The sequence below is a fragment of the Myotis nattereri genome (assembly GCF_964212035.1).
Source record: "Myotis nattereri genome assembly, chromosome: 15".
NCBI lineage: Eukaryota > Metazoa > Chordata > Mammalia > Chiroptera > Vespertilionidae > Myotis > Myotis nattereri.
The window spans coordinates 45,542,520-45,664,415 of NC_138090.1; the positions used below are offsets into that span (position 1 = coordinate 45,542,520).

General features: G+C 56.7%; 8 protein-coding genes and 1 long non-coding RNA gene across 11 annotated transcripts in view; all 9 read left to right on the forward strand.

Annotated features, from left to right (window-relative positions):
* BCL3 (BCL3 transcription coactivator) overlaps window positions 1-3,729 on the forward strand; it is a gene marked incomplete at its 5' end in the record, with an annotated part of 10,299 nt that extends 6,570 nt beyond the window's left edge. Inside the window, 6 exons of the mRNA XM_081108234.1 lie at window positions 221-425; window positions 533-621; window positions 822-899; window positions 1,656-1,823; window positions 2,081-2,198; window positions 2,347-3,729. Of these exons, the coding sequence (XP_080964360.1) occupies window positions 221-425; window positions 533-621; window positions 822-899; window positions 1,656-1,823; window positions 2,081-2,198; window positions 2,347-2,534 (846 nt within the window). The 3' untranslated portion in view covers window positions 2,535-3,729. The remainder of the gene's footprint in view (window positions 1-220; window positions 426-532; window positions 622-821; window positions 900-1,655; window positions 1,824-2,080; window positions 2,199-2,346) is intronic.
* Window positions 3,730-16,965: 13,236 nt separating this feature from the next.
* CBLC (Cbl proto-oncogene C) lies at window positions 16,966-33,962 on the forward strand (the record flags this gene model as incomplete). Its single annotated transcript, XM_081107334.1, has 11 exons — window positions 16,966-17,330; window positions 20,387-20,533; window positions 21,044-21,200; window positions 21,434-21,555; window positions 23,361-23,498; window positions 26,474-26,561; window positions 27,489-27,620; window positions 30,421-30,582; window positions 30,852-30,932; window positions 33,470-33,591; window positions 33,708-33,962. The coding sequence occupies 11 exons, from the start codon at window positions 16,966-16,968 to the stop codon at window positions 33,715-33,717; spliced, it is 1,524 nt and encodes a 507-aa protein (XP_080963460.1). The 3' UTR covers window positions 33,718-33,962.
* An 8,113-nt stretch (window positions 33,963-42,075) lies between these two features.
* On the forward strand, window positions 42,076-56,928 carry BCAM (basal cell adhesion molecule (Lutheran blood group)). Its single transcript, XM_081108668.1, has 18 exons — window positions 42,076-42,351; window positions 44,652-44,773; window positions 45,357-45,582; window positions 45,672-45,742; window positions 45,989-46,085; window positions 46,190-46,372; window positions 46,652-46,785; window positions 47,073-47,229; window positions 49,200-49,315; window positions 49,419-49,560; window positions 49,744-49,880; window positions 50,033-50,177; window positions 50,258-50,402; window positions 51,378-51,495; window positions 51,590-52,460; window positions 52,882-53,032; window positions 56,251-56,407; window positions 56,703-56,928. Exons 1-15 carry the CDS (start codon window positions 42,270-42,272, stop codon window positions 51,593-51,595), a joined length of 1,881 nt encoding a protein of 626 aa, XP_080964794.1. The 5' UTR covers window positions 42,076-42,269; the 3' UTR covers window positions 51,596-52,460; window positions 52,882-53,032; window positions 56,251-56,407; window positions 56,703-56,928.
* Window positions 56,929-59,648: 2,720 nt separating this feature from the next.
* NECTIN2 (nectin cell adhesion molecule 2) lies at window positions 59,649-88,238 on the forward strand. Of its 2 annotated transcripts, XM_081106827.1 has the most exons (9): window positions 59,649-59,950; window positions 70,115-70,504; window positions 73,454-73,750; window positions 74,811-74,928; window positions 75,927-76,075; window positions 82,999-83,152; window positions 86,228-86,291; window positions 86,420-86,506; window positions 87,107-88,238. In XM_081106827.1, exons 1-9 carry the CDS (start codon window positions 59,863-59,865, stop codon window positions 87,371-87,373), a joined length of 1,614 nt encoding a protein of 537 aa, XP_080962953.1. In that variant the 5' UTR covers window positions 59,649-59,862; the 3' UTR covers window positions 87,374-88,238. The 2 variants fall into 2 exon arrangements, with proteins under 2 accessions (XP_080962953.1, XP_080962954.1); XM_081106828.1 differs by lacking the exons at window positions 82,999-83,152; window positions 86,228-86,291; window positions 86,420-86,506; window positions 87,107-88,238 and adding an exon at window positions 79,945-80,642.
* Window positions 88,239-89,661: 1,423 nt separating this feature from the next.
* TOMM40 (translocase of outer mitochondrial membrane 40) lies at window positions 89,662-102,609 on the forward strand. The gene is made up of 10 exons (XM_081108143.1): window positions 89,662-89,750; window positions 89,847-90,108; window positions 90,789-90,856; window positions 91,289-91,381; window positions 92,160-92,261; window positions 92,342-92,447; window positions 99,185-99,307; window positions 99,430-99,506; window positions 99,622-99,724; window positions 101,834-102,609. Exons 2-10 carry the CDS (start codon window positions 89,853-89,855, stop codon window positions 101,971-101,973), a joined length of 1,068 nt encoding a protein of 355 aa, XP_080964269.1. The 5' UTR covers window positions 89,662-89,750; window positions 89,847-89,852; the 3' UTR covers window positions 101,974-102,609.
* A 456-nt stretch (window positions 102,610-103,065) lies between these two features.
* APOE (apolipoprotein E) lies at window positions 103,066-107,319 on the forward strand. Its single transcript, XM_081108144.1, has 4 exons — window positions 103,066-104,457; window positions 105,435-105,494; window positions 105,967-106,144; window positions 106,473-107,319. The coding sequence occupies exons 2-4, from the start codon at window positions 105,452-105,454 to the stop codon at window positions 107,182-107,184; spliced, it is 933 nt and encodes a 310-aa protein (XP_080964270.1). The 5' UTR covers window positions 103,066-104,457; window positions 105,435-105,451; the 3' UTR covers window positions 107,185-107,319.
* A 3,969-nt stretch (window positions 107,320-111,288) lies between these two features.
* On the forward strand, window positions 111,289-112,978 carry LOC308530999. Its single transcript, XR_013996883.1, has 3 exons — window positions 111,289-111,368; window positions 111,740-111,854; window positions 112,853-112,978. It is a non-coding gene; the product is annotated as an uncharacterized lncRNA (long non-coding RNA).
* Window positions 112,979-116,546: 3,568 nt separating this feature from the next.
* APOC4 (apolipoprotein C4) lies at window positions 116,547-118,652 on the forward strand (the record flags this gene model as incomplete). Its single annotated transcript, XM_081107335.1, has 3 exons — window positions 116,547-116,622; window positions 117,641-117,791; window positions 118,487-118,652. 3 exons carry the CDS (start codon window positions 116,547-116,549, stop codon window positions 118,650-118,652), a joined length of 393 nt encoding a protein of 130 aa, XP_080963461.1.
* Window positions 118,653-118,913: 261 nt separating this feature from the next.
* On the forward strand, window positions 118,914-121,243 carry APOC2 (apolipoprotein C2). Of its 2 annotated transcripts, none has more exons than XM_081108236.1 (4): window positions 118,914-118,952; window positions 120,230-120,305; window positions 120,467-120,626; window positions 121,039-121,243. In XM_081108236.1, the coding sequence occupies exons 2-4, from the start codon at window positions 120,251-120,253 to the stop codon at window positions 121,127-121,129; spliced, it is 306 nt and encodes a 101-aa protein (XP_080964362.1). In that variant the 5' UTR covers window positions 118,914-118,952; window positions 120,230-120,250; the 3' UTR covers window positions 121,130-121,243. The 2 variants fall into 2 exon arrangements, with proteins under 2 accessions (XP_080964362.1, XP_080964361.1); XM_081108235.1 differs by lacking the exon at window positions 118,914-118,952 and adding an exon at window positions 119,208-119,292.
* The last annotated feature ends 653 nt before the right edge of the window (window positions 121,244-121,896 follow it).

Here is a 121,896-nt window from a genome sequence, read left to right on the forward strand (position 1 = left end):
AGGCTGGGGCCTGGGGCCTGGGGCCTGGAACCTGGACTCCTGGGTCTGAGGGAGGAGGGGCTGGGGGCCTGGATTCATGGGTCTGAGGGAGGAGGGGCACCAGATTTCTGGCTCCTGAGGAAGACTGCAGCGGGGGGGTCAGGCCTGGGAAATTCTGAGGGAGGCAGGGCTAGGACCAGGGCAGGGCACACACGGGTCCCTCACAGACTCTGTTCCCCAGACGCCGCTACATCTGGCTGTGATCACCACTTTGCCGTCTGTGGTCCGGCTACTGGTGATGGCCGGTGCCAGCCCCATGGCCCTGGACCGCCATGGCCAGACAGCAGCCCACTTGGCATGTGAGCACCGCAGCCCGACCTGCCTGCGGGCCCTGCTGGACAGCGCGGCCCCGGGCACAGTGGACCTGGAGGCCCGCAATTATGACGGTGAGTACGGGCTCGGGCGCAGGGTGGGGCTGTCGGGCAGGTCCTGGGGTCCTTCTGGAGCTGCAAAGCCCCAGGCCCGTGCTTGACCGAACCTCCCTCTCCTTTAGGGCTCACTGCCCTGCACGTGGCCGTGAACACCGAGTGCCACGAAGCGGTGCTGCTCTTGCTGGAGCGTGGCGCGGACATCGACGCGGTGGTGAGCGAGGGAGCGAGGGCCAGGGATGCGGACAGGAGGAGCGGGGCCCACAGAGGGCGGGGCTGCGTGGGGGAGCGCCTGCGTGGGCGGGTGGGGCTTGAGGGCTCCGTCCCGCTTGAGCGCTTGAGCTGTGGGGATGCGGACCGCCAGCTGTTGGGTCAGAGCTCGGAGCGACTCAAGGGCCTTCCCCCCCGCCGCAGGACATTAAGAGCGGCCGCTCCCCACTCATCCACGCCGTGGAAAACAACAGCCTGAGCATGGTGCAGCTGCTGCTGCAGGTGGGTGCGCCCTGCCCGCGGCCTCCCCCCCCTTCCCCCCCCCCCCCCCCGCACCAACCCGCCATCGCACCCTTTGCGTCCAGATCCGACCCTTCCTTCTAGGCCTAGTTTTGGCCGCCCTAAGACTTTACCCCCAGGCTGCGGACTCTTCCGGGGCCCTCTGCTATTCCCCCGCCGCCCCAGAACGGCCCAAGCTCTGCCCAGGCCCAAGCTCTGCCCAGCGAGAGCCTAGCAGGCCCGGCCCAGCGCTGTCCCGCGCACACCCAGCCCCTTCCCCTCTCTGACTCCGCCCCGACTTCGGCCAGACCCGGAGTCTAGCGCGGTTTGATTCAGCGCCGCCCGCCTAGTCCCGCGCTGACCCGTCGGGGATTCTAGCTCCCATCCTCTTCTCCATCACCAGCCCGCGAGTGGTCCAGCCCCGGGCTCTGGCCCCGCCCCTCCCTCTGGCCGCTCCCCCATCACCCTGGGTCCGGGCGCGGGTGGTCCTGCCCCGGGCTCTGGCCCCGCCCCTCCCTCTGGCCCCGCCCACCCCTGGCTCCTCCACCATCACCCTGGGTCCCGGCGCGGGGTGGTCCTGCCCCGGGCTCTGGCCCCGCCCCTCCCTCTGGCCCCGCCCACCCCTGGCTCCTCCACCATCACCCTGGGTCCCGGCGCGGGTGGTCCTGCCCCGGGCTCTGGCCCCGCCCACCCCTGGCTCCGCCCCCATCGCCCTGGGTCCGGGCGCGGGCTGGTCCTGACCCGCCCCTCCACCCGCAGCACGGCGCCAACGTGAACGCGCAGATGTACTCGGGCAGCTCCGCGCTGCACTCGGCGTCTGGCCGCGGGCTCCTGCCGCTGGTGCGCACGCTGGTCCGCAGCGGCGCCGACAGCAGCCTCAAGAACTGTCACAACGACACGCCGCTCATGGTGGCGCGCAGCCGCCGGGTGAGTGTGCGCGGTGGCGGGGTGCGGGGCTGGGGGAGTCTGTTCCCCTAGAACAGACCCAGGGGTGTGCGTGTGCGTCTGTGCCCAGGCGTGGAGCGCAGAGGGTGGGTGTGAGGTCTAGACAGGAGGAGAGCCTGAGGCACCAAGAAAGGAGGCAGCGTGCCCACCTTCACCTGCTGCTGTGCTCGCTGACAGACCCTTGAGCAAGCGGAGGTGGAGGGAGGGGGGGCCTGGTGGTGACCCCCATCTTCCTGCAGGTCATCGACATCCTGAGGGGGAAGGCCACGCGGCCCGCGCCTGCGTCACAGCCAGAGCCCTCCCCTGACCGGAGTGCCACCACCTCCCCCGAGAGCAGCAGCCGCCTCAGCTCCAATGGTGAGAAACCAGCTCCAGCCCCAGCTCCCTCCTTTCTCCCGACCTTCCAGACCCGGCGCCCCTCCGAATCCAGGAGTTGGGACCCCGACCCCCTCCTCTCTGGATCTAGTCGCACTGCCCTCACCCACCCTCTCTCTTCTTCCCACAGGTCTTCTCTCTGCGTCACCATCCTCCTCGCCTTCCCAGTCTCCTCCCAAGGATCCCCTTGGATTTCCCATGGCTCCCCCCAATTTCTTCCTCTCCCCCTCATCTCCACCTGCCTTCCTGCCCTTTGTCGGGGTCCTCCAAGCCCCTGGCCGGCCGGTGCCTCCCCCGCCAGCTCCAGGAGGCAGCTGAGAAGGATGGGGGGGCAGACCTTGGACTCATGAGGAGGGACCTCCCTGCCCTTGTGGAGCCAGCCCTCCTGGAAACTGTGAAGATCTCACTCTGCCCCCCCCCCCATCTTCGAACCAGGATTTGCACATGCATTTGCCCCCTCTTTTGAGCACAGATATCCCCCCACCTCGTCTTCCGTCTTCCGCCCAGGACTCTTTCCCCTGTTCTTCTCAGGCAACCAATCTCCTGTCTGGAATCCCACTCAATCATATATTTCCTTCTCCTCTCTCAGAGCTGGTGGAACCAGGGAACAGCTGCTCCCTCTGCCCTCCGCCCATGAGGAGGGAGAGACGGGCTGCAGCGGGGCACTTATAACGATGTAAATTATTAGGCATTTTTGGTTGGATTTCTTTTGTAATAAACTATTTTTGTAACATATCCCTGGCTTGGCTGGACCGCTTTCATGAGGAGGTCTGGAGAAGTGTGTTTGTGTGTGCACCCAGCTGAAAGCCGTACCCCGCTGACTCCACGAGTGACCTGTGAGTCTCAGAAGGGTGACGGCCTGTGTGAGTGACGCTAGGATTTCCGGCGTGTTTGGATGTTCTGTCATTGTGTCACTGAGCCATTGTTTTTGGGGATGACCGAATGTGTGACATTTTTCCAGGAGACCTTGTCACATTCCTCAGTGACCCTGGGTGTGTGTGTTTCCGAGGAGTGCCACAGATGACTGGTGTGTGACACTGCGGTTGTCTCTGTGGCATTTGTGAGACCTGCGGTCGTCGTATGATTGTTTCTGTGTGCCTGCCTCTCTTGGTGTGTCACATTTTACTCAGTGGCTCTAGGGCCCCTGAATACAATGTCTGTGCCTTGGCTCTGTGGACACATCTCTTGTGAATCAAGCATTCCTTTCCTGTTACCATGCTAACAAAGCACCACAAATTAAGTGGCTTAAAGCAACAGAAGTGTATTGTCTTATACTCCTGGAGGTCAAAAGTGTAAAATCCGCCCAGCAGGTGTGGCTCAGTGGTTCCATGTCGACCCAGGAACCAGGAGGTCGCTGGTTCAATTCCTGGTCAGGGCACATGCCCAGGTTGCGGGCTAGATCCCCAGTAGGGGACGTGCAGGAGGCAGCCGATGGATGATGTTTCTCTCCTATTGATGTTTCTATCTATCTCTCGCCCTTCCTCTCTCTCTAAAAATCAATAAAGACATATTTTAAAAAAAGAAGTGTAAAATCAGTTTCTCTGGGCCAAGGTGTCCACAGGGCTGGTTCCTTCAGGCAGCTGTAGGGGAGAATCTGTTCCCTTGCATTCTCCAGCTTCTAGAGGTTGGCCTGCATTCCTTGGCTCCTGGTCCCTTCCTTGTGTCTACAACCTTTTGCTTCCATCTGTACATCTACTCTGATCTCCTGCCTTCCTCTTAGGAGGATCCTGTGATTACATTGGACCCAGAATAATCTCCATCTCAAGGTCCTTAACCTCATCCAGTCTGTAAAGTCCCTTTGCCACATAAAGTGACATCACAGATTCCAGGGATTAGGACGAGGAGGATATCGTTAGGAGCCTTGATTCAGCTGACCCCAGGTTCAATCAGAGAATCAGCGTTGCTAGGAGATTGCTATATGGGTAAGAAATTTGCTACAGGAATTGACTGATCTTCAGGAAGGGAAGATGGGTGTGCAGTGGGGACAGCAGGGACAAGCTGGAACCCCTGAGGAAGGACTGGAGCTCTAACAGCCCCCACTACCCCTGGCCTTGAAGAAAGGGCTGTCCTTCTAGAGAAGCTGATGACCTTGGTCCCATTGTATAGGTCTTCATGAGTGATCATGTGTTTCTGAGTAATGGTAAATGCTGTTTTTCTTTTCTTTTTTTTAAAAATATATTTTATTGACTTTTTACCGAGAGGAAGGGAGAGGGACAGAGAGTCAGAAACCTCGATGAGACAGAAACATCGATCAGCTGCCTCCTGCACACCCCAAACTGGGGATGTGCCCGCAACCAAGGTACATGCCCCTGACCGGAATCGAACCCGGGACCCTTCAGTCCGCAGGCCGACGCTCCATCCACTGAGCCAAACCAGCTAGGGCTGTTTTTCTTTTTTTTTAATATTGTTTCTTACTGATTTCAGAGAGGGAGAGAGAAAGGAACATCAATGATGAGAGGAACATCAATGATGAGAGAGGATCATTGATCAGCTGCCTCCTGCACGCCCCCTACTGGCGACTGAGGAGCCCACAACTGGGGCATGTGCCCTTGACCAGAATCGAAACCCAGAACCCTTCTTTCTGTCTGGAGGCGGACGATCTATATCCACTGAGCCAAACCAGCTAGGACTGTGCTGTTTTTCTTTAGTCCGGGGACCTGGCTGGGCCCTGGGGTCTTCATAAGACCTGGCACTTGTGAACATTCCTGCTGCCATGACTCCTACCACATGATGTATCTGTGGGGCCAACTGCCTGAAATCTTCCTGGAAGGCACTGCTGGGTTCCGTGAATGGCTAGCTGTACATATGTGTGTGTGAACGCATGTACACACACCCATGCACGCCCACTTCCAGGTCAGCTCTGACTGGGTGACCTGTACGCTCCTGGCTCTCCTGACTTCCTATGTGGCTGTGTTTCTGACCCTGTCTCTGGGCTATGGTGTCCCTAGAGCCGCTGACTTGGAAGGTATATTGGCTTAATGACCATTAACTTGGTGACTTAAAACAGAAATGTATTCTCTCGCTGTTCTGGAAGCCAGAAGTCTAAAATCAAGGTGTGGGCAAGGCCACACTCTCTCCAATGGTACTAGGGGAGAATTTTATTTATTTATTTATCTATCTATCTATTTACTAGAGGCCTGGTGCACGGATTCGTGCACCGGCGGGGTCCCTCGGCCTGGCCTGTGGGTATTGGGCTGAAACCGGCTCTCCGACATCCCCCAAGGGGTCCCGGATTGCGAGAGGGTGCAGGCTAGGCCGAGGAACCCCACCAGAGCATGATCAGGGCTGGGGAGGGCTCCATGGCGTGTCCGATCCACTGAACCCCAGCAGCAAGCTAACCTACCGGTCGGAGTGTCTGCCCCCTGGTGGTCAGTGCACATCATAGCGAGTGGTCAAACGGTCGGACACTTAGCATATTAGGCTTTTATTACATAGGATTTTTTTTTAAATATACATTTTATTGATTTTTTACAGAGAGGAAGGGAGGGGGATAGAGAGTTGGAAACATCGATGAGCGAGAAACATCGATCAGCTGCCTCCTGCACACCCCCTCCTGGGGATGTGCCCGCAGCCAAGGTACATGCCCTTGACCGGAATCGAACCTGGGACCCTTCAGTCTGCAAGCCGATGCTCTATCCACTGAGCCAAACCTGTTAGGGCTACATAGGATATTTTTAATCCTCACCGGAGGATATGGTTTTATTGATTTTCAGAGAGAGAGAGAGAAACGTCAACATGAGAGAGAAACATCAATCCATTGCCTCCTGCACATACCCTGACTGGGGATCGAACTTGCAACCTAGGTTTGTGCCTTGCCCAGGAATTGAACCCAAAATCTTTTGGTGTACTCCACCCAACAGAGCCACCCAGCCAAGGGTAGGAAGAATTCTTCCTCGCCTCTTCCCGCTTCTGGTGGCGCCAGGCATTTCTCAGCCTGTGGCTGCATCTCTCCAAGCTGTCTCCATCTTCACACAGACAGCCTTCTCCTCTGTGTCTGTGTCTCCTCTGTGTCTGTGTCTCCTGTGTGTCTGTGTCTCCTGTGTGTGTCTGTGTCTCCTCTGTGTCTGTGTCTCCTGTGTGTGTCTGTGTCTCCTGTGTGTGTCTGTGTCTCCTCTGTGTCTGTGTCTCCTGTGTGTGTCTGTGTCTCCTGTGTGTGTCTGTGTCTCCTCTGTGTCTGTGTCTCCTCTGTGTCTGTGTCTCCTGTGTGTGTCTGTGTCTCCTGTGTGTCTGTGTCTCCTGTGTGTCTGTGTCTCCTGTGTGTTTCTGTGTCTCCTGTGTGTGTCTGTGTCTCCTGTGTGTCTGTGTCTCCTGTGTGTGTCTGTGTCTCCTCTGTGTCTGTGTCTCCTGTGTGTGTCTGTGTCTCCTGTGTGTGTCTGTGTCTCCTGTGTGTGTCTGTGTCTCCTCTGTGTCTGTGTCTCCTGTGTGTGTCTGTGTCTCCTGTGTGTGTCTGTGTCTCCTCTGTGTCTGTGTCTCCTGTGTGTGTCTGTGTCTCCTGTGTGTCTGTGTCTCCTGTGTGTCTGTGTCTCCTGTGTGTTTCTGTGTCTCCTGTGTGTGTCTGTGTCTCCTGTGTGTCTGTGTCTCCTCTGTGTCTGTGTCTCCTGTGTGTCTGTGTCTCCTGTGTGTGTCTGTGTCTCCTGTGTGTCTGTGTCTCCTCTGTGTTTGTGTCTCCTGTGTGTGTCTGTGTCTCCTGTGTGTCTGTGTCTCCTCTGTGTCTGTGTCTCCTGTGTGTCTGTGTCTCCTCTGTGTGTGTCTGTGTCTCCTCTGTGTCTGTGTCGCCTGTGTGTCTGTGTCTCCTGTGTGTGTCTGTGTCTCCTCTGTGTCTGTGTCTCCTGTGTGTGTCTGTGTCTCCTGTGTGTGTCTGTGTCTCCTCTGTGTCTGTGTCTCCTGTGTGTGTCTGTGTCTTCTCTTCCGTCTCTGATGACGACACTTGTCTTTGGGTTTAGGGCCTGCAAGAGTAATTCAGGGTGCTTATCTTTTTTCTTTTTTAGTTTTAGAAAAAGGAATGGAGAGGGAAGGAGGGAAGGAGGGAGGGAGGGAGGGAGGGAGAGAGACACACACACACACCAAAGTGAGAGTGAAATATCAATTGGTTGCCTTTTGCAGGAGCCCCAGGGATTGAACCAGAAACCTGGGTATTGCCTTGACGGGGAATCGAACCCACAGCCTTTTGGTGTACAGGATAATGCTTTAACCAAACTGAGCCACACTGGCCAGGGCAAGATGCTTTTTTTTTCATATATATATATATACTTTTTAATTGATTTCAAAGAGGAGGGGAGAGGGAGAGACAGAAACATCAATGATGAGAGAGAATCATTGATCGGCTGCCTCCTGCATGCCCCACACTGGGACCAAGCCCACAACTCAGGCATGTGCCCTGACCTGGAATCGAGCCGTGACCTCCTGGTTCATAGGTCGACACTCAACCACTGAGCCACACCGGCTGGGCAAGATCCTTCTCTTAATTACATCTGCAAAGACCCTTTTCCAAATGAGGTTACGTTCACAGGTTCCAGGGACATATCTTTGTGGGGGCCACCATTCCGCACACTGCAGACGGTGAGTGTTGGGCCCTGGAAGCAGCCGTGCGGGAACTCCCCACGCCATCGTCCCCGCACACGGGGACGGCCATGCGCAGTGACTGCCTCTCCAGCGGACCCTGAGCTCCAGGAGGCCAGGCCAGGGCCTCCTTTGACGCTGCTGCCCTTCCCGCCGCAGCTGGCACACTGCGGGGCACGGAGCCAACCCTTGGGAAGGGACGGTGGAATGAACAGTGATCGCTCCCCGCTGCGTGACGGGGTCCGCGATTCTTTGTGGTGTGTCCGGTGCCCTGTCACAGCGTGTGACCAGTTTGAGGCTGTGAACAGAGGTGACCATGATGTCGTCCGTATTTCAAGGAGAAAACGGAAGCTCAGAGAGAGCAAGCCTCCCGTCCACGTCTGCTGCCGTCAGCTCCCATGTTCATACTCACGGGCCCGCTTGCCGCTCAGGAAGGTTGTGTGTGGCTGTATCTACTCTTTTCAGTGAGTGCGTGTGAGAGTGCAAGCACGCGCATGCGGGTGCTGCTGGAAGTGGGTGCCAGTGACAGAAAGGACACCCAGGTCACTGAGAGCACGGGCCCTGGCGTCAGAGCTGACTTCCTCGCTGTGGGAACTGGATCAGGTGACTCCCCAGCCCTGATCCTCAGTTTCCTCATCTGTCAAAATAAGGGCACAATAATAGCCTTTAGCCCTAGCCAGTTTGGCTCAGTGGATAGAGCGTCGGCCTGCGGACTGAAAGGCCCAGGTTCGATTCCAGTCAAGGGCACATGCCCGGGTTGTGGGCTCGATCCCCAGTGGGGGACGTGCCGGAGGCAGCTGACTTATGATTCTCATCATGCATGTTTCTATCTCTCTCTCCCTCTTCCTTCCTCTCTGAAATCAATAAAAATATAGTTTAAAAAGTAATAATAGCCTTTACCTTGCAGTGTTGTTGTGAGGATTAAACGCCAATGGATTGTGTACAGTGCTTACAACAGGGCATGGCTCTGAAAAAGAACTTGACACATCGGAATGGCTGTTCTTATCATCTTGGACTTGTTTTTGGAGGACATAGAGGAAAAGCAGTAGAGATAATGGGACCTATTCTTTGCTCTGATTGGAAATTTGGATAAAGAAGGCCTAGGCAGACGTGTGTTAGCTAGACTTTTTATCCTGCTGTCACAACAAAAACTAAAATACGTTGCGTCTTGAATGAGATGGAAGTTTATTTTTCTCTCATGTAAAGGCCTCATTCCCAGCCAGGCCTAAAACAGTAGCCTGAGAATGTCAAATACCCACGCTTCCTCCACCTCGCTGTCTGCCTTCACCACATACTTCCACCAGGTGGCCCAACATGGCTGCTCCAGCTCCCGCCATCACCTCCACATTCCACCCGCTGGGAAGAAGAAAAAAAGAAAGTCAATTCTATGTTCCTTGAAGCCAGTGGTTCTCAACCTCCCTAATGCCGCGACCCTTTAATACAGTTCCTCATGGGGTGACCCCCAATTTCATTGTTACAAACTGAACATAATGAAAGCACAGTGATTCATCACAAAAACAATATGTGATTATATATATACGTGTTTTCCGATGGTCTTAGGCAACCCCTGTGAAAGAGTCGTTTGACCCCCAAAGGGGTCGCGACCCACAGGTTGAGAACCGCTGCTTTAGGGCCACAACCCAGAAGTCACACACATCGCATTCTAGTAACTAGAATATAGTCGCGTGGTGATGAGATCGTGAGGGAGGCTGGGAAATGTAGTTTTATCTGGGCCACATGCACCCAGCTAAAATCCTGAAGTTCTGTTACAAAGGGAAGAGGGGAGATAGTTACAGAGGGACCACGGGGTATCCGACATACCAGGGCTCTGCTACCGAAGGGCTAGGTGACCCTTAGGCAACAAGACTCTACTGCCCTGAGCCTTAGCTTCCCCATCTGTAAAATGGAAATAATATTCCACGCTGTGTTGGTGGGAGGGTGAGAATCCAATGAGGCTGCAGGTGCCAAGTGTGTCGCACAGGACCTGGCCATCAGCGGCCGGGAATGTGTGTCAGGAGGCTCCTTGTACCGGTGGGTCCAGGCCACGGGCGATGTGCTTCCTTGTGAGGAACTAACCCTGGGTTCAAGAGCTGAACCCAGCACTGCCCTTGGTTAAGTTACTTCTCTAAAACAAAGACTCTGGCTTCTCCACACGTGGAAATCCCCTCCGCCTCCTGACCTCGGGACTGGGGCTGTGTCCTTCCACACCCATCTCCCTTCCTTCCCCCGGAGAGAGGCGGACACCACGGAGGGGGTTCATATACAGGGTCTCCAGCCCCCCAGCCCTAGCACAATCCAGCACCCGTCCCTGAGCCAGTGCCACCAAGGCAGGTCTCAGCAGCGATGCTCCTCGCTCTCTAGAGGCAGAAGTCATACTTTCAATCCTTGCCCAGGAGGCCCCAAGCCTTGCTGCAAAGTTTCACTTGTGATCAGCATCCTGGGTAAACCCAGACATTCAGAGACTGTCTCTTCCAGGTGCATGCGTGAAAGCTACCAAATGTGAGCGTGGGCATGTTCACTGAAAAACATAAAAATACATAAATAAATTTCAAGAGCATGAGAGCTGCACACAGCACATCTGCCGGTTAGGTATGTTTGCAGACCCTCCTGTAAGCCTCCATTTTATTTTTAATGTATTTTTCTTGATTTCAGAGAGGAAGGGAGAGGGAGAGAGAGAGAGATAGAAACATCAATGATGAGAGAGAATCATTGATTGGCTGCCCCCTGCACGCCCCCTCCTGGGGATCGAGCCCACAACCCGGGCATGTGCCCTGACCGGATATTGAACCCGTGACCTCTTGGTTCCTCTGAGCCACACCAGCTGGACCTATTTTATTTTTTAAAAATATGTTTTTATTACCCTCGTCTAGCTGGTTTGCTCAGTGGATAGAGCATCAGCCCTATCCAGTGAACGGTCCTGGGTTCGATTCCACTCAAGGGCATGTACCTTGGTTGCAGGATCAGAGCGTATGCGGGAGGTCACTTATATCTGTGTCTCTCTCACATTGATGATTCTCTCTCTCTCTCTCTCTCTCTCTCTCTCTCTCCCCCCTCTGAGCCCACAACCTGGGCACGTGCCCCGACCAGGAATTGAGCCCATGACCTCCTGGTTCATCGGTCGATGCTCAACCACGGAGCCATACTGGCCAGGCCACACCTCCATTTAAAAAAAACGGGAAACTGAGGCTCAGAAAGGAAAGAAACTGACCTGGTGAGTCTATGAGTCAGAGATTCCATGTTTCACCTTAACCAAGTGATGGAATTCATCACCAATAATGTGACGGACCAACATCATGTCACCTTCTGACCCGATACCCTGAGAAGGACACCACATCCTGCTGCCAGAACCTAATCCCAAGGAAACATCAGACAAACCCAAATCTAGGGGGACCTCTTACAAGGAACTGGCCTGTCATGTTTAAAAACGTCAACTCCGTGAAACACAAAGGAGGGCTGAGCAATGGCACCAGACATGACCTCAGATTGGATCCTGGACTGGAAAGTAACGTGTTTGTTAAAAAGGACAGTTTGGTGCTCACTTAGGCAGCACATATCCTTAAAAAATTGGAACGATAAAGAGAAGATTAGCATGGCCCCTGTGCAAGGATGACACACAAATTCGGGAAGCGTTTCATATTTTAAGAAAAAAAAAAAAAAAAAGGACAGTTTGGGGCCCTAGCTGGTTTGGCTCAGTGGGTAGAGCATCAGCCTGTGGACTGAAGGATGCCGCTGGGTTCGATTCCGGTCAAGGACACATGCCCGGGTTCCAGGCTCGATCCCCAGTAGGGGGCGAGCAGGAGGCAGCCAATCGGTGATTCTCTCTCATCATGGATGTTTCTATCTCCCTCTCCCTTCCTCTCTGAAATCAATAGACATATATTTTGAAAAAAGGACAGTTTGGGGACAACTGGTGATTTGACTATAGACTGAGTTGGATGCTAGTACCACTGTTGTATCACTGTTAAATGCCCTGCTTTTGATAGCTGTGCTGTGTGAGAGAATGCCCATAAACGTGGAAATACACTAAGGGGCAAAATGTCTGAAACTTACTCTCGGATGGTTGGGGAGGCGGGGAAGAGAGAAAGAGCCAACGATAAAGCAAACCGGTGAAGTGTTAACAATTGGTGAACCTGGATGAAGTTACACAGTAAGCTTTGTCTTATTCTTGCAACTTTTCTGTAAGGTTAAAATGATTCCAAAAAGGAAAAAAAAATGATTGCAAATTAAAAGTCATGGTTGTAAGGCTTGTGTTTCTGAGAGGATCTAGTCTGTGCTTGCATCTGTGGTCAGTTTGGGGAGTTGGGAGGGTGAATTTGCTGCATCAGACACTGCCTTGAGGTCTGACTAGGAACTTAGGTGGGTAGTTAGATTTTGGAGGTGTGGCCAGAGTCCCAGAGGCGTGGTTGGGATGAGAGGCAGGCCGCATCCAAGGTTCAGACCTCGGGGCGTGGCCAAATTCTCGGAGGTGTGGCCAGAGTCTGGGACAAAGCCTGAGAAATTCTGTTCCCAAGGGAGGAGTTGTCTGTACTTAGAGCGCCCTCTTGCGGCTACCCTGAGATCTGACCTGACTTTTTTTATATATATTTTTTTTTATTGATATCAGAGAGGAAGGGAGAGAGAGATAGAAACATCAATGATGAAGAGAGAATCCAACCATGAACTCCTGGTTCATAGGTCGATGCTCAACCACTGAGCCACACCAGCCAGAAAGAGCCCTGCCCTTTTAAAAAACAATTTTATAGAGATAATGCATATACCCAGCAATTTAACTATTTAAAGTGTACAATTTGCCGTAACCAGTTTGGCTCAGTGGATAGAGTGTCGGCCTGCGGACTGAAAGGTCCCAGGTTCGATTCCAGCCAAGGGCATGTACCTTGGTTGCGGGCACATCCCCAGTGGGGAGTGTGCAGGAGGTGGCTGATTGATGTTTCTCTCTCATTGATGTTTCTGACTCTCTATCCTTCTCCCTTCCTCTCTGTAAAAAATCAATAAAATATATTTTTTTAGAAAAGAAGAGTGATTTTAAAAAATAAATAAATAAAAATAAAGTGTACAATTCCATGGTTTTAGTAAGATCAGGAGTTGTGCGATCATCACCACAATCAATTTTAAAACATTTCTTTACCCAGCCCCCTTCAGCCTTAGGCAACCCCGAATATACTTTCGTCTCTATAGATTTGCCTATGCTGGACATTTTACATAATCAAATCATACGACCTGTGACTGGCTTCTTTCACTTAGCATCATGTTTTTGAGGTTCATTCGAATTTTAGTATGTTATCAGTAATTCATTGCTTTCAATGGCCAAATAATAGTCCATTGTATGGGTATACTGCATTTACTTTATCCCTTTATCAGTTGAACATTTAGGTGTTTTCACAAATCTTTGCATGGGTATATGTTTTCTATCCTCTAGGATATCTATACAGAGGAGGCTGGGTCATATGAAAATTCCATGTTTAACCTTCTGAGGAGCTGCCAGACTGTTCTCCAAAGCAGTGGCACCGTTTTACAGTCCCACCAGCAGTGTACTGCCCACAGCCCCTCCACGGCTTATTACCATAGCATCCTGGTGGGTGCGAGGTGGAGTCTCACTGTGGTTTGCACTTGCCTTTCCCTAACAGATAATGATGCTGAGTATCTTTTCCTCTCATCCACTTCTTTTGTATCCACTATGCGACCACATGAACTTTTAACCATGTTGCCATATCTGAGCCAGCTTTTTAAAACGAAAACATTAATGATGTTGTTGAAGTCCCAGTGTATCCTTCTCAGAGTCCATCCTTTTCCTGCTCCATATCCTGCATTTATTGCTCAGCACCACCACACATTTTCATACTATTATCATATACAAATGTATCCCCAATAATTTGTAACACTGGTTTTGCAGGTTTTCAAACTTGTTATAAATGACTAGAGGCCCAGTGCATGAAATGCGTGCACTGGTAGAGTCCCTAGTGGCTGCCAGCTGCTGGCGAGGCCTCCCTCCCTTCCCCCAGCCAGTCCCACCCCCTGATCGAACACCTGTATTAACTCCTTGTTGAGGGGACAATTTGCATACTATGCTTTTATTATATAGGATATCGTACTGTGTTAATTCTTCTGCACTTTGTTTTTTGTTTTGTATTAGTTCCCTAGGACTGCTGTAACAAAGGACCACAAACTGAGTGAGTTAAACAACAGGAATTTGTACTCTCACAATTCTGGAGACTCAGAATCCAAAAATCAAGGTGTGGGCAGGGCTATGCTCCCTCTGACCGCTCCAGGGGTGGATCCTTCCTGGCCTCTTCCTGGTTCCTGGTGTTTGTCAGCAACCCTGGCATTCCTGGGCTTATATACGCATCGCTCCAGTCTCTGCCTTCGTCATCACGTGGCTTTCCCTGTGAGTGTACCTGTGCCTGTGCCCAAATTTCCAGTCATATTGGGTTTGGGGTCCACCCTAATTCAATATGACCTCATCCAAACTTGGTGACACCTGCAAAAACTCTATTTCTAAATAAGGTCACATTCACAGGCTCCAGAGGACATGAATGGGTGGGGGTGGGGCACTATTCAACCCAGCACACCCACTCATCATGATGTTTTCACAATTCATGATATTGATATGTGTGTCCATTCATTCATCTGAACGGCTGTGTGGGAGCCCTTTGTGAGAGCACAGCACGATTTATTCATCCTTTCTCCTGGCGAGGGCACCTACCTTGTTTCCAGTTTTCTCCCTTTCCCAGAAGGCTGCAGTTAGCGTCCTGGAACATGTCTCTTAGGGTTTCTTAGTTCAATATTTTTCAACCTGCCCAACAAGATCCATTAGCGGCTTGTGAAATCAATTTAGTGGGCTGCAAACAATTTTCCCTTTAATGAAATGGAATTAAATAGAATGAAAGATATCAGAACGCATGCGCACAGTCGGGGTAAGGCTCACTTACCCTGGGTAACTCTTTCAGGTGCACAGTGTCCTGATGTGAGCAAAAGTGTTTGCAAGCCACATCTCTGAAGGATGTGCAAGGCCGTGAACTTGCCCTGTCAAAGGTCTGATGGGCCCCACCAAAGTCCTCTCTAATGTCATTTGTCCATTGACACTTCCATCAGCTCCTTGTCAACACTTGGCATAGCCGAAAATTTGAATTTTTGCCGGGCCACTGGGGTTTCACCCTATTTTGGGGGGAGGAGGAACCTGAGGCTGACTCAGAGGTCAGCGACGCAAGAAGCTGGGCGGCCCACCTGGCCACCCTGAGAGCAAACACCCAGTGTCCGCTTAGTCTGAGGTGCAAGGTCGAAGAGTCCCCAAGTTCATGATTCTCCGTTTCTAAGAGATGGGGGAGGAGGGCTGAGCTCTCATCCTAAACTCTCTCCCCCTCCGTCCCCCTCCAAGGGTTTTTTAAAATCCAGTGAGAAAAATGTAGTTTGACACACAGGTCCCGACAGAGAGTGTTCAATAACTGTTAGGCATTAATATTCTCCTCTGATTCAAAATTCTCTAAATAGGTGTACATCTGCGACCCGAACCTGGCCTGGACGCCCGGGGGCGTGGCCTGCGGCGGTGGGCGGGGGCACCGCCCGGCCCACAGCGCCCCTGGTGGCCGCCCGGCGCGCAGCGGGGCTGAGCACCTGGCACAGGCGGCGCAGGTTGGCGAGAAAGCCACGCCCCCCCAGCTCAGCGCCCAGCAGCGATTTCCCGGGGGCTCCTAGGAACCCAGGCATTAGGTCACCAGATTCTTTCTTTTTTTCTTTTTTTTTTAAACATATTTTATTGATTTTTTACAGAAGAAGGGAGACGGATAGAGAGTTAGAAACATCGATGAGAGAGAAACATCGATCAGCTGCCTCCTGCACACTCCCTACTGGGGATGTGCCCGCAACCAAGGTACATGCCCTTGACCGGAATCGAACCTGGGACCCTTCAGTCCGCAGGCCGACGCTCTATCCACTGAGCCAAACCGGTTAGGGCATCTTTTTTAAAACATATTTTTAATGATTTCAGAGAGGAAGGGAGAGGGAGAGAGAGATAGAAATATCAATGATGAGAATTGATTGGCTGCCTCCTGCACGCCCCACACTGAGGCTCGAGCCCGCAACCCGAGCACGTGACTTGACCGGGAATGGAACCCTGACCTCCTGGTTCATAGGTCCACGCTCAAGCAACCACTGAGCCACGCCAGCCGGGCTGTCGTCAAAATATATTTTTAATATATTTTTATTGATTTCAGAGCGGAAGGGGAGGGGAGAGAGATAGAAACATCAATAATGAGAGAGAATCGATTGACTGCCTCCTGCAGGCCTCACACTGGGGATGGAGCCTGCAACCCAGGCATGTGCCCTTGACCGGAATCGAACCTGGGACCCTTCGGTCCTCAGCCTGACGCTCTATCCACTGAGCCACACGGCCGGGCTGTCACCTAATTCTTGCTCCCCCAGACACCCTCCCCCCCAAGCCCTGCTCCTAAGGGACTCGGGGGGGTCTGGTCACGCTGTGTTTCCTGCTCAGAGACAAAGGGCTCGCACTATCTCCCTGACCTTTCCTCCTAGAAAGCTCAGCTCTGACCTTTACTCCGTGTCAGGACCAGAGATCCAAATCTTCAACGTCACCCTGGAGTGCCACGTCCCAGTGGTGCCGACAGGACCCAACCCCGCCCCCGCCCCAAGAAAAAGTCCAGGTTTCTCTCCCCCCCCCCCCCCCCCCCGCCCCCAGGCCCGCAGTCCCTCCCTAACCGGGCCCAGGCATCCTACCTGCGACCCCCTCCCACCCGGGAACCACCGCCCATCGCCAGCCACCGGAGCACCCCACCTGGTGGTCCTTTGGGATCAGACTTCTTTTTTTTTAAGTATATTTTATTGATTTTTTACAGAGAGGGAGAGGGATAGAGAGTTAGAAACATCGATCAGCTACCTCTTGCACACCCCCCACTGGGGATGTGCCTGCAACCAGGACATGCCCTTGAGCGGAATCGAACCCGGGACCATTCAGTCCGCAGGCCGACGCTCTATCCACTGAGCCAAACCAGTCAAGGAATGGGATCAGACTTTCCAACCCTCTCTCTAGGGAACCCGGTGCCAGCGCCCCAGACCCCGCCCTCTTTGGGGACAAGGTACCTGCCGGCCCCGCCCAGGTTCTCCAGGGCCCGCCCCCACCTGCCTGGGTGGGGCTGCGCCTCTCAGCGCCGCGCCCGGCCCTCCCCGCACCCAGGAGCCCATGGCTGCGGCGGCGGCGGCGGCGGCGGCCCCACGGCGGGGCCCGTGGGGAGAGACGCGCTCGCTCGACCGCGCGGTGCGGCTGCTGCAGCGCCTGCAGAAGCAATGCGGGGACCCCCGGCTGTCCTCCAGCCCCCCGTCGCTGCCGGACCTGCTGCCCCGCACCGCGCAGCTGCTGCGAGAGGTGGCGCACGCCCGGCGGGCGGCGGGCGGAGGCGGCCCCGAGAGTCCCGGGGGTGCGGCGGACTTCCTCGTCCTCTACCTCGCCAACCTGGAGGCCAAGAGCAGGCAGGTGGCAGCGCTCCTGCCGCCCCGGGGCCAGAAGAGTGCCAGCGACGAGCTCTTCCGAGAGGGGTCCATGCTCAGGTGAGCGGGGGTCCCATTACGGTGGGATCACCCGGGAGGCCCAGGTCGTGCTCCCCCTCTTCCTCCCTCTGACCCAGGAGTCCAGCCCCAGCCCCTCCTCCCTCAGACCCAGGAGTCCAGCCCCAGCCCCTCCTCCCTCAGACCCAGGAGTCCAGCCCCCAGCCCCTCCTCCCTCAGACCCAGGAGTCCAGCCCCCAGCCTCTCCTCCCTCAGACCCAGGAGTCCAGGCCCCCAGCCCCTCCTTCCTCAGACCCAGGGGTCCTGGCCCCAGCCCCTCCTCCCTCAGACCCAGGAGTCCAGGCCCCCAGCCCCTCCTCCCTCAGACCCAGGGGTCCAGCCCCCAGCCCCTCCTCCCTCAGACCCAGGAGTCCAGGCCCCCAGCCCCTCCTCCCTCAGACCCAGGAGTCCAGCCCCCAGCCTCTCCTCCCTCAGACCCAGGAGTCCAGGCCCCCAGCCCCTCCTCCCTCAGACCCAGGAGTCCAGGCCCCAGTCCCTCCTCCCTCAGACCCAGGGGTCCAGGCCCCAGCCCCTCCTCCCTCAGACCCAGGAGTCCAGGCCCCCAGCCCCTCCTCCCTCAGACCCAGGGGTCCTGGCCCCAGCCCCTCCTCCCTCAGACCCAGGAGTCCAGGCCCCCAGCCCCTCCTCCCTCAGACCCAGGGGTCCTGGCCCCAGCCCCTCCTCCCTCAGACCCAGGAGTCCAGGTCCCCAGCCCCTCCTCCCTCAGACCCAGGGGTCCTGGCCCCAGCCCCTCCTCCCTCAGACCCAGGGGTCCTGGCCCCAGCCCCTCCTCCCTCAGACCCAGGGGTCCTGGCCCCAGCCCCTCCTCCCTCAGACCCAGGAGTCCAGCCCCAGCCCCTCCTCCCTCAGACCCAGGAGTCCAGCCCCCAGCCCCTCCTCCCTCAGACCCAGGGGTACAGCCCCCAGCCCCTCCTCCCTCAGACCCAGGAGTCCAGCCCCCAGCCCCTCCTCCCTCAGACCCAGGGGTACAGCCCCCAGCCCCTCCTCCCTCAGACCCAGGAGTCCAGCCCCCAGCCCCTCCTCCCTCAGACCCAGGGGTACAGCCCCCAGCCCTCCTCCTCCCTCAGACCCAGGGGTCCAGCTCCAGCCCCTCCTCCCTCAGACCCAGGAGTCCAGGCCCCAGTCCCTCCTCCCTCAGACCCAGGAGTCCAGGCCCCCAGCCCCTCCTCCCTCAGACCCAGGGGTCCTGGCCCCAGCCCCTCCTCCCTCAGACCCAGGAGTCCAGCCCCAGCCCCTCCTCCCTCAGACCCAGGAGTCCAGCCCCCAGCCCCTCCTCCCTCAGACCCAGGGGTACAGCCCCCAGCCCCTCCTCCCTCAGACCCAGGGGTCCAGCCCCCAGCCCTCCTCCTCCCTCAGACCCAGGGGTCCAGCTCCAGCCCCTCCTCCCTCAGACCCAGGAGTCCAGGCCCCAGTCCCTCCTCCCTCAGACCCAGGAGTCCAGCCCCCAGCCCCTCCTCCCTCAGACCCAGGAGTCCAGCCCCCCAGCCCCTCCTCCCTCAGACCCAGGGGTCCAGGCCCCCTGCACTTCCTCCTTCAAACCAGGAGTGTAGGCCCTCAAATTGTATTATAAGGAAGTGATAAAAAGAATGTTCTTTATAATAAAATTACCGACATTTCTAATGGAAATGCCACGGCACAATTACAATTATTCTACAAGGCAGGATTGATGAGCCAGACACTTGCACGCGAGGAGAATCACTGTTGCTGGGTCAGTCTTCCCTTGATATGTGGGAGAGTTCAATTTCTGTAAAATTCAGTATAAAGCCCTGGTGTTGCTCAGTCGTTAGAGCTTTGGTCTGAGCACTGAAGGGTCACGAGTTCGATTCCCAGTCCAGGTTTGCAGGTCCAATACCCAGCCCCAGTCAGTCAGGGTGATGGTGGAAGGCAACCCATCAATGTGTCTCTCGCACACCAATGTTTCTCTCTCCCCCCTCCTCCCCTTCCAAGCTCTCTAAAATTCAATGGGGAAAAAATACCTTCACGTGAGAATTAACAATAAATTAATGTGCTCTGACTGCCGAATGTGTGCTGGGTGTGCTAGGCACTCTATGTGCTTGTAAGAATCCTCATCACTCCCCCTGTGAGGGAGGGGCTGTACTTATGCCCATTTCAAAGTTGGGGAAACTGAGGCTTAGGGGGGAAATAAAGGAACTTGCAAGCCCAGCCCGTGTGGCTCAGTGGTTGAGCATTGATCTATGAACCAGGAGGTCTATGAACCAGGAGGTCACGGTTTGATTCCTGGTCAGGGCACATGCCCGGGTTGTGGGTTCAATCCCCAGTGAGGGATGTGCAGGAGGCGGCTGATCAATGAGTCTCTCTCATCACTGATGTTTCTTTACAGTTTTTTCTTTATATTTTTTATTTTTATCTTTATTGATTTCAGAGAGGAAGGGAGAGGGAGAGAGAGATAGAAACATCAGTGATGAGAGAGAATCATTGATCGGCTGCCTCCTGCATTCCCCCCTATTGGGGATGGAGCCCACAACCCGGGCATGTGCCCTTGACCAGAATCGAACCCGGGACCCTTCAGTCCGCAGGCCCACACTCTATCCACTGAGCCAAACCAGCGAGGGCCATGGATGATGTATATATATCGGTATATGTTTTAAAAAGGAATTTGTCAAAAGTCACGGAGCTAGGTGTCAGACTCCCTCTGCTGCTGCCCACATGCTGCGGCTGCAGGAGGAAGCAGGGCTGCCCCCGGCGCTGCTCAAACCTGGAGGAAGGCCCCTAGCAAGACCTGCTGGCAGACCCCACGATGCCCTCAGCCCTAGTGTCCCCGGGAGCAACGAGGGAGGCTCCTCCCCTGGCCCCGGCTCTGGGTGTGGAGGCTGAGGACACCGGCCTCATGCCTTTCCTTCCAGAAGAGGCAGCAGAGGCTCTGGGAGGGGGCCTCAGGGCCGCAGCAGACAGTGTTGGAACCAACTTCACCCTCCCCGCTGCCTCCGAGGGTGGGGCCTGTGGGTGTTCTCTGCAGAGGGTGGAGGTGTCCGTGGGAGCCCCAGGGTTCAGCCGGTGCTCAGAGCCCATCCCCACAGGCGACAGCTCGCCAAGCTGGCCCTTATCTTCAGCCACATGTACTCAGAGCTGAGCGCGCTCTTCCCCCGGGGAAAGTACTGTGGACACACATACCAGCTCACCAAGTCCGAAGCCCACGCCTTCTGGAGAGAGCATTGCGGCGCCCGGTGAGTGAGCACGGTCCCAGGGGCCCTTAGGGCCCCATCCTGCCCCTGCCCAGGGACCCAGGGGTCCAGGCCCCCAGCCCCTCCTCCCTCAGACCCAGGGGTCCAGGCCCCAGCCCCTCCTCCCTCAGACCCAGGGGTCCAGGCCCCAGCCCCTCCTCCCTCAGACCCAGGAGTCCAGCCCCAGCCCCTCCTCCCTCAGACCCAGGGGTCCAGGCCCCCAGCCCCTCCTCCCTCAGACCTAGGAGTCCAGGCCCCCAGCCCCTCCTCCCTCAGACCAGGGGTCCAGGCCCCCAGCCCCTCCTCCCTCAGACCTAGGAGTCCAGGCCCCCAGCCCCTCCTCCCTCAGACCCAGGGGTCCAACCCCAGCTGCCTCTTCCCTCAGACCCAGGAGTCCAGGCCCCCAGCCCTCCTCCCTCAGACCCAGGGGTCCAACCCCAGCTGCCTCTTCCCTAGATGTCTATCCTAGGCTCCCAGAGGCCTCACTTGCACCCCCGGTGCCCCTCTGCACAGGTGTGTGCTGCCCTGGGCTGAGTTTGAGTCTCTCCTGTGCACCTGCCACCCCGTGGAGTCCGGCTGCACAGCCCTCGCCTTGCGCTCCACCATGGACCTCACCTGCAGTGGCCACGTGTCCGTCTTCGAATTTGACATCTTCACCAGGCTCTTCCAGGTGGGGGAAGGCCACGCCTGGGGGCCCAGACTCCGGTCCTATGGGAGGAAGGGGTGGGGGCCTTGACTCCTGGGTCCCCGGGGAAGAAGGGTCTGGAGTCTTTTGTGGAAAAGACAGATTCCTGAGGCCCACTGTGGTGTGAGCAAGGTGGCTGGGTGCTTGGACCCTAGGAAGCACCAGGAGAGGGGGCTGCTCCCTCAGCCCCTCCCTGACCCAAGCGCCACCCTCTCCAGCCATGGCCAACCCTCCTCAAGAACTGGCAGCTTCTGGTGGTCGACCACCCAGGCTACATGGCCTTCCTCACGTATGATGAGGTCCGCGCACGCCTGCAGGCCTGCAGGGACAAGCCAGGCAGGTAAAGGGCAGGCCTCGGGGGAGGGGGCTGCCGGGGTGGGGGTGGGGGGTGTCCAGGCTCTTGGTTCTGGGCCGGGAGGTGGTAGAAACCCAGACATCCTTCAGAGAAAACAAGAAAGAAAGGAGGCTCCTGGGATCCTAGAGAGTGGAGAGCCCTGAGGTAGGGTACTGAGTGTCCCCTCCCACCGCACCTCTTCTCCTGAGGCCTCCTGGACCGCCCCATAATCCGGGATCTAAAGGGACAATACCTGCCTGGACTCTGAAGACCCTGCCCCAGGATAAGTTCTGTTTCTGATAGGTCAGAACCCACACTGTGCCATTTATTTAAATTTTTTGTTAGGAATCCTCACCCAAGGATATTTTTCCATTGATTTTGTAAAATATGTTTTTATTGATTTCAGAGAGGAAGGGAGAGGGAGAGAGAGATAGAAACATTGTTGATGAGAGAGAGTCATGGATCAGCTGCCTCCTGCACACCCCCACTGAGGATCGAGCCCGCAACCCGGGCATGTGCCCTTGACCAGAATCGAACTTGGGAGCCTTCAGTCCGCAGGTCGACGCTCTATCCACTGAGCCAAACCGGCTAGGGTTCCACTGATTTTAAAGAGAGTGGAGAGAGGGAGAGAGAGAGGGAGAGACATTGATGTGAGAGAAAAACGTTAATTGGTTGCCTCCAGCATGCACCCCTGGACCGGGAATCAAACCTTTGACCCTTCTGTGCGAAGGATGATGCTTCAGCCACTGAGCCATGCTGGCCAGGGCTATTAAATATTTTTAATAGGAATTCCCATATCTGGGGTAGGAGACTGTGAGCCAGACACCTGAGTCCTGAAATTATTTTGAGTCAGAAGCTTTGCACTGTTGGGTCTCTGCAGAGAGTTAAGAATTGAGGGGCTCAGCTCCCTAGAATACCAAGAGGTCAAGGGAATAGGACAGTGATGGCAAACCTATGACACGCATGTCAGAGGTGACACGCGAACTCATTTTTTTGGTTGATTTTTCTTTGTTAAATGGCATTTAAATATATAAAATAAATATCAAAAATATAAGCCTTTGTTTTACTATGGTTGCAAATATCAAAAAATTACTATATGTGACACGGCATCAGAGTTAAGTTAGGGTTTTTCAAAATGCTGACACGCCGAGCTCAGAAGGTTCGCCATCACTGGAATAGGAGGTCAGATTGGTGAGTATTTGCAGGGCTGAGGTGCAGGGGCCCCCAGGACAGCACGTGTATTAGCACTTTCCCAGTTGCACTGCAAACTGGTTTAAAGGGAAAGAAAAAGGGATGAATTGATTCACATAATTGAAAAGACCACGTGTCTTTCCAGGCTTCAGGCAGAGCTGGGTCCAGGAGCTCAGGTGCCATTGTCAAGAATCGGATCCTGTTTATCTATCCCCATTCCCTGCTTTCGTCTGTGTTAGCTTGGTTCACAGACATAGTCTCTCCTCGCGGAGTCTAGAATCCCCAGCTGTATACCCTACCAGCTTAGCTACCCTGCAGAATGGGGCACCTCACTAGAACTCCCAGCAGAAGTCCCAGGGCTGACTCCCATCACTATGGTCAGGGGTCCTGAAGTGCACCGATTGGCCAAGCCAGAATCAACCTTGTCTAAACCTTGGTGATCGAGGAAGTAGGGCAGATAATAATATAAGGCCCTTGCCTAAAAAGCAGGAAGCCGGGCTATAAGGGGCTGAGAACATAGACACCTTGATTCCCAACAGTGTGAGGGGCTGGGAAGTCCCAGAAGGGACAGTGCCTACCATCCCCCCCCCCCCCCCCTTGCTACCTGCCTCTTCCTGCAGCTACATCTTCCGACCCAGCTGCACTCGCCTGGGGCAGTGGGCCATCGGCCACGTGAGCTCAGATGGCAGCATCCTGCAGACCATCCCTCACAACAAACCCCTGTTCAAGGCGCTCCTGGAAGGACAAAAGGAAGGCCTGTGAGTCCCCATCCTGGCAGGGGAGGGTGTCTGCTCGCTGCACTCCGCCCAGCGGACATCATAAACTTGCAATTCTGCAGTGTTCCAGCAGGTGGCAGGCGAGGCCTTGAGGAAGGGGCGCCTTTTCTAGTTCCCACAACGTTGCCATACGGGCCAGCAGCAGTTCCGGGAGCAGTGTGGGGTGGGGAGGTTGAGCACAACCATTCCTTATCTCACTCAGAGCTTTTGCTGCTAGATCTCCAGATCGTGTTACAGAAGCCAGACTGTTAGAGCAGAAAGAGAACCGGGCGAACAGCTGAGCTGGTGGTTTTCCTCCCGTCGCCTTGGCTGACCCAGGGCCTCTCTCAGGAGCTGCCTTGGGGGCGAGGGGGAAGGCAGGTGAGGTCCCACCCTGGGCCTTTCCCCTGAGCCTTCTTAGCAGTCATATCAATGCAATACGATCTGAGATGCATAGAGAGATATGCAGCCGGTTCTCCTAATTCAGGTGCTCCCGTTCTGCAAAGTTTCAGCGGACACGGAGTTATCCAATACTGAGCCCGCGCTCCTAGGGGAATACAGGGTTAGTTAGAGTCCTGCCAGACTGCTCACATTTTTGTCAACCAGTCACTACATAAAAACCTTTATGTGTGTTTCTGTTTAAAGAAACACACCTTATGTAATATAGTTCCGGGGTTCTTGTTCCAGCATTAAGAAGGGTTCAGCAATCTGGAGGAGGTTGTGCGTAGATTAAATAGGAGTCCAGAGACGAAGCATCATTTTGAAAGGCATTTGGGGGTCAGAGGAGCCTAGTTTAAAGGGAACTAAGATCTAAGTTCTCAGGTCTCCTCGTCCCAAGACCCCATGCTTTTTATTAACACAATTTGTCCTGAGGCGAGGCAGAGATACACACTTCAAAGGGTATACACAAGCCTTGTCAGAATGGGGGAATTAGGCTACGGCTGTTCAGGTGTTTGGCCAGTAGGAGGCAATAACATGTAGATTAAGATGCCCTTTAACTGTCTGGCAGCCAAGAAATCAATTTAATGGATCCTATTCAGGTTTGGGGAAATGCCTTTAGCCATTCCTAGATTCAGCCCTGCTGTCATGCTGGAATCGGTCTCCGGCTATATAGTAATATATTGGGTTTTAGTTTGTTTTGTTTATTAAATATATTTTTATTTACTTCAGAGAGGAAAGGAGAGAGAGATAGAAACATCCATGATGAGAGAGAGTCATTGATCAGCTGCCTCCTGCGCGCTCCACACTGGGGATGAGCCCACCACCCCAGCATGTGCCCTGACTGGGAATCGAACCGTGACCTCCTGGTTCATAGGTTGATGCTCAACCACTGAGCCACGCTGTACTATACTGTATATTGCTGATTCATTAACAATGAACACACAGCGAAACTATGCCTTGGGAGCATTTTAAACTCGAGTTCACACACAAAAAAAGCACAAAAATGTGAGAGACACTGAATAGACAGTGAAAAGCACACTGGTTTACGGGATGGGAGTCGAACAAGGTGGGCAAGTGTTGCCACGTTCAGCCTCACTGGGACCCTGCCTGTTGGGTGCCTGGAGTTTTCTGCCACTGTGCGCGCGTCCGCGAACGGCCACACAAGCACCACGGGTATTGATCGGGGGTCACAAATTTTAGTGCATAGGCAGATTTTCAAATACAGAACCCATGAGTCATAAACATCGGTTGTGTGTCTGTATACATGCATGCACAGACACACACATGTTATTGCATTTGACAACCGGGGCGCAGAAAGACAGACCCACTTGCCCAGGACACACAGTGACGGAACTGACCGGCTGGGATTTGAAGCCAGACAGCCAGGCTCAAAGCACTGGCCCTTTGCCACTCCCATGTCCTCAGTTCCAGGTGGCACCTCCTGGAGAAGGGCGTTCCAGAGTTAAAATAAGAGTGAACACTGTCGATGTCATTAACCTCCCTGCTACACACACACACACACACACATACACACACCATCACCACCACCGTTACACAGGTGGGAAAATCGAAGCCCTGAGAGAGGGGAAGGGACGCCAGCTCTTTCCACCCCACGGCCAGTCGGCTCTCTGGGTCTGACGTGGATCATGGCAGTTCCCTCTCATTGGTCGTTTATGTGAGGAGAAGGCGCGCTGCGCTGTCTTATTTCATCCGTACCGCCCATCTTTGCCCGAAGCACGAGTATGTCCATTTTACAGAAGGGAAAGCTGAGGCCAGAGCGGGAGAGCTGCCCAGCCCAGGTCACACAGTGTGTTTGTGGGAGAGCTGCCCCTGTTTGTGGGCCCAGGTCAGGCAGAGCCATCAGCTTTAGGAGACATGTGACCCCGCTGTTGGTCTGAAGGTACGGTTCTGACCTCAATGGGAGACCCAAAGGGTGCTGAGCCTTCTCGGCTGCCCTGGGTCCTGGAGCTTGGACCTGCCCACAGCCCTGGCCTGCGTCCCTCCGGGCCTCACTGGTGACCTTGGGTAGTCGCCTCTCCCTCACTGGGCCTCAGTCCCCAGCTATGAAGCAAGAGGAGGCAGCGTGGCTGTCCAGGAGGGTCCTGGTAGCCCTGCTGGTCCAAGACTCTAGGACCTGGTTCCTCCAGGAATCTGTGACTCAGATGCTGTTATGCTCAAGCCTGAAGACTAGGACGGTGACGTTCTGGGAGAAGGAGGCCTGGGCTTTGATCCGTTTCCTGGTTCTCGGTCATCTGATCCATGTTCCCAGGGCTCCAGTCACTTAGGTGATGAGTGCTCAGTCTGTGGGGGTCTGAGGGCCCGTGGCCCTGCCCCAGGGGCCTGCGGGAACATAGCTGGTCCTAGAGAGTGTCGGTTTGAGGAGAGAGGGAGAAAAATTTCCCCAGGCCAGCAAGAGATGTGGGGCAACTGCTCATTCAGGAGCTCTGGGCCCCAGGGTGGGGCTGGGGCAGTCCTTGTTAGTCTGGGGGGGGCGGGGCGGGCTGGGCCCCCTCTGTAGCCCTCTGTTCCCTCCCCAGCTACCTCTACCCAGATGGGAAGAACCACAACCCAGACCTGACTGAGCTCTGCCACATGGAACCCCATCAGCTCATCTACGTGTCAGAGGTGAAGCTCAGGCCCGTGCCCCGCTCCCCGATCCGCCCCCCGCCCCCCCGCGTGCGCACACACACACACACACACACACACACACACACACGGCTCAGGAATTCCCTCTCACCGAGTCAGGCCTGGGATCCCAGAGGCCTTGGGGTTTCGTGCTGGTGTGATGGCCATGGGGCCCGAGGTAAATAAATCACTTGGCCTCTCTGAGGTTCTGTTCCTTCTCGGGAAAACACAGCTCCTCCTGCCACTGCCCAGGGGTTTCCCTGGGGTTAGACCAGGAAATGGTACTTCTGAGGTCAGCAGCACAGCTGATGCGCCTGAGCACGCACAGCCCCTGTCCCTTGGTCTGCGCAGTCACCCCGTGTGTGGAAGAGAAACAACAAGTACATTTTTTTAAGTGTAAGTATATCCCACACAGTGTTTGGGACATACTTACACCTAAAATACCAGACTTTTTCCTTTACTCTTTGTGTTTCTGAAAATCAGCTGTAACAGGGCATCCTGTATTTTTTAACATCACCCAAGGGATGGTTTTTTAGAGATAAAGGAAGAGAGAGAGAGAGAGAAACATCCATCGGCTGCCTCCCATAGGCCCCCCCAACCAGGTATCGAACCCGCAACCTGGGCATGTGTGCTGACCAGTCATCAAACCTGCAACCTTTTGGTGCACGGGACGACACTCCAAGCGCATCCTGTAATTTTAGAGGCTAAATCTGGCAACCCTGAGAGCCGGCTACCCCAGGGAACACATCTCACAGCACTGGGTACATGTAGGAGGCAGCAGACACGCCCTGGAACCTGGGAGAGGGTCGGGGGCTGGCCCGGAGGCTCGGGCCCTTCCCCTGGGGCCCGGAGGCTCGGGCCCTTCCCCTGGGGCCCGGCTCTGTGACCCTGGCTGACGTCACCACCGTCCATCTCCTCGCCTGCCAGGAGCAGCTGCAGCTGTACTGGGCCATGAACTCCACCTTCGAGCTCTGTAAGATCTGTGCTGAGGCCAACAAGGACGTGAGGATCGAGCCCTGTGGGCACCTGCTGTGTAGCCGCTGCCTGGCCACCTGGCAGGTGGGTCTCCCCTCTCCTGAAGGGTCTCCCCTATGTCTCAGGGATCAGATGGGAAAGCGGAGGCCCAAGAAAGCAGGGACTCGCTCAGGGTCACTCAGGAGCGAGGGCCTGGAGCCTGGCTGGCTGTGTCTGTGTGTCTGTCCCTGTCTCACTCTGCCGCTGTCACCTCTGCTTCTCCTTCTCCAGCTACATTATTCATGGACAGAGCTCCTCCCTTCCCTCGCTGGGCAACCTGGGGCCAGTGGCTTCACCTCTCTGAGCCTCCGCCTCGTCTCTGGAGAACGGAGCTGACCCTGGTCACCTCCCAGGCCCATAGTGAGGGTCCAAGCCCTCAGGGAAGGCCCCTTGGGGAGTGGAGCTGAAGCCGGTGCATGACATCACCTACTTTTTACTGTAATGTAAATGCCTGACATTAAGCTGAGTCATCCATTTCAAAGATACCCATTTCCAATAAACAAATTGCCAGATGTATGACACAGCAAAACTAAGAGATAAGGAACCAGGCTGCCCCCACCCATGAAGTTCCCCTTTATTTTATTTATTTATTTAATACTAGAGGCCCGGTGCAGGAATTTGTGCACGGGTGGGGGGCGGGCCCCGCATGGGGGTCAAACGGTGTTGAGGGGCCCTGGGAGGGCTCCAGGGCATGTCCAGTCTTTCTTGCTCAGTCCCAATCAGCCGGACCCCAGCAGCAAGCTAACCTACCAGTTGGAGCGTCTGCCCTCTGCAGTGCACATATAGCAACTGGTCAACCTTTGACTCTCTGCCTCCTGGTGGTCAGTGCACGTCATAGTGAGTGGCTGAACAGTTTTAGCATATTAAGCTTTGATTGGTTGAACGGAGGACCGGACACTTAGCATATTAGGCTTTTATTATATAGAATTTGTTATGGATTTCAGAGAGAGAGGAAGGGAAAGGGAGAGCAAGATAGAAACATCGATGAGAGAGAATCATGGATCAGCTGCCTCCTGCATGCCCCCCACTGGGGATCGAGCCCGCAACCCGGGCATGTGCCCTGACTAGGAATCGAACCGTGGTCTCCTGGTTCATAGATCCAAGCTCAACCACTGAGCCACGCCGGCTGGGCTGCAGTTCCCCTGTAGAAAGCCCTGGGTAACCTACTTAAGTGACCCAGGCTTTTCCTTTCTACGCCCTAATTCCTGCTCCTGTGATTTTTTTTGTTTTTAATTTTTTTTAAAATATATTTTATTGATTTTTTTACAGAGAAGAGGAGAGAGGGATAGAGTTAGAAACATCGACCAGCTGCCTCATGCACGCCCCCCAGTGGGGATGTGCCCGCAACCAAAGTACATGCTCTTGACTGGAATCGAACCTGGGACCCTTTAGTCCGCAGGCCGACGCTCTATCCACTGAGCCAACCGGTTCGGCAATTTTTTTAATCCTCACTTGAGGATATGGTTTTTAAAAAATTGATTTGAGAAAGAAACATTGATGAGTTGCCTACTCTGTGCCCCCGAGGGTTGGAGCTGGGATCGAGCCCACAACCCAGGCATGTACCCTAACCCGGTGGGACCTAAAACCCTTTTGTTGTACCGGAGGATGCTCCAGCCAACTGTGCCACCCGCCCAGGGCCGCTCCTATGCTTGAAATTCACCAATAAAAAGTGAACCCTTGCCCAACCGGTGTGGCTCAGTGACTGAGCATCGACCTTTGAACCCGGAGGGCTTGATCCCCAGTGGGGGGTACACAGGAGGCAGCCAATCCATGATTCTCTCTCATCATTGATGTTTCTCCCTCTTCCTTCCTCTCTGAAATCAATTTAAAAAATTGTTTTAAGCCGAAACCGGTTTAGCTCAGTGGATAGAGCATCAGCCTGCGGACTGAAGGGTCCCAGGTTCGATTCCGGTCAAGGGCATGTACCGGGGTTGTGGGCACATCCCCAGTAGGAGATGGGCAAGAGGCAGCTGATCAATGTTTCTCTCTCATCGATGTTTCTAACTCTCTGTCTCCCTTCCTCTCTGTAAAAAATCAATAAAATATATTTTAAAAAATAATAAAAAAATAAAAAATTGTTTTAAGTGAACCCTTGCCCTAGCCAGTGTGGGCCAGTGGTTAGAGTGTTGGTCCACAGCCTGAAAGCTTGTGGGTCTGATTCTGGTCAAGGGCACGTACACGTTGGTTGCACATGCAGGAGGCAACCAGTAGATGTGTCTCTCTCACATCAATGTTTGTCTCTCTGTCTCTCTCCCTTCCACTCTCTAAAACCCAATGGAAAAAATACCCTCTGGTGAGGATTAACAACAACAAAAGAAAAGTGAACCCACCAAACCCTAACCACCCCACTTGGCCCCTAAGAAAGGCAGACCCAGGTCCATGCACCCTCCCGCGACCTCCTCGTGTAGCCTTGGGCATGCCGTGTGCCCTCCAGGATCTGAGTAATGATTCTCGTCCTCCCGAGTTCCCTGATGGCTTTTGCTGAGGTGCATCCTGCGGCCATAATAAGAACCACCAGGGCTGGTCCAGCCACAACACTGGCCCCGGTTGCGGGGGGGGGGGTATCTCCGGGGGCCTAGGTGAGTGTCTCAGGCCTCCCTCGCCCATAGCATCACCATCCATAGCTGGGGCCCACACTCTGGCTCCCCATTTGTGCGCCCCCCTGGCCTCGGGCTCTGGTCCAGTCCCTCCTTCCTGTCCTGCGTCTCTCTCCATGGCTGCCCCTCCCTCCTCCCTCTGTCTGTCCTCCCCACCTCACTCTGCTGGAGATGAAGGCCCTGTGGTCCCAGAGGACTTGGAGAAGAACCGGGAGACGCTGACTCCCTCCCCCCACCCCCGCCCCCAGCAACCAGACAGCCAGACCTGCCCCTTCTGCCGAAGCCAGATCAAGGGCCAAGAGGTCGTGAGTATCCGTCGGTCCCAAGGGAGGCGAGCGGAAGCCAGGGCCACCGCTGAGGACTCAGGGAGCAGCGATGGCCAGGAAAACAGCGAGGACGAGCTGGGGCAGGTAAGCAGGGCCAGGAGGGAGCCGGAACTAAAATTCTGGGGCCCGAGGGAGAAGGGGGCTGGGGGGCCAGACTCCTGGGTCTGAGGGAGGAGGGGCTGGTGACAGGATTCTGGAGTCCTAGGGGCCTGTTCCCCTGGGACTATGGCTCCTCCAGTCTGAACCCTCCTGTGGGTTAGACTCTGCCTTATTCTCCATTATTTCTGCAATGTCTGGCACAGGCCTGGTGCTGGGACACCAGGCAGGAAGACATAACCCCCTGTCTCCCCTAGGTGGTCCCCTCAGCGCCCCCACTGCCCCCTCGCCTGGACCTGCCTCCTGAGCATCCCAGAAGTAAAGGCCAGCTGAAGGTGGTGAGTGAGGCACTGGTCTGAGGTGGGTAGCTGGGGTCTCCTTCAACCACAGGGTCCCTAGTCCAGCCAGGCCCTCGGGGGTGCCAGGCACTCACTCTCGGCCCCCGTTGACAAGGTGCTGTGTAATTTGGCATCCATCCCTCTAAGGCCTCTTCTCTTGTGCTCATCCTCCCTCGTCCCCCATCACCGGCTTCCTGGCTCTCCTTCCAGCATCCCGGGCAGGTCCTGCCTGCCCCAGGGCCTTTGCACAAGTGGTTCCTTCTGCCTGGATCTCCTTTATCCAGGATCACTTTCTCATCCTCTCCTTCTGTGCCCACCCTATTGACCACAGAGCCCCAGTCCTGCCAAGCCCCTGCCCGCTGCGTTCTCATACTGCTCCTCATCGCCTGGCAGAGGGGACAGTTCCTGTTGTCTGAAACCATCAGCGGGTTATCACTCTCCTGAAGATGAGGACTTTGCCTTATTCTCCTGACACTGCCCGAGACTAGAACAGTGCCTGACACCTAGTGGGTGCTCAATAAATAGATGTCGAGCCCGGCCGGTGTGGCGCAGTGGTTGAGCGTCAACCTATGAAACAGGCATTCCCAGTCAGAGCACAAGCCCAGGTTGCAGGCTTGATCCCTCGTAGGGGGCGTGCAGGAGGCAGCCGGTCAGTGATTCTCTATCATTGATGTTCCCCCTTCTCGTTCCCTCTCCCTTCCTCTCTGAAATCAGTAGAAATATATTTAATAAATAAATCAGTAGATGTTGAATGAGCAAGTGGAACTGAGTCTTCCCAACAGCCCTATGCCATCGAGAATGTTCCTCTCCTCCTTCTTCAGGGGAACAAAGCCCAGAGAGGCGACTGCGGCTGCCCAAACCCACACAGCCCAGAAGAGGAAAAGGCAGTGTCGGGGCCTTAAAATCACCCCCTTATCTTCCAAGGGAGCCAGCCTCGCTTCCTTCTCCCCCTGACCCTGCACCTCCCACCCCAGGGTTTTCCGAGACCCTGGCCCACAGGAGAGGGGCAGGTCTCTGAGAGCATCTCAGGCTGAGTACACAGAGATTCAATCGATACCGGCTGACTTCAAACAAATAACTCAGGAAGTCCGGGAACATTATTCTACCACAGCAAACAAGAGAGCCGGCAGGAAGGGGGGGCGGGGGGGAGCAAGGGAGTGTGACCAGCCAGGGAAGCTAAAAACAGATCCCAACCTGCAGCCAAAAGCAAATGGAAACATTAGGAGCCACTCAGCCGGCTCCCCGAGGACAATGAGGGGGACAGAGCCAGAACGGCAGGCTGAGGGGCACTGCTGGCCACGTGGCCACCCCTTTGCCTAGGCTGTGCGCTCCGCCCGGCATGCCCTTTCCTCTTCTCCCCAAGCCCTGCCTGATCCCGAGGGCAGGCAGCTCCTGCTCCTTCATTCTTCAAAGCACGGCAGGCCAGGCGGCCCCGGTTTCCCAGCAAGGTGACTGTCATAGTGAGAACAGCTCATGTGTGACTCCCTTTTCCCGAACAATGACTGGCACTGCTTTGTGAAACAATATTTCTAATTAGAGTTGGCATTACAACGTAGTGGTTCAAGTCTAGTAACCATCTGTCACTGTGCAAAGTTATTATTACACTATTATTATTTTTTAAATACATTTTTATTGATTTCAGAGCGGAAGGGATAGGGAGAGAGAGATAGAAACATCAATGATGAGAGAGAATCATTGATCAGCCGCCTCCTGCACGCCCCACTCTGGGGATCGAGCCGGCAACCCAGGCAGGTGCCCCGACCGGGTTAATTGAACCGTGACCTCTTGGTTCACAGGTCGACGCTCAGCCGCTGAGCCACACCAGCCCGGCACGGTATTATTGACTCTCTTCCCTGAGGGGCACCTGGCACTGCTGTTTAATGTCTTCACGTAATTGGCCTGGAAACTCAATGAGATGGGTACTGTTATAATCCCTGTTGTGCAGGGGTAACACTGCCGCTCAGAGGGCTCAAGGTCACCCCCCTCGAAGGTGACGGTCAGGACTGAAACCAAGGCCCCTGACTCTAGATTCCAGAGCCCATCCTCTTCTGTGAGCCTCAGTTCCCTTGTCTGTAAAATGGGTGTGATGCCAGTTCCCGCCTGTGGGGCTGCTGCGGGCCCTGGGTGTGTGGGGAGCTGTGTTAACCCTTTGTACGCCATAAGCGTCTATAGATGCTTTAAAATCTTTTTTTGTGTGTGAGAATTTTCAACTGAAAATATTCAAGAGCACCCAAAATTGTGAGTAATATTTATTTATTTTTATTGATTTCAGAGAGGACGGGACAGGGAGAGAGAGACAGAAACATCAATGATGAGAGAGTCTCATTGATCAGCTGCCTCCTGCACGCCCCCCACTGGGGATTGAGCCCGCAACCTGCTCATGTGCCCTTGACTGAAATCGAACCCGGGACCCTTGAGTCGGCAGGTTGATGCTCTATCCACTGAGCCAAACCGGCTAGGGCATAATATGTTTATTTTTATAATATTCAGTACAGCGGCAGCTCAGCTGTAAAATTTCTTCATCTCCTTCCCTCCAGGGGCCTCCGGCCTTCCCCAAACTTCGGGCCCCTCTTATTTTGCCAAAAATTAGGACTTCGGCCTCAGCCTCAGCCCCACGGGACATCACCTCCAGGCCCCGGGCCAGGGAGGGAGCCGCAAAGTAAGTGAAGAGGGTAGCCGGAGTCCCCAACTCCTGGGTCTGAGGGAAGAGGGTGTGGGAGCGGAAGGGAAACGGTTCTAAAAAATCAACAGCCCCCCTCAAACTCCCCACTACAGAAACTCTTAAAGGGAAGGTCACCCCTCCAGCTGCTCCTGTGGGGCCCATGATCGCTGCCCAGGCCTGGAGGCCAGGTGAGCCCCCCACCCTGCCCCGGTGCCCTCCCATGGCCCCCCCTCCCCACCGCGATATGATATTATTTATCTAAGTCACCTCTCTCTCCGCCTCACAGGGCACAAGATCTGCTGCTAAAGGGGCCCCAGTGGCTTCCCGGCTGGAGGGGTTTATGAAGCGGAAATAAACTGCCACTGCCCAGCCTGGTCTGTCCTCCCGTGTGTGGAGAGCGTGCAGCGGCCACTAGGGGGCAGCTTGGCATCGGGAACCCATGGGCCCTGAGCCCTGAGCCCGGAGCCCCGCCTGGTTACCCCAGGGCTCTGAGATCAGAAAGCCCCAAATGGGGGACCCAGCTCCTCCTCCCCGCTGGCCAGGAGTCCAGGCTTCCAGCCCCTCCTCCCTCAGACCCAGGAATCTGCACCTCCCTAGCCTCCTCCCTCAGACCCAGGAGTCCAGGCTCCCAGCCCTCCTCCCTCAGACCCAGGAATTCAAACTCCCAAGTTCTCAGAGAGAGAGAGAGCCTACCCCCTTTCCCCATCATGGCAAAAAAATCCCCGAAGTCAGACCCAGACACCCAAGTTCTAAGTCCCTTCGTCAAAAAGAGCACACATTCCCCTTAGAGCTATGTCCCCAGTCTTGCCACATCTGTTCTCATCTCTCTCTCTCTGTTTTGTTTTGTTAATCCTCACCTGAGGATGTTTTTCCCGTTGCTTTTTAGATAGAGCGGAAGGGAGGGAGGGAGACAGAGAGAGAAACGTCCATGTGTCATCGAATAATTGCCTCCCACATGTCCCCAAGATCAAGCCTGCAACCAAGGCATGTGCCCTTGACTGGGATCGAACCCGGGACCCTTCAGTCCGAGGGCCAACGGTCTGTCCAATGAACCAAACAGGCTAGGGCTCATCCCTCTCTCTTTATTCCTCTCTGGGAGCCTTCTCCCAGAGTAACAGTGACTTCTGGTCTAAATCAAGCTGAGCAAGTTTAAGGCAGGCCCCTACCCTGAGCCCCTACCCTGTGCCCAGCCCTGGCTGGACAACGCTGAGCATGAAGCAGTAATCACTGCCCCCTGGGCTTACAATCCAATGGGAGAGACAGACCCATCCCTGACAGTGGTAATCCAGAGTGGGCAGGGCTAGGATGGGGGAGCCCAGAGTGGGCAGCTGACCCAGCCTTAGAGGTCAAGGAGGGCTTCCAGGAGGAAGGGATGTCCAAGCTGAAACTGAAGGGATGAGCAGAAGGTATTCCAGCGTAAATGGAGCTGGAACTGTGCACCACAGATTTTGTTTCAAAGCAACAGAAGCCGCCTCTGGGGCAGAAAGGAAATTGATTGCGAGGAGTTGAGATCGATCGCTCACAGAATCCTGGAAGTGATTAGAGAACCCGAATTGGAAAGTGAGCAGCAACACCGGCCGCTGGCCTCAAACCATAGCCACAGTCACGCCACAGAACCAGTCTGATGAGGATATACTGGTGACCACTGGACACTTGTCACCTCACCTCTGCTGCCCCAGAAGCAGGCTGTGTCTGCTAGCTGTTGCTCAGAACAAATGACACCGAAATTTATTGGCAAACAATAACCATTATTACCTCTCACTAGAGACACGGTGCACAAAAATCTGTGCACTTGCGGGGGTCCCTCAGCCCGGCCTGTGCCCTCTCGCAGTCTGGGAACTCTCGGGGGGTGTCCACCTGCTGGCTTAGGCCCGCTCCCCGGGGATCGGGCCTAAGCTGGCAGTCAGACATCCCTCTGGCAGCCCAGGAGCCCTTGGGGGATGTCCACTTGCCAGAGGGGAGCAGGCCTAAGCTGCAGTCGGACATCCTTAGCGCTGCTGAGGAGGCGGGAAAGGCTCCCACCACCACTGCTGTACTGGCAGCCATCAGCCTGGCTTGTGGCTGAGCAGAGCTCCCCCTGTGGGAGCGCACTGACCACCAGGGGGCAGCTCTTGCATTGAGCATCTGCCCCCTGGTGGTCAGTGTGTGTCATAGTGACCAGTCATTCCCAGTCATTCTGCTGTTAGGGTCAGTTTGCATATTACCCTTTTATTATATAGGATAGAGGCCTGGTGCATGGGTGGGGGCCGACTGGTTTGCCCTGAAGGGTGTCCTGGATTAGGGTGGGGGTCTCGCTGGGTGCCTGGCAAGCCTGGGTGAGGGGCTGAGGGCTGTTTTCAGGCTGTCCACGCTCCCCCTCTCTCCCCCCCGCCCCCGGCAACCCCTTTTTTCTTTTTTCTGGGATTTATTTGTCTTCTATAATTGAAGCTTTGTAGCCTTGAGCAGAGCCCAGGTCCGGCCAGGGCAGGTGGGAAGCTTGGCTTCCTCTATCACCGGGGGCAACCCAAGCCTCCTTCCGCTCCAGCTCCGTGGCCAAGGCCATCTTAGTTGGGTTAATTTGCATACTTGCTCCTAGTTGGCTTGTGGGCGTGGCTTGAGCATAGCAGAGGGATGGTTAATTTGCATGTTTCTCTTTTATTATATAGGACTAAAGGCCTGGTGCACAAAAATTTGTGCACTCGGGGGGGAGGGGGGGTCCCTCAGCCCGGCCTGTGCCCTCTCACAGTCTGGGACCCCTTGGGAGATAACGCCCTGCTGACTTAGGCCTGCTCCCGGGTGGCAGAGGGCAGGCCCAATCCCTAGGTGCAGCCCCTGGTCGGGCTCAGAGCAGGGCCGATTGGGGAGTTGGGGCACCGCCCCCTGTCATGCACAGAGCAGGGCAGATTGGGAGGTTGTGATGCCACCCTCAGTCACGCTCAGGGTAGGGCCAATTGGGGGGTTGGGGCACCGCCCGCTGTCACACTCAAGGCAGGGTCGATGGGGAGGTTGCGGTGCCACCCCCTGTCACGCACAGAGCAGGGCCAATCAGGGGGTTGGGGCGCTGCCCCCTGTCACGCACAGAGCAGGGCCTATCAGGGGGGTTGGGGCTCCTTATCCTGTCACGCACAGAGCAGGGTCGATCAGGGGGTTGGGGAGCTCCCCCCTGTCACGCACAGAGCAGGGCCCATCAAGGGGTTGGGGAGCTCCCCCCTGTCACGCACAGAGCAGGGCCCATCAGGGGGTTGAGGAGCTCCCCCCTGTCACTCACAGAGTAGGGCCGATAGGGGAGTTGGGGCACCGCCCCCTGTCACACAGAGCAGGGAGGATCAGGGGGCTGGGGCGCCACCCTCTATCACCCACAGAGCAGGGCCAATCAGGGGGTTGGGGCACCGCCACTGTCACACTCAGGGCAGGGCCGATGGGGAGGTTATGGCTCTACCCCGTCACACACAGAGCAGGGCCTGTGGGGGGGGAGGTTGGGGCACCGCCCTCTATCACCCACAGAGCAGGGCCGATCAGGGGGTTGGGGTGCCACCACTCTCACACTCAGGGCAGGGCCGATGAGGAGGTTATGGCTCTACCCTGTCACACACAGAGCAGCAGGGCAATCAGGGGGTTGGGGAGCTCCCCCATATCAAGCACAGAGCAGGGCTGATCAGGTTGGGGCGCCTTCCCCTGTCACGAACAGAGCAGGGCAGATAGGAAGGTTGTGGCCCCGCCCACACAGAGCTGCAGGGCGATCAGGGGGTTTGGGCGCTGCCCCTGTCACGCTGATCCCGGTGCCGGGAGGCCTCGCAGCTCCGCTGATGCCGGTGCTCGGAGGCATATTACCCTTTTACTATATAGGATAGAGGCCTGGTTCATGGGTGGGGCTGGCTGGTTTGCCCTGAAGGGTGTCCTGGATCAGGGTGGGTGTCCCCACAGGGGTGCCTGGCCAGCCTGGGTGAGGGGATGATGGCTGTTTGCAGCTGGTCACACACCCTTCAGGGTGGGGGTCCCCACTGGGGTGCCTGGCCAGCCTGGGTGAGGGGATGATGGCTGTTTGCAGCTGGTCACACACCCTTCAGGATGGGGGTCCCCACTGGGGTGCCTGGCCAGTCTGGGTGAGGGGCTGAGGGCTGAAGCTCCAAACTGCTCCTTTTTTTCTTTTTCTTTTTATTCTGGACCAGCTTTAGCTCTGGCTCCAGCTCTGAGGCCTCTGCTGCTGAAAGTAGGTATCTGGTTTGTTTGGGTTCTATAATCGAAACAATGTATAACTCCAGCTCTGAGATCCAGGCTCACTGAAAGCAGGTTTCTGGGGTTTTGTTTAGCTTCTATATTTGTTACAATGTTTCAAACTGCAGGCTCAGAGGCCGGCAAGGCAGGCAGGGAACGTTGGTTTCCTCCATCACTGAAGCAAGCAAGCCTCATGTTAGTTTCAAGCTGCCTGGCTGCCGGCCTCCATCTTGGCTGGCAGTTAATTTGCATATCACCCTGATTAGCCAATGGGAAGGGTAGCGGTCGTATGCTAATTACCATGTTTCTCTTTTATTAGATAGGATGCGTGCTGTGGGCCAGGGTTTGAGTGGTTCTGGCTCAGGATGCAATCAAGTGGTGCTTGGGGCAGGGCAGTGGGGGGCTGCACAGGCATCCCTCTGCGGTCTCAGACCTTTCCATGTGCTCTCACACTTGCTAGCTTGGGCTTCCCCACAACATGGCTGCCTCTAGGTAGTCAGACTGCTTATACGGTGGCTGAAGGCGTCTTGGACAGTATTTCAGTGATGTTGACTACATGGCTTTTCTACCTAATCTTGGGAGTCCTGTAGTGTGGTTTCTGCCATATTCTATTGATTACATGTGCATCACACAACTGCACAAATGTAAGGGGAGGGGGACATAGACCCCACTTCTTGGTGGGAAGAGCATCAAGGTCAGATGTTGGAAGAGCAGGTAGGATGAGCGATGTTGTCGCAGCCATCTTTGGAAAATGGAATGTGTCCCAGCTGCCCTGGTGAGGGTAGAGTTCCCCAGGCCCTACTTCTTTGATGTGATTAGCTCCCGATTCCCAAGCAGAGTCGGGTTTGTCAAGGTCACCTGCACGCCAACAGACACAGAAAGGCAAACGTGTCCTTGCCAGCTTCAACAGAGGGCAACTGGCTCTCCGGCAGCAGACAATTTTTGTAACTGTGGAAAGAGGGTGCAGAGGCTAGCTAGGTAACCCCCAAGCCCTCCACAGTCCACCCCTTGGAACACTCACTCTCGACATGTACCCTTTGCTCTGTGCTTCCATTCTATTATCTAAACTCCCCGCACAGCTAACTCTTGTCCAACCAAAAATGCATTCTCAGTAGTTACCCGTTTCCAGGTGCCAGTCTGGAATCATTGGGGAACAGCGCTTGTCCTTGAAATGTGTCTTCACCCCGTATTCCACGAGCTGGGAGCTCATTTTAAAGTTCACTGTCGTGTCCGGCTGACGTGGCTCAGTGGCTGAGTGTCAACCTATGAACCAGGAAGTCACGGTTGAATATCCTCAGTCAGGGCACATGATCCCCAGTGGGGGGCATGCAGGAGAAGCCGATCAATGATTCTCATCATTGATATTTCTATCTCTGCCTCTCCCTTCCTCTCGAAAATCAATAAAAATACTTATTTTTTAAAAAGTTAACCATCGCCCTAGCTGGTTTGACTCAGTGGATAGAGTGTCCGCCTGCGGACTGAAGGGTCCCAGGTTTGATTCCTGTCAAGGGCATATGCCTGTGTTGCAGGCTCAATCCCCAGTAGGGAGCGTGCAGGAGGCAGCGGATCAATGAGACTCATCATAGATGTTTCTATCTCTCCCTCTCCCTTTCTCTCTAAAATCAATTTAAAAATATTTTTTTAAAAAGAAAGTTAAGTCCTGGCTGCTTTGGCTGAGTGGATAGAGTGTTGGCCTAAGGACTAAAGGGTCCCAGGTTCAATTCTGGTCAAGGGCACATGCCTGGGTTGCAGGGTGCTCAGGCAGCCGATCAGTGTTTCTCATCATTGATGTTTCAATCTCTCCCTCTTCCTTCTTCTCTGAAATCAATAAAAATATATTTTAAAAAAAAAAGTTTAACCGTCATCACACATTGCATGTAAAATAATGGATAAAGGTGGAGAAAAGATAAGGCTTGCTCATTAAAATATATAAGTGTGTGCACATGAACGCACGGATGGAATGGGAAAATTAATTCACTGAATTTTTACTCAGCTTCTCACGCCAAGCACGTCCTAGGTGCTGTAAAAACCGAATAAAACCACTTACATAGATATGTGTCATTGATAAGTGCTGTGGAAGAAAATGGTAGTGAGATAAGAGAAATGAGGCATGGCTGGGAAGGCAGGAATCGCTATTTTAGGGAGGAGGGTCAGGGAAGGTCTGTGACTAGAGATCTGAAGCAAGTATGTGGGGAAAGAATGTCCCAGCGGAGGGGAAAGCAAGTGCAAAGGCCCTGGGGCTGGAACGTTCCTGGTGGTGTGATCTGCGTACAAGCCAACAGAACAATACAGACAGTCCTCGGGTTACGTCGGACTCGACGTATGTCGTTTCGAGGTTACATCACCATCTCCCATTTATTTATAAAAAGAAGAAAAAAAGTTCCGTCATTTCGACGTACGTGCCTATGTGCTTTATGTTTTTTATTATTTATTTACCGCAAGTAAAGGTCAGGAATTGTTATCTTTCTTTAAAATTTTTTTTTACTGTTTCACTTCATTACTGCTGTGTATGTGCGCCATGTGAGCGACACAGGTGCTTATGTAGGTGGGTTCCGACGTACGGAGAAAATCGCGTTATGTAGCGCCGTGGGAACGGATTTCCAATGTAACCCGAGGGCCAACTGTAAGGCGAAAGCAGCGCTACGAGGAGCGATGGATAAGAGAGAGGAGGAGTGAGTCAGGGAGGTAACAAGCACCTGTGAGCCAAGGAGTCAACTTCTGCTTTTACTCAGTGAAAGGAGCCAGGGGAGGGTTCTGAGCGCGACTTACGTAAGTTGACTCACGTTTTAATGGCTGTTTTGTGGGAATAAATTGTAGGGGGCAAGGACAGATGAGGTGATAGTACTCGTTTCTGCAAGTCTGTGGCTGGGATCATAAGTAACTTTGCTCCTTCCAACACAATCCATAGGAGCCCTTCCTCACCTAGGAACTCAGCTGGCTGGGCTCTTGAGGAAAATGGAAGCGGGTGGCTGATGAGAGGTGCCTACCAGGGCCCAGCCCAAGCAGCAGGTGCCCGAGCCAGGGGGGAGGAGCCGGGGAGGGGGTGCCTGGGGTCACACCGTGTGAGCTTGTCTGGGAGTGCGCCTGCGTTTGTCCATGAGCGCGTTTGTAATGTCCGGTCTGGGTGGGGTCTGCACGTGAGCCTGTGTGCTCTGGAGTGTAAGCCTTGCAAACCTTCCCTGAGCGTCTGTTGTGCTTCTGGCCTTGTACTGGAGACACAAAAGTGCCCACGACAGCTCCGGGCCTTACTCTCATGGACTCATAGTCCAGTGGGGGAGACAGGCCTGTCCCCAGACAGAGGCGACCCAGAGTGTGCAGGACTGCAGTTGGGGAGGCCTGGGGGGGGGAGCCCAGAGGGGGCCCCTGACCCAGCGGGGTGGGGGGAGGAGGCAGGGAGGGCCTCCTGGAGGAGGGAATGGTGCGGCTGATACTGAAAGGTCACCTCTCCTGCTTTAACAATTGCTCTCCTGTATCGCGGATGGATAAAGGAGCTTTGCCCAGTCTGACTCCCAGGTGGACCTGTAACCTGAGCCTTCCCTCTGTGCCAGATGGGCAAAGCCCAGTCTTCCTAGTGACCCCCCATTCTGACCAGTATCCAGGGCTCCATTTCTCCCTGGTAACCAGTGACCTCTCCTGACCCCTGACCCCTCAGCCAGCAGTCTGACCGGGCTCGGGAGGAGCCTGGGCCCTCTGATCTGTGATCCTCAGTGTGACCTGTGACCCTTCCCTGGACCCATGGACATACTCCTCCCCCACCCTGCAGGTGCCCTGTCCTCCTCCCCTCTCCCACTCACCTGCTGCTGCCAGCCGCCTTCTCCCCTCCCCCCTAGGTAGGGAGTGAAGGGAAGCAGGAGGCAGGAGGCAGGAAGGGGGGTGGCATTCCTGGGATTCCCTGGATGGGGGAAGAGAGAGACGGCCCTACCGGGTCAGCTTAAGAGAGAGCACCTCACACACACACCCTGGGCAGACCTGCGGCTGGGAGACCATTAGTATGAGATTAAACGGAAAGGTTCCAGACCAGTGGGCAGACAGGAAAGCAGCCCAGAGCACCGGCCCCAGGAGGGGCCTCCCAGGGCAAACTGGGAGAAGCAGTTCTAGGCCACTGGTCAGGCTGGGCGCCGCTGGTTGTGCTGGGTGCCGCTGGGTGACACGCACAGGCCCCTGGTCGGAGGGGGACAGGGTCCGCGCTTGTGTGCGGAGGTCCCCGCACCGGCTGGACTGGTCTGGCAAGCCGCCCGCCGCGGGTCTGGGCTGCTGGTCCGCGAGCCGCAGCCTGGGGCTAGGGACAGAGGGAGCACCGCTCTGCGCAGAGCGCTGGGAGGTCCTCCCGGGGCAGTGGGAGGTCCTGGCCTGGCGCCCAGGTTTGGGGGGAACAGGGGGGGCCGGGAGGGCGTGGCGTGGCTTGGGGCGGGGCCTCCTCCTCCCAGCCCGGCGGCGCCCGCCGCAGCTGGGGCTTAATCGCTGCTGCCTCCGCTGCGGACATGGAGCCCCCGGACGCCTGGGCCGAGATGCGCGGGGCCCCGCGGCTGCTGGTGCTCGCGCTCCTGCTGGGGGCGCACCCAGGTAGGCTGGGGCTGGGGCTGGGAGCAGGGTGCGATGGGGGCCCCCGGGGACTGAAGGGGAAAGGGACTTGTACCCACCCCAGGAAGCCAAACCTGGGGACCCCAGGAAGGAGGGGTATGGAGCATGGGGGGCGTCCGAGCAATGAGAGATCAGGGGGCAGCCGGGCAGAGGAGCTGGGGACCCCACAGCCCTGGTCAGAGACCACCCGGGAAGTCAGAGCCCCTCCCACTCCACCGCAGGAGCTGGGACCCCCCCCCCCCCCCCCCCCCGCCGCTGCCCCTGGATCTGGGTCCCGGGCCCCCTGCTCCCTCAGACCCAGGGGTCCAGGCCCTGGTGGCTGGCATGGCTTCCTCCCAGGGCCCAGGAGACCACAGCCCGGGGCGCCCCTCCTGGGCGTCTTAAGTTTTGAGAGGAGCGGAGTCCCCTAGCTAGAGCCCAGGGATCAGGGCATCCGAGGGGTTCAGAGCCCAGACTCTGAAGAGCCCGCCTCCCTCGGGGAAGGGCTGGAGGCCAGCCCTGGACAGTGACAGCGGGCACAGTGTTTCCTAGTGACACTGCCCCTTCCTGGGCCCCAGTTTAGTCCGCACACCTGTGGGGAAGTGGGAGGGGAGCAGGCCCCCGGCTGGCAGCAGCGGGAGAGGAACTGGGGAAGAGACGCGGCCCTGCCTTCCGCCCTCGCTCTCCGCTGCTCAGCCCCAGCCCAGGCAGCAGCCTGGCCCCGTGCCCCCTCCCCTGGGACAGGCCTGGGCCAGAGGTGGGTGCCTGGGAATCCAGGCCCCTGGCACAAGCATAGCAAAATAGTGGGTCTCCAGGGGCAGGGATGGGCCAGGCTGGGGGGGGGGGGGGGAGTTCTAAGAAATGAGAGCTGATGCCAGGATGCCAGCCCAGAGGGTGAGAGAGCGTGGTTTCCTGATGAGAGCAGCTCTATCTGCCAGGATCTTGGGACAAGAGTCCAGGCCCAGCCACCTCCTCCCCTAGGACCCAGGAGTCCAGGCCCCCAGCCCCTCCTCCCTCAGACCCAGGAGTCCAGGCCCCCAGCCCTCCTCCCTCAGACCCAGGAGTCCAGGCCCCCAGCCCCTCCTCCCTCAGACCCAGGAGTCCAGGCCCCCAGCCCCTCCTCCCTCAGACCCAGGAGTCCAGGCCCCAGCCCTCCTCCCTCAGACCCAGGAGTCCAGGCCCCCAGCCCTCCTCCCTCAGACCCAGGGGTCCAGCCCCCCAGTCCCTCCCTCCTCCTGTAGGACCAGGGACATGGGGCCTCAATCCTATTCTGTTGTGAGGTGATGCACCTTACCCCTTCCCTGCTCTACCAAAGAGGCAGGGGGGCCACGGGCGAGTAGGGGGCTCTGGCGCCAGGCCGGGCATGTCTGAGCCAGCCTGTCCCTCCCACATTCCTGAAACCTGCCCAGCCCTGTCCCCCCCTCACCACCCCCACACACCCATCCGCCTCAGCTCCAGGCCCTGCCGCAGCCCACACCCCACCTCAGCCCCCCACTCGGGAGGGAGAGGCCCCGAGGCTGAGAGAGACAGAGGCAGGGACGGCGGAACCAAGAGATGGAGCCCCAGGAGGAGAGACACAACACAGGCAGAGATGGAGACACTCCGCTCCCGTCACTGCAGGCCAGGCCCTCACAGGCTGTGGAGGCAACGGGATGAGCTGGCCCTGCCCTGGCCCTGCCCTGGCCCTGGCCCTGCCCTGGAAGGGTGTTTGGTGTAGAGCAGTGGCTCTCAACCTTCCTAAGGCCGCGACCCTTTCATACAGCTCCTCATGTTGTGGTGACCCCCAACCATAACATTATTTTCGTTGCTACTTCATAACTGTCATTTTGCTACTGTGATGAATCGTCCTGTAAATATCTGATAGGCAGGATGTATTTTCATTGTTACAAAGTGAACATAATGAAAGCATAGTGATTCATCACAAAAACAATATGCAATTATATACGTGTTTTCCGATGGTCTTAGGCGACCCCTGTGAAAGGGTCGTTTGACCCCCAAAGGGGCCGCGGCCCACAGGTTGAGAACCGCTGGCATGGTGGTAAAAGCAGGGACAGGTGCAGCGACACCCCAGGAGGACTGAATGGAGGCCACGGAGGCCCTGTGTGGCCAGGCGAGGAGCCCTTAGCTCTGCAAGTGAAGGGAGAGCTGGAAGGAAATGCTGGTGGGGTCTGAGCTCAGAGACACAGAGATGAGAGATGGAGGGAGGCTGGAGCGGCTGATCCTGGGGGGGAAGGGGGGGAGGGCTCTGTCCAGAGGGCTGTCCCGTCGGTGGCGGTGGCTAAAGCCCAGTCGCTGTCCCACAGGCGTCCAGGCGGGAATGCAGGTGTCCGTGGCCCCGCTGGTGGAGGTGATGCGGGGGGAGACAGTCACCCTGGACTGCACCCCTTTGGGGGACCATAACCCGTTCCTGCTGAAATGGTTCCTGGTGAGTGCCTGGGGCTGGGGGCCGGGGGCCGGGGGGCCGTGGACGGGGACCTGAAAGTCAGCCCAGGGGGCTGCACACATTCCTTCCTTCATCGGAATCTGAAGGGCCCTAAGAACACCACCTCGCTGCCTTTCCATGCGGCCGCTGGGGAAACTGAGACCCAGCAAGGAAAGGCATTCTTCAGGTTCAGCTGGTGCCGGGGCCCAGCTGGTCCCCCCTTCAAAGTGCTGGTGAGAGAGAGAGAGAGAGAGAGAGAGAGAGAGAGAGGGAGAGAGAGGACATCCAGAGACTGACACCAAGCACGCAGGACTGGGGGTGGGACTAACGAGAGAGAAAATAAAAAGCAGACAGAAGGTGGTAGAGGGAGAGAAATGGGAAGAGAGTGAGATAGAGAAAGAGAGAGAGGAAAAGGTGACAACAGAGAGAGAACAGGGGCAGGAGGGCTGGAGAGCGAGACAGAGGGACCGAGAGAGGTAACAACAGGAGGAGAGCCACCGAGCAGCAGAGAGGAAGGGACCTGGAGAGAGACAGACGCTGAAACGGGCAGCGGGCAGCCCTGAGCGGAGGCCCTCCCTGCCCACAGGTCGAACGCTCCGGGGCCCGCCACCTCCTCGCCGAGGCCGGGGTGCAGGGCCCCGAGGTGAAGCCCAGGGTGCACACCTCCCGGGGCCGCAGTCCCCCGTACCAGCTGCAAGGCCAGGGGCACCTGGTGCTGGTGGAGGCCCAGGTGACAGACGAGCATGACTATGTGTGCGTGGTGACGGCGGCAGCGGGCACTGCCGAGGCCACCTCGAAGCTCCAGGTATTTGGTGAGTGTCTGTGGGCACCCGGACAGGGCAGGGTGTGGGGCAGGGGAGAGCCCGGGAAGGGGTTTCTGACAGTAACATCTCCCCCATAGTAAAGCCAGAGACCACCAAAGTCTTCCCCAACAAAGGGATACTGTCTGTGATGGACGACTCTGCCCAGGAGGTACCGCGGGGCGACTTTGATTCCAGGGTCCTAGGGGAAGGCAGGCTGGGGGCGCCTAGAATCCTGGGTCGTAAGGTTGGAGGGGCGGGGCTGCCAGACCCCCTGCATCCTGGGTAGGGGTGGGTGGGTGCGGGGAATGGGGGCCCTAGAGCCCTGGATCCGAGTGGGGAGAACTTCTAAGGGAACAGGGGACCCAGCGATCTGAGTCCTGGCTCAGACCCCGGGCCATGCCTGTGTCCGCCTCAGATCGCCACCTGCCACAGCCAAAACGGGAACCCGGCCCCCCAGATCAAGTGGTACCGGAACGGGCAGCCCCTGCAGGTGCCCATGGAGAGGAACTCAAGTGAGCGGGGCAGGAGCCTGGCTGGCGGTGGGTGGGGTGGGTGGGTGGGTGGGGTGGGACCGGGGCTGGCTGACGCCCCTCCCCCCTCCCTCCCTCCCTCCCAGATAGCTACATGACCACCCGCACCGTGCGCGAGGCCTCCAACCTGCAGTCCCTCACCAGCACCCTCTACCTGCGGGTCCACAAGGAGGACCGGGAGGCCAGCTTCCACTGCTCCGCGTACTACAGCCTGCCCCGGGCCCAGCACGGCCACCTGGACAGCCCGCCCTTCAGCCTCACCCTGCACTGTGAGTCCGCCCTGGCCCCACCTCCCCGACCTTGGACTCCACACCTCACGGAGGCCGGACCCTCCCAGCCAGCCTTGGCCGACACTCTGGCCCCCCCATTCCCCACCTTAGGCTGAAATACGACCTCAAGGAGTCACACGAGCTCCACCTGACCTCTGACCCCCCCCATAGCACTCTGAACCCCAGGGAGTTTAACGACTAAACTCTGTACTGCATCCCCCTATACCGAACTGGGCCCCCAAGTCTCATACTGACCTGTCCGCCCTGCCTTCCCCTCAGACCCCACGGAGCACGTGCAGTTCTGGGTGAGCCCGTCCACCACGGAGGGCTGGGTCCGCGAGGGCGACTCCATCCAGCTGATCTGCCAGGGGGACGGCAACCCCACGCCCGAGTACATGTTCTATCGCCTGCAGGTGACTGACCCCGTTGCTCCTTTGGCCCCTGACCTCTGTGACATACTGACCCGCACCGATTTCTAACCTTTCACCGGGTGGCCCTGGCGTAGCCAGGAGCCTGGCCAGTGACCCAAGAGCTAACCCGACCTCTGCCCCCTGACTTGAGGGGCTCTGACCTAACATGACCCTCACCTGGAGACCCGACCTACCGGGATCCCTGGCTCTGGCCTGGGGGGCCCCTGACGTCGCAGGACCCCGCGGCACCGGGTGGCTCCTGAGCCGATTCCTCATCCCTCGTCACCCAGGACACGGAGGAGAAAGTGCTGAACACGAATCTTCACGGGAACTTTACCCTGGAGAGCGTGCAGCGGAACCAGAACGGGATCTACGGCTGCCGGGTGTTAGACTATGACGCTGCTGATGAGGCTGAGCTCTCCAAGACGCTGGAGCTGCGCGTGGCCTGTGAGAGCCCTGGGAGAACCTGGGGGGGTGGGGGTGGGGGGCCTGGCACTGGCAGCCTCCTCCCCTTCACCCCCGAGTCCTGCCTCCAAATGCGCAGTCCCTGCTTTGATCCCAAACGCCTCCCTCCTCCTGGGGACCCTGCCCCAGTCCCCTCCAAACTCCCACACCGGCAGCCAGAGAGCCCTTTCCAAAGCACACACCTGGCCTGCCCCTGCTCCAGAACCTGCCATGGCTCCCTAGTGCCCTCTGGGAAAGCCCAGGTGTCTCACCAGGTCTTCAAGGCCCACCTGCTTGGTTTCACCTGTGGCCGACCCTTCTCCCCACCAAGGCATTTTCCTCCTCATACCCAAGCATCTCTCATGCCCATGATCACTCCTCATGTTTCTACCACCCATTTCTGACCCGTCTCTTGGGTCCGTCTTCTAAGAAGCCTCCTCAGGCCCCTTGCCCCCCAGCCCTGTGCAAAGGCGCTGTTCCTCCTGGGCACTCCTTATGTCGCCCTTTCTGGAGCTAGACCCTGGGCCAGATGTTGGTGACACATCTGTGAACAAGTCTGCCCAGTCCCCACCTTCACAGAGCTCCTGGCCCAATAGGGGAGACGGAGGGCAAATGCTAAATAAGACGTTTTGGGGTAGCAGTCCTACATCTGCAGGGACTCATGCAGAATGATGGGGTAAGGAATTGGCTGGGCGAGCAAGACATAGTTTGGGGGTGGGTGTTGGCAGGCTGCATCCCCAGGAAGCAGATTTTGCCGTGGAGATCTGAAGGCAGGAAGTTTATGAGGAGCGCCTTGGCACCCACGTCTACGAGGGGCGGGGAGGGGAAGGAAGCAGGACTGGGCAGAGGGAAAAGTTGGGCTGAAGTCTAAGAAGGCCTTGGTTGGCCCCACAGGGCACTTGGAAGCGGGGATGTTCCAAGTTGGGGCGAAGGGGCCTGGCTTTTGTACCCCCACATCAACTAGCCATTGACTATCGGGCTGCCTGAGGAAGGGGCATGACCTTGAGCAAGGGGCTCCTTGCAGCTGAGGCAGTTCCCGGAAAGGGCTGACAGCTGAGGGCTGACAGCTGACGTCCCTCTCAACAGCTGAAGGAGAGAGTTGAGTGGCCACACCAGGGGCTTCGAGCAGCCTCTCTGAGAAGGGGACGTTTGAGTAAGAAACCAGAGAGTGGAATCAGAAATGCCTGGAGGCCGAGGACGAGCACTCCAGGGAGAGGGAGCAGCAAGTGCAAAGATCCTGAGGCCGGACCCAGCTTGGTGTGCTGGAGCAAAACAGGAAGAGAGCAGGGTAGCTGGCGCTCCGGGGTGGGGGCGGGGGGGGGGGCAAGAAAGGAGGGTGGGAAATGAGGTCAAAGAAGAGGGCAGGGGCCACACCAGGCGGACCTTCTGGCTTTGTCAGGGAACTTGGCCTCTAGGCCAAGGGTCCGGGGGAACCACTGCGGGATTTTAAGCAGAGGGAAGGGCTGGCCAGTGTGTTTTGAAAAGATCCTTCTAGCTGCTCAGGGGCCCAGAGTCCAGCCCAGCAGGGAGGCCAGTGAGGAGGTGACTGCAGTGGTCAAGGCAGTTGGACCTGGAGTTCAGAGATGCACAGAAGTAGGAAGATCCGTTTCGGGGGGCACGGCAGAGAAAGACTTGATGAATGAATGGGCAGTGGGGAGGAGAAGGCAAGGGTTTGGGCTTGAGCACAGGGTTTGGGTGGAAAGTCAGAGAAGAAACACCTTGCAAGGTTGTCCGTTCTCCTTGGGCCCAAACATCCGCTCTAGGGAAAGGGGCCCCGGTTAGACTCCTAAATTTGGGCTTGGGGTTTGGCCTGATGGCGGAGTGGAGAGTTCACGGAGATGGGGGATCAACGAGGAGCGCTTGGCATTCTCAGCTGACTATTGTGCATTCCCGTCTGTACCCACAAAAGCCCTTGAGCGCCCCTAACCAACTTGGTGAGGGTCCTGGAAGGTGACCGTCTATACCCCCTCCAGACCTGGACCCCATTGAGCTCAGCCAGGAGGAGGAGCTTTCCTTACCCCTGGACAGCAACGTAGACATTACCTGCTCCGTGCAAGGCCTGCCCACCCCTGCTCTACGCTGGACCAAGGTGAGAGGGAAAGGAGACCCCAACTGTGGGACCCCCTCCCTCCCAACACCGCCTCCCCTTCTCTCATGGTCCACTGGCCTCGTCTCCCTCCCCCACCCTACAGGACGCAGTCCGCCTGGTGGATGGCCCCACGCTCTCACTCAGCTCCATCACCTTCAATTCTGCTGGCACCTACATATGCGAGGCCTATACGCCCACGGTCCCCCTCCTTAGTCGCACCCGGGTCCTCAAGCTGCTGGTTGAAGGTTTGGGGGTAGGGGCAGGCTGGGATGGGGACGACGGGGGTGGGCGGCCAGGACCACTGGGAAGGGACCATGGCTGGTCCTCTCTCTTCTACTCTATTCCTCTCCCCTCTCCCATTCTCTTACTCGCGCTCCTCTTTCTCCACGGTGCCTCCTGCTCACGCCCTTCCTCCCCACCACCCACAGGGCAACCCGAGCTAAAGCCGGAGGAGATTTCCCCCCAGGCAGAGGGCAGCAGGAGAGAAGGAGAAGAAGTCAGGCTGACCTGCTCTGCCCGCGGCTACCCAGAGCCCAAACTCACGTGGAGCGAAAAGGGCGACAGTGTAAGGGATCCTCGTCTCCACCCTCCGGGCCACAGGCACCCTCCCCAAGTTCCCAGGGGACACTGATGCAAGCATTATGTCCCCTCTCCTACTTCCTGAGGGACTGGACGTCACCTCTGCCCTCACCCCAGCCCTGACCCAAGTCTCCACAGTCCACAGAGCCGGTCCCCGGCAGGCAGGGCTGGGTGAGCAGCTCCCTGACCCTGAAGTTGACCAACACCATGAGCCAACAAGGCGTCTCCTGTGAGGCCTCCAACCCGCTCGGGAGCACCCGGCATGTCTTCCACTTCGGCCCTCGTGAGTGACCGCGGGGGTGGGACAGGACATGGGGCAGGCGGAGAGCTGCTGGCCCAACGCCCCTCTGTCTTGCCCCCCAGTGGCCCCCCAGACCTCGCAGGCCGGAGTCGCTGTCATGGCGGTGGCCGTCAGCGTAGGCCTCCTGCTCCTCGTCGTCGCTGCCTTCTATTGCATGAGACGCAAGGGGCGCCCCGGCTGCTGCCGAAAGGGGGAAAAGGCGGCTCCGTGAGTGACCTCGCAACCTCAGAATTGACCTCTGTAACCCAACCCCATCCCCAGGTGTAACTCTGACCTCAGCCCCAGACCCCGCCCATACCCAACCTTAATAGCATCCTATCCTCAACTCCAAACCCAAATACAATGCCATCCCATCTCTAACCTCAAACCTCGTCCGTAGCCATCCCCTCCCCCATCTTCATCCCCAGCTACAACAGCCTCACCCAACCCACCATCATCCTCAAGGCCGCCCTCAAGCCCCACTTAACACCGTCCCTAATCTCTCCAACCCCAAGGTCATCCCCACCTCCAATTCCAACCCGAATATAACCATCACCAAACCCAACGTAACCCCATGTGAATCCCAGTCTCCTCTCCAATCCTGATCTCATCCTCATCCCCACATCCAGCCCCACCTCCCGTCCCAATCCCCCCCTCATCCCCAAACCCATCCCATCTAACCTCCTCTCCAACCCCGACCATATCCCCATCTTCAACCTCAACATAACCATCCCATCTCCAACCTCCATCCCAACCACACCCCTAACTCCCTGAACTCTGAGCTCCAACTTCTTCCCCAACCCCAATCACATCCCAGCTCCAACCCACCGCCAGCCCCAAACCCAGCTTCAGCCACATCCCCATCCCCAAGGCCCCTCCAACCCACCGCATTCCCATTCCGAACACCAAACCCATCCCTATTTCACCTCATCTCCAACCCCAATCACATGGCCACCCTCAACTCCAATCCATAGCCATCCCCGAGCCTGCCCCAGGGCTGGCCCCAACTACAACACCATCTCCAACCCCAGCAGCATCTTTGACCCTCGCCCCAACTCATCCCTCACCCCCATGCATTATCATCCCTCCCCCATCCCCAACCCATTCCCACCCACCCTCCGAGTCCTTCTCCATCCAATACAACCCCATCCCCACTGCCTCCCCAGCTGGGACGACCTTCAGCATGTTGCCTCTTCTCCCCAGGCCGCCTGGGGAGCCAGAGCTGAGCCGTTCAGGGTCCCAGCGGCCTGAGCAGACAGGCCTTCTCATGGGAGGTGCCTCTGGAGGAGCCAGGCGTGTCAGTGGGGGCTTTGGAGATGAGGTGGGCAAGGGCCTGGGCACCCTGGCACGGAGGGACCGGCGGGGGGTGGAGCAGCCTCCCTGGGCACAGGCTGACCTTTCCACTTTCTCCCCAGTGCTAAGCCTGAGGGCCTCCGAGAGGCAGTCATCGGACACAACCTGGAGTTGCAGGCATCAGAGAACCAGCCCTGCTCACGCTCTGCCCTCCCCCGCCTTCCCGGCCTGCCCTCTTCCCTCTCCGGCCCTCCCTTCCTTCCTCTGCAGGCTGGGCAGGGACCTACAGACACTGCTGGGAGGGAGGGAGGGTGCGCTCACTCGCTCTCTCTCTCGTGGGTGGGAGGGGACCTTCCTCCAGGGAGTGTGACTCTCCCAGGCCCCAGAATAGCTTCTGGACCCAAGCCCGGGGCCCGGCCTGGGACGAGGCTCCGAGGGTCGGCTAGCTGAGGCTATTTTTACCTCCTGCCTCCATTGCTCGTCCCCCACCTGACGTCCTGCTGTATAGTCTGACACTGGATCCCCACCCCTGCTCCGCCCCCTCATCATGGACACTGGAGTCTGGAATAAATGCTGTCTGTCACCTCGACACCATCCTGTGGCCAGAAGCCTGCTCTGGGGGATGAGAGGGGAAGGGGCGCAGGTGATGCTCCCCTCCCCATGGCCCCGCAGCCCCCTCACAAGACCTGGGAGAGATCTGACGTCATGGAGAAAGAAATGAGAGAGAGAGAGAGAGAGAGAGAGAGAGAGAGAGAGAGAGAGCGCAGAGGGTGACTCAGCTGGCCGAGGATGGAAGAAAGAGATGCCGGGGGTCTAGAGGGCACTGAGCTTGGCCCCTGAGGACCCGTGCCTGCTTGGCGGGTGGGGCGCTGTCCCCTTAATAAAAGTTCCCAGACTCTCTTGCCAGCGCCCCGGAGGGAATTAAAGCTGGGAGAGGAAAACCTCTCTGAGCTGTAGACTGGATGGAATTCGAGATGGAACTGCCTCCTCTGGGTATGGCATCATTCCTGCAGCTGCAGGAGGAGGGGAGGCTTGGAGGGACCCAGACGGAGGGGCCTGGGGCAGAGAGAAGACACGGCTGGAGCAGAGAGGTTGAGGCTGGCTAGAGAGACTTCCTGAGGAAGAGGGATTTGAAAGAGGGGTGGAAAGACCTGGGGGTGTGGGGGGGGGGCGCAAAGGAGGGACAGGCTGGGGCAGCTCAGAGATGAGAGCCCTAGAGTCAGACAGATAGATTTCGGGGGAGGGAGGCAGAGACAGTCAAGTAGAGACAAAGAGAAACACAGAATGGGCTCTGGGGCCCAGCGAGGGCTGCCATGAGGAGGGAGCGTGGCCGCCCCTGTGCGGCACGTGCACGGGGGTCTCTGCGCTCAGAAGCCTCTCATCTCAGCAAGGGACTCCCCCTCACTGTCCTCAGTTTGCTCAGCCACAAAATGGACAAAATGGGATCTCGTGGCCGTGGCCGTGGCCGTGGGACCGTCACGGGAGGCTATGGAAACCTGGCGGGTGATGGAGCAGCATCCGAGCGGAGGAGCTCACCCGTCTGACTCAGGCGCTCCAGTTCCATGGTTGGTTGAATCCCTTTAAAACAAACGCAAGAAGCAAAAAGAGATGGGCCAGGTTAACACACTTAGTTCGGGGCACGAGCGATCAGAGGTCCCCGACACCTGCGTTCTGGGGTGCGCCTGGCTCCGTGCCCATGCGAGCCAGGTGTGATGTCAGCCCTCAGTGGCAGGTAAGCCAGAGGGCTCTGCGCCTGGGAGGTGCCAGGGTCACGCATGACTTGGGCGCAGGACTCATGGAACAGAGCCGGAGTCTCCAGAGTCGCCAACGGGGAGGCGCCTCAGGACGCGTGGAACCTGGAGCTACTGGGTCCTTACGCCCTCCCCACCCGTGTTCAGCTCACATTCTTAACACGTCTCACAGGCCTCACGAGTTGCTTCTTAACATCCGACCTTCGTTTCGTCCGTCTCCTTATCCGTGTGGCTTTATTGTTTTCTCTAGAACAGAATTGAATATTTAAAAAAAAATACAGCACACACACACACACACACACACACACACACACACACAGGGTCACCGTGTGATTGGGAGACGCTGATGAGACAACAGTGGGAAGCGTTTAGTGCAAAGCCTGGCACAGAGGATGTGCTCAGGACATGGTGACTAAGTAGTATTCTTATCCAAGGGAAATGGAGGAACGGAGAGAAAAGCGAAATGCAGTCCATTGTCCCAGGGAAGGAAGGAACCAGGTGGAGAGAGATCCCATTCTAAGAGCAGACATTGGTGAGAGGAGATTTGAGGAGCTGGGGCGGGGGGGGGGGGGGGGGTAGTGAGCAGATGTCTGGAGGAAGGGGAGAAAGCAGACTCCAGGGAGGAAGGGGTTCTCCCACCAACACCTGGTCCCCAAGTTAATGAGGGGAACGTCCTGGCCCACCTCCCAGGAGGGCATACATTTGCATAGGATCCCTCATCTGCATAGCATCCCAGCAACTTTGCATGCAGATGGCAGCCTGAGCCCTCCTCAGTCTGACCCCTCCTCCCACTTTGGCTGAGGGTCTGGGGGGGAGGGGGGAGGGGGAGAGGTAAACTATAGGATCTGGGGCTCCAGGAAGTGAAGGCAAGTTTAGAGTAGACTCCCCTTGCTCATCCACCTTCTGTGGCTCCCTATTGCTCTCAGGAGCATGCGCCACCCTTCACCTGACATCCAGGACCCTCACACCAACCCATTACTCGCTCTCACAGGTGTCCCCACCTCCTGCCTTTGTGACTTTACTATTCCCCTCACCTGGAAGGTCCCCCACTGTGACAAAGCTTGCCCGTCCTGCAAAGCTTGCACATCTTGAAGGATTCTGAAAAGTGCTCACTCCCTTCCCCTGCCCTTGGGACGTTACAAGAATCTGTGCCTCTTCTGAACCTGTATAGACTTTATTAGTAAGGGTCTATTTGGTTGCAAATGACCCCAAACAATGTGTAAGTGAAAAGGAAAAGTTATTCCCTCATAAGATCAAAGGCTGACTACCTTCAGGCATAGCTGGACCCAGGGGCTCACACAGTCTTCATCAGAAAGCTGCCCTTTCCCATTTCTCAGTTCTGCTGTCCTCCGTGCCCAGGCAGCGTCTCTTGTCTCCAGTGCCCCCCCCCCCCCCGCATTACCGGATTTCTGCCCGACCAGCTTAGCAACCCCCCCCCCCATTCCTACTAGTTCTAGCAAAAGCCTCAGGGCTAATTCTCATTGATCAGGAATGGGTCCCCACACCCTCATGCCTGAACCAGTCAAATGATCTAATTGGCCAGACTGGATCAGGCTCACTCTGAACCATTAAGGATTCAGTAGGGATTTCCCATAAGAAAACGGGTGGGCCCTAGCTGGTTTGGCTCAATGGATAGAGTATCGGCCTGTGGACTGAAGGGTCCCAGGTTTGATTCCGGTCAAGGGCACATGCCTGCGTTGTGGGCTCGATCCCCAGTGGGGGGCCTGGGGAAGGCAGCTGCAGCCGATCATTGATTCTCTCTCATCATTGATGTTTCTATCTCTCCCTCTCCGTTCCTCTCTGAAACCAATAAGAAATGTATTTTTAAAAGAAAGAAAACCGGGGTGGGGTAGGGTGGGGTGGGGTGTGGTGGGGGAGAAGGGAGCTGAAGGAGGGAAAGAGGCTGCTGGGCAGGTAAAAGACAACCTGAGGTTATGGGCGCTGACTCCTGCGCAGCAGGAAATCTGCAATATTTACAACTTGGCACCAACTCCACGGCTCCTTCAGGATGCCTTTGGCCCCGGGCCCTACCTCCTCCTGGTTATAACTCTTCAGCGAAGTGCCATCTCTGGGACTTGTTGACACTGGAAGTTGGCTCCCCAGGCATGGGACCCACCTAGTCCTTTGTCAATAAAACCGCAGTGCTCAGCCTTACACGTGCTACTGGGGGTGGGGGGAGGTGAAACTCCAGCCTACACCCCTGGGGTTTGCCTCCTGGGCTCACCTGTGCCCATAAAGAACAGCATGGAGAACTGAGCCTGGAGGAGAGCGGGTTCGCAGGGGCCTCCCAGGAAGAAATCTCTTGGAGACTAGTTATTTTGCTCAAGGGAGAAATGGGGGCCCGGAGTTTTACAAAGCAAGTTAGTAGCAAAGCAGCCGATAAAACTCAGAGATCCTGTGGTAGGCAGTTAGACAGACTTGAGCAGGAGCAGGGCAAGGCCAGATATGGAAGGTCACCAGGGCGGAGGGCCCCAGACGCCGCCCGGCAGGGGAAACAAGGACCTCTCCTTGTCCCCAGGGTAACCTTGCCTCCCCTTCCATATCACTGGTCATTCGGTTTGGACCCCCTGACTTTCCTCCCTGTTGTAGTAAAATATAGAAATGTTTTTAAAAGTTTAAAAATGTCTAAAAAATGTTAAAAAGATTTTAAAATGTTTGAGTTAACTTTCCTGAAACTTAAAGTGTGATATTAAGGACACATTCCCCATAGATGTGTCCTGAAGCTTGTGTACCCCATAGATGAGGATTTGAACTTCAATTACTGACTCAGAGTGACTTGCTAAGATAATCATACGTGTGAGTGATGTTTTCTCCCTAGATAACCACAGGTAGCCCCTCACCCTGTCTATGGTTAACCTGCGTGCATTGATGTAATTCATTGATAGCCACCTGAACTGCTGCGGGTACCAAACAGGCTTTAAAAATGGGTCCTGACCAGCCAACAGTGCTCGCCTGTCAAGACTGCCACAAAGGCACGTCCTTTTGCTAGTCCGGCAAGCGACACCGCTCCACGCTCCTCTCTCTGACGACAGAAAAACGGCTAGTACCTCTCGATCGAGATGCGACGGAGCTCTGGGGTGAGGAACACCGGCCCCATGCATCCGGACCGGACCAGCCCAGCTGCCGGACCCCAGAGGACAGCACCACTGGGATCCCGTTAAGCCTGTACCCACAGCATTAGGAACTTCTGTGAGTGATAAAGTGCTGTGTGATCTGCAATTGCATATGTTTCATGTGGTGTAATTCCTCCGGCAGTTAATTGAATTATTTTGTGTATGCTTAAAACTGAAATTAAAGTTTCTGGTCTTTTTGGCCCTTGGTCCTGCTTGCGTAGAGCAGCCTCTTTGCTAGCAACTACTTGAATGTCCCAACACCTGCACGGTTAAAGTTTTTTTCAAGGGGGACACCTTAGATACCCCCACCCCCCAGATCCTTTCCCAGGATCTACTTGGGACTCTCCCTAAAGACAACATCTCGGCCTCAGTTGTATTTCAGCTCCAGGCTCAGAAAAGAAGCAACACCAGACAAGCGAAGGCTGCCTCAGGACGGGCTGCATTGACTGATGACCCCCTACCCTGGCACCCACCCATCGGGGGAGACCAGGACCCGGAAGAGACCACCTGGAAAACTGATGCATATTCTGCTGACACCCTCTCTGAGACCTATCCCAGGATTCCCACCTGCAAGAGAGAAATAAAAACTCTCAAGACAAAAGCCCCAGCCGTTTCTCTCCCTCTGGGGAGCATACCCCCCGGCCATTCCCTTCCCCTCTTCTTCCTCAGCAGGTACCTGTCTTCTAAACTCTAAGAGACCCCGTGAGTCTTGCAACCAGGGGAGCAATGGGCAGCGGCAGCTGGTCCTGGGCTTACCCCAGGGACCTGTCTCCAGGACCCCCTTCCCTCTGGCTTCCCAGTGAGCCCAAGCAGCCCCGCCCGCCGAGGGCCTCCTGCTGCCGCTTCTAGGCTAAGCCCTTCCTGGTGTCACTGTCCTGCGTGTGCTTTTGCTGCGGCCAATACATTCCTGCTTGCTTTGCTGCACTTGGTCTCTGACTGGATTTTCTCCTGCATGCAGACAAGAACCGAGGCCTCACAGCCTTGCCGGTAACAGCGCCGGCCCTCTGGTCTGGCCCCAGACTGGGGAGGGAAGGACACACAGATCTAGAGCACATTTATTATGCACTTACTTGCCCAGCCAACCTCATTGCAGGCGGTGCCAAGCCTGAGGTACACATCATCTAGAGGCCGCCGCCGCCGCCGCCTGCACTTCCTTGCTGGGGAGCCTGGAGAAATCAACTCTGAGCTCAGCGTCCTTTTCAGCGAAACGGGGATCGCGAGAGTGTCCCCTCCGTGGGGTTCTGATGAGAAATTAACTAAGAGAAGGCAGTCAGTCCTGGATCTGCCAGCTGGTAACTCTGTGACTTTGGATCAAGTCCCTTGGTTTCTCTGTGCGGCGATTTTCTTATCGCTTAGGGTGCTGTGTCTGTGGCTGGCACATAGTAAGTGCCAAATACATTTATTGACAGTATTAGTACCGAGACATGAATGCCGCTCAGTACCAGTCTCCACTACCTGAGCTTCCGGGAGGAAAGTTCAGGTGCATGGCGGAGGGGGCGGGAGGGAAGTCTAAGGGGTCCTCTTTGCTGGGAAGCCCCCAAGCATCTGCCCCCAGCTGATCAGCTCAGCGCCCCCTCGCCTTAGAGGCCCTGGAACGGAGGGATTACAGGCTCATGGCATCCCCTCCCTCGGCCTCCTGGCTTCCCGCCCTCACCCAGACGAGCTGAGCTAGGCGGCCTCGCCAGCTCCCCCGGGGCAGCCCAAGGAATGTGAAGAGGTAGGTGGGGTTGGGGAGGAGCGGGAGCCCCGAGGGAGAGACAAGGGGGCAGAGTCAGAGCGAGAGACGCGCAGAGACGCGAGGAGGCTGGGAAGATAGGGAAGTGGGACAAGGACACGGGGAGTGGCGGGCGGCGCCGGAGGCCCGACCCTAGCTCAGCCCCGCGCTCAGAAAGCGGAGCGCGGGGGTCGGTCTGTGCTGCCCCCTGGCGGCGGGCGCGGGAAGGAGGCGGCGCGGACCAGACGGAGGAGGACGTGGGGATGCACCAGGAACAGAAGACAAGAGACCAGGGCAGAGACATCGAGAGAGACACAGAGAGAAGATACTGAAAGAGAGACACACAGAGAGACAGGGGCAGGGGCAGACACAGAAAGAGACAGACATAGAGACAGAGGTAGAGGCACAGAGACAGAGTCGAAGGGATAGAGACACACAGGACCAAGTGAAGCATCAACAGTGACAGGAAGACACAGAGAGTCCAGAAACACATTAGAAATGAAAGACTCAAGCCGAACCGGTTTGGCTCAGTGGATAGAGCGTCGGCCTGCAGACTGAAGGGTCCCAGGTTCGATTCCGGTCAAGGGCATGTACTTTGGTTGCGGGCACATCCCCAGTAGGGGGCGTGCAGGAGGCAGCTGATTGATCTCTCTCATCGATGTTTCTAACTCTATCCCTCTCCCTTTTTCTCTGTAAAAAAATCAATAAAATATATTTTTAAAAAAGATGGTTATGATCACAAAGTAGGATTTTAAAAAAAAAGAAATGAAAGCCTCAAGAGATGGAGAAATACAGAGACGCAAAGATAGTGAGAGACACAAAGACGGAGGCACTAAGAAAAACAGAGACATCTAGAAGGAAACGATGCAGCGACTCCCGGAGTCCAGGGAGAGGGAGAGATTAGGGAGAGAAGAGGCTACTCTGAGAAGCTTCCCCAAACGCGAGACAGACGCACAGCGAGGGGCGAGAGCAGAAGTCGAAAGGCGGGGATGGGGATGGGGGTCCTGGCGCCAGGGCGGGGCTCCAGGGGGGGCGAGCCTATGAGAGCCCGCGAGCCTCCCGCAGGTGTGGCAGGAGGGCCACTTCGCTGGGTGCCCGGGGTTAGAGCTGTAGGCGGGGCTAAGACCGGGCATCGGGCTCTGGGGAAGGAGAAGCTACCACCCAGAGAGAGGAGGGGCGGGGCCTCACGCGGCGGAGGCGGGGCCTCACGGAGGGGGCGGGGCGGAGACGGCCGGGAGCTCCGATTGGCTGGACCCCCTCCCCAGTGGACGGAGAGTGAAGCTCCTGGGGAGGAGGGGCGTGGTTGGAACACTAGGGGCGAGGTTCGAGCACCCGAAAGGGTTAGAGAATTCGGGGGGTGGGCCGATCATCGACTCCGGGAGGGGCGACCGTGGAATCCCGAGGGGCGGCAGGTGTGGAATCGTGGGAGGGGCCGGTGCAGCATGCGGGGCGGGAAGTGTAGGATTATGGGAAGCGGAGGGTCAGTGAACTAGGGGGCGGGGCGCCCATCCCAAGGAGGGACTATTTGGAATCCCAGTAGGGGGCGGAGCCGGAGCCGAAGCTCGGCCCGGCTGGCCTGGGCAGGGAAGGGGGTGGGTCCTGTGACGTCAGCGAGCTCTAAGCCAGAAAGAAGCTAGCGGCCGGGGGGCACGGAGCCGGGAGAGCCGGGACCGCGATCGAAGCCGGGAGACGGGAACGCAGCGGGACCCGGCCGGGAGCCGGAGCCCCTCAGGCACCTGCCGGTCCGCCCAGGCGATTGGTGCGCGCACAGTGGTCCGCAGGCCCCCGCCCGTCCCCAGCCCCTCCCCGGGCCCCCCATGGCCCGGGCCGCAGCCCTCCCGCCGTCGAGACCGTCTCCTGCTCTGCCGCTGCTGCCGCTGCTGCTGCTGCTGCTCCGAGAAGCCGGTGAGCGACCGTAGACGCGCCCCTCCCGCGCGGACCCAGCCCCTCCCCACCTTCCGAGGGGGGAGCCTGAGCACCTCCCCACCCCTCCCCCAATTCACCGAGCCCCCGTCTGCGCGCCCCTTTCCGGACCGGCCCCACCGACTCAGACCGCACCCCCCACCCCACCCCCCCGCGTCTGAGTGAACCTCCGACCCGACCCTCTCTGCCTCCCTCTCATCTGAATCCCAGCTCCCCAACCTCCGCCGGACTCCGCGTCTCCCCGACCCCTTCCTGGGGCTCCGAGGCCGAAAGGGTTAAACCCGAGGCCTCTCGCCCCCTCCCCACCCCGCGCCGTTCCGTTCCCCTGGATCTGGGCATCCGTCTCCGCTTCCTCCCTCAGGAATGTCTCCCACTCCCCCCGAGACGAGGCGCGATCAGCCCCCCTGTTTTCTGTTTTCCCGGGGTTGGGCCTCCGAGGCCCTGGGATGGTTGAGGGCACGGGCCTCGGGAGGGGCGGGGAGCTGGACTTTCGGCCCCTTGGAGAGACGGGGATGGGAGTTGGGGCGACCTGGGGGGGGGGGCATCAGGGAGCTGAAGCCTGGCTCATGGGCTCCGGGGCAGTTAGGGGCTGGGAGCTGCCCTCTGGGCCCCAGGCAGAATGAAGGCTGGGGGCTCTGCCTCCTGGGGTTCCGGCAGAATCGTGGGCAGGGGCCTCTGCCCCTGGGTCCTCGGTCGAATGGGGGGGTGTGCCAGAGGCCCCCGTCTTGGGCTTCAGGTTTCCTTGTGGGCTTTAGAGAGTCTCCTGGGGTCCAAAGGCGAGTGTGGCCGGTCCCTGCCATTTGGGTTCTGCATGTAATCGGGGGCCCAGGGGCTCGGTCGGGAAGCGGGACGGGGACTGGGCGGTGGAGGAGGAGGCGAGCCCCGTCTGGAAACTTCCCTGGCCCTCGCCGGCGGCAGGGACATCCCTGGGGAAGTTTTTCCCGTTTCACTTTCACCTAAGCCCGAGCCGATACCGGCGGGCGCTGTCCGGGCTCCCGGTTCCGGACTCCCGAGTTTCGGGACTTTATCGGCCTCCAGCCGCGCCTTTGTCCTCCGAGCCGCCGCGGGAGGTGGAAGCCGGGAGACGCCGCCCTGATCCCCCGCCCCTCCCTCTGCGGAGCCTGGAAGCCCCTCCGGTTCCCACCCCCAGCCCGGGGGGAGGGGCGCGGGCCCCGGGGAGGGAGGGGCTGCGAGGAAACAGGTGAGACTGGCTGGGGCCCCGCCCCTTGCAGGTGACCTGGCTTTTCGTTCCCGGCCGGAAGCTCAGGACCCTGGGCTTCCCGAGGGTTTTCGCCCGAGGGGATCTGGAGGGAACCGGGGGCCACCTCCCTGGTTTCCCCAGCTTTTCCCCGGCCTGTCTCTGAGAGCCCCCCAGCCTCCACCCAGAGCGGAGCCCTGCCTTGTCCGCCCCGGCCTCTCCTTCCCGGGGGAATGCTCGGACTTCACCCCGCTTTGAGCCAGGCCTGGACTTCTGCTGGAGCTCACGGGATGCTCTAGGGGGGCCTAGGAGGCAGGTCTTGTTCCTGTTCCCATTTTGCGGGTGAGGAGACGGGCTGGGAAAGGGCCAGCGCTCGCCCAGGATCAGCCTGGGAAGCCCGACTTCAGGCATAACCGCAGAGCCTGTCTCGGCCCTGCTCTCGGGGGTGGGCTCCAGGAAGCCCCTCCACGCCTCCATTTCCTCCTTCCTCGAAGGGTTCCCAGCCCCTTCCTGGCAGGGCCCCGGGGGGGGGGGGGGGGGGGGACTCGGAAGCCCAGCTGATCCCATGTGAAAGCTCTTAGCGCCCGGGAGGGAGCCTTCCCCCTCTTGACCCTTTATCCTTGTGCCTTTGCTCTCTGCTGTCTCTCTCTCTTTGCCTTTCCCTCCCTCCCCTTCTCTCTCTCTGTCTCTCTCCTTCCTTCCTTCCTTCCTTCCTTCCTTCCTTCCTTCCTTCCTTCTCCCTCGTTCCCTCACTTTCTCTCCCCCTCTTCCTGTCTTCATTTCTCTCTCCTTCTCTGTCCCTCATGTCTCCATCTCTGAGCTCTTTCTCTCTTCCCATCTCTCTCTCTCTCTCTCTCTCTCTCTCTCTCTCTCTCTCTCTCTCCTTTCCTTCCATGTCTGTTTGCCTGTCTCTCCACTTCCTTCTCCTTGGCCTGACTAATGAGGGTGCACCACCAGGGCCTCCCCAGCTTTCACTGCCTACCCATGTCAGTCAGGCCTCCCCATGGTAGCGGAGGGGGATGGGAGCAGAGGGGAGTACAGGCCTGCTGTCTCTTCTCATTAGGGAAGGGTTCCTGGCCAAGGGGTGCGTCTGCTCACATACTGGGGAGAGGCGAGGGGGAGGGGATACATGGAAAGGAGAGAGATAGAGGGATGGGGACAGAAGCCAATAGAGGGAAGGCAACAGACGCAGATTTAAGGATGGGGTTAGAGACACAGGAGTGGAGCCAAGAGATAAGGGAAAAGATGGCACAGAAAACCACTGGATGGGACCGAGACCCCAGGATAAAGGAAATAGCCCACGGAGAGAGACTTCGGAGTTCGGTGACAGGCAGGGAGCCCAACAGAACCCCTTGGTGACGGGTGGAGATGTTAGGACACTGGGAGGTCAGGGCACAGGCTCCTCAAGGCCAGCATTGTGTGTGAGCCACAGGGAGTGGGCGACATGGGAGGGACAGGGAGTTGGGCACGCCGGCCAGCTCCCCTGCCCCCGCCCGAGACGCTGTTACATTTTTAATGTCCCCGAGATACAGAGAAATGAAGCAGGGGGAGGAGGAGAAAAAGGGACCCAGTGAGGTGGCCCAGGCAGAGAGAAAGTATGTCAGAGATGAGGAGAGACACAGGGGGACGCAGGAGGCAGAGAAACAGACCCTGAGAGATGTGGACCAGGAAACCCTGTGAGATTACAGACCCAGGGAATCCATTCAGAGGGCCGGATTCCAGGGACTGGAAGACAGGACCCAGAAACACCAAGACCACAGACGGCAGAGATGCAGAGGAGAGAGTAGGGGACAGCTAAGGCATGTGGGTATCTTCCTGGGCTAGTGAAACTGTCCTGAAGTTGGTGGTGCCGATGGATGCACAAATCGATGAACATACTAAAACTGGACACTTTCAATGGGCAAATTGTACCGCCTGGGAATATATCTCACTAAAGCTGTTAGAGAATATGAGAGACACAGGAGGCAAAGTCAGACCCTAAAAACCAGATGCAGAGCGAGAAACAAGATCAGAGAAACAGAAACATGTACAGCAGCGTCTGAGGGGTTCTCTCTGAGGGGCTCAGCCCGGAAGAGCAGCCTAGAGGTTCACCCCCAGCAATGGGAGGCCCCAGAGGGGAGGCCTTCGGGGTACCAGGCCCCTGCGGAAAGGGAAGGCAGGTGCAGAAACCAGGCCAAGGCAGGCAGTCTCATATCCTCCCAGACTGCCTCCCGGATGTCCGCTGTGAGGGTGGGCACTGTGATTAATGCAATTAATTAATTAACGAGGTGGCTGAGGCAGCAGCTGAGGCCAGCGCCCGGAGCACACTGGCCTTCAAGGGCCTGTGGAGTCTGGCCGCACCCTGTGGGAGAGGGCGGGTCACGCTGGGGCTTTATAGGTTTTGAGTGGGTGAGCCAAGCCTGAGGAGCCAGCCAGGTGGAGCCCAGTCTCAGACCCTGAAGGCCAGACCCTAGCCCCTCCCTCCTCCAGGGTTTCCATAAGGCACTGTGTCCCCTCATCTCTGCCTGGATCCCCCCTCCCCTGGGCTTACACGATGTGCACCACTCTGCCACCACAGGAAGCCTGCAGGCCCGGGCCACAGGGAGAGGAAGCGTGTCTGGGGACCCAGCTGACACCTCATGAAGCTGTCACCAGTCTGACCTCCTGAGGGAAGCCGGCGTTCCCAAGGCCACTCTCCCCCATTGTGGGCCTGGCCATGTCCCGGCCAAGGTCAGAGCGTGGGCACCCACCCAGCAGCATGCTGGGTCCTAGGGCCCTAACTCCAGGCTAGCCATCTTCCTGGCTTTATTCCCCCCCACACTCTACCCGAAACTCAAACCATCAGGGCATCGGCCCACACCCCACCCCCCTCACCCCCACAGCCTGTCAGCGCCCCTGTCTTCCTAACCATTCTAACACCCGAATGTGTTCCAGTCCAGTTTGTCCTCCATCTCCATCACTCCTACCCAGGTCCCAGGTGCCTTTTCTTCCCCTGGGTCCCAGCCCCACTCCATTCTGAGGGCTTTTTTTCTAAAGCACAAACCTAACCCTGTCCCCTGTCCCCCGTCCCCCCCTCTATAACTCTCTATGGCTCCCCAGTGCCCTCAGGAAAAAGTTCAAGCTTGTACTCAACCTCAGCCTGTGTGATCCAGTATACTGTTGATTTCCCATCCTCATCTCATTCATTCAACACATTTATGAAACTCCTACAGTGTGCCAGGCACTGTGCTAGGCTCTGGGGATGTGGCAGGAAACTAGACACAGAGGTCGAAAATCCCTGCCCCTCCCACCTCCCCCGCACTGATATTCTAGTGGAGAAGATACATCAGGAGCTAGAGGGAAAAGATTAGGGTGGGAAAGACCTGAGGGAAGCGAGGGAGGGAGCTGTGGAAATACGTAGGGAAGAACTTTCCAAAGTCGGGGGAACAGCGGGTGCAAAGACCCTAAGGTGGGACTTGCCTGGCATGTTTGAGGAGCAGTGAGGCCAGTGTGGCTGGAACAGGGTGAGCCGGGGGAAAGGGTGGGAGACAGGTCAGAAAGAGGACGAGCACAGACCATGCGGGACCTTGACCTTGGTAAAGACTGGAGCTCTTTTCTGCGTGAAGAGAGAGCCGTGGGAAATCTCAGAGCAGAGAGGAGGCGCTGGATCTGCCTTAGTGTCTAACACGACCCCTCTGGCTGCTTGTGGCAACAGACCGAGAGGCAACTGCCATCCTCCATGGGGGAATGACCCAGGAGGTAGGTGACAGTTGCTTGTAGATTTTTTTTTTCTTCTAAGGGAGAGACTTTTAATTGATTTTAGAAAGGAAGGAAGAGGGAGAGATAGAAACATTGATGATGAGAGAGTCTCATTGCTTGGTTGCCTCTTGCACACCCCCTCCTGGAGATCGAGCCCACAACCTGGGCATGTGCCCTTGACCGGAACCGAACCCGGGACCCTTCAGTCCGCAGGCCGATGCTCTATCCACTGAGCCAAACCTGCCAGGGCTGTAGATGTAGATGTGTTTTGAAGATGGAGCTGACAGGTTTCCTGATGGACTGCATATGGGGTGAGAGAGATGGGGGACTCAGGGGTGACTCCAAACCTTTTACTGAAGTGGAAATGCCTAAAGAACGGGCTGTCAATGCACAGGGACAGAGCCATCCTGGTCATTCCTTCAGAATTAGAAATGTAGAATGGGAGCCTTATAGCTGCAGGATCTTAGAGCCTAGTCAGAGTGCGTAGCCATCTGGACCAGGGTGCTGGGGATGAAAATGACCTGAGGAGTTTGCAGCAACCGAAGCTCAAAGTGGATTGGTTTGTTTTTTAATCTGAAGCCGACTGCCGAGACGCCACCCTAGATGTGCAAGAGCAGCCTCCCTTAGAAGAGAGATGGAAGCGTCTCGCAATCACAAGGACCCAGAGAGGGGTGTGGGGCTCTGTGGGCCTGGAGCTCAGTTTCCCTTGGAAAGGAATCAGGTCTTTTCCTCCAGGAAGCCCTCCTAGCTTCCCTCAGATGGGTTAGCTCCTGCTCTGGGTTCTTCCCCACTCCCACCCCTTCAGTCTTAACCGCATCCTTGGTTTTGACTGTGCAATATTTGTCTTCCCCACGGGAATGTCAACTCCTGGAGGACAAGTGCCTGATTTGGCCTGGCACTTCTGTGGCACCGGCTCAGAGCAGTCGACAGTATTTACTGAGCACCTGCTACTTGGGGGCCCCTGGTGTAGGCTGTGGGGATACAGGAGGGAACCAGACAGACACGCCCCTGTCCTCAGGGCCTGACTCTAACACCCAGGGCCTGTTTGTTGAGCCACTATTTGGGTTTGCACAGAAGGGGAAAGAATGGCCGGAGAGAAGATTCTTCCAGGCCGGGTCCTCTCCCCTTCACTCAGTCCCTCAAGTTCTACACCAAGTCTCAGGCTTAACTTCTGGGTCTTTTTATCCAGCCCTTTTCGAGGCCCTTTTACTATCTGATGATCCATTTCCCTCCGGCTCCCCCCTAAGCCAAGCCATTCTCCAATGGAGGGACCCTCAGCGCCTCCCACTTGCCTCAAGGAGAAAGCCCACCTCTTGGTCCCACCTACTTTGCTCTCTGTAGCTCACTGGCCTGGGTGTTTTTTCCTGACCCAGCTAGAAAGGGGCGGAACCTTTGGGGCCCCTTGTCCCATATCCTGCCTTTGGGGGCCAGGTGGGTGAAGGGTCCTGGCACCTGAGGGAATGTCCTGAGGGAAGGGGCGGTCCCACCTTAGCTCCACCCAGCTGTCCTCCCACCACGTCCGTTTTAGTCCGGATTTTGTCCGGATTTTGACGGTTAATCTCCTGACCCATTGTGCTGAGAGTGCAGTTGGAAACAGTGCTGTGAGGGCCGCGGGAGCGGCAGCTGACCGCCTGTGCTTGGCTCATCCGCGCCCGGCCCTGCGAAGACTTAGGGGAGAAAATCATTTCGTGGAACTTCACAGGGGGCCCTGCAGGGCAGCTTACACTCCCCCCCCCCCCCGCCCCATTTTATAGATGGAGGAAGTTAGGCTCAGGAGCAAGGTCACCCGCCTGGAAGCAGCCAGAGGGAAGCCCCAGTGACCTGCTGGAGTCCCACGCGCCTGAGTCTATAGTGCTGCCCCTCGGAGGGAGCACCCCCCCAAGATGGCACCCTTGGGTGTGAGTTGTGGATGTGTGTGTGTCACACAGTGGCCTTCACTGATGGATGGCTTCTTTCCAAAAGTCCCTGGGACGCCCCACCCACAGGCTGCATTTTGCTGGGCACCCTCTCATTAGGGTCACCTGTTCCTGTGCTTGGTGTGTTGAGGTCAAGGCTGGTCAGGGAGAGCTGGGCGTGTGCCCTTGGCTGGCCTTGCCTGGAGGCTGAGTGTCAAGGGCCTCTTGAAAGTATACTGAGCTGGCTGCGTTTATTTAACAAGCAGTGGTCGTGTATTTCCTGCGGCCTCGCGCGAGTGCTCCACAAATATTCCTTAAAGTTTATAACAGCCCCTAGGAAGTGGACACATTTATTATCTTTGTTTGACAGCTGAGGAGACTGAGGCACAGAGAGGTTCAATGACTTGCCCAAGGTCACACAGCCAGCAAGTAGGTAGGCTTTACCCTCAGTTGCCATAGAAACATTCAACGTTTCTCTCCTCCTTTTCTCTCTCTCTCAAATAAATTTAAAATAAAAAAATTTTTTTTTAAGTGAGAAAACTGCCTGGCCAGGGTGGCTCAGTGGTTGAGTGTCGACCCATGAACTAAGAGGTCACCGGTTAGATTCCCAGTCAGGGCACATGCCCGGGTTGCAGGCTCAATCCCCAGCAGGAGGCAGCCGATCAATGTTTCTATCTATCCCTTCCCGCCCTCTCTAAAATCAATCAAAATATTTTCTTTCTTTTTTTAAATATATTTTTATTGATTTCAGGGAGGAAGGGTGAGGGAGAGAGAGATAGAAATATCAATGATGAGAGAGAATCATTGATCGGCTGCCTCCTGCACACCTCCTACTGGAGATTGAGCCCGCAACTCAGGCATGTGCCCTTGACTGGAATCGAACCCGGGACCTCTCAGTCCACAGGCCGATGCTCTATCCACTGAGCCAAACCAGTTAGGGCTCAAAATATTTTCTAAATGAGAAAACAAAAATAAGCTGAGAAATAAAAACATACATTCACACAAAAACTTGTACTCAAATGTTCAGAGCAGCTTGGTTCATAACTGCCCCAAAGTGGAAACAACACAAATGTCCATCAACTGAACAGATAAACAAAATGCAGTCTCTCCAAACCATAGTATTTGGCCATGAAAAAGGAAGCAAGCACTGACCGATACTACAGTGGATGAGTCTTGAAAACATTATTCCGGGTGAAATAAGCCAGTCACAGAAGGCTGTATATTCACATGAAATGTCCAGAATAGGGCAATCTATGGAGACAGAAAGTACATTAGTGATTGCTCGGGGCTGAGGGGAGGGGTGAAACAGGGAGAGACTGTTTAGCGGCTTCAGCAGTTTCTTTGGGGGATTATAAAAATGTCCCAGCCCTGGCTAGTGCACCAGTGGTTAGAGCGAAGGCCTGAAATCAATTCCCCGTCACAGGCATATGCCTGGGTTGCAGGCTCAGTCCCCAAGCCTGACTGGGGTACATGCGGGAGGCAACCAATCAAAGTGTCTCTCTCACATCAATCTCCCTCTCCCCCCTTCTCTTCCTACTCTCTCTAAAAATCAGTGGAAAAAATGTTCTTGGGTGAGGATCAACATCAACAACAAAAAGTCCTAAATTGATTATAGCGATGGATTCACAACTCTTGTGAAGACAGGAAACACCATTGAATTGTACGCTTTTAACGGATAGATAGGAATTACATCTCAATAAGCCTAGGTTAAAAAATAAGATAAGTTGCCTGGCTAAGTGGTTGAGTGTCCACCTATGAACCAGGAAGTCACGGTACCATTCCCAGTCAGGGCACCTGCCCAGGTTTTGGGGTCAATCCCCAGTGGGCAGCATGCAGGCGGCAGCCGATCAATGATTCTCTCTCATCATTGATGTTTCTATCTCTCTCACCCTCTCCCTTCCTCTCTGAAATCAATAGAAATATATTAAAGAAAAATAAGATAGGCAGAGAGAGCTGTAGGTTTTATAGAAAGGTGAGGGAAAGTCCATTACTGTGCAGAAAAAGATGAAGACGGTCCTCGCACTTCAATTTATTTATTTATTTATTTTTAATCCTCACCCAAGGATATTTTTCTTTTCTTTTTAAAATATTTGTATTGATTTCAGAGAGGAAGGGAGAGGGAGAGAGAGATAGAAACATCAATGAAAAGAGGGTCTCATTGACCAGCTGCCTCCTGCACACCCCCCACTGGGGATCGAGCCCACAACCCCAGGCATGTGCCCTTGACTGGAATCAAACCCAGGACCCTTCAGGCAGCAGGCCAACGCTCTATCCACTGAGCCAAACCAGCCAGGGCCCAAGGATATTTTTCCATTGATTTTTAGAGAGAGTGGAAGGGAGGGGAAGAGACAAAGAGATAGAAACATCGATGTGAGAGAGACACATAGATTGGTTGCCTCCCACACACGCCTAACTGGGGCCGGTGTGGAGCCCTGAGGTGTGTGCCCTTGACCGGAATCGAAGAACCTGAGATCCTTCGGTCTGAGACGCTCTTCACTGAGCCAAACTGGCTAGGGCTCAAAAATTGTTTGTTTGTTTTTTCTTGTGTTTTTTTGGGGCGGGGAGGGAGTGGGTGGGAGGGGGGCTCAAAGTTTTTTAAAAATTTATTTTGGAGCCCAGCCGGTGTGGCTCAGTGGTTGAGCGTCAACCTATGAACCTGGAGGTCACGGGTTCGATTCCTGGTCAGGGCATATGCCTGGGTTGCAGGCTTGATCCCCAGTATGGGGTGTGCAGGAGGCAGCCAATCAATGATTCTCTCTCGTCATTGATGTTTCTATCTCTCTCTCCCTCTCCCTTCCTCTCTGAAATAAATAAACTCAATAAAAATATAAAAAATTTATTTTGGAATAGGCTATTTTTTTAAAATCAGTTTTGTTTCAGAGGATTTTTTTTCTTCCCACATTTGATACTGGAAAATTTCAAACATACATGTATGAGTTGGAAGAACAGCCCCTCCCACTACACCTGACAGTATGTAACATTTACCACATCTGTTTCACCACTTTTTATGGTTTTTGCTGAAAAAGCATTTGAGCGTATGTTGCAGACATGACACTTAATCCTATATTTTCTAAGAAAAAGGAATACCATATAACCATCATTTATTCAAAGTATCTAAGAATATTAACAGTAACTCCATAATAATATGTCATATAGTCCGGACTCAGATGTTCCTAGTTTTCCACAAAACGTCTTTTCTGGCTGGCCTTTTTGGAATCGTAGCGTCCAGAAAGCTGAGCATGGTGTTTCCCCAGGCAGCCCCCTCCGTGCTGGCCCCGCCCTGCCTGGAGGTCTGGGTGCTCCCGCCACCCACCTCTCTCTCTGCTCTCTCCCCAGGAGCCCAGAATGGGCGAGTCAGCATGCCGCCCGAGGTGCGGGGCCGCCTGGGGGACACAGTGGAGCTGCCGTGCCACCTGCTGTCGCCAGGGCCCACAGGCAACGTCTCGCAGGTGACCTGGCAGCGCCTGGACCCGTCCGGGAACCCTCAGAGTGTGGCCGCCTTCCACCCTTCCCACGGCCTCAGCTTCCCCAGCCCGCAGTTTGGCAAGGACCGGCTGTCCTTCCGCACCACGGGGCAGAGCCCTGGTGCCCGGCAAGGCTCCGAGATGCGGGACGCCACGCTGGTCCTCCAGGGCCTGAGAGTGGAGGACGAGGGCAACTTCTCCTGCGAGTTTGCTACCTTCCCCCTGGGCACCAGTCGTGGAGTGACCTGGCTCAGAACCATAGGTGAGCAGGGGCAGGGATGGGGGGGTTGGGGGAGCAGGGAAGTGGGAGAGCCCCTTGCTGGTCTATTTCTGTCTGCTTTCTCCGAGGTCTTCAGTCAGTTGGCAAGTGTTAAGCAAGTACTGTTTGCAGATGCTGTTCTGCAAGTTGGGAATATAGCAGCCAACAAGGCATTCAACAAACATAGTATCTTGAATACCTACTGTGTGCCAGGCGCTATTCTAGGCTCTAGGGATAAAGTCCTCCTGGAGCTTATACTCCAGTAAAAGGGTGCCAGAAAGTAAGTAAAAAGAAGAAGAGTGAGTCAGGTGGCTGTAGGTGCTGTAGAAGTTGGGGGGAGGGGAGGAGGTTACAAGTTTTAGGGAGGTCTGGCAATATTTGAACAAAAACTGGAATGAGGTGACGGAGCCGTGTAGGTCTATGTAAGGGAAGAGAGTTTGGGCAAGGGAGTCAGTGCAAAGGCCCTGAGGTAGGGTGCACCTGGAATATCTAAGGAAGAGCAAAGAAGTCTGTGTGGCTGGAGATGCATGAATGGGGGAAAGTAGGCAGAGACAAGGTCAAGGGAGGGGAGGGTCATAGACGGCCTTGTAGACAACATGAAGACTCTGGCTTTTGATCTAGGAGAACAAGAGCTATGGAAAGTCTGAGCAGGGAAAGGTGTGACCTGACTTGGGTTTTCACAGGCTCCTTCCCGCTGCGTGTGGGAGGCGAAAGTGGAAGCTGGGCGACCTCAGAGGAGGTGACTGCGTAAGTCTGGGTAGGAAGTGATGGCGACTAAACCAAGGGCGAGGCAGTGGAGGGGGTGGGAAGTATTTTATTTATTTTTTTAAAAATATATTTTATTGAATTACAGAGAGGAAGGGAGAGGGATAGAGAGTTAGAAACATCGATGAGAGAGAAACATTGATCAGCTGCCTCCTGCACACCCCCTACTGGGGATGTGCCCCCATCCAAGGTACATGCCCTTGACTGGGATCAAACCCGGGACCCTTCAGTCCGCAGGCCGACGCTCTATCCACTGAGCCAACCCAGTTAGGGCGGTGGGAAGTATTTTAGAGGTAAAGCCAGAGGATAATCAACTAGTGAACAAGAGAAACGCCAGAATGTTGTAATACTCACTCGGCGTAAGAGATCCAGTGCTCTTATTTAGAGAGAACGGCCAGGGCACGCTGAAGAAGAAGGCTGCCCATGGGCTGCAACCGCAAGCAGAGGAACGGAGGCACAAGCAGAGGGAACAGCATATGCAAAAGCTGGGGCGTGAGAGCGAGCTTGACATGTTCCAGGAACAGAAAGAAGGCTGATGGCAAGGGCTTGAGTGACCCTCAAGGCAGGAAAACCAACAGGGCCAGACTGCGTGGGCCTCACAGGCCGCCGCGGCGGCCAGGAGGCTGGAGCCGTCGGAGGGGGTTAGACCACAAAAGCACCCTGATCAGATGGTTAAAGTTATGAAAAGATAAAACGGGGGGAGGGGGCATTAAAGGCGGAGACAAAGGCAGGAGGCCAGACGGGAGAAGCATTGGCTTCGAAGAGGAGGAAGCGGTGATGGGGGTGGAGAGAAGTGGGTGGAATGTAGGTACTTTTCGGAGGTGGTAGGTGCTTGTCCCTGAATTGGAGGAGGACCGGGAAGGACTCCCAGCCTCTGGCTCCAGCAGGAGGGCGACTGGCCCCGCCCCTCAGCGAGCGGAATGGGCAGAATCAGGGAGGGCACTTTTCCCCCAAAGGATGCTATTTCTTGCTAAATCTTGGCCTTCCCCTGGAATCTCACCTTTTCCCAGCAGCTTCCCAGCAGCCATGTCACCCTGGCCGTGTATTTTCCCCTCTCAGCCCCACAGAGTTCCGGAGGACTCCGCCGTACAGTCCCAGAAGTGTTTACTTCTCTTTTTAAGGAGCTGAAACCAGCCGTTTCACTCAACCCAAAGCACAGCTCTCCTCTCCCCGCCCTTCCCAAAGGTCTCTCTTGTGCAATCATTTGTTCTGTTCAAGAGACACACGGAGGGCACCTGCCCTCCGGCGGGAGGAGTGGGGACAGCCCCGCTCTGCTTCCTTGGAGGGAGCAGGTGGCGTGAGTGAGCGTCACTATCGAGAGAGTCAGATGTCAGGAAAGCTCCGTGAGGAAGTGAGGCTGGGAGCTGGAGGAGGAGGAAGAGCAAGCCAAGGAGAAGGGAGGCCAGACCCCCACGGTGGGAAGGAGCAGGGGCGGGCGTTCCTGGAGCGGTCAGAGGACAGATGTGGGGGTGACCAGGGAAGATGTGGGGAGGCCCATCGGAGGCTGTGCTGGTCAGGGAGAAGGGGAAGAGGAGGGACGGAGAGGGGGACTGTCTCGCATTCAGAAGCTCAGGGGACACCCCGATGAGGTCCCGAAGGCAGCGAGCGCTGTGAGTCAGAGCTCGGGGGCCAGTTCTGATTATGGACACGCATCCAGACCTACGGGTTGGCATTGTTCCCCCCGGAGGTTTTTATTCCTCCAAATGTTTTCCAAGAGGATGGGTGAAAAGGGCAAAAAAAATGATGAGCTTTGGGTTTCTTCACTGCCTTTATCCCACTTATGCCACCACAATTATGGTGATTATCGGAGAAGAAGTCGGCCTTCAGCTGGATCTCTGGGCTTTTCTTTTTAAATCCCAGGCTCTTGGACACTCTGCTTGTCTAGCAGAGCGGGGAGCGGACACCGGCTGCAGGACATAATGGCTAGCGCTGAGGTTGAGCCGTGCGTGCCAGGCACCCGTCAGTGTATTTGGGTATCCATGTATTTAGTCCACACAACCATTCTGTGGAGTGGGTGCTTTTATTGTCCCCACTTTACGGAAGAGGGAACCGAGGTACCGAGCTGGGAAATCACTTGTGTCCAAAGCCGCGCAGCTGCTAAGCCGCAGGGCCGGGGTTTGAACACGGGCGTCGGGGCTGCACTGCTCGGCTCCGCTGTGACCACCACCCCCTTCGTTCTTCTCCCAGCCCAGCCCCAGAACCGTGCTGAGGCCCAGGAGGTCACCCTCCGCTCGGAGCCGGTGCCCGTGGCCCTCTGTGTCTCCTCGGGGGGCCGCCCACCCGCCAAAATCTCCTGGCTCTCGCCCCTGCGTGGGGAGCCCAAGGAGAGCGAGACGGCCGGGCCCCTGGCCGGCACAGTCACCGTCACCAGCCGCTACGCTGTGGTGCCCTCGAGCCAAGTAGATGGTGTCCAGATCACCTGCAAGGTGGAGCACGAGGCCCTGGAGGAGCCGGCCCTGCTGCCCGTGACCCTCTCTGTGCGCTGTGAGTGCCTCACCCGTGACCGCACCTCTCCTGCTGTCTACGCTGGCTTCCCCGGGCACTGTCTACACTGCCCCTCAGCGTTGTCCACCTTGGCTCTGGGCCACATTCTGCCCTGCCTACCTGCCCTTCGCCTGTACTTCCCCCCCGGCTCCCCGGCCACATCCACACACTGTCCCCGTGTCGTCTACCTGGCTCCACGCAGCCACCCTCAGTGTAAACGCTGCCCCCACTGCCTGTATCAACCACTCGGAGTCTGCACTGCCTGCACCAACACTGTTTACACACACACGCTCATCCACACGGTTTCTATCGGCTTTCTTAGGGTCTCTACACCAACTCCTGCCTCCGAAAATGATTCCCATCCACCCCACTGGGCCCTGACAGTACTGACCCCTTCCAGGATGTTCTATGCCAGCTCTTCCCAACACTGCGCACACGCACAGCCCCTCATACGGCCCGAGAGGCTCCCCTGGCACTGTGCCCACCAGCCCTGTCCTTCAGTCACCCACAGCAACATGCTCACACTCCTCCCAACAATGCCTTCGCTTACCAGTGGTTCTCAGCCTTCCTCATGCCGCGACCCTTTCATACAGCTCCTCATGTTGTGGTGACCCCCAATTTCATTGTTACAAATTGAACACAATGAAAGCATAGTGATTCATCACAAAAACAGTATGTAATTATATACGTGTTTTCCGACGGTCTTAGGCGACCCCTGTGAAAGGGTCGTTCGACTCCCAAAGGGGACGCGACCCCCAGGTTGAGAACCGCTGGCTTAGACCAAGGCTCAGCCAGATTCCCTTATCTACTCTGCAGTGAAAATAGCACAGTCGGTAGCAGCCCCCAGGGTACTGCCTGCGCTGAGAAAAACTTCCCCCAAGTGGTGGGAGCGGGGTCCCTGTCCTGGCCTCCGCAGACACCGGAGGGATTCGCCCCTGACGGTTCCCACGGTTCACCTCCTGCCAACCTATTCCATTTCTATAGGATTCCGTCTGTCTGCCTGCCTGTCATCCCCTTTGGGATTCTCCCCTCTCTGAGCCAATCCCCCCATTTCCTCCAGACCCCCCCGAGGTCTCCATCTCTGGCTATGACGACAACTGGTACCTCGGCCGTAGTGAGGCCACTCTGAACTGTGATGTTCGCAGCAACCCGGAGCCCACAGACTATGTCTGGAGCACGTGAGTCCTGGGTGGACCTGGACCCCTGGGTCTGAGGGAGGAGGGGCTGGGGGCCTGGACTCCTGGGTCTGAGGGAGGAGGGGCTGGGGCCTGGACTCCTGGGTCTGAGGGAGGAAGGGCTGGGGCCTGGACTCCTGGGTCTGAGGGAGGAGGCGCTGGGGGCCTGGACTCCTGGTTCTGAGGGAGGAGGCGCTGGGGGCCTGGACTCGTGCTTCTGAGGGAGGAGTGGCTGGGGGCCTGGACTCCTGGGTCTGAGGGAGGAGGGGCTGGGGGCCTGGACTCCTGGGTCTGAGGGAGGAGGCTGGGGGCCTGGACTCCTGGGTCTGAGGGAGGAGGCGCTGGGGGCCTGGACTCCTGGTTCTGAGGGAGGAGGCGCTGGGGGCCTGGACTCGTGGTTCTGAGGGAGGAGTGGCTGGGGGCCTGGACTCCTGGGTCTGAGGGAGGAGGGGCTGGGGCCTGGACTCCTGGGTCTGAGGGAGGAGGGGCTGGGGCCTGGACTCCTGGGTCTGAGGGAGGAGGCGCTGGGGGCCTGGACTCCTGGGTCTGAGGGAGGAGGCGCTGGGGGCCTGGACTCCTGGGTCTGAGGGAGGAGTGGCTGGGGCCTGGACTCCTGGGTCTGAGGGAGGAGGCGCTGGGGGCCTGGACTCCTGGGTCTGAGGGAGGAGGGGCTGGGGCCTGGACTCCTGGGTCTGAGGGAGGAGGGGCTGGGGGCCTGGGCTCCTGGGTCTGAGGGAGGAGGGGCTGGGGCCTGGACTCCTGGGTCTGAGGGAGGAGGGGCTGGGGCCTGGACTCCTGGGTCTGAGGGAGGAGGGGCTGGGGGCCTGGGCTCCTGGGTCTGAGGGAGGAGGGGCTGTGGCCTGAACTGGGGATCCTCCAAAAGGAGGGAGCGGACAGCGCAGGGTCCCTGGAGCCTGGCTCCTGCGGGCTGTGTGATCAAGGATCTGCCCTGTGCTCTGTGGACCCTGCTGTCCCCCTCATGTGACCTCCACGTTCTCCAGGACCTCAGGCTCCTTACCAGCCTCAGCAAAAGAACAGGGCCCCCAGCTGATGGTCCACCTGGTGGATAGGCTGGTCAACACCACCTTCATCTGCACCGTCAGCAACGCCGTGGGCACGGGCCGGGCCGAGCAGGTGGTCCTCGTTCGAGGTGAGCGGGTCTCGGGGGCGGCGTGTGATGACCGGGTCTGTCCCCACGCTCCTCTCTTGGCTCTGGGCTGCGCTGGGGGAGGCTGTGCCGCCGGCTGGGGAGGGGTCCTGACCCGCCTGGCTGAGGGGAGAGGAGGGTGGTGTGGTTTTCTCTCTTGCCCCCAGGGGGGACCTGGGTTGGGCTGATAGAGGGTAGGTGTTGGCAGAGGAGCTCTGGAGGTGGAGGCCTGTGCTGGGCGCTTCCTAGAGGGGAGAGGCGGGCAGGGTCTTCAGGAAGAGACCAGTGACCCTGCCTGGGCTCCAGCCAGTGAGATGCCCACCGACTCACACCACTAACCCTTGGAGAGACACAAATGAGGCAGACAGGCGGAAACAAACCTGAATTTCTTTTCTTTTTTTAAAATATTTTTATTGATATCAGAGAGGAAGGGAAAGGGAGAGAGAGATAGAAACATCAGTGATGAGAGAGAATCATTGATCGGCTGCCTCCTGCACGTCCCTTACTGGGGATCAAGCCTGCAACCCAGGCATGTGCCCTTGGCCGGAATCGAATCCGGGACCCTTCAGTCCACAGGCGGACGCTCTATCCACTGAGCCAAACCGGCTAGGGCCAGACCCGAATTTCTTACAATGAATACTGGTCATTTCTGTCTGGAGCCACGGGCATTTGTGTTTCCGGAGTTGGTACTTTGGAAACGGTGACTGATGATTAAATGGGTCTGTGGGTGGAAAGTTCTTCCAGTCCCCTGGATGCGAACTCAGAAACACAGACCCCAAGACACACAGCCAGAGAGGAAAAGAGCGAAGGCAGACTCAAGCCTGTGCAGTGGGGTTGGGATCTCAGCCGTGCACGCACACACCTGGGGCGAGGCAGGGACTGCCACGGGGCCATGCACCTCAACACTCAGACACAGACGGACCCCATGGCTGGGAGAGTCCCCTTCATGTCAGAGCCACAGCCAGCAGGACCGGTGTCTACAGACACACCCTGTGCTTGGAGATGCATTGGAATCAAAACAACCTCGCCCATAATGTAGCCCACACACTGTGTCACCACGACACACCCCCCAAGCGGGCAGGGGCACAGCCAAGACACTGAACAAAACCAGATAACAGCCAGCCGGAGCCCGAGAAACACCCCACGTCCTGGGATGAGCCATTCTGGAAACTCCCTCCAGCGTGGCTCTCTGTGACACATACCTGTGTGGACACACGACACGGGAACGGTGGCCTGGCCCCCTCCCAAGCACGACCACAGACCGGTGTGAAGACAGACACAAAAGACGGCTGGAGGCAGACCCCCCAGACAATCTGACATCACACACATCTAGAAAGACACCCGATGACAACAGACCTCTCTTGGGGAACGCAGACACTCGCCAGGAGATATGATGGGCCCCCTCAGAAACACGGTCACAGACAACACGCTCAGCTGGCCAGCTCTCCACCTGATGTCCCGCTGGGACACACACACACACACACACACCTGAAGGGGGACACGGCCACCGGATGTGCTGGGGGAGGGGAAAGGGTCACGGGAATCTGCAGTTCACATGCCGTTACATCACCGCTCAGATCAATGTGGAGAAACTCCCCGGCAGACTCGGGGTGCACACCCTCAGAAACTCCCAAAACCCCTTAGAGAGGGTCTCTTTCAACCACTTGTCATCTGACAATACTAGTCGAGGTTTCCTCTTGGCCAGGCTTTCTCCTTGATGCCTTCTCCTTTGCCAACAAGTAGCCTCGCCCCGGAAGAAACTCCCCGCTCCTGGCAGGAGGGTTCAGGGACACAGTAGTGAATGAGACACAGTCCCTGCCCTCCAAGCCACACCCAGAGAAGTCGGCTCCACCCACCCAGCAAGGCACCCAACGGGAACCTCTACCCCAGAAACACACCTGAGAAACGGGTTCCCACCCACTCAGAAGGCACCTCCAAGGGCTGCAGCCTGCAGAACACAGACGCAGGCACACTTAAGGGCCATCGGAGGAATACACAGCCATGAACACATCCCGCCCCCTCCCCCCCACACACACATGCAGAAACCCCAGGGTCGTCCACTGCTGGGCGCACACCAGCTCCAGAGTTCAGCCCTTTGGCCGTGTCCGCCCAGTGAAACGTACCCCGAGGCCCGTCGGGGACTGGGGGCCAGGGATGCACACAGAATCACAGCCCCAGAAAGACTGAGCCGTAAGGAAAGACGCCCCCTCCCCTGGACTATCCCAAAGGTAGCCACAGACCGAGGGGCAGTCAAAAACACCGTACAGCCACCCCCACAGGTAGATGCCAACAGAAACACGGACAGAAATCCTGACCCTGGCAGTGAGTTTGCCAACAAGTAGCCTCGCCCCAGAAGACACTCCCCGCTCCTGGCAGGAGGGTTCAGGACACACCACATTCCCCCACGCACCCAGACCCAGACGTGCCGTCATTGCCTCGTGTGGGGTTCACGCCGGTGCAAACGTGGGTACACAGGCCACACCACAGGCTAGACGTCCCTTCGGGGAGACTTGGGAGAACTTTCAGCCCCGGGCCCATGAACACTCGCTGCTGGCTCAGTGCCACCCCAGGAGCAGACGTCCCTCCACGCTGTAGCCAGTTCCAGACCCGCCTAGTGCTCAGGGAGAGACATATATTTTCCCCAAAAAAGGTTCACAAAGTAGTACTTACCCTTCATACTTGAGGCACATTCCTGCTCTTTTTTACTGCTGCTTGCGAGTCACTAACTGCTTTGACAGCCCTTTTTTAAAAAACACCCATCAAGTCGCCCTCAGGGCCCTGTGCGCAGAGGCTGGGGAGGGGAGGATCTGTGTAAGTGGGCCCCTCCTGGTCTCCCCCTGCACAGGGGGTGGGGGAAGAGCATGTGTGAGCAGGTTCCCATTGTATCATGTCTGTCCCTGGTGTGGAGCCCAGCCCTCCCTGGCTTCCTTGTCACCTCTCTCCTCCTCTGACAGGCCTCCCCCTACAGTTCAGCCAGTGCAGGGGGCACTAGAGGGCAAGGGACAGTGGGCTTCATGAGCCCCATTTTCTGCACTGGGGATGGGTGGCCCAGGCAGGAGGGAGGTGGCCCAGGCAGGAAGGGGGTGGCCCAGGCAGGATGGAGGTGGCCCAGGCAGGAGGGGGGTGGCCCAGGCAGGAGGGAGGTGGCCCAGGCAGGAGGGGGGTGGCCCAGGCAGGAGGGGGGTGACCCAGGCAGGAGGGGGGTGGCCCAGGCAGGAGCGGGGTGGCACTGGGGATGGGTTGTCCAGGCAGGAGGCAGGCCACGCCGCCCAGACCAGGCGCTCCCAGCGCTTCAAGGGAGGAATTCTCAGAAGGTCCCTTCTCCTCTCGAGTACAAAGAGGTTTGGAGTCAGACAGCCCCCCCGCTCAAATCCACCTCTCCCTCTTCCTGGCTGGATCCACCCCAAGATTTTGTGACCGTGACCTCAGCTCATCCTCAAGGGGTCACATGCCTCCCGGGTCTGGCGCGTGACCTGGTGGCCGGGTGTGGAACTCTGCTCCCTGCCCAGTCACAGCCTTCACTCCGCTACAGCCCATCACCAGGTGGAGGGCATGAGACTGGTGTTGCCAGATCTGACCCCCACACCCCCCCAAATGGAATTTTCAGTGAAATCACCTGGTTTCTGAAATGTTGGCTAGAAAGTTTAATAATACTGTGCGGGTATACGGATATCTGAGGCCACCCGCTGGCAGCCCCTCCGCATACAGAGCACTCAGCCTGTAGCAAAGAGTGAATGGGCTCCCCCCCCCCCCATTTTGCCCAGTCAGTCACCTCCCTGTTCCTGTCACTCCCCTGCCGTGTCCTCCCCAGATGTATCCTCTTGACCTTGTGTCTCCCTTTCTCTCTCTCACCCCTCCTTCTCTCTCCTCAGACGGCCCCCGGGCCTCTTCCCGAGATGAGGGTCCAATGGTGTGGGGGGCCGTGGGGGGGACACTGCTGGTGCTGCTGCTTCTGGCTGGGGGGGCCTTGGCCTTCATCCTGCTGAGGGTGAGGAGGAGGAGGAAGAGCCCTGGAGCAGCAGGAGGAGGACCAGAGAGCGGCCGGGGATCCTATGATCCGAAAACTCAAGTGTTTGAGAACGGAGGCCCCGTCTTCTGGACCACCACGGCCCCTGGGCCCCCGAGGCCGGACGGCAAGGACACGGAGGAGGACTACGAGGAAGAGGAGGAGAAGGCAGAGAAAGGCCTCATGCTGCCTCCATCCCCGGCACTCGAGGATGACATGGAGTCCCAGCTGGACGGCTCCCTCATCTCCCGGCGGGCGGTTTACGTGTGACCCCCAGACAGAGAGACACCCAGACAGAGAGACAGACGAGCCTGCGGGGCCGCGGGTGACAGACTGGTTGGACTCGTTTGTCTGGATGACACTGGAGCGCAAATGCTACCTCCCACTTTCCTGGGATTCAGAGGGAGGTGGAATATCACACACTGGACTTACAGCTCCAGGGCTGCATGGGGAGGGGAAGGGGGACCCACAGCGGACCCCCCCAGAGACTTGGTTTTGGCTCTGGCCTGCCCCAGCCCTGCCCTGTGACACTCAGGAGTTAATAAACTTGGAGGAAAAATCGGGGGTGTCTTGTAATACAGTGGACCCCCTCCTTGGGGGTCGGAAAGCTGAACTGGGCTCCATGGAGTGGGAGGCTGGGGGGCTCTTACTATCTGGGTCCTTGAAGGACACCTTGGGTGCTGAGACCCCGAGCCAGTGGGATGGGATCTGGGCTTAGAGACTGGAGGGCTTGGACTTGAAGGTTCCAGCACTGAGGCTGCCTTCCCCGAGGCCAAGGGATCCCGGACCCCTGGGCGCTTGCCGAGGGTGCTATGGTCAGATTATCCGGGAGCAGCGCAGACCCAACGCCCCAAGGTTACTGAGACCTGGGAAGGGAACGCTGCCCCCGACGGGGCCCCCAGGAGGCAAGGCGTGCGTGGGTACTGAGAAACCAGGAAAGTCCCCCCTCTCCACCCCGAGAAGTGGCCTTTCCCAGCTTCCTTCCTCTTCCTTTTCCCCTGGGGCCCAGCTAGAGGGAATTTTCAGTGATTCAGAGGTAGGGGCTGCATCCCGCCTAATTCCCCTCAACCAGAACCTCTCCCAACCCCAGGCTGGGGACTGAGGTGGGGGAATGGGAGGGGCAGGGGTAAATCCCCGCCACCTCCGCTCCCTGGCCCCAGGGCCACTGCCACGGCCTTGTCTCTGCTCCCGAGGCTGTCGCTGGACTCAGTAGGCTCAGCTCCTCGGCCCAGTGGGGCTGGGGGCCGGGAAGGGCTTGGTGAGTTTACTTCTCCCAGTTTTGACTTCCACTTAATTGCTGGGGATGAAGCTGTGACGCGGGGAGACCTCACCCGCAGTCAGGACGCCTGGAATAACAGTGATTTGAGGGTGGCTGGTGTGGACTGAGCGGCAATTACTCTGTTATCCTCCCACACGCAAGCCCTCCTGAGAAAGCCCAGCTGTGGAACAGGCAGTGTGGACGGGCAGTCCTGGTTCCTCTGGGGGCTGGATCTCCTCATCTGTGGAGTGGGCTTCATGGAAGGGGTGGGGCTTTTGCATTCTGGTTGCTTATCGTCTAACACCCCCTTCCAACCCCCCCACACACACACACACCCACCCACCTAGAGGGCAGGGGCGGGGATTTTGTCAATCTGGCTATAGTAGGTCCCTAGCACCCATGCCCACCCACCCTTTCACATCTCGCAAGACCAGCCCGTCCCTCGGAACTCACAGCCTAGGGTAGAACTTGGCAATCACACAAGCAATTACTCCAATAACAGCTTTAGGAAGTGTGAAGCGTGTTGCACAGGAAAGGCCCATGAGGCCATGAGTTTCTCTCTCGGCATTTCCTGTGGGGTCGGAGGAGCTCTGATCCTCGGACCGGGATGACTGCATTCCCTGTAATGACTGGTTGTGATCCTAACCCCGGGATCCCCCAGTTCTCGGCCTTGTAGCTCTACTTCCCTTCCCACCAGGTCCCTTCCCTCATCTCCCCGTGCACCCCCTCCTCCACTCTGCTCCTTGCTGTTCCTTAAAAACAGCACAAAGCTTCCTGCTCAGGGCCTTTGCACTGGCTGCCATTTCTGCCAGGATGTTCTCACCCCACTCCCCGCCCCTCCCCCCCCCATCGCTCACCCCACTACAGCTCCTTCAGATCTTTGCTCAAGTGTCACCTTGCAGTACGCCTCCCTCTGACTACCTGCTCTATCACTTCCCATCACCTTCCCCACTTTGCAGTTTTGTTTGTTTGTTTTTTAAAGATTCTTTATTTCTTTTTAGAGAGAGGAAGGGGGAGAGAGAGAAATATTGATATAAAAACCAAACATTGGCCCTACCTGGTTTGGCTCAGTGGATAGAGCATCCGCCTGCGGACTGAAGGGTCCCGGGTTCCATTCCAGTCAGGGGCACATGCCCAGGCTGTGGGCTCGATCCCCAGTAGGGGGCGTGCAAGAGGCAGCTGATCAACGATTCTCTCTCATTGATGTTTCTATCTCTCCCTTTCACACTCTGAAATCAATAAAAATATATATATTTTTTAATGTGAAGCTTTTTCAAAAACAAAACATTGATCGGCTGCCTCCTGCAGGGCCCCTATCGGGGGGTTGAGCCCACAACATTTTGGTACATGGGACTACGCCCAACCAGCTGAGCCATACCAGCCAGACCCACTATAGTTTTATCCTATATCACTTACGGGCATATTGTAGTTGTTTCTGTACTGTTGGTCTCCCTGCCCAACTAGAACATAAATTCTCTCGGGGTGGGGGCTTTTGTATGTTTTATTCACCACTCTATTCCACAAAAATTGCTTGGTAAGGATAAGTTGAATGAAAGAATGTCCCCTGCCTTTGAGATAGGCAGGTGAGTGATGACTTGGGCTGGGAGTAAGGAGCTGTGGCTTCCTCCTGGAGACCCCCTTACGCTGTCCCTCTTCTTGCAGAGTCCCCCAACACAGCAGGTGCAGGAGCCACCGGTGGCATCATTGGGGGCATCATCGCTGCCATCATTGCTACCGCTGTGGTCGCCACGGGCATCCTCATCTGCCGGCAGCAGCGGAAGGAACAGAGGCTGCAGGTGGCAGAGGAGGAAGACGAGTAAGTGATGCATTCGAAGCAGTGGATGAGGGAAGGGTCCCAGAACTGGGGATCCTGAGGTGGGGGTAAAGATGGGAGAAAACCACCCGTAATGGCTCTGTGCAACGAAGACACCCCAAATAACTATAACTTAAGTAGGATAGAGAGGAGAGCTAGCTTCTGTCTCATAAATCATGGATATGACAGCTCTGCTATGTGAAGTCATCAGAGCCCAGGCTCTTGCTAGCTGGTTGCTCCACCTTTATTCACATTTCAAAGGCAACCCACTCTCCTGTCATTACCCACACACTTCACAGCCAGACACGGCTATCCTGGCCTCAAAGCCCCCGTTCCCGCCAGTGGGAAAGGAAATGTAAATACAGGGTATTCCAAGCCTGGCGGGCATGGCTCAGTTGCTGAGTGTCAACCTGTGAACCAGGAGGTCACAGTTTGATTCCCGGTCAGGCCACATGCCTGGGTTTCGGGCTCGATCCCCAGTGGAGGGTGTGCAGGAGGCAGTCGATCAATGCCCTGTAACACACAGCATCGATGTTTCTATCTCTCCTTCTCCCTTCCTCTCTAAAATCAATAAAAATATATTGTTTTAAAAAAGGAAAGAAATACAGGGTATTCAGTCACCCTTTAAGGAAATGCATCACTTCTCACTTCCATTGACCTGAACCTGTCACATGGCTGTCCCCAGCAGCAGGGCAAGCTAGGAAATGTAGTCTTTATTCTGGGTGGCCATGTGCCCAGCTAAAATCCTTATTAGTATGAGAAAGGAGCCTGGATATTGGGGGAAACTAGCCATACTTCTCTGTATAGAGCCCTTGTATGTGCCAGGCTTGATGAGATGTATTTGACATATGGAATCTCGACAAAGTCTCACATCCATGCATCGATTCAACCAATATTCAAAAAGTAGCCACCCAGGACCAGGCCCTGGAGGTAGGAACGCAATGATGAGACAAACATTTAAAAAGTGTCCATACGTGGCTCACTGGTTGAGGGTCGACCTGTGAACCTGGGTTGCAGGCTCGATGCCCAGGAGGGGGTGTGCAGGAGGCTTCCAGTCAGTGATTCTCTCTCATTATGAATGTTTCTATCTCTCTCTCCCTTTCCCTTCTTCTCTCTGAAATAAATAAAAACATATTTAAAAAAAATAAAATCAGGCCCTGTCCGGTTTGGCTCAGTGGATAGAGCGTCGGCCTGAGGATTGAATGGTCCCGGGTTCGATTCCGGTCAGGGGCATGTACCTTGGTTGCAGGCACATCCCCGGTGGGGAGTGTGCAGGAGGCAGCTGATCAATGTTTCTCTCTCATCGATGTTTCTGGCTCTCTATCCCTCTCCTTTCCTCTCTGTAAAAAATCAATAAAATATATTTAAAAAACTAAATTAAAAAAAATCAATAAAAATAAAGTGTCCACACACATACATATATCATGGAAACATAAATTATGGAATAACACGACTCAGTGGGGGAGCGGCATGGGAACGCTTGGTAAAAATGCACATTCCTGGGCTTATGCCAAACCTGCTGCACCAGGACTTTCACAAGAAGGGTTCAGACTCTGTATAACAAGCTCCCTAAGTTATTCTGATGCACAAGATAGTGTGTGACCCACTGTCTCAATCATCTAGTCAAAGCAAAACACCACCTGCAGTTCGTACCTCCTGCGCCCAGCCCAGCGCTGAGACCCAGTGGTGCCTGAGATGGCCCTGGCCCTGCCTCCTGGGGTTCAGGGTCTGGAGGAGACAGACCGGCCCAGGCAGTGATGGTGCAGTATGGCCAGGGATGAGCTAGGGAACCTAAGGGAGCTGAGAGAAGCCAGAAGGTCATGGAAGGCCTCCTGGAGGAGGGGATATCTGAGTTAGTGTTTTTTGTGTTGGTTTATTTTTTTGTAATATTTGTATTGATTTTTAGAGAGAGAAGAAGGGAGAGAAAGAGAGAGAAAGGTTGATGTAAGAGTGAAACATCAGCCGTAGCCAATTTGGCTCAGTGGATAGAGCGTGGGCCTGCGGACTGAAGGGTCCCAGGTTCGATTCCAGTCAAGGGCATGTACCTTGGTTGCGGGCACATCCCCAGGGGGAGATGTGCAGGAGGCAGCTGATCGATGTTTCTCTCTCATTGATGTTTCTAACTATCCCTCTCCCTTACTCTCTGTAAAAAATCAATAAAAATATATTTTTTAAAAAAAGAGTGAAACATCAATCGGCTGCCTCCCGCATGCCCCCTACCGGGGAGAGAGCCCACAACCCAGGCATGTGCCCTGACCAGGAATCGAACCAACACCAGCCAGGGCTGAGTTGGGTATTGAAGGCATAATAAGTGCCCATTATTATTATGTATACAGGATGCTCTGATCCGTGGGTATGTAGAATGAGGGAACTTGACATAGTGTGGAGCAGCAGTCGCCAACCGGTGGTTCATGGCGACCACTGGTTTGGAGGATAGGAAAGCATTTCAATCCTTTATTCATTCTCTTAACAAATATTTACTGAATTCTTCATAGTGGGTTCTGGGAACACCATGTTGATCAAAGATCTCATTTTCTCCCTCACATTGCTCATGGCTGGGTATAGTCATTGAGTGAAATAAGAAATAACATTTCAGCCCTGGCCAGTGTTGCTCAGTGGTCAAAGGGTCACTGGTTCGATTCCTGGACAAGGGCATGTACCTGGGTTGTGGGTTCACTCCCCACCCCCAGGAGGCTCCCCCACACCCCGGGTCAGGTGTATGCAGGAGACAAACCAGTCGCTGTGTCTCTCATATCGATGTTTCTCTCTCTCTCCCCCTCCCTCCCTTCCAATCGAGAAAAAAAAAAAATAACACTTCAAATACAAACTCAGTTAAGTGCCCTAAGAGGGAGGTGTACAACCAGATGTGACCACATCACAGGAGATTGTGATCCTCCTGGAGAGTCAGGGAGGCCTCCTGGAAGAAGATTCATGGGATGAGTAGGAGTTAGCTGGGCAAGGGGAATGGGGGAGGGGGGAGAAAGGGATATCAGGCAGAAGGAGGAGCTTGTGCAATGGCCCTAGGGTCCGGGGGCTTCTTAGGTCTAAGCCTCCACCTGTCTACCTCCTCCCCCACAGCCTGGAGGGGCCTCCCTCATACAAGCCACCAGCCCCAAAGACAAAGCTGGAGGAGCCAGAGATGGTAAGCACTCTGCCCGGAGCCCAGGCCGCCCCCGCCTTTCCCCAGCAAGGCCACGGTGGGGAAGAGGGAGTGGGGAAGAGGGTGGGCTGGGCGGGGGTCCTGACCTATCCCCCCCCCTCCCACTGCAGCCCTCCCAGCTCTTCACTCTTGGGGCCTCAGAGCACAGCCCACTCAAGACCCCCTATTTTGATGCTGGCGTCTCGTGTGCTGAGCAGGTAGGATCTCGGGTGAGGATGAGGCTGGGTACAGTCGCTGACATAGAGGTTAAGGATTAAAGGTCACAACTCAAGTTCAGAGCTGTGTTTCTGGTCAGAGCTTATGGCATCGAGCTGTGTTTACAATTCAGTGGGGGAGGTCATGACTGAAAAATTCTGAGGACATGAGGTTAGAGTTTAAAGTCAGTCAATGAAGACTGGTTGAACATCCACATTGGCTAGATACTGCAAGACAAGACATAGAGACCCATTAGCCATCTACTGGAAGTCAGGGGTCAGATATTGAAGTTGTAACTAGTCAAAGTTTAAGGGGCTGTTTCAGGCTTCAGGTTAAGGAGTTGAGGTCAAGATTAAAGTCAAAGGTTCATGGGGAAAGACTTAGGTCAGAAACCAAGAGACAAAGTAGAGACCCAGGGTTGACAGGGTAAGGACCACGCTCGGGGCTTTGAATTAGGGACAAGCCATATGATTGACCCAGTGACAGGGGTAAGGTTGGGCCTGGTTGGCGTGGGGAGATGGTCGGGATTTTGGAGTCAAGGGGCAGATTGGGATTCTATGTCAGGAAGTGACCTTGAGCTCCTGTTCCCTCCCTGCCCCCAGGAAATGCCTCGGTACCACGAGCTGCCCACCTTGGAAGAGCGGTCGGGGCCCCTGCTCCTGGGGGCCATGAGTCTGGGGTCCCCCATCCTCGTGCCTCCAGGGCCGCCTGTTGTGGAGCGGGTGCCCCTGGATCTAGAGGACATGGATGACGATGAGGAAGACTACCTGGACAAGATCAACCCCATCTATGACGCCCTCTCCTATGCTAGTCCCTCTGATTCCTACCCAGGCAAAGGCTTTGTCATGTCCCGGGCCATGTATGTGTGAGCCGCCATGGCCCTGGCTCTTACCTCTCTTTTTGATCCCTCAAGTCGCTGCCAGGAATCTTGTGCTGCTTGACCTCCGGCCAGGCCACTGTCAGTGAACACCCGCATCTCATCTGTGACTTTGACGTTGGTGGATCCATGGTGACCTCTAAGCCGATATCTCTGACCTAGAGAAACCGGCTGTGACAATGGAAACCTGGCAACCTTATCTCATGAGTTGAGGGAGGGGAAATACGTTTCTGCACAATCCGACCCAAGGACTCCTAAAACTGACCTTAGTTCACGCCTCACATTCTGCAGTCTCCTCCCAAATTCCAAAGAAGACCCCAGACCTCTACTGTGTCCTTAGGTAGTCAACTCCCAATAGCTCTGCTGGGTTGGATGTTGGGGGGCAGGCACCTTGCTGCTCAGACCTGAGCCCTCCAGGCAGCAGAGCCCCACTTGCCCCCTCCCCACCCTGTCTGTTCCCCAATGGTGGGAAGGAGGGGAGTCCCCAGCCCAAGGCATAGCTTCCCCATCTCCCTCCTCCTGCAGGCAGGAGTCACAGGGTCCGGATCCTTCCCTGAGTTCCCACTTGCCCAAATCCTGTCTTCAGGGAATTAAGCCCAGTCAAGGACTAGATAGGGTGAGTGTCATGCAGAGTGTGCCTTGCTGACCCCAGCCTTGAGAGAAGAATTTGTGTGTTACTTTGAAGACTACTAAGTCCTTTTACTGCTGCCCAGTGAAATGGGACCCAAATATCTCCCGGGGGGGGGGGGGGGGGCAGGGGGGCGGGGTAGGAGATGGTCACCTGGATTGGGGTAAGGGACTGATATTGTTTTGTAAATAGGGCATTTCCTACCAATATGAATTTGTACTTTGACCAGGTCTCAACTTGTGTATTCTGTGGGATGTGAAGGCGGGGGAGGGTGGAACATGATGGGTAATAAATAGGGGGCCCTGGACTTAAGGGAATCAGAAGACGAAGTCAAGATGGGTTACAGACAAAAATAAAAAAAGCCAAAGACATGACAAAAATAATCGAAGGGATAATGGCTAAATATGCATAAGCAAAAAAAAAATGTAATGATGGGTAATAGAAGGAGAGGGGGAGGAATCCAGGGCTTGCGGTTAATGAAAAGGAAGCAGTGAACAGCAGCCTAATCGACAGAAATAAACGGAACAGATATAAATGGTAGTAATCAAGTACGAGGGACTCGGGTTTAATGGATAAATGGCAAGTAAGAACAGACCAAAGTCAAAATTATGAATAATGTAATAAGAGCTCAGGACATGATGGGTAATAGATCTGGATGAATGAGCCAGAGGCAGACAGGTGAATAAATGGAGAAATAGGGGCCGCAGGCATGCTAGATAATAGACCCAAAACATGATGGTTATTTACGAAGGGCTAGAAGAACGATGGAAGTGCACGGGCAGAAATGTGCTAAAGGTAGTACAGGCAGTGGAACTGAAATGAATGGGACGGGGGCATGCTGGGTAATGGGACAGAAATGAATGGGCCAAAGATAGAAGCCGCAGTGACGCAGGTCCGGGGGTGGGGGGGAGCGGGGGACCGAAGGCATGATGGGTAACGAGAGAGAGAGAGGTGGGTCTATGCATGGCAACTGTCGCGTTAAACGGGGAAAGGGCATTGTGGGTAACAAGAAGCCGGCGAAGGTTCACACAACCGGTTAGAATTCTCCCGACGCACTGTGGGAAGGGCCAGAACTTCCGGTTCTCGGTCGCTGACTCTGGACTGGGGACTGCCCCTCTGCCGCGGTGCCTGGTGGGACGCGAGGCCTGACCTTGCTGCCTAGCAGCCTCTGCCGCGCAACCCACCTTTACCCGTGTCCCTCGACCCTGCACGTTAGCCAATGAACGCACCAATCTGATTATGTCACAAGGGTGGAGAACCTGTACCTGCCGAGCCAATCATAATGCTATAAGGACCAAAGCCGGCCAATTATCATGGCAACTTCTCCGCGGGGCAAAGTCGAAAGAGGCGTGCCTTCTGAAGAGGGGCGGAGGCGACGAGTCCGTGGGCGTTGCAAAGTGCTCAGCGCAAACCAATGGTAAAGGAGCGCTGGAACCCGCGGCGTAGCAAACCAATAGGCACGGGTTCCACAAGTCAATGGGCAGGGCGGGCAGGTGTGCTTTGACCTGCTTGCGAGTGGGAGCCAATAAAAGAGGGCGTTCCGAAGAAATGGGTGGGGTTCTCATCCATGGCTCCAATAGCAGGGCCAGGCCCTGAAGCTGGTGGGCGGAACCTAGGGCATGTTGAACCAATAGGCTAGGGGGGGCGGGGCGACGGTGGTGGCGGCGGCGGTAGTGGGTTCGGTTGCGCGTGGCGCACGGGGTGGGAGCGGAGCCCAGGCCGGGAACAGGCGCTGCCGCCAGTGAGAACCGGGGGCCTGAGCCGCGCGGGGGTTGGCTGGGGACTGGGCCCGGGGCGGCAGGCCCTGACCTCCGCCCTCTGACCTTTTCCCTTGCAGGCAACCATGGGGAACGTGTTGGCCGCTAGCTCGCCGCCCGCGGGGCCACCGCCGCCGCCCGCGCCCGCCCTCGTGGGTCTGCCGCCTCCACCCTCTCCTCCGGGCTTCACGCTGCCGCCGCTTGGGGGCGGCCTGGGTGCTGGGGCCGGCGCGGGTCGAGGTTCAGAACGGACCCCCGGGACTGCAGGGACCGCGGACGATGGGGCCTGCGGCTGCCTCCCCAACCCGGGCACGTTCGAGGAGTGCCACCGGAAGTGCAAGGGTGAGGGGCGCGGGACCTGGCGGGTGTGCGATGGCCCGCATCTCGTGGGAAGGGGGGGCACATGGAGGCAACCTTGGGCATTGGCACCGACTTTGGGAGTTAATTGAACAGAGCGCTGGGAGCCGACGTTGGGATCGGGTGGTGGAACGTTGCACTGGGGGCTTAGAACCTTGGGATCAGATGGTGGAACCTCGGGATGGAATGGCACTGGAGTGGAGAGAAGCCTCAGGGGCTCCAGGGATTCGCCCCGCCGGCCTCCTCATGTGACCCGCCAAGAAACTGAGGCCCAAGGTCACGGTGTCAGCCAGGGTCTAGGGGGGATGGGACCCCCAAAGCTGCTGGGTTCTGGCTGGGAGTAATCGCGGTGGCAGAAGTGATGGACGTGTACTGAGTCCTGCTCTGGCGCTCAGTGCATCTTACCTTGCTGAGTCGTTGCCATGTTCCCACGTGGTGAGTGTCATCTTGCAGATGACAAGTTTGACATAGAGAAAGCAACTTACCGAAGGCACACAGCAGCGGGCAGAGGCCCTGGTCGTGGCCCCATCCATCAGGCTGTCCCGCCGTTTTACTGGTTGGATACTTTGTGGGACGTTCTGCTGTGGTTCCTTGGAGATGGGAGAGCTGAGACGAGAGGTGGGGGTGGGGGTGGGGGTGTGGGTGACAGTGTTTCTCTTCTTCAGAGCTGTTTCCTATTCAGATGGAAGGTGTCAAGCTCACAGTCAACAAAGGGCTGAGTAACCATTTCCAGGTGAGACTTCCTGCCTCCAGAGGGCATCCCAGCCACCCCCCTGCACCTCTGCATACCACTCCCTTATTCCCCCCAAAAGGGCTGGGCCCCTTGCTCCTTGAAAAGACTCAGAGACCGAGCCAGGCTGACTTCTCAGTGGGGGTGTTTAGGGACCCAGAATTCAGAGATACCCCTTCCCCCAAAACATCCAGGTAGAAGTGAAATGCCAGGTATGTAGTCACCCCCCGCCAGCACATTCTTTCTCTAAATCTCTCATCTAGCCAAGCCACACCGCGGAGTCTTTACTCCCAGCCCCCAGCCAAGAGATGCCTGTCTTTTCCTCCTGGATAGGGAAGCCCAGGCTGGAGGGGAGCTGTGCTGGAGGTGGGCTCAGCTGGGATTATTGGGGGGCGATCTGCGGCTTCGTCCCCACAGCCCTCCCTCTTCTCTCAGGTGAACCACACAGTAGCCCTCAGCACAATCGGGGAGTCCAACTACCATTTCGGGGTCACGTACGTGGGGACAAAGCAGCTGAGTCCCACGGAGGTGAGGTTCTCGTCATTTCATTCATTGTATCATTCTTCTGACAAGTGTGTGGCCAAACACCAGAAGGCTTTGCCGGGAAGAAGCCAGAGCTGCTGAGGGTGCTGGGGGGGGGGGGGGGGGCACTGTGTCTCCCCAAGGTGCGTTGTAATACCGGTGGTTCCTTCATCCTGGGCCCCTGCCTCTGCCCAGTCCTGTGTTGCATGAGGCTTTGAATGCCAAACCAGGCATTGGGACTTTCTCTAGGGGGCACTGGAGAGCCACGGGAAGATCTGAAGGGGGAAGGTCATGGTCAGGTTTATGCTTTAGAAATGTCTCGGGATGCCGTGCAGAGGCTAGGTGAGGGGACGGGGGCAGAACTGGACGCCTGGAAGGAGACTGGGGCAGGATACGGGAGGAGCTAGGAGACCGAATTCGTTAACTGGTTCCATTCAGTAAATTCACTTATTCAGCAAACCATTGTACCTCCGTTCTGTGTCCAGCTCTCTGCAGGGGACATAGCAGTGACTGAAACAGCTGTGGGGCTCACAGTCTAGTGGCGAGAGGGGACAGTCTGTTCCCGGGGAGTAACAGTGCAAGGTGGGCAGGGCTGAAATGGAACCCAAAGGCCAGGGGAGCCTAATTCAGCCGAGGTGGTCAGGGAGAGCTTCCTGGAAGGGAGGCCTTCAAACTGAATTTTTCTGATTCTAAGCTTTTCACCTGGGCCCATCACTTACGTACTTCCATAATGCTAGGCCTCTGACCTTTAACCTCTCACCTTACCTTACTCTCTGCCTCACAGGCATTCCCCGTGTTGGTGGGTGACATGGACAATAGTGGCAGCCTCAATGCTCAGGTCATTCACCAGCTGGGCCCCGGCCTCAGGTCCAAGATGGCCATCCAGGTGAGTGGGCGTGGAGTCACCTGCTCCCCCAGCCATCCTGAGCTCCAGGCTGCCCTCACACGTCCCCTCCTTCCCCACAGACCCAGCAGTCAAAGTTCGTGAACTGGCAGGTGGATGGGGAGTACCGGGGTTCTGACTTCACAGCAGCCGTCACCCTTGGGAACCCAGACGTCCTGGTGGGTTCAGGTAAGAGGCGCAGGGCTTGCGGGGCGGGTGAGGGGGGTCCATAGTCTAGTCCAGGGGTGGGCAAACTTTGACTCGAGGGCCACAATGGGTTCTTAAACTGGACCGGAGGGCCGGAACAAAAGCATGGATGGAGTGTTTGTGTGAACTAATATAAATTCAAAGTAAACATCATTACATAAAAGGGTACGGTCTTTTTTTTTTTTTTTTTTTTTTTTTAGTTTTATTCATTTCAAACGGGCCGGATCCAGCCCGCGGGCCGTAGTTTGCCCACGGCTGGTCTAGTCCCAGCTTTACCAGCAAGTCCGTCCCCTCTGTGCCTCCTTTCTACCATCTGAAAGATGGGCACAGGCAGGAGGGTCTTGAAACATGAGGCAGCAGAGCATCGTGGGTGAGAAAGCAGATTCAAACCCCAGCTCTGCCGCTGGCTTAAATGCAACTGTAGGCAGCTTCCAGCACCTCTGTGGGCCTCCGCTGTCTCGCCTGTAAGATTGGGCTGCCTCACGGCGCCATTGAGTAGGTCGTGTAAGTTTGTGTGTGAAATGCTTCAAAGAGGGTCCGGCATGTGGTAATGGGTCCCAAGGAAATGAGCTCCTGTTATTAACTCGTGGGGCCCTAGTGGTGTTTGGGGCACAGAGCAGCGCCCAGCGCGGCAGGTTCCACCTGCAGTTGGAAAGGAGATGTGGTCTGAGATGTGGAGACTGACGGGGAAAATTCCTGTTTGGGTTGGCGGGGGGCAGGAACCACTGGGCTCTGTCTCCACTTCTAGTTTCTCCGTTGTTTTGTTTGTGTGTTTTCTGTTGTTAAACCGAGGGTATTTTTTCCATTGATTTTTAGAGAGGGGGAGAGTTAGGGAGGGCAGGGGGGGAGAAAGAGAGCAAGAAGCCTCAGTGTGAGAGAGACACATTGATTGGTTGCCAGCAAGGCCGGGGATGGAACCTGCAACTCAGGGATATGCTCTTGACTGGGAATAGAGCCCTTCAATCCGGGGCTGGCATTTATTTAGTGAGTATTTATTGATCGTGTACGTGTGTATTGTAGGCACAGAGGATAAGGTGCTGAACAAAGGAGTTAAATCTGCCTTGGGGGAGCTCCCATTTTAGTGGAGGCAGGCCAGGTAAAGCCGCACATAAAGAAATGATGGCAGGTGGTGGGGCTGTACAGAAAGATTGGGGCCTCAGGAGGGTTGGATGGAGTCCTCAGAGAAGGCCTCATTATATAGATGGTATTTGAACAAAGACTGAGGGTTAGATATGCGGGAAAGGAGCTTTCCACCGGAGGGAACAGCAAGTGCAAAGGCACTGAGGCAGGACCCTTTACTGGAACAGAGGAGGGGAGGGGCTGTGATGGATGAAGGAGGAGGGTGAGTGTGGGGGATAGGAGTCGGGACCAAGTCACACAAGGCTTGTGGAAGTTGGTCTTTACTCTGAATGTGTCGGGGGCCACGGGAGGCATTTGACAAGGACAGGCCGTGACTTGGCTTCTAACGGGGTCCCTTGTGCTGACACGTGAAGGACAGATAGAAAGGGACCCACTGCGGGGGCTGTGCAGGGGTTAAGAAAAGGCCGGGTCTGGGTGTACTTTAATGGAGCCGACGGAGTTTGCTAGTGGATTGGGTCTGGGAGGTAGAAGAGGATCCAGAGGACTCCTGAGTTTGGGGCTTGAACAGCTGGGAGGATGGAGTTGGTGATCCCACCTTTGATCGGTCGGAGAGTGGGCTCCTGGGCAGGGAGTCCTGAGGGCCTTTGGGAAGGCGGGACGCCAGCAGCCCTGGGAGGGCCCGGGAGAGCTCCTGGCCCTGCCTGCCAGAGGCTAAGGAGCCTCTCAGAGGAGGCATCACCTTTGAGCTTCCAAAGGAAGAGGAGGAGCTACCCCGGCAGGAGATGGGGAGCAGCTGGGAAGGGGAGGGGGGGGAAGGCCATGTCATAAGATGCCGGTGCTGGGGAAGCTGGGCGTGAGAGGCCCTCGGTGAAGCTTCATCCGTGGGGGGGAATGCGGGGCCTTGGGCAGAAAGAACATTTCCTGTCCCCTCTGACCTCTGATGGCATCGCCCCTCTGCTCACACACCCACTGCAGTTGGGCCACGTGAGGTTTTCTGACGCTTCCTGGAATCGCTGTGTTCTTACACATGTGCACACTCAGAGAGGCAAGGGGAGAGAGAAGCATCAGTGATGAGAGAATCATTGATTGGCTGCCTCCTGCACGTCCCCTACTGGGAATTGAGCTCACAACCTGGGCATGTGCCCTGACCGAGAATCGAACCGTGACCTCCTGGTTTATAGGTCGATACTCAACCACCGAGCCACACCGGCCGGGACCCTTCTGGCTTTGACGTGGCTGAGTAAGTCTCTGGGTACACGTCAGCCTCACAAACAGACCTTCTGTGACTACAGTGTCTGTAGTATCGCCTCACCTGTCCCATAGTCTTTATGGCACTTCCTTATTACCTGTCTATCTCCTACGCTAGGGTGTCAGCTCTTTCAGGCCGGGAACTTGCCTGCTGTATGCCAGCGCCGGGAACCGTGCTGGGGCCTGAATAGGGGCCCAGGAAACGCTGAGCAAAGAACTGAGCAGTGTGATGGCAGGTCCCAACCTTTCCCTCAGCCTTTGGCAAGCCCTGAGCATGTCGTGTGCATCCTCTCCTTCCTTCAGTTCCAGGTGCTGGGAATAGAGCAGTAAGGAAATAGCTCCTGGGTCCTCTGAGCAGCCCTGTGGGGTCGGTGCTGCCATTGTCCCCATCTCACTGAGGCCCAGAGAGGGGATGCGATTCCCAAAGGACGCAGCAAGTCGGACTCCATAGTCCATTCTCTTCTCTCGGGTGCCGGCACCCCCTTCCCCCGCACACACTCCCGCATCGACCTCTTGTGCTCCCCACACTGGCCTCCCAGCCCCTCTTCCTCCTCCTCAGACTAATAAAAACGGGGCCTGCTGGTCCAGGTCACTGCTGGGCACAGAGTAACTTACCGACAGCTGGGACTGAGCCTCAGTGCCCTCCTGTCACAAGGGCACAATAGCAGTGACCACCTCTCCCTGGAGGAGTCAGCGGCAGCACATCTCCAGCGCTGAGCGCCAGGCCAGGTGTGTGGGTAGGGCTCGCGGTGTGTCTCAGTGCCACCCCACAGTGGGCAGAGGTGTCTGTGTTCTTGTTTTGTTTTTTGAGGTGTCTGTTTTTATGGCCCCCATTTCACAGATGAGAAAACGGGCCCGAGTGAAATCAAGTCGCCTAGACTCCGAGGAGCTGGAATCTGAATCGTGGCCTAATTCAAGGGCCCGAGCTCTTACCTGGTTCCCTCCCCATGGCCTCGGCTCCTCTGGAGCTTCTGTGTCATTCTAAGCACCTAGTGTGTGCGCCCCGGGCAGGGCGGTGCTGGGACACAGCAGGGGTGAGACAGCCCCTCCTGCCCTCACAGGCCTCCTGGGTGAAATGATCACACAGTAACCTCCTTGCTATTGGGAGAAACCCTACTCAGGAAAGCTCAGGTCGCCCTGAGACTTAGAACAGGTGGGCTGGCCCTGACTGGTTTGGCTCAGTGGATAGAGCGTCGGCCTGCGGACCTAAAGGTCCCAGGTTCGATTCCAGTCAAGGGCTTGTACCTTGGTTGCGGGCACATCCCCAGTAGGAGGTGTGCAGAAGGCAGCTGATCGATGTTTCTCTCTCATCGATGTTTCTAACTCTCTATCTCTCTCCCTTCCTCTCTGTAAAAATCAATAAAATATATATTTAAAAAAAAAAAAAAAAAAAGAACAGGCGGGCAGCTGTCTCACCTGGAGTGACAGGGACCGCTCCCCTGAATGGCCCTGTCTGTCCACGCGAGGGAGGGTGAAGGGGTAGCGCTCAGGACCCGGCACTGCACATGGTGGGGGGTGGAGGTGCAGAAAGAAGTCCTGTCTGGCTGGGGCTGAGAGCCACCTTCCCGTCAGGTTCTGCCCTGGGCACCTGCCACTCCTGCCCCAGGTGGCGTCCCCAAGGAATCCTGGTGTGGCCCCAGCCGAGCAGGGGAAAGGTCGGGGGGTGGGAGCCTAAACCTGCCCCTGCCCAGCAGGTTTGGGAGGTGGATCCGGAGACGGGACTTCTTTCCCAGGTTGGCAGCTCTGCCCCTTGCCTGAGGCCTGCTCTTTGGTCTCACAGACCTGACCCACTTTCTCCCCTCGTGGGGTTTAAACTCACTGGGCTCTTCATGGCTGCTGTAGAGCCTGCAGAATGAATAGCGTCCAGATGAGCTGCTGGTCGCAACAAAGCCCCGGCTCGGGGAGCTGCGTGCCATGGGGAGCTGGGTCTGGCTGAGTGGGGAAGGAGGTAGGGATGGGGACGGAGTGAGATGGTCAAGAAAAAGGAGGCGAATCCTGCGCAGGAGGAAGAGCCCCCCGGCCACGGGCCAGAGGCCCAGGATATGTGCCTGGGGAGCAGAGAAGGGAGGGTGGCGTGGAAATAGCCAGATTCCACTGGGCACGTGGGGACTGGGAGCGAGACTTCAGTAGCGAAGACCACAGGATTTGCATTCCCGTGGACGCCTGTGTTCTCGGTGATGGCAGGAGTGGTGGAAGCGGGGGGGGGGGGGGGGGGGCGGGGGGGGAGGTTACCAGAGCGGGTGAGTGCCAGATCCCCTGGGGGTGATGGCAGCCTAGGGGCACGTGTGGCCGGCTGTGTTAGGGAAGGGAGGGGGCTCTGTTTGGAAGGTGGGGCCAAGCCACATGGGGCCTTGCGGCTGTGCTGTGAGGAGCCAGGATCTGGACACAGAAGCCACACAGGTTCTGAGCAGAGGGAGGACGGGGTTGAGTTTGTGCTTTAGCAGGATCCCTCTGTAAGTTGCTGGGAGAGGGTGGAGCTCAGGCAGGCCAGGGGGCAAGGCAGGCCCAGGAGATGAGAGGAGGGACAGCTGGAGAGATGGTCAGGGGTCACACGCCCTCAGTCCCAGCAGTTGGCAGACCTGAGAGGCCAGTGAGTTTTAAGTCCCTCTGTGACTCTGGCCCACGGGTGGGGGATGTCCAGCTCGTGGGCCATATAAGGCCCAAGAAATCATTTGGTCTGGCCCTGCCAAGGCTTTAGGGGTGAGTTCATTAAATGTTTGACCAAATATAGCAGGCTAGTTGTTCTTAAATGTATTTTTATTGATTTCAGAGAGGGAGAGAGAGAAACATCAATGATGAGAGAAAATCATTGATCGACTGCCTCCTGCACACCCTCTCTCAGGATTAAGGCCCCAAATTGGTCATGTGCCCTGACCAGGAATCAAACTGTGACGTCCTGACTTATAGGTCAACGCTCAACCACTGAGCCCCTCTGGCTGGGCACCAGGCTAATTTTTAAGTTGATAATTTTTAAAAAATATATTTTATTGATTTTTTACAGAGGATAGAGAGAGAAACATCGATCAGCTGCCTCCTGCACACCTCCTACTGGGGATGTGCCCGCAACCAAGGTACATGCTCTTGACCGGAATCGAACCTGGGACTCTTCAGTCCGCAGACCGACGCTCTATCCACTGAGCCGAACCGGTTAGGGCAAGTTGATAATTGTATGTGGCCTTCGAATGATGTTATAAATACCCAAATGGCCCTTGGCACAAAAAGGTTCCCCACCCTGATCTAATCAGTCACTTCATTCTGTGGGCCTCGGTTTCCCTCCATTGAATGCGGTGCTCCTGGCCAGAGGCGTGCTGGTGATGGTTTAATGCCGGCTCGGGGGGCTGATTGTATCATCTGCTTGTGAAGAAGTGCACACAGTGGCTCCCGTGAGCCCACCTGTGACCCCAGCCTCCCCAGAAGCCCCCTCCCAGGTGTGCCCACTCACTGATCGGGTGTGCCCCCCTCCCCCATTTCCGCCCTGCTCCCACGGCCAGTCCGAGTCTGTGCCTCTGATTGTCTTTGGGAAGCAGCATCTTGCTCCATCCTGTCCCTGCTTGCCCCTGCCCTCCCCTTACGGCGTCTCCCTGTTTCCTGTTGGGTTACATGACCTCACAGCCTCTCAGCTCAGTCTTGGTGGGTTTCTCTGCAGAGACCTCCATTCCTCCTTGCCCTCTGCTTCTGATTCCGCTTCCCTGTCTCTCTGAAGGTGTCTTGTCTGTTTCCCTGTCACTCCCTCCGTCTCCCCCCTGGTTCTTCCCCTCCTAGAAGATCACGTGTGGGGGTTGCTCTGGGCTCTGAAGATGGGCATGAATGAGTCTCAGCCCGTGGCTTCAGGAATGCAGCCCAGCGATGGAGAGCCATCTGTTAGCAAACACTCGCGGGGGCCTCCAGGGTCCCGGCTCCGAGGGGCAGGGGGGCAGTCCTGGTGAGCCCTGGGCGAGCTCTACGCTGTGCCCACATCCACTCCTTGAGGCCCCTTTACTGAGAAGTGACACCGTGGCCTGCAGCTACAGCCGAGTGGTGGGCTGCAGTGCCATTAGCACCCTGAGGTATGCGCTCACTGACCCTCCCCTCGTGCCAGTCCCAGCGGCAGGGTTCTCACACATTTTGTGACCGTGGGTGAGGGACTTAACTCCCTCTTCTATAAATGATGGCGATTGAATGCCAGCTACACAGGGTTGTGCAGACCAGATGAGGTCCCACGGGGTCTGGGAGACTGACCTCGCTCACCCTGTGAGCTCCATGGAGTGCGGTGTGGGAGGCCTGAGGGCGGGCCCTGAGCCTCCGGCAGGGGCCTGCCTTCCCGGCCACCCGGAGCAGGAGTCTGGCCCAGCGCCCTGGCCGGGCAGACACTGCCCACTTCGCCCAGGTAACAGCTGCCATCTCACCCGCAGGAATCCTCGTGGCCCACTACCTCCAGAGCATCACGCCGTGTCTGGCACTGGGCGGAGAGCTGGTCTACCACCGGCGGCCTGGGGAGGAGGGCACTGTCATGTCTCTAGCTGGGAAATACACATGTGAGTCTGGGGCCCGAGGGTAGGAGTGGGGCTGGGCCTCGGGCTCCTGGGTCTGAGGGAGGGGACCTGGGTTCTCAAGTCACCTTGGTAACCTACCCCCACCCCACACTGCTCTCTTACAGTGAACAACTGGTTGGCGACAGTAACGTTGGGCCAGGCGGGCATGCACGCGACATACTACCACAAAGCCAGCGACCAGGTGAGCTGGTCCAGAGACCGGCCGTGAGCGCGCACTTCCAGGCATGGGTTGCCAGGGGCTTGTGTGCCCGGGGGTCCAGTCTGGGATGCTGACTCTGTTGCCCTGGCCCCTCCAGCTGCAGGTAGGCGTGGAGTTTGAGGCCAGCACAAGGATGCAAGACACGAGCGTCTCCTTCGGGTACCAGCTGGACTTGCCCAAGGCCAACCTCCTCTTCAAAGGTACAGGCTTCAGTTTCCCCGCATGGAAAACAAGACGAGAGGTGGCTCAGCTCTGAGTGGGTGTAGGCCAAGGAGATGGTGAAGGGCATCGGGCCGGGACGCTTGAGGGCCTCCAAATCACCCGGGAGCGCTTGCTGAGAAGGTGGGGCCTGGGCCTAAGCTTCGTCCCTGCTACATTCCTCCCCACCCCGGCCAGCAGCCCCCTCCCATCTCTGCACTGGGCCCCCGTTTTTCTTTCTTTTTTTTTTTTTTTTGTGTTCATCAGATTATTTATTCACTTGATTCTTAGATTCACTAGTTGATAGATGCATGTTTGTTGTTCATAATTTGTATCTTTACCTTTTTCTTCCTCTTCCTCTTCTTAAAGGATACCTTTCAGCATTTCATATAATCCTGGTTTGGTGGTGAAGAACTCCTTTAGCTTTTCCTTATCTGTGAAGCACTTTATCTGACCTTCAATTCTGAATGATAGCTTTGCTGGATAAAGTAATCTTGGTTGTAGGTTCTTGGTATTCATCACTTTGAATATTTCTTGCCACTCCCTTCTGGCCTGCAAAGTTTCTGTTGAGAAATCAGCTGACAGTCGTATGGGTATTCCCTTGTAGGTAACTGGGTTTCTTTCTCTTGCTGTTTTTAAGATTCTCTCTTTATCTTTTGCTCTTGGCATTTTAATTATGATGTGTCTTGGTGTGGTCCTCTTTGGATTCCTTTTGTTTGGGGTTCTCCGCGCTTCTTGGGCCTGTAAGTCCATTTCTTTCACCAGGTGGGGGAAGTTTTCTGTCATTATTTCTTCAAATAGGTTTTCAATATCTTGCTCTCTCTCATCTTCTGGCACCCCTATAATTCTGATGTTGGTACGCTTGAAGCTGTCCCAGAGGCTCCTTACACTATCCTCGCATTTTTGGATTCTTTTTTCATTTTGCTTTTCTGGTTGGGTGTTTTTTGCTTCCTCGCATTTCAAATCATTGACTTGATTCTTGCGCTCCTCTGGTCTGCTGTCGGGAGTCTGTATAATATTCGTTATTTCAGTCAGTGTATGCTTAATTTCTAGTTGGTTCCCCAATATAAGATCGAGGGTCTCATTAGTTTTCTTGTAGATCTCATTAAGTTTATCGGCGGCTTCTAAACAGTTCTTGAGAGACCTTAAAAGTGTGGTTCTGAACTCTATATCTTCCATTGACAATTTTGTCCTGTTTCTTTGTCTCCGCATTTTGTTATGCTTCCTTGGTGCACCCCCTAGTGGTCTTTGTGCGCAATCTTATAGCTAAACCTTGATTGTTGTAGCTAATACCAGGGAGGGTTTGACCTCCAGGCCAAGTGGCCCGTTTTTCTTTTCCTATAAGCGGACGGCAACTTCGAGCACACCCAGCCACCCCACTCAGGTCACAGTGGAAACGGGGCTCCTGGAGGTTGCGGTCACTACCAGACCCTCCTCCAGCTGCCTGCCTCCCGACCTGGTGTCTAGCTTTAAGTCTTTCTTCTTGGGCCTCAGTGGTTCTGGGGTTTGGAGGGTCTGAAGACCACCCCGAAGGCCGCATCCGTCAGCAGGGCTGCTGCCAGCGGCGATGAGGCCCCGGGGTTTCTTCGCCTCTAGCCTCTCAGCCCTTGCTCTGGCAGAGGCTGGGTTGGGGTTCCAGCTCTGCCCCCATGAAGTGAGTGAGCCTCCCTCCCACGTGGGGGGAGCACCGGCAGGTGCACATCGCCAGGCTCTAGTGAGTGAGGACAGCTCAGTCTTCCATTCAGCAGACACCGAGCGCCCGCGGTGCCCAGAGTTGTGCTGAGGGTGCTGGGACGGCCCGTCCTCACAGGGGTCACTCAAGGAAGCACAGACCCAGCCTCAAAAGCAAGGACCTGGTGTGGACAGGACTGAACGGGGGAGCCCATGGGGTGGTGGAGGGCCTCCCGGAGGGGAGGGCTCACTGAGCTGAGGGAAAGGAGCCGGTTGCTTCGAGGGCTGAAGTACTTGGGGTGCAGGAAGAGGTTTCTGGGAACAGCGTGGTCACGGGTCTGGAAGCCCGCAGTCTGGCGGTGTCTGACGTGGCCTGGAGCACAGCTCCACAGACAGTGGGAAGCCGGCACATGGCTCTCAGCGCAGCTGTCTGCCCACAGGCTCCGTGGACAGCAACTGGATCGTGGGCGCCACGCTGGAGAAGAAGCTCCCGCCCCTGCCCCTGACGCTGGCCCTCGGGGCCTTCCTGAATCACCGGAAGAACAAGTTCCAGTGTGGCTTTGGCCTCACCATCGGCTGAGCCCCTCCTGGCTCCTGCCTCCCACTCCCTCCCTCCTTGAGATTCCCCCTGCTCCTCCCCCGACAGGGGAGACCTACGCGCCCCTCCCTCTCCCTTCCCTCCCTCCTTGGTGGTCAGGGGGGCAGCGGAAAGGAGGGGGCCATCACCCCAGCAGCTGAGGGGGGAATTCTAGAACCACGGGCGCTTCAGGATTCGGAGCACCGGGGGCTGTGTGCCCAGTGGACCTGGGGCCCAGAAGGGGTTCTGGAATCGAGGGGCACGCCAGATTCTGAGCACCAGGGGCAGAGGCTGCCAGACAACCTCAGGGAGGTGTTGGGGCATCGCCACCACCCCCCCAAAGATCTCGTGGCCCCGCCCCAAGGGGGCAGCAAGAAGAGGAGCTTCCCCATCCCAGGTCTGCCCTCCACCCACTTTCCCATCCACTCCTCGGTATAAATCATGTTTATAAGTTATGGAAGAACTGGGACATTTTACAGAAAAAAAACAAAAAATATACATGAAAAAAACACGAAATGGGAGGCCTGGTTTTCCTACCTGTCTGCCCCTCTGTTCATTCCATCCAGCCTGATCTTCCCATGGTGGCCACAGGGGGGTGCCACACGGCTGGGGTATGGAAGGGTGATCCAGAAAGGGAGTCAATCCTGGCTGCTAACAGGAGCCCAACTTAGGGAAGGGCCTGGCCCAGGATCACAGCCTCCCTGGGACATCACAGGCCTCTCCAGGAGGGTGTGGTCTTGTGGTCGCTGGCTCCAGCTTGGTCTGGCCAGAGAGGCTGCAGGGGACTTTGTGCCTTTGGAGGTGAAGCAACAGGAATGGTACTGTCAGTGCAGAGGTGGGGGGCTGTGAGCTGAGACTCTGGGGGCTTTCCAGTTTCCAAAAAGGGCAGGGATGTTAGGATTTCTTTCTGCTAGGGAGGGCAGAGGTTTCCTGGAGAATACAGGCACCTGGAAACAATTCAGAATCACTATCTGACAAAGAACAAAAGATAAATTACTTAAAAATTGTAAAACCGTTAGTGCTTTAAAGGACACCAACGAGAAAGACAACCCATACAACAGGAGAAATGTTTGCAAATGTATAAGGATGGTGACGGAAAAAAGTTAACTGGGAGAAAGGCATGAGTTTAGGATTGGGGGGGAGGGCTTGGGTCACCTGGGTCTCAGGTGTCTGGTGCTGAGGAGGAGAGATCAGTTGGCCCGCCTAGGGCTCAGGTAATCACCCCTGACTCCCTAAGGAACTGAAAACGCTGTCTGCCACCCATACATACCCAGGGCTTGGGAGGGAGGCTGCTGAGCAGAAATGAACTCTTACTGCCTGGAAAGCCACAACACCCGTTCCCTGTCCACACCTGGCCTGACACTGAGGCCCCCTTCCTGGGACCAGGGGTTTGGCCTCCCCTGACCCCATGGGATCCAATTCCAATTCTCCCTGTGTGGCCTCACCATCCGTCTTAACCTCGTGAAATGACAGCTGCTCGGAGGTTCGTGTTGGAGCTGAGATAAGACCCACTGTGTGTGAGGTTCTCAGTACTTCACACAGTACAGCAGATCCTCAGCGTTTTGGTCATTTCCTTACACTGATGAGATGCTGTAGGAGCTTAACTCATTTATATCCCTTAGCCCCTCGGAAAGTTCGCTTCGTTAAACATTTTACCGCCGTTCCAAGGACCGGCTATTGATGAGGTTACATGAGGACTTACGTAGCTTCTTGCATCACTGAACGATGGTGTAAGTGCAGTCATTCCCCCCGTTACGTGGACCAGAAACTGGATGTTCAGACAGGCTTGGTCATTTGCCCAAGGTCACACAGCTGGCAAGGGACAGCCCAGTTCAGGCTGGGCATTGGGTTCCAGAGTCTCCAGTCCTAACTGGGCAGCATGCAAGCTCCAGGCCTGTGGAGGCACGACGTTTGGGCAGCTGGAATCCACAGTGCTGGTGCTGGGCTGAATTTCCTCATCTGTGCCCAAGGTCACAGCCAGCGAGGGAGTGAGGACTAAGACCCAGGTTCCATTCTCAAAGCCTAGGCTTTCAGCAGAGCCATCACACTGTCCCCTACCCTCCCGTCTCATTTCTGCCACCAGTTCTCTTCTCCCTCGGACCCAGGGGTCCAAGCCCCCGGCCCCCTCCTTTCTCTGACCTAGGATTTCCTGCCCCCAGCCCCCTCCCCAAATTTGATTCATCAGTGGCTGCCTGCTCCTTCCCCTTCCATGCCCAGCCCCACAGAATTGAGGAGGGCGCCTGAGTTTCTGGGTGAGACGTCACCTCCCCTCCTGGGGGCTGGGGGCATCACAGGCCTCCAAGCCCCACCTCCTTCCCCCTCGCTGTGTGAAGGGGGAGAACAGCCCACCTCGTGACCAGGGGCTGGCCCAGCTGCCCTAGCCCTGGAGGAGTGGGCGGGGCAGGGAGCCCTATAATTGGAGGAGTCCGGGATCCCTGAGTCCTACTCAGCCAGAGCGGAGGCGGAAGACCAGTTGCTCAGGAGTCGGTGAGAAGCAGAATTGGGGGCACAGAGACCAGCTCAGGGCCTCTGGGGGCGGGGGGGGGACAAGCTGGGGAGGAGGAGGTGACTGTCCTATGTCTGAGTCAGAAAAAGCAGAATCTGGGGATAACTCTGGAGGCGGGGGCCAGGGTGGGGGGAGCTGGACTTTGGGCGGGGGGGGCACAGGGGCATCCCAAGTCAGCCAGAAGGGCTAGACTAGAAGGTGGGGTGGGGGGAGCATCGACCTGTGGAAAACCAGATGAGCCATTGAAAGAGCCCACAAAGTCCTGGCCGGTTTGGCTCAGTGGATAGAGGTTGGCCTGCGGACCAAAGGGTCCCGGGTTCGATTCCGGTCAAGGGTACATGCCCGGGTTGCAGGCTCAGACCCTAGTGAGGAGCGTGCAGGAGGCAGCCGATCCGTGATTCTCTCATTAAGGATGTTTCTGTCTCTCTCCCTCCCCCTTCCCCTTCCTCTCTGAAATAAAGACAAATATTTTTTTAAAAAAACAAAAACCACAAATTTATTGAGCACCTACTGGGTGTCCCCTTCATCCCCAGACTTCCACTCAGGGTGGTGGCAGAGTAGCTAGAGCATTGACCGAAGGAGACTTAAATGATTAAATTAGCTAATATGTGGAAGAATGACACTTAGGTTGAAGATGGAGCTTAGAATGTGAAGGTAGAGCCAGGAATGCAAGACTGGAATTTAGAATGCCCAGTTGGGCTCACAGAGAGCTCGGGGAGGAGGGGTGAATGGAATTTGAACCCTGGGGGAGGAGGATGGAATTTTGGCCGGAGTCGACCTGGGGGATGAGGAGATAGAAGACAATGAGGAGGTTAGACAATAGTACACGTTTGTGATGGGATTAGGAAGATGCAGGTCTGGGGCTAAGTGAGGCCTTAAAGTCCAAGACCCAGTGGGTGGGGCTCTAAGTGGGAGGAGCCCCCACTGGCTATTGATTGACAGTTTCTCCCTCCCCCAGACTGACCGGCGCTGAAGATGAAGGTTCTGTGGGCTGCGTTGGTGGTCACACTCCTGGCAGGTATGGGGCGGTGCTTGCTCAGGTCCCCTGCCCCCGCCCCCGCCCATCCTCACCTGTTCCCCCTGACCCCTTCTATCCCTGTGCCCCTTCTGCTGGTCTCTCTCTTGAGAGGAGGCCCAAGTCTGAGCCCTCTTCTGACATTCACCGGCTCTGAGCAGCTGTGACTCTCTCAGGACCTCACTCACTGTTCCCACTCTTACGATGGGAGTTCAAACAGTTTCCAATGCATTGTTGTCAGGCAGATAGTGAGGGCTACACAAATGTCCGCTGTAATTATCTTTACTCTCCATCACCCCCGCATGGAGCACACACCACAGACACTCGGTGAATGCCTGTCCAGTGAGGAAACAGACTGGCCATCCTTCCCCCCCTCCCTGCCCATCAGTGCTCTAAAAAGCACAAGAGCATTTGTGAAGCACCTACTGTGTGCTTGAAGGGGGCAGGGGACCTTGACTTGTTTTGTTCCACACAGGATGCCAGGCCCATGTGGAGGAGGAGGTGAAGCTGGCACCGGAGCCAGAATGGTTGCAGGTCAGCCAGCCCTGGGAGCAGGCGCTGGGCCGCTTCTGGGATTACCTGCAGTGGGTGCAGACGCTGTCTAACAAGGTGCAGGAGGAACTGCTCAGCACCCAGGTCACCGAGGAACTGTCGTGAGTGTCCGGCCCTGGCCCCTGGCCCTCCTGGCGGGCAGTTCCTGTCTGGAACTCTTCAGGGGTCTGTTCGTTTCTTGCTTCCTCTTGCCGTTTTGAATCCTTGGCTTGACCTCTGATCCCTCCTCAGCTCTTCCTGTCCCTGGCAAGTTCCGTTCTTTCTAGCCCATCTGCTCAGCTCTGCTCCCGGCTGTCTGGGTCCCTTCCTCTCGCCTCTCCCTCCTTTGGGTCTCTCTGTCCCTGTCCCCGTCCCCTTCTTGCCCCCTCCACCCCCATCTTTCCCCTTTTTCTCTCCACACACACCTCCTCCCGCCCCCTCCGCCCTCAGGAAGCTGATGGAGGAGACCATGGGGGAGGTGAAGACCTACAAGAAGGAGCTGGAGACGCAGCTGGGCCCCATGACCCAGGACACGCGTGACCGCCTGGCCAAGGAGCTGCAGGCAGCGCAGGCCCGGCTGCGGACGGACATGGAGGACGTGCGCACCCGCCTGACCCAGTACCGCAACGAGGTGCAGACCATGATGGGCCAGAACTCCGAGGACGTGCGGGCCCGCCTGGCCTCCCAGCTGCGCAAGCTGCGCAAACGGCTGCTCCGCGACGCCGACGACCTGCAGAAGCGCCTGGCTCTCTACCGGGTCGGGGCCCGCGAGGGCGCGGAGCGCGGGGTGGGCGTCCTCCGCGAGCACCTCTTGCCGCTGGTGGAGCAGGGCCGCGCGCGCGCCATCACCGCCAGCCAGCCGCTGCGGGAGCGGGCGGAGGCCTGGAGGGAGCAGGTGCGCGGCAAGCTGGAGTCCATGGGCAGCCGGGCCCGCGACCGCCTCGATGACGTGCGCAACCAGATGGAGGAGCTGCAGACCAAGATGGAGGAGCAGGCCGACCAGATGCGCCTGCAGGCGGAGGCCTTCCAGGCCCGCCTCAAGGGCTGGTTCGTGCCCCTGGTGCAAGACATGCAACGCCAGTGGGCCGCGCTGGTGGAGAAGATGCAGTTGGCCTTGGGCGCCAGCCCCACCTCCACCCCGGTGCCCAGCGAGAATCAATGAGTGCCGGCCACGCCTGGTGGACCCCACTGCGGCCACCTCCGTGCCCCTCCCCTCTCCCAGCCTGCAGGGCCCTGCCCCTGCCCCACGGCCCCCTGGGGGCCCTGGCTTAATAAAGGTTCAGCAAACTTCACAGCAGCTGCAGGGCATCTGCGTGGTTTTTCACAGCCCCAGCCTCGGTTCCCCTTCCCCACACGGTCCTGTCCCCTCTGAACGCGTGTCCGTCTCTCTGTCTCCTCATCTCCGCTCTTGACTCTGCCTCTGCTTCCTCCGGCCCCTCTCTGGGGTGTTCACCTTTCAGGCTCTGCCGCCCCCTCTCTCCTGCCTCTCCCATTCTGTCCCTGAGACACGGTTCTGGAACAAACCGTCCCCTGGGGTACATCCTGCAGTTACTGCCAGGGGCGGAAGCAGCCTCTGAGCCTGGGTGGCCCGGCTTCGTCACACCCGCTTCGGGGCGCTGTCGGGCCCAGAAGGCCTGAAACCACCCACGATTTCGCCATTTTACGCCCTCGTCCTTCTCCCCTTTCCCCACCCAGCTTACCTGGGCCTGCGTGCTGAGAGCCTTCATTTCCGCTTCCTGTCCCCCCCCCCTTTCCTCTCCCTACCTCTAGTTTCTCTTGCCCAGGCCAGCTTCCCCCCCACACACCCTCCCCACCTTCACTCTGAGCTGTGCTGCTTGTCCCCAGCCCTCACTCATTCCTTCCCTCCTGGTCGCCGGGTCGCTGCTGGGGAGAGAAGGGAGAGGAGCCTCGGGGAGGGAGTGCGCTCCTGTCCCCCCTCGGAGCAGAGCTCCCCCACAAGGGCCAGGCCAGGGCTTGAGCTTGTGTTCACAGGGGGACCTGCATGTCACTCACCCAGGGCTGACCGAGGAAGGGAAGGGTCCGTGGGCCTCCTCCCAGCCAAGCCTGGAGCTGGGCCAAACCCTCCCAGAGCCTCAGTTTCCCCAGATGGCAGTGAGGGAGGACACATCAGTCTCCCATCTGCGGAGACCAATTCTGAGTTCTCATGCATGAAGACACCTGAGCAGGGAGAGGTCCCGACTCACTGCAGCCCCAGGCAGCTCTAAGAGGTGCGAGAGCCCAGCTGGTGTGGTTCAGTGAGTGTCCACCCAGGAACCGAGAGGTCGTGAATCAGTTCCTGATCAGGGCGGGCTCCATCGCTGGTGGGGGGCGGCCAGTATATTTCTGTCTCTATCCCTCTCCCTTCCTCTCTCTTTAAGATCCATAAAAACAGCCCTAGCCGGTTTGGCTCAGTGGATAGAGCATCGGCCTGCGGACTGAAAGGTCCCGGGTTCAATTCCGGTCAGGGGCATGTACCTGGGTTGCGGGCACATCCTCAGTGGGAGATGTGCAGGAGGCAGCTGATCGATGTTTCTCTCTCATCGATGTTTCTAACTATCTCTCTCCCTTCCTCTCTGTAAAAAATCAATAAAATATATTTTTTAAAAAAGAGGTGGGACAAGGGCTGGGAAGGAGCTTCGGGGAACAAGGCTGGCAGGGGGTGCTATGGGCACTGTGGGCAGAGGCTGACCCCAGCAGGGATCTGGAGAGAGAGCCTGGAGTCGGGAAGGGGGGAGACGAGCACCCCCACATTTGCCCCTCACTGCGTCTTTGAATGTTCTTGGCTGGTCCTCCGTTTCCCCACCTCTAACCGAATGTCCCTATTGTTGAGGTGAGGATGAGACTGAACATGCAAAGTTGATCTACTCTCGTGGGGCCGGACACGGAGGGAGCAGGCCTTTGGGTGGGTGTCTGGGGAACGCTGGCTCACGAGGAAAGCGGGTGCCTGGGAAGACAGCTCGGCTCGGGGCTGACAGAGGCTGGAAGCTGCTGAGCTGGCCGGAGGGGTGTTGCAATCTTGCCAGGATCCGGTCTCTGTGTCCCTTTCACAACCAGCCCCCTCACCCCCAGGCTGACACGTGGTTGTGGGGGCACAAGGCCAGCCAACCTAGAGTCTGGGGCCCGGGGCCACCCTCCCCTGAGCTGCCAGGGGTCACTGACGGTCAGAGGCAGCTGAGAAGAAGGGAAGAAGCACTGGACTTCAGCCCTGGGGGACAGATGTAGAGCTGGGGGGGAGGAGGGGGGAGAGACGGCGGGGCTTGGTGCCAGGAGGGGCCTGTGAGGCTGAAGAAGAACAGTGGAGTGTTTCCAGGGGCCCCTGGAGGCCTGGAGGTGGTGTGGCAATGCAAGGGCGTGGCGCCTGGCGGGATGATGGGGGCCCTGGGAGCCTTGCAGAGGGGGCTGTGTGGTGGTTTAGACAGGCTGAAAAGACCCTGCCCCCAAAGGGGGGTTGGGGACTGTGAAGTTAAGACCCCAGGGAGGCCCTAGCCAGTTTGGCTCAGTGGACAGAGCGTCAGCCTGCGGGCTGAAGGGTCCCGGGTTCGATTCCGGTCAAGGGCACATGCCTGGGTTGTGGGCTCGATCCCCAGTGTGGGACGTGCAGGAGGCAGCCAGTCCATGATTCTCTCTCATCATTGATATTTCTCTCTCCCTCTCCCTCTCCCTTACTCTCTGAAATCAATAAAAATAAAAAAAAAGACCCCGGGGAGGCCTGAAATATGTCAGATGCGAAGCTTGAAGGGCTAGAGCAGTGGTTCCCAACGTGGGGCACAGGCCCCACAGGGGGGCAATTTGATTTTTAAGGGGGCAATTCGAGAATGAGTTATTAACAGTGAATGTTTTGCATTTCTTACGGTTCTAGGGGCCTCATATAAATATGTATTGTGACATATTTATGCATTTCAGTTCTCTATTGTATGTTTTGAAACTTTATTTGCTATTTTTTCATCTCCCTTCATATTATTATTATTATTTAAAACAATTTCTTAGTGAGTTCTTCCTCAGTCCTTCAACTGTCCTTTCGTTCTTTTATTTTTCTCTTTCATGGATGCCATGTTCTTTGGAAGCTTGTTTAGACCAAGTTACTGGCCTTTTAGGCTTCCTCCACGTAAATAGGAGCTCACTTTTTGAATAATGAGAATTATATGTCATGTTGGGGGGGCAATCAGGATTTTAGCGATGCTTAGGTGGGGCATGGGAACCACCAGGCTAGTGTGAATGGAGGGGGCATGGTTGGACCCCACAGACATAGAGCAAGAGTTGTTAGAGCCCTAGCTGGTTTGGCTCAATGGATAGAGCGTCGGCCTGCGGATTGAAGGGTCCCGGGTTCGATTCTAGCCAAGGGCACATGCCTGGGTTGCAGGCTTGATCCCCAGTAGGGGGCATGCAGGAGGCAGCCAATCGGTGATTCTCTCTTACCATTGATGTTTCTATCTCTTTCTCCCTCTCCTTTCCTCTCTAAAATCAATAAAATATATATTTTTTAAAAAGTTGCCAAACCGGTTTGGCTCAGTGGATAGAGCGTCGGCCTGCGGACTGAAAGGTCCCAGGTTCGATTCCGGTCAAGGGCATGTACCTTGGTTGCGGGCACATCCCCAGCAGGAGAAGTACAGGAGGCAGCTGGTCGATGTTTCTCTCTCATCAATGTTTCTAACTCTCTATCTCTCCCCTTTCCTCTCTGTAAAAAATCAATAAAATATATTTAAAAAAATAAAATAAAATAAAAAAATAAAAAAAATAAAAAGTTGTTAGAGCTAAAGAGGCTAAGAAGAGGGAGGGGATGGGAGAGGTGGCCTGGGGCACCATGGGAATGGGGTGACTAAGTAACCGTTCCTGAGAGACCCCCGGATGCTGGGAGACTGTGTGAAGCAGGAGGGGAGGGGCAGGAAGCCCGCGGAGGCCCCCCACACTCAGGGAGATTTGGAGGGAAAGGTAATGAACAGCGGGAGGCTTCGGGCCAAGGGACTTGCCTGTGTCCCACCTGGCGCCCATCCCCACCAGCCCGGGATGTAAGAGGGAAAGGTGTTTGGCACAGAGAGGCAGGCACCAGGGGAGGCGCAGGGGGAGGGGACCTGCCCCGCCCTCTCCCGGGACCATAAAGGCCAGGCCAGCCTGCGACCTGCTACCCCTGCTGTCCAGCAACTGATTCAGGTTGGTGCTCGGTGCCCCAGAGGGGCCCTCCACACACCAAGAGCACAAGCAAAAGGTTTGGGGGAACCTCGGGCGAGGGGGAGGGGCGCCACGGATCACCCCACCCCGCCTCTCCCTCCAGAGTGCCCTCCGGCCCAGCCATGAAGCTCATGCTGTCGCTCTCGGTCTTGGCAGTGGCTCTGTTGATGGTTTTGGAAGGTAAAAGTGGGTGGAATGGGAGAATCTGGGGCTCGGGATTGGGGAGCATGAAGCTGCCCTGGGCCTGGGATCCAGGCGTACAGGACCCTTGAGAGCTTGGGGGCCCCTCCTGGGCCCTGGTTCCCCTATTGCCCACTGGTCACCCCCACTACCACCCGGCCAGGTGGGTTCTGGGGTGGGGGGGGTCCTCTCAGCAGGCGGCAATACTCCGCAGCTTGAACACCACCTGGTCCCTCCAGGACCCTCCCCTCCCATCCTAACACCATGATCCCCAAGAACCACATCCAAGGGTCTCCTTTTCCACCCCGGGAAGCTCATCCGAAGGGCGCCCAGTACTGAAGTTGTTGCTCTCCTGCTTCTCTTCTGGGCAGGCCCAGCTCCGGCCCAGGCCGAGTCAGGCATCCTGGGCAACCTGCAGAAACCTTGGGACAACTTGAAGGGCGCGGTCCAGAAAGTCATTGACACAGTCAAAAAGTCTGAAACCTGGTTAGGACCCTCCCCAGGGCGTGGGAGGACGGGGGAAGGGCGGAGGGAAGGGGAGTATGAATTAACAGACTGAGAAAACCGACAAAATCCCTGTGGTCACACAGCTGGATCTCAGGGTGCTCAGACTTGGGGGACGGGCTCCCTGACTCTCCCACCCAGCCACACTGGAGAGATGGTGCTGGGTGGCGGTGAAGGATCCAAGCTTGGGGGTTGGACAGATCTGGGTCCATAGGCTGGCAACGACGCGCTACTCCCTGTGTGAGCATGAGCCCCAGTTTCCTCATCTGCAAAATGGCTGGTTCTGAGGGGACCCTTGCATAGCGTCTGGCACATTGTAAATGCTCAACACAGCGTTGAACCAGGATTGCTCCTTTTGGTGAGAATCATTTATTCATGAGCAAATATTCATTGAGCATCTGCTGAGTGCCAGGAACTCGTCCAGTGGGGGGAATAATAGCGTCCCAGCCCACAGAGCTCTGACCTTCTGGGGGCAGGGTGAGGGTTGGAGAACGAAGGAAACCAGTGAATTCCCAGAATCCGCGCAGACAAAGCCGAGCATTGAGACATAAGCCGGGTGTGTAAACAATCAAGGACTGGGGAGGGGATTTTGCAGACTTGGTGACGGGGTCTTTTCTGAAGAGATAACACTTTAAATTGAGGTCTAGCCCTGGTTGGGTAGCTCAGTTGGTAGAACGTCCCCCGGGTACGCCACGGTTGGGGGTTCGGTCCCGGGTCAGGACACATACAAGAATCAAGAGATGGCAGGCCGTGAAAGCCAGGCCACGGCAAAGTGTTCTGACTTTAAGGAGCTCTGGTGCATCTGGGAAACTGAGGCACAGAAATTGGGCCACTCAGCCCAGGGCTCTTCCTCATCCCACAGGGGCTGGGGCGGGGGACCCCTCGGCGGGATTTGGGCATCTCAGGAGAGGCAAGACACAGTGACACTCCCCCTCTCCCACCCTCCTCCATCCCCCACCCCACCCCGTCTCTCCCTACAGGACACGGATTTCGGGTGTATTCAGTGAAGCAAAGGAGTCAATAAAAAAGAGATTATCCTGAACACCAGGAGGGCTGCCCCTTTCTTCTGTGGCTGCGCCCCTGGAGGGGGCTCTAACATTTCCCCCGCACCCCGGCCTCCTATGCGGAGGACTTCCTCCATTATGCCCCACATTCCCTCCCACCACCACCACCAATAAAAATCCTATAGAGAAATCTGAGTGTTTCTTTCCTCTGGGGCAGGGCTTTGGGGCAGGGTGGGGGTTGCACCTTTGAAAAAGAGAACTGAAATATATGGCACATTCCCTGTGCCGAGGGCTTGGGACTTTGTGATCTCAAGAGAATCTGCACACGAACCTTGGGAGCTGGGCCCTGTGGCTCCCAGGAGGACTCTGAAGTCCCGAGAGGTGAAGTCCCTTGTGCAAGGTCACACAGCCAGGAAGTGGAGACCTGGACAGCACCCCAGCCTGGGGCATACAGCTCTTCCCGGGTGGGCTGCCCAAGATAAGGACCTGGGGTGGGTCGTCCCCATGCACACAGTAGGTGTTTATTACACTTTCCATGGGTAATGAAGGGGGGCCTGGAAGAGAGCAAGGTTAGGACCTGGGCTAGGGCCCTGAAAGAGACCCACCCCATCTCCACCCTCCAAGTCTCGGGGTTGATGTCCCCTCCTCCAGGAAGTCCTCCTTCACCCCTTGGCTGAGTCAAACCCCTATATCCCCACCCTGCCCAGTCTGGTTGTCACCGTCTGGTGATGGCCGTCTCCCCCACTGGACTGTGAGCCCCCGGAGGACAGGGCCAAGGCTGTTCGTCACCACCATGTCCCCAGGACGGGGCATAGTGCAGGGGCTCCATAATATTTGGTGAGTGGGGATAAGGACACATATGTAATAACTTAATCAATAAAAAAATTAAAAAAAATAAATAATAATAATATTTGGTGAAACAAATGTGCTAAATCTGGAAAAACAAAACAAACACACAAAGCATTAAATTTTTACAAAACCCCTCTAGGTAGACTCTCGCCGACCCCGTTGTACAGAGGAAGAAGCCCAGTGAGACACAGTTGGTTAAAGTCGCCGCCACAGCCCGGGGGGGCGGGGGGTCCCAGGGCCACATTCTCCCTCAGTCCCCCTCCCTCTTCCCCCGAGTCACCCTGCCTCATCCCTCATTAGATAACAACCAGGTGAGGCATTGCGTTATGGTTGGCCAGTGGGTTTGAGTACATTCTGAACAACATAAACTGATGAACAAAAACAAATCCAGAGAAGCATCGAGCAGACCGTCCAACCTCAGAGGGAGGGCAGGGGAGGGGGGGAGGGGATAAGAGATCAACCAAAGGACCTGTGTGTGTGCACATAGACCTAACCCACGGACACGGACAGTAGAGAGTGAGGGCATGTGCCGGGGGGTGGGGGTGGCTGGGGAGCGGTCAATGGGGGGAAAATAAACAATAAAGAATTTAAATGTTTTTTTTAAAAAGAGTATATTTTGTACCCCTTTAATTGAACAAGTACTAATTTTTACTTGGCCATTTCTCTAGCAGTTTAGAGCCAATCAATTTCGTTTCTTCTTCTTTTTTAAAAATCCTCACCCAAGGACAAGCTTAGAGAGAGATAAGAGAGAGAGGAGAGAGAGAGAGAAAGAGAGAGAGAGAGAGAGAGAGAGAGAGAGAGAGAGGGAGAGAAGAGAGAGAGAGAGAGAGAGATGTGGGAGAGAAATATCAATCTGTTGCCTCCCATACATACCCTGACAGAGGATCGAACCTGCAACCTTTTGGTGCATGGGGACATGGGGTCAACACACCAACCAACTGAGCCACACGGGCCAGGGCTCACTGCTTTGGAATAGAGCCTCAAACTTGGGGCCGACACACACACTGGGGTCTGCAGGCCTGCCGACCGCTTGCAAATCACACCCCCACACCTTCCTCAGGACCTCTCTGCCCCCAACACGCCCCCCTCCTGCCCGGTTGCTTTCGAGCTGCCTCTGAGGTCCACCCTGAACGACGTTCAGCCTGTTCCTGGCCCCGAGGTGGGCAAACATTGCAAGAAGCAAATAGCAAACAGTCCAGCCGACCTTGGAGCTGGGGCAGGGGTCAGCGACCGCCCTCTTGGCCTCTGGGGTTCAGGCGGGGAGGTGGGGCAGCGGGCGCTCTGGCTTGGCGAGGTAGCCTGAGGTGTCGGGGTGAGGAGCTGTGCGTGGGTAAGTGGCCTTCCCCGCACTCCCACCCCGGCAGCCTCCGTTTCCCCATCTGCGAAATGGGAATGATACAGAGGCCCACTTCCTAGGGCCGCTGTGAGCTACGTCAGCGAGTGAATGCGCTAAAGCCCTGCCCAAGCGCCTGGTGCTCTGGGAAACACAAGCTTCGTAAACAACAGCTGACAGGGCCCCAGCATCTCTGCGGCGTACCTGGCACGGCCCTCGGCGCTGTGCGTGAACAGTCTCCCTGGGTGGGTGGTCCATGACCCCCTGTGCGGGTGTTCAGGCTGGGCCCCAGCTGGGGTTGCCAGATTTCCTCCTACAAATACAGGACGCCCCGTGAGACCTGAATTTCAGATAAACAACAGATCATTTTTAGCAGGCAACCCTAGACCGAGGACTTCTTTTTAAAAATAATATATAGATAGATAGATAGATAGATATAGATAGATATAGATAGATATAGATAGATATAGATATAGATATATATATATATAAAATCCATCGACACAGACAATAGGGTGGTGAAGGCCTGGGGTAGAGGATGGGGGCGGGCTAGAGGGGTCAATGGGGAGGGGGGCATATGTAATACTTTCAACAATAAAGATTTTGAAAAAATAAAATAATTTCCTGTTTTATGTTGTCTTTGTTTTGAGAGAGAGAGAGAGAAACATCAATATGTTGTTCCACTTATTTATATTCATTGGTTGATTCTTGTATGTGCCCTGACCTGGGATCGAACCCACAACCTTGGAGTTTCAGTATGACGCGCTAATCAACTGAGCTACCCGGCCAGGGCAAAATAGGCTCATTTTCTTTCTGTCTAGCGTTGGGCACCAACCTGACGCCGACAACCTCCTACTGCACGCGTCTGGAGCCTTCCCTCCCGGGCCGCACCCAGCCTTCACACGGACTCTGCATGGCAGGTGCTTATTACCACCCCATGTTACAGATGAGAACAGAGGCCCAGAGAAGGGGATGTATTTGCCCAGGCCACGTGGTGAGGGTGTGTCTGGCCCTATAGCCAAGAGATGTCGGAGAAGAAAGAAATAATCGTACACAGCTATGATCTATGACCACATTCATGGCCAGGCTCTGTGTTAGCACCTTTCCTTGTATCATCTCCTTGAGTTAATGTCTTGCCTGAAGCATGGATTGTGGGCCCATTTTACAGAGCAGGAAACTGAGGCCAGAACTGGTGACTGGCCCATGAAGTCACATGGGGTGGAGCCAGGGTTTGAACCTGGTTCAGCACCAGAGGCCAACGAATGTTCTGCCTTCCCCTCTCTTGCCAGGAGCTGGGAAGGCAGGCCGGAGGGAGGCCAGCGGGGGCGGGCGTAGCCTCTGATTGTCACGGCCATGTAGGGGCCATGAAGGTCCCTCTCTCTGAAGTCCCTGCCAAGGGGCGTGGGAGGCCGGGGGAGGGCTGTGCGCGGTGCAGCCTCCCCTCCCCCAGCCCGGATCGCTGAGCACAGAGAGACAGAGCCCCCAGAAATGCTGCTCCCTGGACTCAGGCCCCGGGCCCTAGCCGCCCTCGGCCTCTGCGCTGTGGTCCTGGCCTGTGTTGTGGGTGAGAAGTTGTGGGGGGGGGGCCGTGGGGACCCCGCAGCGGCGGGGGATGAGTGTGACTGTGACGTGCAGTGCAGTTTGTAGACATGCGTGCTCTTGGCGAGTGTGTGTCAGCGGCAGTTGTGTGTGAAGTGTGTGTGTGGGGTTGGAACACATGCCAGGGGTCATGCATGTGTGTGTAAGCATGAATGTGCAGTCCTGGTGAACGTGTGCGTCTCTGTGAGCATGCGTGTGTATGCCTATGCGCAAGTGTGCCTTTGTGGGGTCTTCATGCAAAAGCGTTGAGTGTGTCCACGTGTGAGGGCGTGTGTGAGCACCGGAGCGAGTCCACCTGGTGCACGTACCGTTTTAACACGTATACAGCGCCTCAGAGTGCAAGGCACCGGTGCGAGTGCCTGACACGAGTTCGTTCTGAATCCCACGGTAACCCGTGAGGTGGGTCCTGTCATCAGCCCATGCCACAGAAAGGGAAACTGAGTCTGGAAGAGGGTCAGTCACTGGCCGAGGGCACACGGCCCGTCACATGGGTGCCTCTGTACACGCGTGTCCACGTGCAGCTGTGTGGCGGCTGCTCTGTGGGTGAGGCTTTGCCGGGGGCCAGGGAGGGCAGCGCCCACCAGGACAGCACAGCCCTGCCGGCTCCGTCCCCGGGGCTCCGGCATCCTGTGCCCTGGAGGGAGTTCGGTGTGGGGGTCACGGGAGAACGGAGGGGCAGCAAGAGCCGAGGTGAAGGAGGCACCAGGACAGACACCGGGGTCGGAGAGGTGGGGGGACGGCGAAGGGGAGCACCACAGGCAGACAGAGGGGTGACAGGAGGGGCCGCGGGCACAGGGGGGGAAGGGAGGTGACCAATGGCTGAAGGAGGGCAGCGGCGAGAGAGCGGGACATATAAGGGGGTGAAGGCCAGCAGACCTGGCGAAGGGCTGCCCCTGGGCCACCAGGAGTGACACAGACGGTGGGCAGGGAGGGAGCAGGGTTCTGGGATCCCAGCCTACCCAAGGCGCCCCTGTCACCCCCAGAATGCCAGCGAGGAGTGCATGCAGGCACCCCGAGCCCCCCGACCCGCCCGCCCGGCCTGGCAAGTAGATCCTGGAACCTGGTGCGCGAGAAGGTGAAGGGGCTGGTGGGGCCGCTGGTGACAAAGACCAGAGACACGTGGCAGTGGTTCAAGTGAGTTAACACAAGAGGGGCTGGGGGCCTGGACCCATGGGTGTGAGGGAGGAGGGGCTGGGGGCCTGGACCCATGGGTGTGAGGGAGGAGGGGCTGGAGGTCTGGACCCCTGGGTCTGAGGGAGGAGGGGCTGGGGGCCTGGACCCATGGGTGTGAGGGAGGAGGGGCTGGAGGTCTGGACCCCTGGGTCTGAGGGCGGAGGGCTGGGGGCCTGGACTCCTGGGTCTGAGGGAGGAGGGGCTGGGGGCCTGGACTCCTGGGTCTGAGGGAGGAGGGCTGGGAGCCTGGACCCCTGGGTCTGAGGGAGGAGGGGCTGGGGGCCTGGACTCCTGGGTCTGATGGAGGAGGGGCCTGGACTCCTGGGTCTGATGGAGGAGGGGGCCTGGACCCCTAGGTCTGAGGGAGGAGGGGCTGGGGGCTGGACTCCTGGGTCTGAGGGAGGAGGGGCTGGGGGCCTGGACTCCTGGGTCTGAGGGAGGAGGGGCTGGGGGCCTGGACCCCTGGGTCTGAGGGAGGAGGGGCTGGGGGCCTGGACCCATGGGTGTGAGGGAGGAGGGGCTGGGGGCCTGGACTCCTGGGTCTGAGGGAGGAAGGGGCTGGGGGCTGGACCCCTGGGTGTGAGGGAGGAGGTGGTGGATGAGGTAACGTGTTGGGGGTAGCTGGGGTCTCAACTGTGACATCCCCTCTCCCACAGGGTCCCCCCAGCCGTCCAGGGCTTTGTGCAGACCTACTATGAGGACCACCTAAAGGACCTGGGTCCCCGCGCCCAGGCCTGGCTCCGGAGCTCCAAGGACAACCTCCTGAACAAGGCCCACAGCCTGTGCCCCCAGCTTCTCTGTGGGGAGAGGGACCGGGGTTAAAGCGTTCACAGCCTCCACAATAAAGACATTCTTGTCTGTGTCCCTGTCCCAGTCTGTTCTCCATGAGGCCAGAGATGAGCCCACTCCAAGCACCCCCCGCCCCCGCAGTTAATGAGGAAGTGACCCCCCCAAAAGGGAGGGGTAGTCAGTGCATGCGCGGGGGCGGGAGGGGAGTGGCCTAGGGGAAGGAGTCAGGGGGGTGCCCACCTTCAGTCCTCAGACCCCCTTCGCTTCGGGCTTGTGTGGGGTGGAGACTTCCGGCTCCTCCGTTTGGGGTGTAGGGTGGAAGCTGGAGAGGAGGTGGGTTCGCAGGTCCCCACAGACACCCCTCATTCAGAGCTCTGCCTCCACGTCCCACGCGATGAAGACCCCAGATCCCACTCCTGGGGGGGGCGCCCAAGGCCCCCAACCCCTCCACAGCCCCCACGCGGCCTGTCACTCTCAGGGGTAGAATTTTCAGAGGGGGGCTTGACCTCAGGGGATGTGGCTGCCCTTGTGGCCCGACCCCACCCCCTCGGTGGCTCTGTTGGCCTGGACTTTGGCCTAGGCAGCCCGGTGGAGGGGAGGTGGATCCCAGGAGCTATAAAGCCTTTCTCTGCCCTTGGGAGCTGGGCTGGTGAGGACCTCCCGCCAGAATCTGGTAAGAGAGGGACCGAGATGGGGGAGGTGGTCGGCGGGGAGGGAGCAAAGATTTGTTCAAACGTCAGGAGGGCCCTACCGGTTTGGCTCACTGGATAGAGCGTCCGTCCTCCGGCTGAAGGGTCCCGGGTTCGATTCCAGTCAAGGGCACGTACCCCGGTTGCAGGCTGGAGCCCTGGCCCTGGTCGGGGCGCATGCAGGAGGCAACCCATCGATGTGTCTCTCTCACATCGATGTTTCTCTCTCTCTGTGTCTCGCCCCCTCCCTTCCATTCTCTCTAAAAATCAATGGAAAAATGTCCACCGGTGAGGATTAACCAAAAAAATAAAGTCAGGGTGTTAGATTCCTGGGTTAGAAACACGGAATTTAGGATTGTGGACCTTGGTCCAGGCGGGCACCCCTCCTGGGCCAGCTCTCCACCTCTTCACAGCGACACAGGCGGAGGGAGCGAAGGGGGAGAACAGGGTGGCAGACAAAGCTCAGCCAAACGGTGGTCCTTAGCTGAGCCGCGGCCCAAGGCCCTGCAGGCTGCGTCAGCGGAGGCGTCCCCAGGCTCCAGCGCAGCCTTCCCCCCAGAGCAGGTGTCTCCAGGGAACACACGGTATTTCCTCATTTGATACCTGCTCATTGCATTCTCTCTCCTGTCCGCTTCCTAAGGGCTGGCCCTGGCTGTGCTCACGGCCAGGTCCGGAGCTGTGCCTGACACGGGATAGATGCTCAAGAAATGCTTCTTGAGTGAATGAATGGGTGTGAGAATTACGCTGTTAAAATCAGGAGTAGAGTCACAGGATGTTAGACAGGGAGACGCAAGCCAACCCATGAGGAGCTTGACTTGGGTGTGAAGGGGGGGGGGGAGGGAGAGGGCGCTCAGCTCCCCTTTGAGGGCGGGGACCCCAGGAATAGATTGCCTCCAGTGGCCTGCCCCACCCTCTCCTCAGCGTTCCAGCACTCCTGACGCCATGGGCACCCGATACCTCCTGGCTCTGTTTCTCATCCTCCTGGTATTGGGATTTGGTGAGTGTGGTTGGCAGGGGAGGCGGGTCTGCGGGAGGGGGATGTGCCCTAAGCATCTTCCCATCACAGTTCTAGTCTGGCCTTGGCCCTGGCCCCCCCTTCCCTGCCCACTCCCTTCTGCTGCAGGCCCATCAGCTCTCCTAACCCATTCTCCCCTGCAGAGGTCCAGGGGGCCCCTACGCCCTGGCAAGATGAGGCCGCCAGCGCCACGCTGTTCTCCCAGATGCAGGAATCACTTCTTGGTTACTGGGATACAGCCAAAACTGCCGCCCAGGACCTGTACAGGAAGACCTACCTGCCCTCCATGGATAAGAAGATCAGGTACCCCTCCCCCCCGTCCCCCCTGCCCAGACACCAGGAGTCCCAGCCCCGGCCCCTCCTCCCTCAGACTCAGGGGTCTAGTTCAAACCTAGGCTCTTTCAAAGCCCAAGTATCTCAGTCCCCACCCCCCAACCCCATCAGAACCTGAGAGTCTGAGAACCCAGCCCTGTCCTACCTAGGATTCCAGGAGCTTGGGTTGCAGCCACCTTTACCTGAAGGACATGTGATTCTGGCCCCCAGCCCCTCCTCCCTCAGACCCAGGAGTCCAGGCCCCCAGCCCCTCCTCCCTCAGACCCAGGAGCCCCTCCTCCCTCAGACCCAGGAGTCCAGGCCCCCAGCCCCTCCTCCCTCAGACCCAGGAGTCCAGCCCCCAGCCCCATCCCTTCTTAGGCTCTCTCTCCTTTCTCCACAGGGACGTGTACAGCGAAAGCACGGCAGCTGTGACCACTTATGCAGGGATTTTTACTGACCAGGTCTTGTATATGCTGAAGGGAGAAGAGTAACAGCTGGGCCCCAATCGCAGGAGAGGGCATCCTCCAGAACCCAGCAACCCCTCTGCTCCCTGACCACCCCCACCCTCCCACTTCCTAGCAGCTCTCAGCATCCTGCTCTCAACTTTCGCCTGATTTCTTATCAATAAAAAGAAAAAAGCCAAGTGTATTCTCTTTGATGTGGTTGCTTTTCTGAGACCTCAGGGACCAAGATGAAGGGACTCTTTCAGTGCAGCCAACACTTACGGAGTGCCTGTGATACAGAGGCAGCCCTAACCGGGTTAGAGGGAATAAAGAGGTAAATAATAACAATAAACGATCAGAACAACAGACTTAGAGACTGTCCTTCACTGAGGCCCTTCTCTCTCATCTGTAAAATGACAAGCCATGGACACAGGGAACCAGCAGCGGCCTCTGGCAGTGTCCTGGTCGTGGGCTGACACTTTAAATGTGCCATCCATCGTGTGGAGCTGGCCAATGCGCGTGTGGCAGAGGGGAGGCTGGTGCCCACAGGTCACTGCTGTCCACAGGAAGTCAGTGCCCAGGTTGGCTGGGACCCGTGAGGACAGACCTGCCCTGTGATAATTGCTATACCTTCCTCTCACATGCATTTTTTGAGACGCTACTAGGCCCTGGGGACACAGCAGGGAAAGACATATAGACAGTCCTGTCTGTATGTGGCCCCTCCAAGAGCTGTGGATTGGGTCCTGGCCCAATTCCACACAGTTTTAGTGATTAAAGATTTGTGTTATGTTTTGTTGGTTCTTTTTAAAAATTAT

Coding starts and splice junctions, on each gene's coding strand:
- BCAM (XM_081108668.1), top strand. CDS start 42,270: ATGGAGCCCCCGGACGCCTGGGCCGAGATGCGCGGGGCCCCGCGGCTG. Junction 44,774..45,356: donor TCCTGCTGAAATGGTTCCTG/GTGAGTGCCTGG, acceptor CCCTGCCCACAG/GTCGAACGCTCCGGGGCCCG. Junction 49,881..50,032: donor GGAGCGAAAAGGGCGACAGT/GTAAGGGATCCT, acceptor AAGTCTCCACAG/TCCACAGAGCCGGTCCCCGG.
- NECTIN2 (XM_081106827.1), top strand. CDS start 59,863: ATGGCCCGGGCCGCAGCCCTCCCGCCGTCGAGACCGTCTCCTGCTCTG. Junction 70,505..73,453: donor GACCTGGCTCAGAACCATAG/GTGAGCAGGGGC, acceptor TTCTTCTCCCAG/CCCAGCCCCAGAACCGTGCT. Junction 86,507..87,106: donor GCGTCTCGTGTGCTGAGCAG/GTAGGATCTCGG, acceptor CCCTGCCCCCAG/GAAATGCCTCGGTACCACGA.
- TOMM40 (XM_081108143.1), top strand. CDS start 89,853: ATGGGGAACGTGTTGGCCGCTAGCTCGCCGCCCGCGGGGCCACCGCCG. Junction 91,382..92,159: donor AGCAGCTGAGTCCCACGGAG/GTGAGGTTCTCG, acceptor TCTGCCTCACAG/GCATTCCCCGTGTTGGTGGG. Junction 92,262..92,341: donor GGTCCAAGATGGCCATCCAG/GTGAGTGGGCGT, acceptor CCTTCCCCACAG/ACCCAGCAGTCAAAGTTCGT.
- APOE (XM_081108144.1), top strand. CDS start 105,452: ATGAAGGTTCTGTGGGCTGCGTTGGTGGTCACACTCCTGGCAG. Junction 105,495..105,966: donor GGTGGTCACACTCCTGGCAG/GTATGGGGCGGT, acceptor TGTTCCACACAG/GATGCCAGGCCCATGTGGAG. Junction 106,145..106,472: donor CAGGTCACCGAGGAACTGTC/GTGAGTGTCCGG, acceptor CTCCGCCCTCAG/GAAGCTGATGGAGGAGACCA.
- APOC2 (XM_081108236.1), top strand. CDS start 120,251: ATGGGCACCCGATACCTCCTGGCTCTGTTTCTCATCCTCCTGGTATTG. Junction 120,306..120,466: donor CCTCCTGGTATTGGGATTTG/GTGAGTGTGGTT, acceptor TCTCCCCTGCAG/AGGTCCAGGGGGCCCCTACG. Junction 120,627..121,038: donor TCCATGGATAAGAAGATCAG/GTACCCCTCCCC, acceptor CTTTCTCCACAG/GGACGTGTACAGCGAAAGCA.